At 46.3% G+C, this 142,082-nt stretch overlaps 4 protein-coding genes across 5 annotated transcripts; all 4 read left to right on the top strand.

The window, feature by feature from the left end:
• Positions 1-32,823: 32,823 nt before the first annotated feature.
• LAPTM4A (lysosomal protein transmembrane 4 alpha) lies at positions 32,824-49,433 on the top strand. 2 transcript variants are annotated; one of them, XM_081157066.1, is made up of 7 exons: positions 32,824-33,436; positions 41,984-42,104; positions 44,458-44,534; positions 44,637-44,759; positions 47,092-47,187; positions 47,685-47,783; positions 48,838-49,433. In XM_081157066.1, exons 1-7 carry the CDS (start codon positions 33,326-33,328, stop codon positions 48,910-48,912), a joined length of 702 nt encoding a protein of 233 aa, XP_081013192.1. In that variant the 5' UTR covers positions 32,824-33,325; the 3' UTR covers positions 48,913-49,433. The 2 variants fall into 2 exon arrangements, with proteins under 2 accessions (XP_081013192.1, XP_081013193.1); XM_081157067.1 differs by lacking the exon at positions 32,824-33,436 and adding an exon at positions 33,922-34,465.
• A 2,478-nt stretch (positions 49,434-51,911) lies between these two features.
• MATN3 (matrilin 3) lies at positions 51,912-67,205 on the top strand (the record flags this gene model as incomplete). Its single annotated transcript, XM_081155853.1, has 7 exons — positions 51,912-52,321; positions 56,501-57,067; positions 59,898-60,023; positions 60,682-60,807; positions 62,229-62,354; positions 65,248-65,373; positions 67,060-67,205. Exons 1-7 carry the CDS (start codon positions 51,961-51,963, stop codon positions 67,203-67,205), a joined length of 1,578 nt encoding a protein of 525 aa, XP_081011979.1. The 5' UTR covers positions 51,912-51,960.
• Positions 67,206-73,962: 6,757 nt separating this feature from the next.
• On the top strand, positions 73,963-112,648 carry WDR35 (WD repeat domain 35). Its single transcript, XM_081156106.1, has 27 exons — positions 73,963-74,103; positions 74,763-74,880; positions 77,083-77,154; positions 77,492-77,584; positions 79,431-79,559; positions 82,630-82,763; positions 83,315-83,480; positions 83,596-83,741; positions 84,651-84,776; positions 86,458-86,640; positions 87,682-87,742; positions 91,832-91,976; positions 93,832-93,901; positions 94,926-94,979; positions 96,965-97,074; positions 97,527-97,737; positions 99,955-100,035; positions 102,922-103,058; positions 103,587-103,790; positions 104,644-104,790; positions 105,645-105,777; positions 107,836-107,946; positions 108,840-109,004; positions 109,843-109,983; positions 110,612-110,768; positions 111,860-112,100; positions 112,389-112,648. The coding sequence occupies exons 1-27, from the start codon at positions 74,080-74,082 to the stop codon at positions 112,537-112,539; spliced, it is 3,510 nt and encodes a 1,169-aa protein (XP_081012232.1). The 5' UTR covers positions 73,963-74,079; the 3' UTR covers positions 112,540-112,648.
• A 485-nt stretch (positions 112,649-113,133) lies between these two features.
• TTC32 (tetratricopeptide repeat domain 32) lies at positions 113,134-118,895 on the top strand. The gene is made up of 3 exons (XM_081156107.1): positions 113,134-114,370; positions 117,031-117,197; positions 117,954-118,895. The coding sequence occupies exons 1-3, from the start codon at positions 114,219-114,221 to the stop codon at positions 118,079-118,081; spliced, it is 447 nt and encodes a 148-aa protein (XP_081012233.1). The 5' UTR covers positions 113,134-114,218; the 3' UTR covers positions 118,082-118,895.
• Positions 118,896-142,082: the final 23,187 nt, after the last annotated feature.

Here is a 142,082-nt window from a genome sequence, read left to right as displayed (position 1 = left end):
GACATAGAGGAGCCATTCCCATATGGTGGCCACAGGGACGCAAAGATAACAAAGTGTGGGGCTGGGGCCAGGCTCTGGCTGACAGGCTGCCTGGGACCCCGCCCAGCCACAAAGAGCTTCTCAGAGTTTTATTGGGGTGCGTGTGTGTGTGTCTCTGCTTCATTGTCAGGCACCCACTTGCCTCCAGAGAAAAGGCTCCTTCAGCCCTCACATTAGTCATCCACCCCTGCACAAACAACCGGCCCTCCCCACCGCATTCCCACCCAGCCGGGGCACAGCGGCTGGCACAGAAGGATGCTTCATAAATTCTTATTGAGGAAATGAATGAGTGGGCACATCGAAGCATCCATCAGGCAAGGGAAGGAAACCCTCACCTTCCACCTGGCCAGACGGAGCAGCCCCTCCCTCACCTCTTCCCTGCAGGGCAACTGGGTGACCAGGACCAATGTGGACAGAGCCAGAAGGTCCCCAGGTTCAAAGAAGCTCCTCCTAGGAGGAAAGGGCAGAGGGTTCTCAGGGGCTGAGGAAAGGAAGCCTTTGACTTCCTTGAGTCCAGTACAAAAGGAAAGGGCCTGGATTCAGTTCAGTTCTGGACACCATGGTGGGTACCCGCTGCCTTTTCTCGTGACCTCCTGGTCCTGACCCCTCAGTGGCCTAAGCAGCCTGGGGCGCACAGGCCTTGGCTCTTCCCCAGCAGTGGCGAGGCTCCTGGCTTCTGGCTGAGCACAGTCTGAGCAGAGTGGGCCAGGAGGTCAGTCAGTCGGGGGTCGTGCCAACAAGGCATTGCCTTTTGCAGCGGGGCTCCAGGGTTCGGGCTGGAAGGAGTGCTGAGGAAGACCTGCCCCAGGAGCCCAGGCCTGAGGGAGTCAGGCCTCAGACCTGGCATCTTGCTCCTCACCTGTGCCCATTGCCCCTTTGTCTCTGCAAGCCCCCTGAATGCCCTGCTCAGCTAGGGGAGGCATGGAACCCCAGTTGAGTTTCTAGAAGTCTGAGTGGCAATGCTTGCTGAGCCCTCCTGAAGGGGTTCTCCGTCTTGCTGGTAGCCAGGAGAAAGAATAGGCCAGGTGGGCTGGGGGCCCAGCAGTGGTGCAGAGGATGCCCATGCAGGCTCTGGGCTCCTGCCGAGGGGCTGACGAAGCCCTGGTGAGCAGAAGCGGGCCCAGCTGCCATGCCAGGCTGCTGACCCGAAAGAGAGGCTCTGAGTGCCAGGAACTCATGAGAGGGCCAATGGACTGGCTGGGGCTGGCCAGCAAGGAGCCAGCCTCTAGGAGATGGTGAGGGTGACCCCACCCCAAATGTGGGGCTGGGAGAGAAGCATCCAGCTGGAAGGTTCCCTCAGAGATCCTTTGCTCAGTCCTGTCACTGACAGTGTGGAAATGAGGCCTGGCCACTCATTGCTCCTGCCAGCTCCCTGGGCTCTGCAGGGTTTGTCTTGATGGCAGCCATGGCCCAAGGCGGCCACAGCCAGGAGGGTGGTAGCCATCTGAACGTACTTGCGTCTGTTGAATGTATAAACAAATCCAGGTCCCCAGGTAGTGTAATCCCCCCCACCTCGCCCCACCCCACCAGGGGTCACAGCCAAGGACCTGAGCTTCAGTTCATCCCTGCGAGTTCGTGGCGGCCGCCTCTCATTTCACCTGGATGGGAAGAGACTGCAGGTCTGTCTCGGGTGTTGCTGTGAGTGTGGAGCTTTTCAGGACATAAAGAGGCATTGATTTGTGGGTCATCCCAGCAGGCAACTGAAACTGACTGATTCCCCTCAGACCGAACCCCGAGCTGCTCCGGGCTCCCAGCCGGCAGACAGTGAAAGGCGCTGACTGGGGCCTGGCCCGGCTCCAGCAGGAGCAGCGTGGGAACCTGGCCTTTAGCCCCTGCCGGGCCCTGCGTGGGGGGAGCTGGGTGTGGGGCCAAACACCAGGGCGGCCTCTGATGGACGCACTGGGCAAACCAGGGCTCAGTGCCCCCCTCGCGGCCGCTTCTCCAGTGTCGTTCATCCCTCTCTCTGAGGGCTTCCAAGACTCTGTCTTTTGGGGGGTGGCGGTGAGGGCTCACAGGTATCCCCTCATGCCTGTGCGTGGACACGGGCTGTGCTGCTACAGCCCCTCTCAGGGACAGCACCCGGCCCCGTCTCACGGTTAGAGTGGGTGAATAAGGCCTGCGAAGGATGGTCAGAGATTCCTGAATCCAGCAACCCCCATCTCTTCAGGGGAAGGTAGTCTGCTGTTTTGACACGTCGGTGACTATAAGCATGGGGGGCAGGGGGTCATGGGGTAGGTGCCCAGATCTGGAGGCTATGAGGGGAGCTGCTGCCCTGTGACTGGCAGCTCTGGGGGCAGTGGCAGCCACAGTGGCCTGCTCTGCCGGAAATTCCTGGTCTGGCCTGGCTGCTCCAGAGCCCAGAGCCAGCAGGAAACCTGCCTTTCCTGTCCGGGGCTCCCAGCCCAGCAGGCACCCCGAGTGAGGGCAGGGCGCTCCCACCAGTTCCCACACCAAGCTCTCTTGGGTTGGGCTTCCAGCAAACAAGGTCTTGCCCCATGGGGCCCACTTACTGTTTCCTTCTTCTCTTCTGCCTGGTGCAACGAAAAGTGGTAGACGGTCTTGGGTTCAAATCCCGACTCTGGACCTTCCTAACTGAGGCCGGAGGCAAAGCCATTTATTATTTCCAAGCCAGATTTCCTCATCTCTGAAACCAGGATTGTGGTTGTGAGAATTACCCGAGAAGATATAGGCAAAAACAGTCAACATATTGGAGGCAGTCCTTGGTTGGTAGCTCTCACCCCTACCCCATCCTTAGAGTCCTGAGCCCTGAGGGTATCTGTGCCCCTGGCCTGACCCTGAGGGACAGTCACCTTGTCCAGAGTCTGGCCTGCCCTCTGCTCCCCCAGCCAGCAGCTTGGGGGCTCCCCTTGGAGCCTGCTGGGCTAAGTCCCATCTCCCAGCCTCACCTGAGGTTGGACCCTGCCATTGGGACCACCCTGCCTCCTGCCCTCCCCTGGACCCTGGTTTGACTGGATTCCCAGAGCTCTCAGGTTTGGCACCAGGACCACAGGGAGAGGGGCTGGGGGAAGATAGAGCACATTCCCTGGGGCTCTGGCTGACTCAGGAACTTCAAAGGAGAAATCACCTCCAGCTTTTGTCTGCGTGGAAAAAGCTGGTCCTCCGGGGAAGATTTAAGATTCTCCTGCAGGTGGGCAGGGTCAAGGGCATGCGAGATTTCCAACAAGCGGATCCATTCTAGAGGTGACTGGCATTCCCACTCACACACCCGGCAGCTCGGCTGGTCCCAGCGCAGCTGCAGATCACAGGCTGTCAACCCAGCCCAGAGGATGAAGTCACTGCAGCCCTAATCCTGCTTATTTCAGAAACAGCTTGGGCAGGGCAGTAACTCTTCCAGCCACGTCTCCTACGGCCAGTTCCCCGAAGGGGCTACTGTCAGAAGTGACTATAGGGAGAGGTCCCTGTTAGAGCCTCAATTGACCATTTGCCACTGTTTTCCTACAAATGGAGAGTTCTTCCAGGAAAGGCTGCCAGGTGGTGGGTTGTATTTTCCAAAAACAGCATCTCCTACGTCGCATACTCTTCCTGACACTCTCCCATTGAGGAGTGCTCTGTGCCCCCTCTCCTTGAACCTGGGCAGTTGCGACTGCCTTGATGGGTAGAAGCTACTGCAAAAGTGACACTCTGGGACTTCCAAAGTTAGGTCAGAAAAATGCCATGTGTCCACCCTATTTCGAGGCCTCCTGATCTTGGAATCTAGCCACCATGCTGTGAGGAAGTCCAGGCCACCCGGGGAGGCCACACGTAGGTGTTCTGACCCATAGCTCGCATAGGTCCTAGCCGACCACAGCATGAGCCACCTGCCAGGTGAGTGAGGAGACTCTCCAGATGGCCCTGGCCCCAGCCAGCATCTGACCACAACCACGCAGAGGACCCCGAGTGAGACCCGCCTGGCTGACCCCCGCCAGGCCCCAGAACTGTGTGAGATAATAATAAAATGTTTACAATTGTTTTAAGCCACTAAGATTTTTTTTAAAAATTGATTTTAAAGAGAGAGAGGAAGGGGGGGAGAGAGAGAGAGAGAGAGAGAGAGAGAAAAGCAACCGTCAGCTGCCTCCTGCAAACCCGCTACTGGGGATCAAGCCTGCAACACAGGCATGTGCCCTGACTGGGATCAAACCGGAGACCTTTTGGTGCATGGAAGGGTGCTCAACTGAGCCACACCGGTCAGGGCTAAGCCACTAAGGTTTGAGGTGGTTGGTTGCAGAGCAAGGGATCCTAGAACAGCCCTGAATGATGACATTGGTTAACTTTGCCTCTCAGGCTTCCCTGTTATTGAAAAACCTTTCTTGCTTTGGTTCTGAAACTCTGCAATATCTGAGTGATTCAGTCTCTGAAAGTGGGGTTTGAAGGTGGGAATTCTAGTTTTCAGGAGCTGTAAGACTGCTTTTCTACTCACTTTCCCAAGGAGGTCCTCTTGAACATTCCTCCTGAGAGAGGCAGTGGTGACGTCGTGGAAAGATCGTGACTGAAATGTCAGGGAGACTCAGCGTCTTGGTCTCTTCATGATGATATAACAAAATACCAGACTCTGCAAGGCTCATAAACAACGAACACTTACCTCTCACAGTTCTGGGGGCTGGGGTGTCCATGTTCACAGTGCCAGCAGGTTCCGTGTCTGGTGAGGGCCCGACTCTGGCTCACAGATGGCGCCTTCCCGCTGTAATCTCACAGGTTGGGGGACAAGTGAGCCCTCCAGGGTCTCTTTCATGGGCACTAATCCCAATCATGAGGGCAGGGCCCTCATGAGCAATCATTTCCCCCAGACCCCACTTCCTAATACCCCATCTTGGAGGTCACACACATTCAGACCACAGCACCCAGGTACAAACCCCAGTTCTGCCTCCTCCTGGCACGCTGTCCTCGGGCCAGTCACTTCTCTGTGCTTCAGGAGCCTGAGCTACAAAACGGGAACGCTCACACCTACCTTATTGGGTTGGTCTGACAATTCGAGACTCTTTATAATGAGTCTTATCCTAAGGAAAGGCTATGTGAATGGCCTTGCATTAGGAGTAACTGGTATTTGTCAGATGCTTACTGAATGCCAGGCACATATTAACTTATTTGACAGTCGCAACAACACTGTGGGTTTAACTAGTACTGTTTTGTTACCTGCATCTTATAGATGGGAAAACCAAGGCACAGAGAGATTAAGTAACTTTCTCAAGGCTACACAGCAAGTAGGTAGCATGGCTGGAATTTGCCCCTAGAGCCCACTATGCCACACTGCCTCTCCGTAACTGGCAAACTCTGGGTTAGGGGTGCTGGTGGCATCAGCGCCCAGCCCATGCTCTTCCTGAAAAAACAATCTGGAGAGATCCAGAGCTTGAACCAACATGTTATCATTGGTGGGATGCCTAATGCTGAGGGGTGCTAATGGGGGAGACACAGTAAAGGTAAAATTCACACCCAGTGGCTCTGGGCTGCTATTGCTATGGGGTCAGGGGTGACCAGGAGGAAAAACAACAGCAGAGCAAGAGGTCATTCTGCAGCATCAGGATAGCAATACCCATCTGGAGTCCTCAGGGGGCTGAAAGGTAGCCGTGGGGAAGTGGAGCTGCTGGTAGCATCGAGGCCACTGGGCATTGAGACTGGCCCTTCCCTTAGGCACTGGGACCCTCAGTGAGTTACTTGTCCTCATCTCTAAAGTGGTGATGAATTGTCCAGCCTCCCAGATGAGAGCATGTGCGAGAAGTGCTTGGGAAACCAGAAACAGAGGAAGCCACCACTCAGTTTTCTAGTCGGCAAAGTATGTGTCCTTTAAGTTTCCTTAAGTAAATTCAAACCGCTTTGGAGGGAAACTTACTTAAAATGAATGAGGTGCTTCTTTAACTACTGAAACGAGTCCTGAACATCATTTAACTTTCTTTGTGACTCAGGGTTAATCATGACGAACGTCCATCTCCGTACTGAGCTGCAAAGTGACGTGGGCGTAGAGGGCACGGCCTGTCCAGTGTGACTCGCTGCCCCAAGCCGATGCCTCCAGGCGCTGGGCTCCCTGGTTCTTAGGATCGCCCTGTAGAGATCAGCGGACTCACCCCTCACCGAGGCTGTCAGCTGCCACCTCTCTGAGCTGTCCGTTTACCGGCACTACGACACTTTGATTTGTTTCTCCTAATCTGTTGTGGGGTTGCAGGCCAGATGCCTGCATTTGTTAGAAATGTTCATAAGGGAGGGATTCCTGAGCACACAGAACCGAGTGGTTCAACTCAGGGTAAAGTGTGTGAGCTTTAGTGCATGGAGTTTGTGACATCAGAGGCCCTTTATGCTCCCTTTGTGGATATCGACAGCTCCGGGTAGGGGAGGCGTTACTGTAGCCGGTGATCTGTCAGTGATCGTCTTTTAATTTTTTTTTTACATAGAACTGTTTCTTTTCCTTCCTGCAATTGGTGATTATTGTCATTCACAGTAACTCCAGGGCTGCCAGGACTTCCACACAGGCCCACAGCCTCAGCCCATGCCCTGCCCTCTCCAACCTTGACCCAGCCTCCGTAGGTTATCCCTGGCAAGCATCCCCTAAGTGCCCCTTGGTGCCCAGCACCCAGCCAGGCACTCAGTGGGACTGCCAGCCCGCATTCTGACTGAGGAGGCAAGGTGACCGCATGGGAACAGTCAAGGGACACACAGGGAAGCCCAAAGCAGAGGCTGGCTAGGACCCCGCCTGGCCAGTGTGTTCGTGCGTGGGCGGTCAGGAGGAGGCTGTGGGGGGACCCGCAGTGACACACACTGGAGGGGCAGCTAATACCAAGCAGTGCTCAGGATCCACCAAATGCTGCCAGGCACGAGGTGTGGGCACCGCCAACCCAGGGTGCCCGGAGAGCAATGAGGCGTGGAAAGGTTGGGAAGCACGCTGGGAGCCCCTCAGGATTGCTGGCTGATGGACAGCTTGTGGGCAGTGTGGGCACAGTTCACAGCCTCCCTCCGGGGGGTTTGGGGTGGGGAGTTGGGGTGGGGAGGACACCAGGACCCAGAGAGCAGGAGTGGAGGAGTGTGGGAGCCGGGAGGCAGGGTCCAGGCTGGCGGAGCCCTGGTGTGAGGACTGCGTGGGGGAAGGAGGGAGATGCCCGTCGGGGGCGGGGGGGCAGAGGTGCCCCAGCATCCCGGGGCTCTGGCTGTGGTGCCCATCACTCCAGCTTGTTTTAATAGGCACTTATGAAAGCGAAATGTAAACAGGAAGCCTCTCATTCCACCGCCTTGAAACTGGTTTCAAGCAATACTGCTGTTAGGCACACAGTCCCTGGTACACCTCGCGCACAAACACCGCAGCAAAGGAAAGTTTTCTTCTTTTCGGGTTTGCAGGCGGAGGGGAGCACTCAGGCAAGGAGGGCGGGGAGGCCATCCCTCCCTCCCCCTGCAGCAAAGCAGCTGGCTTGAGGGCAGAGAGGACCCAGGAAACGCGTGCTCAGCGTCCTGAGGAAGGCCTGAGGAGGGTTTCAGGGGCTGCCCTGTGCCTTCCTGACCTTGTTGGGAAGCAGATAATCAGTCAGGGCCTCAGGCCTGGCCTGGCCCATCGCGCCAGGCTCCCACCCACAGTGCTCTGAGGGCCTCCCGGGCGACACTGCCGGTGGTCCTAGTGGGAACTCTGGGAGGGCAGGGTCCAGGGCGAATTCTGGCCTCTGCTCCAGAGACCCCATTGCACCCCACATGCCCTTCGCCTTCTGTTAAATCCCCTGGATGGGCTGCTGCCTCTCTGCTTTGTTCAAACACGGCCACGTAGGCGCAGAGTGGTGCAGCCACCCCATCAGGGCCACACAGCTGCCGGGTGGCAAAGTGCAGGTTCGTGGCAGCTTTCGGGCCGAGATGGTGTGGGGAGGCCCTCGGGTGGGGGTGAAGGGAGTGCGTGGGGGATCGCCAATGGGGAGTCTCACAGTTTGGAAATGTATAGCGAGTCCTGTTTTCCAGGAGGTGTCCAGAAGACGGGAGGGCCTCTGGTCACCGCGCATGTCCCTCACTGGGTCCCACCCCGGGAGGACCGCCTCCCAGGGGGTCTGCTCTCCCTTCTCCCACTTTCCCGCTTTCCCAAAACAGCGTCTTCCCTGGGGAGGAGCCCGGGGCGGGCAGGACACGTGGAGCCTGCAGCCGGTGCGGAGCCCGGTGCCCCACCGTGCGGCCCGAGCAGGAACTGCGGGAGCGCCCGCGCCCTCCCCGCCCCGCAGCGCCCCGCAGCGCCCCCCTCTCCACTCCACAGGCCTCTCTTCACCGAGCGCCACCTGGTCCAGGAGTCTGGCTCCCTTCGCGCTGTGACATGAGTGCAGACCTGGGGTCAAATGACAGAATGGGCCGCAGAGGGACGGATGCCAGATAGAGGGGGGGCAGGAGAGGAGTGTTTGGGGGTACGGACACCAGAAGCCCAGGAGGACCCATCCCCAGCAGACAAGAGCCTTCCTGGGGTTGATTAAGAATGAGGGCCACGGTCCGCGGGCGAGGCCCCGGGGTTCAGGGCAGGGTGGAGTCGGGGAGCCCTTCAGCGCCATGCCAGGAGCTGGGTCTTTTTTCTGGAGATTGCTGTTTCTCAAAAGAGGGGGGGGGTGGCACCCCTGCTCCCAGAGGTGTTTGATGACATGCAAGGAAATCCAAAAGTCCCGCGATAAACATCACTTGCTTTCTTGAGTTTGCCTGAGTACATAATTAAATACATAAATTGAAATTTTAAAAAACGGCTCCCTTATGGAACCTATACTTCAAAATTCCCATGCATTTGCCATTTGAGCTGTGGTGGCTGCTTTAGGACAGAGGACAGCGTTCTCTCTGCCAGGCGGAGACGTGTCTACAGAAAGGCCAGCAAAGCCCTGGGAAGTACCTGGGGGGAGGGGGCAGGTCACCTCTGATAAAGGTCACGCGGATTTCTCCGATGGAGGAGAAGGCGGGGAGTCAAGGAAAGGAGTTAGGGGGATGTCTCCAGGTCAGGGACTAGGCGAACCAACAAGGGGCCTCTGTTCTGTCCTCGAGGCTCCCTGAAAGGGTCTTGGGGTCCCCCAAGAAGCCCCAGACCACCTTGAAAACTGCTGAATTAAGAATATGGTCACATGAGCCATGGGCCTGGTTATAAATCTGGAACCTAATTTAAAAAAAAAAATTTTTTTTACTGGCTATCCTTGGAGCTCAGGGCCCCTTTTCTTTGCTCATTCAAAGACCCTACAATACTGCCTGCAGACGGACAGGGGTCGTGCTCCTGAAATATTCCTCATGCCGAATTGGGAGACGTTACAGGGCTCTTGATTACTGTGTTCTTTAAACACAGGTAGACAAACATTTAGAGATACTATTTTGGTCTCATTTACAAGTCATTTTCTAATACAGGGATATAAACAGAGCTATGAGACATTAGAGTTAGTAGGATCCTGAAAATTCTAGTCCAACCCCTTTGTTTTCAAGATGGAAAAATTGTAGCCTAGATAATCCAAATTCAGCCCAATTCAATAAACGTTGAGCACCTACAACGTGGTCAATAGAATCAAGCAGAGTTAGATGACAGGGACTAGTGACTCCTTCCTGGAAAATTCAGCTGACACTGCCATTGGGCCAGCACCGGGGGGTGAGGGCTGCTATGAATGCACCCCAAATCTCCTGCCCTAAAATGCCCCCTTTGGTGGCTCTTGCATTTTCAAAAATCCCCAACATTAGAGATTTCTCTGAGGGGTAGGCATTACAGGCCACTGTCTACCACATGAAAAGAGTGATTTGCTAAATCATGATGAAGTTTAGGGAGCGAGGAGTTGGGCAGGGACCGCGGAGGTGAGGGGCAGAAAGCAGAGCCCTGAGGCGGAGCCCTCTGAGCAGTGCTTTTGGGTGGCAGGGGTTGGCCCAGGCACAGGTCTGTTTCTTGGGACAATCAAGAAATATTTTTCAGCTTTCTTGTTTTATTTTTTTTATTATTATTTTTTAATATCTTTATTGATTTCAGAGAGAGGAAAGGAGAGGGAGAGAGAGAGAGAGAGAGAGAAACATCAATGATGAGAGAGCCATTGATCGAGCCCGCAACCCAGGCATGTGCCCTGACCGGGAATCGAACCCCGATCGCCTGGATCCTAGGTCGACGCTCAACCGCTGAGCCACGCCCGGCCGGGCCAGCTTTCTTGTTTTAGAGGAAAGAGCAGCTGTCCCCCACTTCTGCTCGGGGGTTCAGAAGTAGCCCGAATTGAAGGCGGGGGCCCTCCGACAATGTTAGGCTCCAGGTGTATATTATCTTGAAATCTCCAGGCTCCAAGAAGTGACCCAGCAGGAAGATGGGTGAGGAATGCTGTGTAAAGTGCTCAGACAGAGATGGCAATGATGCCCCCTCGAAAGCTTACCCTCCTGCCTGGGGTGGGCCTGCTGGTCAGGACCTCACCAGACAGATTGGCCATTTGGGGCCATTTCCCCCCTGCTCCTGCCTGTAGAACATCACAGGAGCATGAAGCCTGCCCATCTCAGAGCAAGGACAGCAAAGAAAAGGGAAACTGAGTGTCGAAGATTTTAGGCTCTAGATCTGCACCCAGGCCTGTGACTCATGTGGCCATATTCTCAACTCAGCAGTTCACAGAGTGGTTTGGGGACCCGGGCAATGTCGAGGTCAAAGTGTTTTCATAGTAATACTAAGATGTTATATGCCTGTTTCACCCATTCTCTCATGAGTGTCCGGTGCTTTCCAGAGGCTACGTGACATGTGACATGGAAAGGGTCTGAATGCAGAAGCTAATATAAGAACCCAGCTCTCTTCTACTGAGCCAGGCATAAAAGAGATTTGCAAAAGTGTAAAACACTGCCACCTTTTTTATTCTTTTATTGTTTGTTTTAAAAGACTAGTTAGCCCTGGCCGGTTTGGCTCAGTGGTTAGAGCCTCACCCTGAGGACTGAAGGGTCCCAGGTTTGATTCCAGCCAAGGGCACGTATCTCGGTTGCAGGCTCGATCCCCCGGCCCAGGTCGGAGTGCATGTGGGAGGCAACCAGTCGATGTCTCTCTCACATCAGTGTCCCCCCCCCCTCTCTCCCTCTCCCTCCCCCTTCCACTCTCTCTGAAAAGCAATGGGAAAAAATATCCTCATCTGAGGATTACAAATTATAAAATAAATAAAAAGTCTAGTTAGCCTGGCCTTAGTGCCTCAGTTGGTTGGCATCCTGTGTACCAAAAGGTTGCTGGTTGGACTCCCAGTCAGGGCACATGCCTGGGTTGTGGGCTCGGTCCCCAGTAGGGGGCGTGCGGGAGGCAGCCGCTCGATGTTTCTCTCTCTCCCTCTTCCTTCCTCTCTCTCAGCATGTCCTCAGGTGAATATAAAAAAAAGCCTAGTCATTTTTCATTAACACGTTGGGTTGATATGGGTCCGTTATTGCTATTGCCAATGGGTTAATACATATTTTAAAAGTTCTCAGCTTTAGTTTCTAATATAGTATAAACCGGTGGCTATCACGCACCTAAACATACTGGGATCCTCGTCATTTTTTAGTATAAACGTGTGGAGTGGAACAGGACAAAACCTTCGGTCTCACTAGAGGAGCTGTCACACCCAGGAGCCTGCTGCATCTCTGACCCAGAGGGCCACCCGGCCTTGTGTTTCTCAGAGCGCACAACGGGTCCCACGGCCAGCGGGAACCAGACAATGACAAATGCAGGGAGGAGACAGACAGACACCAGGGGAGTTGTTACAGCTCCGGAGACCAAGTTGACATTACACGGCGCGGCCACATGAGGGCGCCCTTACCAACCGGCAGATGTTTCCCAAAGGGAGACAGGGATCACTTTCACACCAATTCCAGAACCAATTTCATCCACACATTTAAAGAAAATTGTGGAACAAAGTGTGGAACGAAGACTTTTCCTAACCACTACGCTGTACACCTGAAATGAATATAATATTGAATGTCAACTATAATTGAAAAACGAAGATTTTTCCAGATATTCAAGTGTCAAAAAATTTGCCTGGAAAGTGCCTTTTTCTCAGGATGCCACTAAGGGAGGAGCTCCAACAAAATATGGGGGCAAAACGAGAAAGAGGAAGGCAAGGGAGCCCTGCCCCAGGGAAGAGGGGGAGGGAAGGCCCCAGCCTGGGCTGTGCTCAGGCCTCCAGGGGAGTGTTCAGAAGAGACTCCGGAAAGGTCACACTGGTAGGACACCACAGGCTCCTGGCCACCTTGAAAGGAGATTTGCATATTGACACAAACTTTGAGGTTTAATTAGTGATAAGTACTTCGAAACCTAAGCAAAACCAACCAACCAAACAAAAGGAGATTAAATTCAGGAAAAGCACAGTAATATGAAAGAAAAAGTTGCCATAGCGCACTGTACCGGTCAGCCGTGACTATCGCTGAGACATAATTACAATGTAAATGCAAAATAAGAAATGATAATGTAACGCTATTTGAAGGGGTAGGAAATACATCGACGCGTAGTGGGAAGGAGTGAAAGCCCGTCTTCTCTGGTGGAAATTCAGTGAATGACATTCATAGTTGGAAAATCAAATAGTAGTAATAGAGGTATAACAGTCAGAGCCGTGGAGGTGAAGACTGAAAGAACCAGCAGAAAGCTTGGGCAGCAGGAAAAGGTGGGAGCTGGGCCTGGGACAAAGGTCTTTAAACCATGCACATGTATATCTGATAAAAATTCAATCCGAAGGTAAACACGCTGTGCTCTGTTGGGCATTCGGTGTTCTTTGTGCCTTGGTCACAAGCTGTTTTTCTAAGCTTATTTCCACTGCCCTTCGCCTTCCCCACATACCTGCAATGCTTCAGCCCTCCTTATATCTCCCGTCCAGAAGCCGGCCCCTCTGTACAGAATGCATTTCCCTGTCTGCCTCCTGTCAGCTTCCTAACAAAAGTCAGCTTAAACCCAGCCTCATCCAGGGAGCTTTCTAAGATCCCACAGGCTCCACCCGGCCCCCCAGCAGGAATCAACTTCTCAGACTTCCTTGTCTGTAAGTCAGGCATCCTGCCCCATCACAGCCTCCGAATCAGCGCAAGGGGCTGCCTCCCCGCCAGGCTGTGGGGTCCTGAGAGACTGTGATCCTTGTCAGTCTCTCCTGTAGGGCCCAGCACACAGCGTCTGGCCCCCGCTGCACTTGTTCAATCTCAGCTCCTGGCATTGGGGCCAGACATATGTATACGTGGGTTGATCCAGGAGCTCCAAAGCCCAGGGCTGGGAGGGCCACTGACGGGGACTTCCTCCTGCCCCTCCTTTCCTTGCTGAACTGACCAACAAGGTCCTCGTAAGGTCCCCCCATCTGCTGGCCAATCCCAGCACTCCCGTCAGCTCTGGCCCCATGCCTCTTACTGTCGCCCTCATTCGAAGGCAAGTTGCTACGTCATGAGGCAGATTTCCTAGGAAGAGGCAGAGGGACATTCATTGAGACATCAGTATATATTTTCTCAGCATCTCTCCTCCCCGCGGTATGTCCTTCCCTAAGAGAATTTTGCAAAGCAGGCCTCATGTGCCTCTAGTAACAGCCCAAGCTCCTGAAGACGCCGCGCTGGTGTCCTGCAGGGGGCGCCAAGCAGGCCTCATGTGCCTCTAGTAACAGCCCAAGCTCCTGAAGACGTCATGCTGGTGTCCTGCAGGGGGCGCCGGTGAGACAGCAAGAGGAAAGATTTTTCTCCCACCCAGCCTGAGGCGAATCCCAGGGAGGCCTGGCTGAGCTAAAGGTGCGTCAGCATTGCCAGAGTTCCTGCCCTGGGGATGCCTGCAGAGAGCACAGGGCCACCTCACCTGGAGGATCCAGGGATCCTGCCAGGCGGCCTGAGTCCCAGGGTGTCCCCGTAGTAAATGGCGTGAGCTGGTGGCTGATGACAGCAGGAAGCCCCCGAAGTTCCCACACAGTTCTAGTGGGGGCGTGAGAGTGCTTGGGGCACATGACAGTTGATTTGGAAGAATTGAAGATATGAGTCAGTGGAAAAGAATGCAGTCTTACCGTTTGGGACAACACCGATGGACCTAGAGGGTATTGTGCTAAGTGAAGTAAGTCGGAGAAAAACAAACACCACATCCTTTCACTTATATGTGGAATATAAAGAACAAAATGAACCACCAAGCAAAATCTAAACAGATTCATAGACACAGAGAAAAGACTGATGGGTGCCAGAGGGGAGGGGAACTGGGGTCTGGGTGAAAAGGGTGAGGGGATTAAGAAATAGAGATTGGGCCCGGCCCGGCGTGGCTCAGTGGTTGAGCGTCGACCTAGGGTCCAGGAGATCGGGGTTCGATTCCCGGTCAGGGCACATGCCTGGGTTGCCGGCTGCAGCAGATCAATGACTCATCATTGATGTTTCTATCTCTCTCTCTCCCTCTCCCTTCCTTTCTCTGAAATCAATAAAGATATATTTAAAAAAAGAAAGAAAAAGAAATACAAATTGGGCTTGGCCGGGCGTGGCTCAGCGGTCGAGCATCGACCTAGGGTCCAGGAGACCAAGGTTCTTGAGCACCTTGTCTGCCCCATTCCTACCCCAGGAAACACAATCGCAGTTGTAAAGCGACCCGTTGAGCGCCCCCCCCCCCCCCCCGCCAGCTGCTCCACCCAGCAGCCACCCCTCCTGCTCAGCGCCTGTCCCCACTGTGGCTTCGCCCATCAGAGGGAGGGTATTTTAGGCGCAGAGGGCACATGAGCAGAGCAGATGGACCCTTGGGACGTGCCAGTGTAGCCCTGCGCGGTTTCAACACACATGAGCCTCACGTGCGTGCTAACAGCACACACTGGCCTGCCCACTGCCGAGCACCCCGATGGCTCCGACACTTCCACAGTGGGGGGGGGAGGAGCTCCTGACATCCAAGGTGACAGCTTCAACCGGCCTTTAGGGCAGGTCTTCCTCCCTCCCTCCCTCCCTCCCGCCCTCATCCCAGGAGTGAGTCCCACAAATATACTCTGACCATTGTTCTCGGGGAGAAAGCACAGTTATTAACTTATAAAGGGTTGTGTATGGATGTGTCTGACCTATGTCACCAAAGCAAAAACTCCAGGAAATGCTTTCTTCATGGGAAAAGCGCCATAAATCTTTTTTTATTTTTTTCCCTGTGATACAGGAAAGGCGAGTGGCAGTGGCAGGTATCATGCTGGCCTGAGCCGTCAGAGTCCCTCCAGGTTGCTCTCGCATGTGGTTGGGCACCATAAATTATTTGAATCAACAAGTCTTGAAAGAAAAAAATATGAAAAAAATGTTTGGTAATCTTGATTTTAATTTAAAAGTTACACTTTATATGAAAATGCTCGGGTGTTATCCTGTCCTTGGGGAAGGAGGTGCAGAAATCAGAAGGGGTTAAATACCCATCAGAAAGGTCCTCCCTCGGCCAGGACAGGACACTGTGTCCCCAATTCTGTGTGACACTTGCAGCTGCAGTAGGAATTTCTTTTACCGGAGTGAATTCAACAAAGGTTTATTGGAAAAAAATGTAAACAAAGCCAGGTTATCTGATTCCAAAGCTTGTGTTTTTGTGTGATTTTTTTCTATTATACCACAAGTACCCAATTAGGCAGATCTTTAGTTATTTAATAACTATGATTAAACTGTTGAACTGTAATCAAAGGATGTAATTTAAAAAGAAAATCATTGGGTTTGCATTCCCAGGACTGTGCTGAAGGGAAAGCTTAGAAAAAGAACCTTGTACTCTGGTCAGGGAAAGGGGACACAGAGACAAGGCAGCAGGTTGGGACAAAGTGTTCAAAGGAGGGAACCACAGCTGCATGCCTGAGCCCGGGCTGGGCAGACCGTGGTGGGGCCCTTAAAGGCCAGGGAGGGCTGGCTGGCTGGAGAAGCAGCAGCTGTAAGAGTGTCCTTTCTCCTTGCCAAGCCTGAAGTTTTCTGTCTGGCCCAGAAGGGAATGCGGACAGATTCCCCTGAGGGACTTTTTCTAGCTCTAAATTCCATGCCTGCCCAAGGGCACAGCATAAGCAAAGGCCCTGAGGCTGGACTGAGCCACGGTGAAGTCTTTGTTTTCCCAAGAGTCCTGCCTACTGGGACCGTGGGTGTGTTTCAGAGGGTGAGAGGGGACTCCTTCAATGCTCAGGAGATTAAAGTTGGTGCTAGAGGTAGTCAGATCCAGCCAGAACACTGAGGATACAGTGAGGAGGGGATAGGAATCTGTGTGTGAGCTGTGCTGGATGTTTTCCGTCCCTCTGCCCAGGTCCATTCTCAGCCCTGCTCTGTGCCAAGGACCCCCAGAGGATGGCATGGAGGGACTCAGGTAGGGAGAGAATGAGATGGGGTATTTACTGCTCCGCTCACCACCCCTTCTGCCCATACCTTCCCCGTCTTGCTGAACTCTGGCTCTGGCTGGCTGCATTTCTCTGCCCCTCCAGCTCCACCAGGTCCTGGGGGAGGACAGCCCTCCCCCCCCCCCCATCACCGTCTCTCCTACCACCCTCAACTCCCTGCCTGCTGTCCTTGGATGTCTTCACCTTCCTGTTGCCAGAAAAAAATCACAGGATGCTGGACTAGATTTGCATGTCAGATAAATAATAAATAATTTGTTAGTATATGTCCCAAATACTATAGCTAAAAGTTATTTATCATTTATATGAAATTCAAGTTTATCTGGTCATCCTGTATTTGGGGATGACCCCTTTGGGGGGGTCCTTCATTTCCTGCAGTGTCTGCCCCCCACCCACGCTTTCTACTTTCCACTAAGGTGGCACCTTCCAGGCCCCGAGCCCCAGCACCCAGGTCTGCCAGCATGCACCCCTTCTTCCTGCTGCTTCCCGAGGTGCAGGACGTATGGAGGCCCTGAGGGAGCCCTTCATGTGACTCAGACTCAGGAGGCACTGGTGACCTGCACAGGCGGGGCCAATGTTGGTCTGAGCCTGAGAACGTCTGGGAGGAAAGGAGACCCCCTGATGCCTGAAGCACTATGGCAGGAGGTCGCACAGACCGGGGGCAGCCAGGTGCCATACACTCGACCGACCGGGCTCTGCAACTTATTGGGTGGGTGGCCCTGACCGCTCTGAGCCTGTTTCTGCATCCATAACTTGGAGAAACACTCCTCCTTCAGGGGGGTCAAAAATAGAGACACTGTATGTAAAAATTTTGGCACATAGAAAGCATTCCAAAACTAGTAATTATTGTAATTTTCCTTAGTTGTCTGCCTCCCCATGAGGCTGTGAACCCTCGAGGCCAGGACCAGGGTCTTACCCACTCTGTCTCCTCAGCCTCTGCCCAGGGCCTGCAGAGCTCAGTGCTCAGAAATGTCAACCGCGTGTGAGTTAAGCTGCATTAACGGGCTGACAAAGGTCCCAGAATGGGCAGAGCAGGTGTGGCTGCTGTGGGTCGGGCTTCTGAGAAGCGAGAGGGGACAGATTTGGACCTTTCAAGGCCCTGAAGCCTATTGTAAAGTAAAACAGAGTTGTCATGATCACTTTGATGATTTTTCCAGCTATCGGCGCCTCTCACCATCTTTTGTCTTCTTTGTGCGTGTGACTTAGCTTTGCTGATGCATTAAGTACAAGCTTTATGTACTGATTACGTGATTACTGGGAGGTTAGACTGGGTCGGGGCGTTTCTGGGGCCAGAGGCTTCTTCTGAGCCGTAGGTGATCAGGCCCTCCCACAGGCCTCCGGCACACCCTGTTTTTCAGGAGAGCTGGGATTTCTCCCCAAGGCCTATAGCCTGGCAGAACCAGTCTGACCTTGGCTGGTGTCTCCTGGGCCACAGCCACTGACCAGCTCTGGGATGCCCTGGGACAGAAGGCCAGGGGTTTTGAGGTGGATTGTAGAAGGGACGGGCCCATTTAGAAAACCCAGGAGTACAGCTCATGCTGTGGGGCTTCTGAGGACCCGGGGCCAGCCGACTCCTGGTTTGACATTGGGCTGGGTGTGGGCTCTGTCGCAGACCACCCGGCACAGACCTCGTCTAGGCTTTTCAAAATAAACACATTAACAACACCTGGCCACACAAGCGCAGGCCCCTCCTGGACTCAGACCTCTAGCGCTCCCTGTGTGTCCACCTTGCTAGAATCCTATGCTTGGACCCGGGCCAGACCAGGCCAGAGGTAAACAGTGGACACCAGGGAGGATCAGAGCCAGCTGGCCCATCCCAGGGCCCATCCCTCTGCCAGGGGACACAAACCACAGACCTACCGCGCCATCCATGTCCAGGATGCCATTCTGTAGAGAAGCGGAGGATGGGTGGAAGCTGAGACAGCTCCCGGAGTGACATCGCCTAGAGCTATGATGTAAAGGAATGCATCAGATAAACCCTCTGGAATGGGTGAAAGGCGGTTTGCGTCTCTGGCTGCTTGGTAGGGAGATTATATCTACCTTGTGCAAAATTGACGAAGTTGTTTTCTCTGGTCTGAGATACAGGCCTACTGAGGACCCCGTGGCAAACGGAGAGAGCGCTTTAATAAAGTCAAGAATTAGAGTCAGTAGGTCACCGAGGGAACCAGGAGTGATTTGAGGACAAGTTTGCAGCTGACATGCAGGGTGGTGTACTTTACGTCTGTTATAAAGTAGACATGAGCCAAGACATAGAGATCTTCTGTTTCTCCCTGTTCCGTTGCTCTAGCAACTAGCTGTCTCTATGTGACCACAGTCAGGGCCAGAGGACCTGGGGTCAGGGTGTGATTTCAGGTGGCCACAGCTCTGAGGACAGGGCACCTGTGTGTGGCTATAGACCTACCACAGGCCTGGAGGGGTTCCTGCAGGATCCTTGAGGGACACCATTCATTGTTTTTCAAAGGGTGGAAGGCCCCCGCACAGCCTCTGGGCTGGTTTTAGAAAGGACCTTGGAGATCATGTGGTATCTGTCTCCCCGACCAATTTGTGAGTTCTCTCGCTCAACAGTGGCTTCTCCTCCCACCTTCCCCATTCTCTTGCTTTCAGATCCCATTTGCCACCCCTTCTCTGCCCTGATCTGCCCTGGAAGGCTGACAGATGCGGATCGTGGGACCCAAGGCCAAGCTCTCTGGCTTCCACTTGGGTTTGGTCAATGGGCAGGGCGGGAGGAGAGTAAGAGCTAGTGCTCATTCCCATTTCTGCACACACACACACACACACACACACACGCACACACACACCCCTCCTCCTTGCAGGTAACAGTTCCCTCCCCAGGCCCCTCACACTTCCTCCGATGCTGGTTCTGGGGTGCTTTGACATCCTTTGCCTCCCTTAACTCTGCCCACACCTCGACCCTGGTCCAGCCCTTCAGTTCTTTTCCGTTAAACCTTTCTGAGTCCTTGCTTGGAAGACAGCCTGAGAGAGCTCCTCACCACTCACTCAACACACTGGACACCCCAGGGCCTCGCTAATGGTTCTGGAGAAGCTCGGGGCTGAAGGTTCGGTCTCAGCTGTCGGGCAATGTGGACGCCTGCTGCTGCAGTCCTCCAATCCCTCTGGGGTGGTTTGTAGAAGTCTGATGATCTGAGAAGATCTGGAAGCTGCGGTCTCTGCCCGGGCCTGTCTGCACACAGGGGTCACCTTCACTCTAGTTCTAAGACCTCCTGGTCACTGGGTGCTTTGGCAAAAATCCTCTCAACCTTTCTAGGAGACAGAGCCGCCGGATCTATCCTAGGACCCTGGGGAGGTATGGCACCACCTTTACAACCAACGGCCGCCACCACTGGACCTCCAAAATATGACTGGACCAGCACTGGGGGCAAATTTGGGTCACATGTGGCAGAGGCCAGGGTAAAGCAGGCTCCAGGACAACCAAGGCAACGTTACACCTCGGCACCTGCAAACTGGAAGCTGAGACTTTGCTCACTTTCCTACCTGACAAAATTATCCTCGACCCAGCTCGGTTCTCACGTGTCACCTCCTCTGCGAGGTCTCCTTCCCTCAGCAGAATTAATTACGGATTGTGTTCCCCTGGTGTTTGGGGACCTATCGCATTGTGGCAGTGGGTTACCTGCCCTCTCCCCCCCCCCCGCCATCCCAGACAAGAAGGGGAGCTCCTGGGGGGCACGCCTCGTCTCATTCATGCTCGGTGCCAGTGGCACGAAAGAAGGGGCTAGGTAATGAATACTTTCCACTTACTAGGCAGAAAACCTAACCAGGGACCCGTAGGATCAGGCAAAGCAACATTTCCTAGAGGATCGCTGGGCAGGTTTTACCAGACGCGCCTCAAATATCATTTGTCCCGGGTCAACAACAAGAAATGCGCCGTCAGTTTCGGTTCCCTTTCCTGAGGACCAGTGGGAACCGGAAACATCCGAGGACCCTCCATGGCTGGGAAACTGGCTCAGGTCACAGGCACCTCCTTTGTTGAGATTACTTTAAATAAGTGGAAGAAACACTTCACCTCAAGACCGGGGACCTCAGCTGTACTTTTCTCAAAAATACACAAAAATGTGCCTCAACCCCTTAAAAGAGTTCAGGAAATAAGATTTTAGTTAAAATTTACATTGAAAAAACAATACAAAACTCTTTACATTTTTAAAGTCAGCTTGAGGAGGGGACAAACTCTTTTTTTTTTTTTTAACTTTTCCCTTTGATTTTATTGGGACCTATGGCTGATTCTTCACAGTGTCCTGAGCCAGGAAATGCTGGTTTTCTGGAAAAAAGGAAGAAGAAGAGAAGAGAAAAAAAAAAATCTATTAAAGCCCTGCCGGCGTGGCTCAGCGGTTGAACGTTGACGTAGGATCCAGGAGGTCGGGGTTCGATTCCCGGTCAGGGCACATGCCTGGGTTGCAGGCTGCAGCTGATCAATGACTCTCTCATCATTGATGTTTCTCTCTCGCTCCCTCTCCCTCCCTCTCTCTGAAATCAATAAAGATATGTTTAAAAAAAAAAAAACTATTTATTTATTTATTTTTTAAATATATCTTTATTGATTTCAGAGAGAGGAAAGGAGAGGGAGAGAGAGAGAGATAGGAACATCAATGATGAGAGAGTCACTGATCGAGCCTGCGACCCGGGCATGTGCCCTGATCGGGAATCGAACCCTGATCGCCTGGATCCCAGGTGGATGCTCAACCGCCAAGCCACGCCCGGCCGGGCTAAAAAAAAAATCTATTAAAGCATTTCAGTCCCCCCACCTCCCAAAAGAAACTCCAACAAAACAAAAAAACGAAACTTTGACGCGCTCATGGGTCGACAGAGCGAGTGGCGGGGTGGCTGGGGTTCTGTTTGCTGCTTCGGACACACACGTGACAAAGGAGGGGGCTGGATGGAGAAGTAGGGGTCAGGCAGCCTGGAGTTTGGGGGGAAGCGGGGAGAGGGAGCCAGCAGCACGGGAGAGAGGAGAGAGGGCTGTAGGAATGTGGAATTACACGGCAAGCATGCTATTAACTACTACCATATGTTGATCATGAATTTGCAACACACGCTGGCTTTTTTAATTTTAAGCAAAGCCCTATTTTTGTGGAGTCCGAAGCTCAAAGATTCAGCAAAACACAGGGTTTCACCATCCACTCCATGCAGGGGTTTCCTCTCCCGACCCCCTGTGAGGAGGGGGCCTATACACAGCTCAGTGAACCCCAAATGTCAGGGCCGAGTCTCGTCTGTAACCAGAGATTCCGCAGGGTGGGGCTGCATACCTCTGGGGCCTATGTCATTTTTCCTCTCCTCGGGCCAAGAAGTGAGCAGGCCACACTTCACTGCAAAGCAGAAGGCACTGCGTGGTGGAGCCTGTGGACTTCTTGGTGGCTCAGCCACATCTGGGCGCTCACGGGTGCCCCCAGGCTCCAGCCCCGTCTTCCCCAGGACCTGGCCCAGGCCATCCGCCCCACAGTGGAAGGGTGAATCGCAGTCTGGGATGCTGTCCACTTGGGAACACACTCTGGTCGCATCCCTGACCATCCCGCCTTGCCACTGCTTTGCTGGAAGGTGGCTGCCCTGTGCCTGCAGCCCTCCCCAGGGGAAGGCTGGGACACATCTCTCAACCACAGAGCTGGGACTGAAAGCAAAGACTTTTGCACAGGACATAAAATTTCAAAAATACAAGAGGATGCAGAGTGAAATAAAAAAAATTTAAAAAAAGTTGCCCTGCCGGTGTGGCTCAGTGGTTGAGCACTGACCTAAGTTGAGCTGAGCTCTCCTTGCCTGGCTGCGAGCTGCGGGAGGAGAAAGATGAATCAGGGCCGCAAGGCAGCCTGCCGAGGCCAGCTGAGAGGCAAGGGCAGCCCTGGCACTTGGCAGCCCTGCGGGGCCCAGACAGGCCCTTAGCAGCCGCCCCGGGTATAGGGCTGGATGAGTAATCGGAAGCTCCCGTGATGAGCAGCCAGCCCCCCCCTCCCCGTATATACGTCAGCGCAGGCCAGAAGCAAGACGCAAAAAGCAGAAGGATGCTCCGAGTGAGGGAGGAAGGGCCGAGGGCTCAGGGTGGGCCAGCCCTCCCTGGAGGCTGCAGACCACACCGGGCCAGCAGCCTTTCTAGGTCTCAGGCTCACTGCAGTTCAGCAAGTCCTGAGCCCCGTCGCCTGGGGTTGTCCGAAAGCTCAAGACTCCAGCAAACTTGACTTGTCTTTTATGTCATTTTCACCAACATCCATTGTTAGTGCAAGGGACCCCCTCGCTCCCCATCCCAGCCCCCCAACCCCTCAAAGAAGGATCTTCCGGGCTCAGTTTCTTTTGTTCTTCAGAGGACAATATTCTCCATTTTATGAGCTGTAAAAAAAAAAGTCACACATCTTGCCCATCCCCCGCTTGCCCAGCAGGGACAAACATGAATGGAATTTGCATTGTTTTTAAACGTTTTAAATTATAGTCCAGGTGTTTGGCAAGTTCATATTTGCAGGATGAAGAGAGGGATGATTAAAAGCTCAATTCTTGGAAATATAAAGGCCAAGGACTCTGAGTTCTCTCTGAGTTCTTTGGTTTCGTTTTTCCCAGATCCCTCTCCAGTCCTGGATTCCGTGGCCTCCGCTCATTTGCAGAGTTGCTTTAGCTCACAGACACAGGATCCTGGTAGTCTCTGGAAACTCACGAGCTTAGTTACACTTGGCTATTTATTATTGGTCTTAATTTTAGACGTTCAAGAAGACATTTAATTAAATGTGGAGAGTGGTGGAATATTCCATTTTCAGGAAGAAGTATTTACAAGATTCTGCCATTAAAAGTAACATCGGGTAAACAAAATATATAAAGAACCCCAAGATCAAGTACTTGTGGTTTTGTTGCCTCTGGTCTTCAAAAAAATCACACAGAGAAATAACTTGGGCCTCTGGAAGAAATGTGAGCCTTGGCCCACAAGGCGGCTGCATAAACGGTGGTTCTGACCATGACTAATCCAAACCCCATTCTGGGTTTTTCAGAGTGCGTCAATTCTCCTTGCGGCTCACGAAATCCCTGCTTAAAACTGACCCATTAGGAAGTCGAAAAATGACCCTGGTAGCAGGAACAGAAAGCTGCTGTGGGTCGCATCATACTTCTGCTCAGAGACACCCTGTGTCACAAAAGGTCACGTTTCTAAATGACTAATGTAACCCCTAGACGCCAAAGCTGGGCAGAACCCGGTGTGCAGAGCTCTAAAATAGAGGCTCTTACCAGATAAAATAATCATTTATCTGTGATTCAGGGTCGATGACCCCATTTCTGGATGGCCCATCTATCAGCAAATATTTATCAAGCTGGCCTTAGTGCTAGGTGGTTTGGTATATTAAAAGATTTATAAACATGTCCAGGCCCGCCAGGAGCTGTCTCGCCAAGGTAGTAAGACAAATCCACACACACAGATGCTGAAGAAAACCAGCCAGGGTGTGCCATGTGAATGGTGCCCTCTGTAGCAGTCAAGGACGAGAGCTCAGAGGAGACACGTGCTTGGGTCTGGCTGGACCCTGGCTCCCTCAGTATCCTGTCCACTTCCAGTCTAATCCACTCCAACAGGTGGACTCAACTCCACAAGGACCTGGCAGCCAATGACTTGCGTGTGGATGGACGGTCTTAGCCCAGCTTCTCCAGACGTGTCCCTGGGGTCACCTCCAACCTCACGTGATGACGTTCAATATCACGGCTCAGAGGAGTCCGATTCCACTTGCACGACACAAGTTTTGCAACACTGAGCTTTTAAGACATTACATCTGCTCCTCAGATGGACTTAGAAGCAGCCAGACCACACCCAGTTGTTTGATCTTCTAAAGGAAAGTCTAGAGTCAGATGCTGACAAATACACTGATGAAATAGCTTTCAAACTTTTTGCTTTTACATTTTTGATTCGGTAATGCATTCACATGGTTCAACCTTGGAAACACTATAGAAGTCCTCACTGAAAAGTCTCTCCCACCCTCGTTCTCCCCATACTCCCAGCACCCTATGCTCCACCCCCTCAGATGATTAGTTATCAGTGTTGTATTTTTTTGCAGACTGTATTCATGCAAACATACATGAACACAAATGTATATTTTATTCTCCCTTATGCTTTATTTACAAAATGGTATGATACATTGTTCTGTACATTTTTTCTAATATCTTAGCAATCTTACTGTTTTTGTTTATGCAGAGAACTTCATTCTTTCCATTGAAAGAATGCAGCACTGCTTATTAAACCAGCCTCTGCTGATGACAATCTGAACCAGTTTGGATGGTCTCCAAGCTTTGCTATTACTAACACCGCTCTGATGAATAAGTGACATTACTCATACATAATTTCACACATGTGCAAATGCTCTATACTGTAAATTCCCAGAAGTTGGACTGCTGGGCCAAAAGGTGTGAATATACTTGAAATCTGACTTATTTTGTCAAATTGCCTTCCACAGTGGTTTACGTTCCTCTTAGCAGAATGTGAGAAGGCCTGTTTTCCCGCAGCCTTGTCAAAAGTATGTTATCAAATTTTGGGATTTTTGCCCAGCTGTTGAGTCAGAAAATGGATTTCAGTTTAATTTTTTGTGGGGGCACTTTTAAATTTTGATATCATTTAAAACTGAAGATTTGTAAGATATACAAAAACTTCCTATATATTCTTGGTTGAGCTTAATTTGCATTTTTTAAATTGAGAGTGAAGTTGTGAGTAAAGCCAAGACGTGATTGATGACATCACCAACAAAACTAGATGCAAGGTGTCCTGTGGATGCCAAAGCGCAGGCAGGTGGGACAAATCACTGAGAGCAACAAGACCTGCCTGGTATCGGTCACGGTGCGGTGAGCTCGGGGGAAGAGCGGCTGCTGAGGACCCTGCTGGCTGGAGAGCCCACACTTGCCAACAGATACAGGAAACCCAGCAGGCCACCCTGAGGACAGCACCCAAACTTGGAGGGTGCTCTACAGGCTCCACTTTGTAGGAAAGTGGCTGGTAACGTTGAATGGTGCTGGTACAACCCAGGCCCTATGAACTCTCAAAACTAACCACCCCAAGATCCCTTCCAAGACGAAGCCCCACGTTAAAGAAAACTCTGGGACAGTATCCAAACTGAACAAAGCAGGGGCCCAGGGCCAGAGGACGCAGAAGCTCCAGTGAAGGGCAGACACAGAGCCTGCAGGAGGTAGGGGCCATAGTCACCAACACTTGGTGATAATACTGACAAGGAAACCCAAAGACATACCAGCAAAACTACAAAAAAATATGTCTGCAAGGATAGTCGTGGTGGCTCTATTTGTAACAGCAAAAACTGGAAATTAAAAAATCCATCAATAAGAGGCTGGTTGAATCAACCATGGCACATCCACACAATGGGCTACTCTGCAGCTATAAAAAGAAACAAGCAATGTCTGTTTACTGCGAGGGCAGGGCATGCTCTCCAAATATACTGCAGGCTGAGAAAAGGAAGGTGGGGAAGAGTTGAGTGTGCAACTATGTATCCAAAAAATGGGGGTGAGAGTAATTATAAATACATATGTGCTTAGATTAAAATTTTTTTTAATTAAAAATGTTATCCATGAAGGAGAGAGGAGATGGTGTAGAGGGAACAGGAATAAAGGCTGGATACCTATGAATATATGTCGTTTGTAGATTTGACCTTGGAAAGATGTCGATTTTATTTAATTATTCAAAAAATGAAAATGAAAAAGCAGTTCTTTAAAGTTGGAAACGTCAATAAATGTAGCTGTGCATTCAGTTGACGGCAAACCTCCCAGAGAGGAATTACTTCAACTTACTTTAAAATAGTCATTTGAGCCCTGGCCTTCGGACTGAAGGGCCTCGGGTTTTATTCCGGAGCAAGGGCACGCACCTTGGTTGCAGGCTCGATTCCCGGCCCTGGTTGGGCATGTGTCCCTCTCACATTGATGTTTCTCTCTCTCTCTCCCCTCCCCTTCCACTCTCTCTGAAAAGTAACAGAAAAAATATCCTCAGGTGAGGTTAAAAAACACACACCAAAAAAACCCCCAGTCACTTGCCTATGGGGAGAGGCTCGGGGCACCCTTTCAGGTTTTGCTCCCCCAGGGCTCTCTCCTGCGACTGCAGTCACCCACTGCTTCCTGGATGGAAGGTGTTATGGGTTGAAACCTGTATCCCCCAAACTCAAACGCTGAAATCCAAACCCCCAGTGTCTCAGACTGTGACCTTATTTAGAAACAGGGCCACTGCAGGTGTAACCAGCTAAGTTAAGCAGAGGCCATCAGTAGTGCTGGGAATGCTCGGCGCAGGGAGGACGTGGCTGGGAATCCCCGCTGTTTCCTGGGTTGGTGGCAGCCCAGCCAGCCCGGCCACTGGGGAAGCCACTAGTTCTACAGTTGCCTGGTGGGAGGAAGGAATTGTGCAGAGAGGGGTGGTCCTGGACTGTTTTTTTTTTTCTTTGGTTCTTTTAAAAAAATTTTTAACTCTCACCCGAGGATATTTTTTCCACTGATTTTTACAGAGTGGACGGGAGGGAGGAGGGAGAGAGTGAGAGAAACATCGATGTAAGAGGCACGTCCATTGGCTGCCTCCCACAGGTGCCCGACCAGGCGCGTGAACGGAGGTCTGTACCCTTGGCCTGACCGGGAACCGACCCGGACCACACGCTCCAAGCGCTGAGCTAAACGGGCCAAGGCAGACCGGGACATTTTTAAGGCAGGGGCACAAAGGGAGGGGGCTCACTTTTCACTCTTGAGTAAAATGATTTCAACTCTTCTTTCAGTAGCTGATGCAGGATTTCGTTGGTACCTATCTTACTTCGTGCTTTAGCTGTAGGTGGGAGTAGAGAGAACTGTCCTCTCCCGCAGAACTGGCACTGGGAGCAGAATAGTAGGCCCAATAATTATCAAGTTTATGCCTTGGAAAACATTTTCAACCTGGCTTTTTGTTTGTCCCTTGGGTAAATTTAAGAGTTTAAAATGTAAATGTAAAGCAATGGAAACTTTCTATTTAAACTTTGTTTGCAACTCCTTGAATGAGAAGGTTGAATTTATAGTTAAACGCACTATAGAGATTTTTTTTTAATGAGGCAAATAAATTCTACACAGACATGCATACAGGGAGAATGCTCTGTGAAGATGAAGCCAAGAAATGCCAAAGGTTGCCAGCAAATCACCAGAAACTAGATAAGAGGCAGAAAACATGTTTTCTCCCCCAGCTCTCAGGAGGAACCAGCACTGCCAACACTGCTGTCAAACGAAAGGAGTTCACTCACCTGTGCACATCAAAACCCAATAAAGCAGGTGTTTGCTGCCAAGAAAGTAAAGGTTTATTATTTTTTTTAAGTGGTGTCACACATGAGTCACAGGTGAGCTAATGCTCCAAGACCTAGCTCCCTGACGGCTTCCAGGGGATCGATTATATAGGTGGGAAAATCATAAATCATGGTGGCATTAGGGCTGTGGTCTCTACTGATGGTTGGGACTAGGGTAAAGGGTACTTGATCATTGCCTCTGGTCTTGATGTCAGCCATGGCATTGTTTTGTCTGGTTTTGCAACGGTGTGCTTGATCGGTTAGCTTTCCTGGGCCTGGGGCTGAAACACAACTGAGGTCGAGATGTTATTTTTAGTTTGACCAAAACTCTGTTTCTCTGATCAACAGGCCCAAGGCTTTGTTCTTAAGACAGTTTGACGCTGACCAGTATCTGATGTGCTAAGGCCTTAATGACTAGGGAAGGGAGTGGACGCACAGAAAGAAGAAATGCAGTTTCTGGTGGTTATACCACCTTGACCTCAGATTTCTGGCCACCAGAAGTGTGAGACAAATTTCTGTTGTTTAAGCCACTCAAGTGTGTGGTACTTAGTTGGGAGCCCTGGCACTTGAACACCTATGGCTTCTGTTTAATTATTTGTGTAGACCACTTCCTCAACTACTTTACAACAGATCAGGTTCCAAGAGGACTACTGCCGCCCGGCCAGCATGGCTCAGTGGTTGAGCATCAGTCTGTGAACCAAGAGGTCAAGGTTCGATTCCCAGTCAGGGCACATGCCCGGGTTGTGGGCTCAATCCCCAGTAGGGGGCGTGCAGGAGGCAACTGATCAATGACTCTCATCATTGATGTTTCTATCTCTTCTTCTCCCTTCCTCTCTGGAATAAATAAAAACAATTTACAAAAAATAAATAAATAAATAAAGGAGAAGAAATAGAAAGATGCTAAACCTATGTTACCATGTTTATAGCAGAAAGTCCTGAAGGTTAAAATTTAATTCCACAGCCCAAGGAGTGATTTTAGCCAAGTGCGTGGAAAGTAATTTTCCCATGTTGATAATTACATAGTACTTTCCATCTTCAAGATACTTGGATAACACTTACCAATTACTCCTTCCAATACCTCAGAGCAATTAAAAATAGAAACCACATGTTTAATTTGGCTAAAAGAGATAATTACCAATATTAGCAGATGAGAAATACCTTGAGGGACTGGAGATGAATACGGAAATCACGGTAGAAATATTTCAAGGCATGGTTGCCTTCTGCTTTCATCAGGGTAAAGAAATTAAAGCTTCATTAGGAAGCAAATCTTATTTCCATTTTACAGGTGAAAAAACAGGTTCAGACAAGACGCTTCTTGTCCAGGCAAACACGGATGAGCCAGTAATCTAAACTGTTAATGTGAGAATTGTATAAACCCACAGTATTAAGAATTTTAAAAATCTTAAATTCATTTTCCTCTCCTGTTAAAAAAAAAACAAAAAACCTGCTGAAGGCTGCTCTTAGTACATCCAAGTCTCCACTTCGAATATCAGTAACCATTGTCTACTGTGGTGGTTAGAAGGCTTAGGTTAGTGGTTCTCAAACTTTTTGGTCTCAGAACGCTTCACAGTTCTAAAAATTACGGAGGACACCAAAGAGCTTTTATTTATATGTGTTATAGCTGTTAATAGTTATCATATTAGAAATTAAAATTGAGATAATTTAAAAATATTTATTGATTTTTAAATACCAATAATAAATCCATTATATGTTAACATAACATAATCTTAGGAGAATATGTTTTCTAAAATTTAACAAAAGTAATAAGAAGAGTGGCATTTGTTTATATTTATATGAAAATCTTATGTTTGGCTGGAAAGGAACAGCTGGATTCTCACATCGGCTTTTACGTTCAATCTGTTGTGATATGTTCTTTTGGTTGAAATATACAAAGAAAATTTAGCAGTACACAGATAGTAGTTGGAAAAAGGAGGAGTATTTTAATAGCCCTTTTAGATATTTGTGGCTATTCTTTGATTCTCCACTAAAATTTAGTGAGTGGTAATCCCTTGAAGGCCAGTTACAATGCAGAATATGAAGCCATGTCAATGAACTTTTCATACTGTTACATTCAACACTAGTGGCCCACCTTGTTTTTTTTTTTTTTTTTTTAATATTTATATTGATTTCAGAGAGAGGAAAGGAGAGGGGGAGAGAGAGAGAGGACATCAATGATGAGAGAGTCATTGATTGAGCCCGCAACCCGGGCATGTGCCCTGACCGGGAATCAAACCCTGATCGCCTGGGTCCTAGGTCGATGCTCAACCGCTGAGCCACGCCTGGCCAGGCCCACCTTGTTTTTTGACTGGTTCTTTTACTGTGCATGGTTTTGTAACATTATGCATTGGTTACCTGGGAAACGGTTCACTGAGTTATGCAGATATTCAAATTAAACAGCCTAAAAACAAAATCAGTTTATTTCACCTCCATTTTCATCAGAAAAAAATCTCAATGTAATTTTTCTCTATTTTTTTCCTTTGAAAGCCCAATTTTATCATTGGCAACAAATATTCCAATTAGGACAGGGCTTCATTTCATTTGTTTTCAAGAAACTGAATGCCAAATACGCATGTGTGAATTTTAATATTTGCCAGTCAGTTGTCTGCTTTCAAGTAAAAACGGTGGTGTGAAAAAAGCAGATAGTTCCGTTCTCAAATCCTGAAAGTCCTGACCCAGTTGTAATACATTTCATTTCTGGTCACATTTCATTGGTAATGACTATTCCTATAGCCACTAAGGGACACAGGGAAATGCAGTTCCTGGCAGGGCAGGCACGGGATCTGCCACACAAACACCCCCCCTCTTTCCTCCCTTTCCACACTTTTCCATACTACTTCCTCTGCCTCAGCTCACCCTTTCTCTTCTAGTTTCCTTCTGCTATCAGCTTAGGTGTCACTTCCTCCAGGGAGCCTGCCCTGATCGGTTGAGTCTTCTTCAGTGCTCCTAGCACCTTATTACCCTGTGACAGCAGCTAGCTTTCCCCCTCCTAGGCTATAAAAACTACCAGGAGTGACACAGGCCTGTTGTGTTCCTTCTTGTGTCCCATCACATGGTATATAATAAATCCTCAAAAATTTGCTAAACTAATGTGAATAAAGACTACGCCATTATTTAAGAGAGAAAAGTAGGTTAAACTATGCCACTTAAAGAGCTCACTAATTGTTTTTTTGCTGTGGATGTTTGTTCCCAAGTTATTTTCTTCTAAAAATATTGCCCACTCTCCAATAAAAAAGGACAAGCTGTTTGCTAACAGTATCTTAAAATTATTTTCTTCAAAAATGGTGCATATATTAGATGAAAATTATCCAGACAAAACTCCATAATCATATTTCCCCCCTTAATCCACAGCTATATATGCTCTCTAGTCATTTACATTTAACCACAGTTCCCTGGTCCCTTTCCTGGAGTAGTCTCAGCACAGGCAAAGCCAACCTCAATAGCTGATCTGATGCCCTAAAATACACCTGATTTATTTTTTTTATTTAATCCTTACCCGAGGATATTTTTTCCATTGCTTTTCAGAGAGAGTGGAACAGAGAGAGAGAGAGACACAATGATTGGTTGCTTCCCAACGGGCCAGGCCAGGAATCGAGCCTGCAACTGAGGTACGAGCCCTTGGCCAGAATCAAACCCAGGACCCTTCTGTCCGAGGGCCGATGCTCTAACCACTGAGCCAAGCCGGCCAGGGCAAAGACATCTGATTTAGAATATGGATTGATTTTGGCTTTTAGAGAAACCAGTTAACTTTCCCCCATCCTATCTTTCTATTCTTTTTTATTTGATTGTATTGTATTTATTTTTCTCTGCCACATTTTATATCAAGACAATAACAATGCTGCACATTAGAATAACCTAGAGAGCTTTAAAAAGTTCCCATGCCCAGGTCTTACTCCGTAACAACTAAATCAGAATGTCTGAGGGTAGCAGCCAGGTATCAGTGCTTTCTTAATATCCTCAGGCGAGTCCAATATGCAGCAAAGCTTGGAAACCACTTGCATGGTAGGTTTTAATCTCAGTTCTGACATATACTGGCCTCATAAGCTTGGGCATGTAATATAACTTCTCTGTGGAGTTAAATACTATAAAAGTAGCTGCCTTATACAGTTGTTGTAAGGAAGAAATGATTCAAAAGAAACAAAGTGATCCATGTATGGAAGAAAAGGGGCCACATACTAAATCTGAAACGCTCAGGCAGGCCTGTGTGGCAGCCTTGCAAACTAAGAGACCTAAAATAACCACAAAGGATGGTCTGAAATGAAAACTTTTTAAACATAAGCAGTTTACGGTTGGTAGCCAATGCTAAGGCAGTATTTTTCCCTAACAAAGGTTAATTTTCACCTTAACTAAGCCTGTGGTTGTCTTTTGCAGCGGCGATAACATACCTAACACAAGCCTTTGCAAAACAAAGTAATTTCCCCTTTTTCCGGCCCTCACTGCGCCCGGGCAGAGACCAGGAATCCTCATTGTTATTGATATCTTGTTAACTGTTGACTGTTAACTATCCCGCACCCACCTATACCTAAAAGAAGTGTCTATCATTTTACTTTTTAACCAATCCCAGAGGTTTCCCCGCTTTACTTTCTCCCACCTCCCTAATCTATCATCAAGGGATTTCAAGTAACTCACGTCTCCCCCTTTGACTGAAATCTGTAAAAAGGGGAGCAAAACCGCCTCTCTCTGGAGCATCATCTCAACCCCCCCAGAGGTTTTGGTTTCCCTGCAGTTGTCAACCGTTTGTCTTAAATAAACTCACAAAAATTCTTCACAGGTTTGAATGATTTCTTATGTTAAACACAGTAAGGCCACGTGATTTTTCTTAGGGGGGATTATTACAGCTACTCCCTGGTAAGCGGAGAACTGTCCAAAGCCATTAAGAGTGACGTGCTCCTGCTTGGCCTAGTGGTGGCCTCCCAGGTCGGCTCAAGTCTCAGCCAAACGAGAACTGTCCCGGGACGACTTTTTCACTCCTGCGGAAGGAAACAAAGTTTCTGCTTTCCCAAAATTTACATTTTAGTAGGCAAGAAAAACAATCACGCTGGTGGTCTGTAACACCCAGCACCTTACTGCTCCCTCTTCATCTTCCTTGTATTCTCCTCCGCCCACTTGCCCTTAGCTGCCTTTGGCAGGGGTCGGGCGAGGGACACGAGGAACCAAATACCGCCCCCCGCCCCAGGAAATCAATTCCCGCCGCAGCAAAGGGGGAGCCCAAGGACCGGGGCTGGCCCCGCCCACCACAGGCCCCGCCCACCACAGGCCCCGCCCCGGCCAGCCCAATAATGAGCTGCGGGCAGAGGTCACGTGAGCCGCTGCCCTCCCCTTACGCCTCGGAGTCAGTACGTGGCAATGACGTCACTCAGAAATGTCCTTGGGCCCTTTCCGCCAGCTACCCATCCCCTCTGTCCCCTTTCCTAGTAAAAGCCTCTTTTCCTGACGCTCTCGTCTCGGAGATGGTGACCTACCGGGCTACACCCAACCCCACTAGCCGCAGGCCTCTGAGCCAGCCCCTCCCCTCCCCTAAGAGCCGAGGCGAGCTGCGGCGTGACGACTGATTGGGCGAGACGTCTTGTCAATCTCCAAGTTGTCCCAATCAGGGGCCGAGCCCGCCCAGCTTTCCGCTCCTCCATTGGTCTGTGTGAGGGGGAAGGTGGGGGAGAGGGGTAGCCCGAGGTCGCGGGGGAGCCGCGCTCGGCGCTCAGTGCGCAGGTGCGGAGAGGCTGGCTGGGGCCCGGACGGGGGCGGGCGGGGAGACGCGTCGTTCGGGTTTGGACGCAGTGACAGAGCCAGCTGCGTTCTTCCGTTGGGCGGAAAGCTTTTGTCAGGGCCCGACCGAGAACGAGGCCCGCGGGGTTCCCAATGGTGTCCATGACTTTCAAGCGGAGCCGCAGCGACCTCTTCTACAGCACCCGGTGCTGCGGCTGTTGCCATGTCCGCACCGGGACGATCATCCTGGGGACCTGGTACATGGTGAGGAGCGGCGGGCGGGAGGCTGGGGCCCGGGGGGAGTGCGCATGAGCGGGGGGCCCGGCTGAGGGGAGGCGAGCGCTCGCCGGGAGGGGAGGGACCTGAAACGGGGTGTTGGGTGGGGTGGCGGGGCCGAGGGGAGCTGCTTTTTAGGGCGCCCCGACTTCGGGGAGGAGACTGCCCGAGTCGGAGCGGGGTGGGTGGGGCTGGGGGGTGGTTCCCGGTGGAGCGCGGCGGGGGAGGGGAGGGGAGGAGGCGCTGCGTGTCGGTGGGAAGCTCGGGAAATCCCGGGTCTCGGCCCCTCCCCCTCCTGGCGTTTTCTCCCGGACGGGACGCTCGGGAGCCGCCCGCGTCCGCGCAGCCTGGGCGCCGGGCAGGTCCCGCCGGGGAGGGGGGGGGACGGGAGGGGGGACGGGACCCCCGCTGGCGACGCCGCCCCGGCCCCGGCCGCCGCGGCCCGGAGGTGCCCTCGCGGGAGGGCCTCGCTCGGAGGCGGGGCCGGGCCGGGCCCCGCGCTCCACCCGCCCCGCAGCTGCGCCACCCTGCGCGCGGCGGGTGCCGTGCGGGCCAGACCGCGTTCCGCGCTTGGAAGAGACATTTTTTAAATTTAAATCCGAGAGCCTGTCCCTGGACTAAGGCCCGGCGAGGCCGGTGGCCGCGTGGCTCCCGACGGCGCTCGCTAGCGACCCCCCGTGATTTACGCGCCTCCGGCCCGTGCGCGCTTGGGAGCCGACTTGCCTGCGATTCCACATAATGGGGTTTTGTTGAGGTGGTTTTAGGTTGTGGTTACTTGACAGAGGCCTCGAGAAACTTTCGTTGTAGACTTGGCCGCTTTCCCTGAAGACTTGGTGATTTCCTGTGTTCATAGTGCGGGGAGCTGTGGCCTCGTTCCTGACGACTTAGGTTTAAAACGGGGAGCGCTTTGTCGCAGACGGCGCTTCGGCCTCTCGCCGTCTCGTTACTTCCCCGCCCAGTGCCCGGAGCCGGGCTGTTGGGGGACACGCCCGACGAGAGGCACCTTCACTTAGGCAGGTAGCGTTTGGCGCGCCCCCCGCCCCCGGTCTGATCCCCAGCGCCCTGTTTTTTTACAGCCTTGCTTCATTGGGGATCATTAGGAACAACAACAAAGCTTGAGTGTGCTGGGTTATTTGTTTGTTTCTAAGTATCATTTCCTGTACTTTTATGTTAAGAAACCTCTGAATATACTACTGGGATAGTGACATCACACTGTTTGCCCCGAGCTCTGCCTTTGTTCCCCTAAAGGAGTCGTTCAGACCCCTCGCGTCCCCAGGCCCCTTCCTGCGCCCCCCTCCCCCCCCCGTCCCCCCAGGACGGCTTTTCCCTCGGCTCCGGCGGGGGAGTGTCCAGCAGCCTGGGGCCCTGGCCTGCAAACTCCCTCTTTTTCTTCTCGCTGACTTGCCTCCGTTACGAGAACAAAGGATTTCCAACTTCTCCAGAAGAAATAACCACCATCCCAATTTCAGCCATCTGAATGTAATTGGCTGTTTTTCTTTCCAGAGCAGATTTTAAAAAATTCATTAATTATTAATTTTTTAAAAAAATATATCTTTATTGATTTCAGAGAGAGGAAAGGAGAGGGAGAGAGACAGAAACATCAATGATGAGAGAGTCATTGATTGAGCCCACGACCTGGGCATGTGCCCTGACCGGGAATCGAACCCCTATCACCTGGATCCTAGGTCGATGCTCAACCGCTGAGCAACACCCGGCCGGGCTGATTTTTTTTTTTTTTAAGAGCGTAAGCAAGAGGGGTGGGGGGAGAAAGAGAATGAGAAGAGAGAAAGAAGCATCTGTTTGTTGCACTTATTTATGCCTTCATTGGTTGATTCTTATATGTGCCCTGACTGGGGATCGAACCCGCAACCAGGGAAAAGTGGGAATTATAAACAGCAAAACTCAGAATGCATTCTTCCAAAATAGGGAGCCAGGAGTTTAAATCTCTTCCCCCCTGGAAGCACTTGATGTGGAAACATTTCACGTATCTCCCTTTTCCCATGCTTCAGCCATAGCTGTTCTTACTTTGCTTGGACTTTTCTGGTTAATAGAACGTTATAAACGGCTTAAATCAGTTAATCTTAAGAGATTTGACTACAGTAGAAAAGTCTGCGATGGGCATACAAAAAGAATAAATCACTGGGACCATTGCCATTGATCTTTTGTATTCTTATTACAGGCCACATAGAGGCTCTCAAATGTTTCTTGGCTTGAACATGGCATCTGCCCTCAAGATTTTCATGGTATTACAAAGAACTTTGGAGCACATATACAAACGTGGAAGTTAGGATATATTAACAAGGGAGGAGGGAAACGTGATCAGATTCTAACCAGATTAAGGACTGGACAAGGCCATTGGTTTTGTTGGTTACAGGCATATAACATTTAGAAAACAAGAGCGATTAGAGAAAAGTGTAATACAGTATCTCTAAACAAAGGATTTGTCCTAACTGCATTTTGTTGCCAGGCGCTCCTTTACTAAGGACGGAGAAAAAATATGGGAGCGAGTGAGGTGGAAAGTCACTTCCCTCTCTAGCTATCTTGTCATGATACGCGCCTCTGTTCCAGCTGGGAGAGTACTTGTGATTCTCGTTAGGTTGCCTCTGTACTGTTTGGAACCTAGAGATGCAGCCCTCCCTCCTGGGCCCAGAGCCCTATCAGTGACTTTGTATCTGATACAGTGTCATTGCTTTCTAGCAAGTGTACCTGCTGGTCTAGAGTTAAGGTGACTGTAACACTATATACTAAAGTATTAATTGTATGGTACTAAATAGTGCAGTAGGATATAGAGAAGCAGAGCCAGTTATAGGCATCAGGCCTTGAAGTGTTAGCCTTTGGCATTTTAGATTTGAATGAAGCATGTCTGACATAACAGTTGGTTAAGTAATATATGAAATTTCAGAATGAGCTCATTTAAATTGTGGCATTTCTGCCCAGCCGGGCATGGCTCAGCGGTTAAGCGTCGACCTAGGATCCAGGCAATCAGGGTTCGATTCCCGGTCAGGGCACATGCCCGGGTTGCGGGCTGCAGCCGATCAATGACTCTCTCATCATTGATGTTTCTAGCTCTCTCTCTCCCTCTCCTTTCCTCTCTCTGAAATCAATAAAGATATATTTTAAAAAAATAAATAAACTGTGGCATTTCTACAGTTGTTTTCTATATCATTTATTAAAGAATTTGAAGACAGATTATTTTAAATAATAGTTTCCTATGTGGTGTATTTACCATGTAATGTTTATTGATTGATTGAAAATGGGCTTAAAATTCTGCAGGAGGTGTCCTCCTTCATTGTTAATGGTGTACTATAAGAGTGCATTTTGAGTATTTGGAATAGTTTTAGGTCTTAGAAAGATTTAATGTATGGCTAGTATTTTTTCATTTGACAACAGAATTTACTTTGAAATTATCCACCTTTCTCTGGGAAAGGGTGAACCCTGTTGTCTTTTTAATGTATAGCTAATTTTCATGAGTGTCTCAAACATAACTGATCTAAAGTCACGTAGCTGGGAGAGAAGTGAAGAGAGGTTTCTTCAAGCTGTATTCCTTTCCGGCCCTCACTCCTGACTCCTTTACGTGAGTATAGCACATTTGTATTTCAAAGTTAGCACCTTTCCTCAAACACATTGTTCTGTGCTATTTCTTTTCCCTGAAATGTTGTTCTTCCCCCAACTCTTAAAAAACACTTTGTGAAGGAAAATTTCAAATATCCAAAAATAGTGAAATAGTATAAAAATCCCCCGTTTACTCATCACCCAGCTTCAACCATTAACATTTTGCCAATTTTGGTTAATTTTTTAAGGGTTTCCTCAAATGTTCTTGGTGGAAACTCCCCTTGCTTTCCAGCCAGAGGGATCTGCTTTTCTCACTGTGTACCTTTTCTGCATATCTCTTAAGTGTACTTTTAAATACTACTTATTACTCATTAGTATAATCATTTTTTAAAAATATATCTCTATTGATTTCAGAGAGAGGAAAGGAGAGGGAGAGGGAGAAACATCAATGATGAGAGAGTCATTGACCGGCCGCCTCCTGCGCACCTCCCCAACTGGGGATCGAGCCCGTAACCCGGGCATGTGCCCTGACCGGGAATCAAACCCCCGAACGGGAATCAAACCCCCGATTGCCTGGATCCTAGGTCGACGCTCAACCCGCTGAGCCATGCCCGGCCGGGCTGTAATCATCTTTTTAAAAACCTTTCTCACCACAAAAGATGTCCTTCCTGAAGGAGGAAGGTGGTATGTTTTACTCTATAAAATGTGTATGATCACTGACTTACTAATTTGGAGTACTCAGTAGACGTTTGTTAAATGAATTGTTTCCTACAAAAAACAGGACTCATTTGTAACTGCACATAAGGTAAGAAACAACAAAAACATATACATATACTATACATTTATTATGACTTAAGTTTTATATATATAACATTTTTCGTATTTTTTCCTGTTATTTTTTATTGAATTTATTGGGGTGACATTGGTTAATAAATTATACAGGTTTCTGGTGTACAGTTCTATAACACATCACCTGTATATTGTATTGTGTTCACCGCCCCAAGTCAAGTCTTCCATCACCATTCCCACTTTACCTTCTCTTACCTCCCTCGACTCCCCTTTCCCTCTGGTAATCACCATCCTGTTGTCAGTCTGTGAGGTTTGTTGGTTGGTTCGTTAGTTTTTGCTTAATCCCTCCACTAGTTAAAAATTTAAAAATAGTTAATTTTAATCTTTATCTGATGACCATTCTTTGCTGACTTGGGGAGTTGTAGACCTATATTTGGCGCTCTGTGGATCCCCCCTTCTTTGCCTATGAGTTGCTTATTGGGATGCCCTGAAGAAAATACATTGTTTTAATTATAGTCTCTACAGATACTGGATTGTGGCAAAATATGCTGTGGGAAAAGTAAAGAGTAATAATAAAAACAGTCCACAGAAGGATCTTCTGGGCTGGGTGTGGCAATGAAATGAAAAAGCAAAGAGGAATTACTCTCCCAAGGCCTGCTGCTTCTGTGGACCTAATACTGTTTCTTTGTCACAAATGAAATCTAATAATCTGGCTTTTGTTATTGTTTGTTTGCATATATAAGGTGTGCAGAAGGCTTTCAAAAATAATGCAAACCATATTGCTTCACCCACTAAATTTATAGTACCACTTGCACATTGAGCCTTGCTTCCATTTCCCACGACATTAACATATTTGCATAGCTGCTGCATTCTAGACCTCTCCATAATACCAGGTTTAGAAAGGAATTACTTTAATTACATTTTTGTTGATTTTCTTTGTTAAGTACAATAAAGGGAAAAATGAATTGGGAACAGAATTCTGGAATTGTACATATTTGCTATTTTCAGAGAAATTTTATATCGCAAGACTAAAATTAATTTTATGTATTTTTTGAAAAATGCTACATGGAACTTAGAACTATCAACTGAAATTGGAAGTGAATAGTACAGGGTCTATAGATATAGATACAGATTTTAATATATCTTTATTGATTTCAGAGAGAGGAAGGGAGAGAGAGAGAAACATCAATGATGAGTCATTGATTCACTGCCTCCTGTACGCCCCCGACCAGGGATCAAGCCCTGTACCCTGACCAGGAATTGAACCTCGATCTCCCAGATCCTAGGTCCTGCTGAGCCACGCCAGCTGGGCAGGGTCTGTATTTGAACATAGGATGGGTTTGCAGTGGTGAATCTTTAAGGTCACAGGATGGGTTTTCCAGATCAGTATTTTAAAATGTAAGTTGGGGTTCTAATGAAATATGGTGATTTAATGGAGTCTAATGAGCTCGGTGAAGATTTGAAAATTGTGAGCTTTTAATGAAGTAGCACTGACACTTGTTTTACCATTTCTCGCTCCGTTGGATTAGACTTATGATTCTTTTTGTTATTCAGCGGCGGGGGTGACTCACGGAAATGAAATTTGAGGCATCATTAATACTAGAAGTTAATAGTGGACGATTCCGACTTTATAAGTGGAAGAGAAGGAAGACATTTTTATAAATCCTGTATGTGATAAAAATATTAAAAAAGGCAAAATTAAACTTCTAAGTACTTTGGGTGTGTCATGTCCTTAATTAGTAATTGAGTTTGCATGTTTTTCTTGACATGAGAGTGGTTTTCTGTGCAGAGCTGTTTAACTATGACTATATTGTTTTTAGCAAAGAGTTTTGCTAAATTGATTCCAAGTTTATTTCCTTGAACAGAATCTATAACTTCAGTAGACATTTCTGATTGCTCAATAATTAGCCCACATGATCATATTAACTCATACTTTTGCACCATATTCACTGGGCACACCCATTGCAATGAAAATGAACTGTCAAAAAATCAGCCTTCAATTGGGAGCCATCTTGCAAATATGATTTTCCCTGGTAAGGCCTTTCAGGAGTTGAAAAAGTACCTTGCCTTCGAGCAGTGCAAGGAAAAGGCATGTTATTGAACATTTATTTGGAGAGTGAAGTATAAATGTTTTCTAGCCTTAGATAATAGTTTCTTTTGGAAAGACCTCAAAACAGGAGTTGCTTAGGAAAGGTTGTAAGTAATCATGTGGTGCTGAGACGCAGACTGTCTTAAAGAGATCGTGTCCTAGCTGCATCTGTTACCAGCTCAGTGAACTTACAGAAAATTTTGCTTTTTTGAAACTTAGTTTTCCCGTCTGCAAATGGACTTTAGTAATATTTAATCCACTTAAGTGAAGTAATATTTCAGTATATTTTATACATAGTATATTTTCAGAAATATTAGTCGCTTGTGTATTTGATTTTGAAACATTGTTTAGATCACCTAGCCTACCTTATTTGAAGATAAAAACTTGGGCTTCTTTTCTTAGAGATTGTGTAATGCCGTGGACTGATAAACACCTCCAGGAAAATGTAGGCCACGGTAAAACTTATTTATCATTCAGGTGGACAGGAAAGAGCAACGTAGTAGTTGGTTTAAGGCTCAAACATTCCAACTATCAAATGTTCGGATTTTCAAAATGAGGACAGGTTCTGTGAGCTTGAGATATGGAAGCCTAACTCCAATTCTAGGTGAGGTTTCTCTATGAAATCGTTAACAGTAGTACCCTTTTGAGCACTTGAAGGAAGTGGTGCCTCCTGGGATACTGCAGGGACCCAAAACTAGAGGCACAAATATTTCCTTTTTAAATGGAGTTTTACCCCCCCCCCCAACCCCCTAGGAAAACTTATCAGATAATTGTGTCTAGAGTTTTCTCTGGATCAGGTAAAGGATTTTATTCATAGGTTTTTTATTATCGGGAAGAGGGTAGCCTCTGGCAGCTTTTCCTCGCCCTCTCCTCTTGCTAGTAACTTAGATGGAAATACTGATTACATGCTTATTATAGATAGGAAATCTGTAGGGTGTCAAAAATCTAGATTGAAAAAAATCTTGACAGGCCAGAGTGGATAAGATGAAATTCTGTTGCAGATATATGAGGGCTTATGCTTGGGCCTCTGAATGCAGCTAAACAGGTCCAGGTGGTAGTTAAGTGGGGTCAAGTGTGAAAAAGAAAAATTTAGGAGACCAGTGAGATTTCAGGCTGCATTAAGTGAAATTTGTTAGCTAGGATGTGGGAACTGAGACCCCACGTGTTCTCTCCAGCCCATCTTAGCTCATTTTAAATATTTTTTTTTTTAGAGGAAGGGAGAGAGAAACAGCAGTGTCAGAGCAAAACATTGATCGACTGCTGCCCCCTGCACACCCCCTACCAGGGATCGAGCCTGCAACCCAGGCATGTGCCCTGACCAGGAATGGAACTGGCAACCTGTTGGTGCTAGGATGACGCCCAACCAACCGAGCCACACCGCCCAGGGCCTTAGCTCATTTTAATAGTACGCCCAACAAACGGGCATGTGTATAGAGGAGAGCAAAGCGGAATTAGTGAGGTAGCCGGGCAATATGCTAGTGAGAGAAGCGGTTTAAGTACCTGTTTATTCTGGAAAGGACATATTTGGAGGCACCTGTCAGCTGACCTTAGGTGTTAGAGGAGCACTTATTCTGCAGGGGGTCAGATTGTCTCAAAGGGTAGAATAGACTAGTAGGTGAAAGTTAAATGGCATAGTCAAAATCTTAGAAAGTCTTTAAAGCTAGAGCAAAAGTTCTCCGTCACTGGATAGGAGATACTGAGGAGGGGTTTCAGGTTTACCTGATGGACCATTGTATGTTTACCCAATGGCTTTTATACTTACCTGTGGTGTAAGATATTGCATGAACTAGCTTCTTCAAAACCCAGTACATAAAGGCATCACTCGGAAATGAGCAATTTGTAGTGATCCCGCACATGTCATTTATTCTGTTGTATTGGATCAAACCAGTCAGTCGTCTTTTCTCAGAAACAAGTAAGTTTATACTTTCTGAAATACTTATTTTAAAACTATTCTTAGAATAGTGTTGCATATTATTTTATCTCACAGGTAGTCTCCGATTTTTTATCTTCAACTAAAAACAATTTTGAATTTGGGAAGACATCTAAAGATTGTGCTGAAGACTGCTTCCTGATTAATAATATAATTGATAAAATGTCTTTCATAGGTGGTAAACCTGTTGATGGCAATTTTGCTGACTGTGGAGGTAACTCATCCAAACTCAATGCCGTCTGTCAACATTCAGTATGAAGTCATTGGCAATTACTATTCATCTGAGAGAATGGCAGGTATGTTTTTAGTTGAAAATATCTCCTGCTAATTACATACACACAGATACTTGTTATTTAGAAGATGATTAGTTAAATTATGTTCAAGTTATTCTACTTGCTGAGGCACAAAAGTGTTTTGTAAGAGTTTTTCAAAGATACTCACTGAGGATCATAATTGAGCATTTCTAGGCAGAAAATGTGTAGTGGACTACTAGAAGATTTTTGAGAAACTGATGTTGTATACTTTGACTCCTGTTTGGTGCTGTGGTGATCAGAGAGAAAGAATTACAAGAAGACTGAGCCTTTGAAGGTCAGCTGACAAGTGTAGTAGAGAATGGAAGGTTTGCTTTTTCATCATTTATCTTCCTTTACAGTTCAGGTGCAGAAAAATGGTAGTCAGAATTTTATATTATTATTATAAGTTATGTTAGAAATTTAATATTTGAGCAGAAAATTATGCCTCAGGCTTTTCAGTGAGAATAATTTCTGTATGTTGAATTTTTTTTTTTTTTAATTTATTTCAGAAGAATGTTCCCAGCTTACTTGTATATGTTGTTATATTTATATTATTACAGGATCTTGATTGTTTTTAGAATTACTAGCTTTTATTATAAAGTTCTGTGCTTCGTTACATTTATGACCTGCTCTGATCCATTTATGAATTGTTTTAAAAAAAATATTATTGTTAATTCAAATGATTCATTGTCCACAGGGCTAATTTCTGTTTCTAGGAGCCAGGTAGTGTTTTGTGGGCATCTGTCATATGTTGTATGAAAACACTAACAATTGTTCACACTTTGTTTTCTGAAGTGTTTTTTTTTGTTTTTTTTTTTTAATGAGCCTCCTTGTTGTCTTTTCAAAGATATAGGATAATCCTTTAATTTTGTTGTCAAATGTGATAGAAGAACTACCAAGAACATATTAGAAACATCCCTTCTGGCATTTTTTTTGGTTTTGTTGTTTTTTTGAGTTGTCTATTTTTATTTAAAAACCATGATAGAACAATAAATAAAACTTGAGCTAGGCTGTAAAAAATATTACTGAACCTCATGTCAGCCTGTTTCCTGGTCATGTGTGTTTCTCTTAAAATCAAGGTGTAGAAAAAGATGTACAGTTATTGGGACTCCTGTATGTCTGTATAACAGGCTTCCAGCCTTGGACAGAGCTACAGGGGTGGTCACAAATTTATTGCATAAAGCATGAGTATTGTAACCGCTGTCGAGAGAAGCAGATGTGTTTATTGTCAAATTTTTATTTTTTTTTAATTCTACAAGAGCCCTTGTTGTTGAGAGAATATAAAAATACATAGTTCTTGGTCACGTGGCAGTCTGTGTTTCGTTGAAAGCTGAAATTAGACTTTTCCAGAGCCAATATTATAATGGCAATTTGGTTTCTGATTGTCAGCCCTAATGATCAGTTTTAAATAATGAGGTTTGTGATTAGTTTTTAATCAGTTAAATATCTGAAATACTTTTGCAACATATGCAAGCTGTTTTTCAAGTATGAATTTACCCTTATTTATCCTGACCTTGGGAATGGGTCCCCTAAAAGAGGTTCCTGATGTTGGTGAGTAAACCTGAGGTCCCTATATTGTAAGATTTGTGGTAAGAAACTTAACAAGTCAAGTGTGGTTTTAGTATTTTTTGAAATTACTTGGGTGTTTTGTGAGAAAATTAGTGAACATGGATTAATGTAGAGAAAAGGAACAATCTCTGAGAAAGATTTGAGAAACAAAGAAGAAAACAGACCTGTATATAGTGGAGAAGCCAAGGTGAAGGAATGTGGACCAGTGAGTTTGGGTGTTGGGATGGGGAAGAAGGGATTAATGGACAACCTTGAATTTCAGATTATGTATTTTGTCTAAGGCAAGAGGGGGCATCTATAGCACTCTGTGTTTAATACACGTCTTTTAAGCAAATGTCAGCCTTTCCCTTCAGATGAACTCTGCTCATCTCACAAGACCCAACTTGTGTTATTTCTTTTATATTTTTTTCCTGATTGTCCAGGCAACGCTAATTGTTTCTGCTTTTGTTGTAGCGCTTGCCACACCGGATTATAATTATCTGCTTGCATATTTTAGACTCTGGGCAGAGATTTGTCTCCCTGGCAGGGTACCTGGCCCATGTGCTGTCCTTAGTGTCAGTGAGTTGTAGCAGTTTAACAAACAAGAAACAAAGGTACGAATTGCTTAAGCTTCATTACTTAATGCTGAGGCAGATTTTTTTTTACCCTCTTGGACGTAGATTTTTTTCATAGCCAATCTTGAAAATACTTTGACGTTTGGAAGCTGCTCTAAAGGGTTACTTTGTCATGAAGAATTCTGTCCTTTTTGTGTAGTAGCTTAATTCGATTTTGGTTTTTGTTTTCTTAGATAATGCCTGTGTTCTTTTTGCCGTCTCTGTTCTTATGTTTATAATCAGTTCCATGCTGGTGTATGGAGCAATTTCTGTAAGTATCCTATTTTTCAACTTTTGGAGTTTGACCTTACTGAACGTACTGTGTGATTTCATTTATGCAATGTGCTTTTGCGGTTGTTCCTTTTTTCTTCAGTATCAAGTGGGCTGGCTTATTCCATTCTTCTGTTACCGGCTCTTTGACTTCGTCCTCAGTTGCCTGGTTGCTATCAGTTCTCTCACTTACTTGCCGAGAATCAAAGAATATCTGGATCAATTAGTAAGTGTCTATGCTAATCAAACTTTTTTCCATTTTAAGTAAAATATTTAAATTGAAATTCTGAGTCAGCTTTTTAGATACTATTTTTATTTTAACCGACCCTATTTTTTTTTAAAGTGTTTAAAAATAGTAATACTACTCTTAACTACCATGTTGAAACCTGTAAGATGAAAATAGAGTATGTTCTTACCATACCATTTGGATAATCCAGTATTAGAAGTCTCTAAAAGTGGTTCTTATAGAATTTAAATAGTAGTTCAAATTTTGTTTTGAGTAAACTAAAAGTATAATAATTTGACTGTTAATTTTCTCCCCACTTTCAGATTTTCTGCCTAATCCATTTTGTATACCACCAAATTTATTGTTCATTCATAAAAAACATTTGCTGGTTGCTTCTTATGTGCAAGGCGTGCTGCTAGATCCTAGGGATATATCAGGAGAACTAACTTTCTAGTGAAGGAATCAGAAAATTGGCAGTTACTGAATTAAAATTGTGATAAGAGCTGTGACGGGAAATTGTAGGCTGCTCTGTGAGTATCACACAGGTATCAGCTGCTGCTGGGAAGCGAGATTTAACTCAAGTAGCAATGAAGATAAGTACAAGAAAATGTTCCAGGGCAGAGACCCCTTGAAGCAGGAAGGGACCTGGTCTGTGCCAGGGACTAGAAGGTGACGCTGGTGGCTGGTGCACAGAGGAGTGGGAGGGTAGCAGCATGTGGGGGGCTGGAGAGGAGGGGCCGGGCGCAGGGCCTGTGGCCTGGTCAGCAGCTCTCTAAACCCAGTTCTCCCTGATAGTGTTCTTGCAGGCTGAAAAATTGCAAGGCTCCTGACTGAATCGTAGCCTCCCCCACGTGCTGGTCCCACAGTGTGCTTGTCCTTTTTATGTAGATGAGGCTTAAAGAATAGTTTTGTCCCAAGAGGACACTTAGTATGTGGTTGGTGTGTGGATCTTTCTTCTTTAAGGACCTTTGAGATTTCTCTGTGCTGCTTTGTTATGAAAATGTGAGATTATTTGTGTTGGCATTTCCATTAAAAGCATACAAGTTTAAAGCAATTAAGTGAGCTACATAGGAAGCCGTGAAAATGAAACTTTTACTACCCCTTTTACAGACCTCATTGGTATCTCTGTTGTATTCAGATGGTCTCTCTCTGTCGGCCAGTTTGTAAATCCTTAACTGTTCTGTAATACCCCTCTTCTTGAGCCTAGTTCATTGCCTTGCACACAGCAAATGCTAAATATTTGAATAAATATAGCTGATTCTTCTCAGTAGGACATAGTGTGTCTGCAGTAAATCATATAATCTTGCCTGGCTTTATAATCAGGGGCATGCCTTTTTTATTATTGGTTTTTAGAGAGAGAGGAGGGAGGGAGGGAGAGACATTGACATTGATGTGAGAGTGAAATAGTGAAATATCATTCAGCTGCCTCCTGCACACACCCCCACTGGGAATCAAGCCAGAAACCTGGGCATGTGCCCTGACCTGGGATCCAACTGGCAACCCTTCAGTGCATGGGATGACGCCCAGTCAACCGAGCCACACTGGCTAGGGCCAGGGGCATGCCTTCTCTTTGCCCCCTCCTAATGAGCATTGAGGCTGATGATTGGCTTTAGATAAACTCTTTTCCCTAGGTAGAACTAAATGGCCCGTAGAATTTAGATAAATATCAGCACTTCTTGACTTAGCAACTCAGTCGCCCAGGGACAAATTGGGAGTTCTCTGTAGGAGAGTGTTTTTCCAAATGCCAGAAAGATGTTAAAAATAGTGAAAAGAAAGAAAGTGAGCTCAGTTTAGACTCTTAGGGATATTCTGAGTATGCAAACACATGTCTTTCAACTGATCAGTAACATGCATTAATGATGAGACTTTAAAGTACTTTGAATTAAATTGTTTATAAGTTTTTATTAGAATATCAGTTCTGACTTTGGTGCGTTTTGTATGTATTTGTACCATGCTCTTTAGGTTATCACAGAGTGCAAGTGTTATGGCTGAATTACAAGTGTGTGTGTGCGTTTAATAAACTTTATTTTTTGGAGCAGTTTTAGGTTCACAGCAAAATTGAACAGAAAGTAGAGTTCTCACATATCCCCTACCCCGCCCCCAAAACCTCTCTCACTGTCCACATCCCAAACCACAGTGGTTCATCTGTTACGGCTGTGAGCCTAAGATGTCAGTATCACCTAAAAGCCATAGTTTACGTTTAGGGTTCATTTTTGGTTTACATTCTGTAGATTGGGACACATGCGTAATGATGTATTCATCATTGTATCATACAGAATAGTTTCACTGCCCTGGACACCTCTCTGCTCTGCCTTTCCCCCCCTTTTTCTAGCCGGATTTTCCCTATAAAGACGACCTCCTCGCGTTGGACTCCAGCTGCCTGCTGTTCATCGTCCTTATGTTCTTTGTCTCGTTCATCATTTTCAAGGTGAGTTGCTGGCTCCGTGTTTGGGTGTCAGTCAGACTGCGACACTGTCCATCTGCACCTCCTTGTGCCTTAGCTCCCTGCAGTTCCCAGTAAGTGACAGTGTTGATTTATACACAGGAGTAGAGCTTTTAGGGACTTGTCCTCCCTCTTGTTTGCAGAGTGGTTGGAAATGCCAGGATACTTAGTAAGTAAGGAGCATTATGTTTTTAGACGTGGTTCATGATTTGGATGGAGAACCTGTTAAAATTATGAAGGTTCAGAAACAGAATTTCTTCTGCAGGACAGTGATTATCAGACCTGCTACCCCAACTCAGGTTCTTCTGTAAAATGATAATAAAACTTGCGACATTTAAGTGAGAGCAAGTAGAGATAGGACCTGGCTGGTGCATGTCAGTTTCTCCGTAGAGAATTGTGGGGAAAGCATTGTCAAGTCCCCTTCTTTTAGAACAGGTTGTCTGTTGAGCTCTTGCATCCCTAAGTTTTGTTTGTATTCTTAGGCTTATCTGATCAACTGCGTTTGGAACTGCTATAAATACATCAACAACAGAAACACCCCAGAGATTGCTGTGTACCCTGCCTTCGAAGCACCTCCACAGGTGAGTGACCTTCCAATTTATTAGAATTTCGCTAACCATTATTGATCTCAAGAACCTGGTCTTGACTTCCTCTTCAGTGCCATGACTGTGGTTTAGGGTGTGAAGAGCCTAAATCCACAACGTGGAGCATTTCCCAGTTGGGATCCTGGGTACATGGGCGGGAGACAGCCTGTGCGGCTAGTCTCATTCAGTTTGGCTGCTTGGTTTCATTCATAAGTGGTTTCCAAGAGTTTTGCATTGTGAGGGGAGATTAGGCAGGAAACATCAATGTGACTCCTGCCAGGCTTGTGGCTTCTGGAACTTTTGAGGATGAAGGTACCATCAGTTGTGTTGCTTTCAAAACACATGCATATGGTCCAAAGGAGAAGCTGATTTTCTGTGGGGAGATGAATCGATGGGCTCCATGAGTCTTTTAGGGGATGCTTACCTCTCGGGGCCCTCTAGATGCTACCCTGCTCTTTCCAGGTTTTCAACATGTAGAATATATTTGACCTGTGTAGGGTCAGCCTGTCACACGTGGAGTCAGATAGGTTAGAATGCTGCTGTCCTACATAGATGTGCCCTTTACCCTAGAAGCAATAAGGACCCGATCCTTTGTGGATGATGATGAATAATTCAGGATCCAGCATCTTATTGGAGGCTTCCTTTAGCATGATCCACTGGGGCCCTTCATCTGGACCTGCAGCTACCTGAGGTGTAGTTGGTACTTTATCAGTCACGTGGTTGGGGCAGGAAGAGCAGGGCACATGCTTCCTGTCGAGGTGTTTTGATAGCCCCTCAGGGTCAGTTGAGAAGCAGAATTCTGCCCTTCCGTCCATCCCTCCTTCCCTCCATTTCTCCATCCCTCCAGTAGTCTTGGATCAGATGTCTCACCTGCATGTAAAGTCCCAGGTGACTAGTCATCTCCTCTCAGGAACTACTTAGCTAACAATTTCTTCAGCTCTTCTCTCTGGGTTTGTATGTCCCTTTTTAGGATATAACATCTGAAAGCGGAATTATTCCAAGTAGGATTTAATGGAGAATTAAGTCTGATGCAATTTTTCTCTCTCTTCAGTATGTTTTGCCAACCTATGAAATGGCAGTGAAGATGCCTGAAAAAGAGCCACCACCTCCTTACATACCGGCCTGAAGACATTCTGCCTTTGTCAATAAACCCTATACCAGCTTCTTGTCTTGTTTATTTACAGAATGCTGCAACACAGGGCTCTTCAGACTCATTTGATATAAACTCCATTTTCTTTTGTGTAAGCATTTATTTTCAGACACTAACAAGCTTTTTGGACATCTATTAAAAGATTTTTTGGTTAAGTCTTATATTTTAGTAGTTTTTGAAGACAATCTAGGTTAAGCAGCAAGAGCAAAGTGCCATTGTTTGCCTTATTTAGGGGGTGGGAAGGGTGTGCTCTACACATTGTCTTTTTTTAACTTTGCACTTCCTTTGCATTTTGGTTATTTGCTGCCCTGGATACTTTCAGGAGGAATGAATACAGTATTCAGGGTGAGTGAATTAGGTATAAGATCTGAAGTTTTGAGCTATGTAAACAGGAACAATATATCACATGTTAACGACTGGGAGATGACGGTTGCATGTGTCTAATTTGTATGTTTCCATTTTGTGATAAGATGCTTTAATAAATTTCTTAAAATTTACTGTTGTCATTTTTAAGAAGTCTATTACCCTTTTTTGTAGATAAAGTCTAACATCTTTCATTATAATAAGCTCTAGACTGCCATGGTTTTTTATACTTTGAGACTGTAATGCTCGACTTTTGATCAGAAAGCATTTCTTTAATCTCGTGACTCTGAAGTATTAATTTAAAGTTACAGGGAAGGTATTACTTGAATCATAGGCCATAAATGGTTTGATAGAAAAATTATGTGCGTAGTGGGGCAAGCTATGCTTTTCTATTGAGATCATTTAGTTAGGTAATGTGTTCATCAAGAACAGTTTATGTTAAAATGTATCATCTGCCCTCCAGAGGGGAACCAAAGAGAAAGCAGAGAAAGCAGAAGTGAACTGCAGCTTATGGACCCCACAACAATGATTTTCTCCTGAAAAGATTCCACTTTGTGTCTTGCTGAGAAGGCCACAGTGGTGACCTTATGCTCATCTGGCATATAGACAAGTGTATTTGACATTTTTAATTGAATTTGTTGGAGTGACATTGGTTTGCAAAACCATACAGATTTCAAGTGTACAACTCAATAAAACCTCCTCTGCACAAGTCCAGCGTCCCCAGCAAAGCCTCTTTCAGTCCCATCCCCCCTTTTGCCCACTCCCGCCTACCCCAGCCCCTTTCCCTCTGGCTGTCTCCACACTTGTCTGGTCCCTTGTGTTATGTATATATGTTATGGCTAATTCTTTCACCTTCCCTCCAGTCCCCCCTTCCCCCTCCGGACAGCTGTCTGTCCTAGGTATCCACGCCTCTGGTTCTGGTTCAATTTATTTTGCTCCTTAGATTCCACATGTAAGTGAGATACTATGGTATTTACCTTTCTCTGACTGGCTGATTTCGCTTAGCATAATAGTCAAGTCCATCCCTGCTGTCGCGAAAGGTAAGGACACCACCCCGCCCGGCTTTTTTTTTTTTTTCCTTACAGCGACGTAGGGACATAGATTGGTTGCCTCCCACATGTGCCCTGACCAGGGCCAGGGATTGAGCCTGCAGCTGAGGTACATGCCCTTGGCTGGAATCAAACCCAGGACCCTTCAGTCGGCAGACCGATGCTCTAACCACTGAGCCAAACTGGCTAGGGCCCATTTTTAATTTTTTGAGGAAACTTCCTACTGTTTTCCACAGTGGCTGTGCCAGTCGGCATTCTCGCCAACAGCGCCCCAGGAGGGTTTCCCCCAGCACTCGATTTCCTGTGAGAGCCATTCCAGCCTGTGAGAGGCGATACTGCAGTTTCATTTGCATCTCTGATGATGACCTTGAGCGTTTTTTTCATGTCTCCTGGCCACCTGTGGGCCCTTCTGGAGCCTGCAATATGGTGGGGTCAGGTAGTTTGGATTGTCTTGGGAATGAAGGTGCAGGGTTTGAGAAGCAGCAATTTTAGGTTACTGTGTGGAGTGTGGATTTTAAAGGGCAAAAGTCTGGAAGTAGGGAGACCACAAAGGATTTTGGAATTCATATCATTGTCACGTTTTAGGATCCAGCTCAAAAGTTGCCCGGGTGTAGAAGCCTGGCTGGTGTCCTCAGGCAGAGCGGGCAGGTCTCCTGAAGTCCGCGTGTACCCGAAACAGGTCCACCCTTTACTCCTCCTCCCTCCCAGCAGGGCTCCCTGGAAAATTCCTTTTCTCCTAATGGACTTAAGTTCCTGAGTCTGGGCAGACTGGGCGGGCTCACTCCTGTTGCTGTGATTTGGCCTCGTCTTTTTTAAATTTTATATCTTTATTGATTTCAGAGAGAGGAAAGAGGGAGAGAGAGAGAAACATCAATGATGAGAGTCATTGATCGAACCCGCAACCCCAGCATGTGCCCTGACGGGGAATCGAACCCCGATCGCCTGGATCCCAGGTCGACGCTCACCCGCTGAGCCACGCCGGCCGGGCTGGCCTAGTCTATCTTAAGCCCGCCATTTGTTTCACTGTCTCCAGCTTTAATAAACCTCTGAGAAGACCGGGTCCTGAACACCCGCACGAAGCCAAGGACCCCGCCCGCCAGGCCAGAGGCGCCCGGGGCCTGGGCGCGGGCCGCGCCGCCTGCGGGCGCGGGGCTCGGGAGCGGGACTTTCTATTCCGGTAACATACTCCCCCTGCAAGCCCAGGAGTGTTTGCAGATGTTTGCCCCGGGATGAAAGCGCTGCTGTTCATGCTGCTAGGATAGGAGGCATTTTTTTAAAGAGCCCACCGCAAAACGTGGGTCCCGTGGCTGGGGAAAGGAATGCAGTGCGCAGTGTGAGGAAGCGGCAGGGCTGCGCCTCGCGCGGGGACCTCGGGGACCCTCGGGCGGGCCGGGGCGCCCGGGGTCAGGCCGCTGCACCAGCCCCAGGGGAGGGTTGGGTGGGCGGAGGCCCCAGACTGGCCCCGCCGGGGTTTGGGGGGGCGGAGGGGGCCGGGCCACCGAGGTGCGGTCCGCACCCCTCCCAGCCGGGCTGCCCAGCCTCTTGGGTCGCTGGAATGGGCGGGATTCCACGCCCGCAGCCCCTGGGCGGGGCGAGGTGGCTGGACTTTTAAATGGGCCGCGGGCTCTCCGGGGCCCTGCTGGAGACCCACCCAGCCAGCGAGGCGACCCTCCGAGAGGCCCCTGCGCGCCCCAGCGAGGCGACCCTCCGAGAGGACCCTGCGCGCCCCAGCGAGGCGACCCTCCGAGAGGCCCCTGCGCGCACCATGCGGCGCCTCCCGGGACCGCTCCTGCTGCTCTGGCCGCTGCTGCTGCTGCCGAGCCCCGCCGCCCCCGCCGCCCCCGGCCCCCTGGCCCGCCCCGGCTTCCAGAGGCTGGGGACCCATGGCCCGGGGGGCAGCCCCGGGCGCCGCTCCGCTCTGGGGGTCCCCACCCGCACACCCTATTCGGGGTCCGGAGGGACCCGCAACGCAGGTACTGCCCCTGCGGGAGGGCCACCTGGGGGGGGCGGGGGGAGGGAGCCTGTCCCGGGCGGGCGGGGAAACCGGGCATCGACGTGTCGCTTCCAAAGGAATTAGGGCTGCGCTGTGCGTCTCCGTCTCCCGAAGCCCAACCTGCCGACTGCCCCTGAGATCGGGTGGAGAGGGGAGGGCAGCTGTGGGAACCGGCCCCCCGGCGCCCCGCCTCTACCTCTGCTTCATCTCAACAAAGGCTTATTGGGGTTCTGCTGCTGCTTTTGAATCTTAAAAAGTTTGCGTTTTAGCCCTGGCTGCGGTGACTCCATGGGCTGAGTTTGAGCGTGGTCCCGTGCGGTCCCCTCGGGCGCATGCCCAGGTTGCTGGGTTCATCCCCAGTAGGGGATGTTTCTCTCCCTCTCTCCCTCCCCCTCTCCCTCCCTCTCTCTAAAAGAAATAAGAACTTTTTAAAAAATAGTATTTAAAAAATTCTATTTAAATTTTTTAAATTTATTGTTGATCCTGTTACAGATGTCCCCCATTGCCCCCCTTTGCCAACCCCGCCCAGGCACCCTCTGCCTCCCTCTGGCCATCACCACACTGTCCTCTGTGTCCATGGATATACTGTGTGTTCTTTGGCTAATCCCTTCTTCTTTCATCCAGTCCCCCCAGTGACCCCCCCACCCCCACCCCACCTCTGTCAGCCTGTTCCAGGCATCCATGCCTCTGTTTCTGTTTTGTTCGTCAGTTTATTTTGTTCATTAGATTCCACCTATACGTGAGATCACGTGGTACTTGTCTTTCTCTGTCCGGCTTATTTCACTTAGCATAATACTCTCCAGGTCCATCCGGGCTGTTCGCAAAAGGTAAGGGACCCTACTTGTTTATACTATGTAGTATTATATTGTGTAAATGTCCCACGGCTTTTTTATATGCTCACCTACTGATGGGCACTTGGGCTGTTTCCAAATCTTAGCTAATAATGCTGCTATGAACACAGGGGTGCAGGTATTCTTTCAAGTTGGTGTTTTGGGATTCTTAGGATATATTCCCAGAAGTGGGATCACTGGGTCAAAAGGCAGCTCCATTTTTATTTTTTGAGGAAACGCCACAGTTTTCCACAGTGGCCGCACAGTCTGCATTCCCACCAGCAGTGCATGAGGGTCCCCTTTCTCCACACCCTCGCCAGCACTTGTTGATTTGTTGATGGAGCCATTCTGGCAGGTGTGAGGTGATAGCTCAATGTGGTTTTAATTTGCATCTCTGATGATTAGTGATGAACATTTTTTCCATGTGTCTATTGGCCACCTGTATGTCCTCTTTGGAGAAGTGTCTGTTGAGGCCCTTTGCCTATTTTAAAAATTGGATTCTGCTTTGAGTTCTCTGGAAATTGCTCCATCTCTGTTGCCTCAGCTCAGTGCGAGATATGTTGTCCCCTCCTGCCAGCCCCTAGGTGCCTCAGTTCCATCTGGGATCTGGGCTAGAATTCCGCCTTCCCAGTCTGGGGTTGGGTGTGAGGCCAGGAAGGAAACCTGAGTTGCCCCTGGATGCCCCCCACCTCTCTTGTAACCATCCTGGTCTCAACCTCTCTTCTGCCCTTTATCATATGTTCTGTTTCAACTGAACCCCCCTCCCACCTTGGTCCTCAGACACCCAAGACACTGGGTCTTTGGGGACCACTTCCATTTCCCGTGTGAGTCAGTAGTTGGTTCCTGTGGCAGAGAAAGCTCCCGGAGCAGCAGAGCCAGAAGGCCCTCTCACACAGCCCCTAAGAGCACGTATGGGAAACAGGATGGTCAAACTGAAGAGCCCCAGCCACTCAGTGTCAGAGGCCAGAGTAAAACTCAGGGCTTTGAAGTCCCAGGCAGGGGTCTTTCCGCTGCTCTTAATACGGGTTACGTAAGATTTCACTTCGTCACCAGAACTCCCAGCTTCAGCCTTGCTAGAGAGAGGCGGCACCAAGTGGTTTCCTGGGTGTCCAGCCTCATCTGGCCAGTGGTGCTGCATGCCTCAGGTTGACTTGTGTCGTCTGTCCCCTCCTGCACCTTTCTGGGTAGGGTGGAGAAAGGGCACAGGAGTTCTTTCCTGCGGCAGCCCCAGGGGGCTGGCTTTGCCGGCATCAGCATTGTCAGCAACCCGGGAAGTGTTCCTAGGGGGTGAATTCAGCTGGTCGTCAGCTGGGTGCTCCGGGCCAGGGAAGGGGAGGAAGCCTTTCTTCTAGGAGTTGTTCTTACCTCTGGTCCTGACTCACCTCCCTTGGGGATGGGACTGGGTTGGGGAAAATAGATTTGGCACGGGGTGGCCATGGTCCCATTAAGCAGCATTTGTCCTTTGTTACCTAGAATCCAAACTGGACGATGATCCTTCAATTAATATCACATTCCACTCTTTCCAAAATTTCTTCCTTTTCCAAATTTCTTAGAAATTCCTAAGCTTTGCAATTGGGGGTTGGGGGTTGGGCTGCGATGGTGGGGTGGGGGTGCATGGTGACACTTCCTTGGTTTCTGAGAATCAAAGTGCTTCTATCTAGAAAAGGGCAGCGAGATTCAAAAACAGTGATGGGGCAACTAATAATTTCAGGGAGATGCGAATTGGGGGGTAACCAGGTGCTCACAGAAGTCAAGCCTCGTTTTCTTTTTCATTGACTTTAGAGAGCCTGAGAGAGGACGGGAGGGGGAGAGAGAGAGAGAAACATCGATGAGAGAGAAAAACATGAGCCATTGCCTCCCGTACGCACCCCAACCGGGGATCAAACCTGCAACCTGGACTAAAATTAAGGTGTGGGCAGGCGGTGTTCCTTATGGATGGATCTCGGGGTGAATCTGTTTCCTTGCCTTTTTCAGATTGTAGGGGCTGCCCCCAGTGCTCGGTTCCCTCCATTTTCAAGGTCGCCAATAGCAGGTTGAGTCCTCACTGTTTATCGCTCCGATCTCTTCTGCCTGCCTCTTCTGCTTTTCAGGACCCTTGTAATTACATTGGACCCCCCAAATAATCCAGAACAACCTCCGCACGTACGGCCTTTGACTTAACCACACCTGAGAAGGCTCTCAGGTTCTGGGGGTTAGGCCACAGATACCTTTGGGGGTGGCAGTGACATTATTCTGCCCTGTAACTTTACATAGAGGATTGTGTGGGGAAAACCGAGCAGAGGAGGAAGGAATCGGGCACATGCCCTTGTCAGAACAGAACCTCGACGTTAGCAAGGACACCGTTTGGGTGTTGGTGAGAGCCCTGTCAAATATGGGCTTTACATCCTGCAACTTTCCTTTTACTCCAATTATGCAGAAAACCCACCTAGATCCATCTCTGGGAAGGATTTTTAGTGCGGCTCCTTCCTTGCTCTGGATCCATGGTGACCAAGGGGAGAAGTGAAATTCTGGAGTTGTTTTCTTAAAAAAAAGACTTAATTCCTTTTGACTTAACTAAATACATGACATGCAGCATATTTCAGGGTGGTGGCCGAATGCCAACAAGCAGGATGTTTAAGTACATGAGATAATGTTGATTTTTGTGGTGGAAAATGTCGCCTCAGAGAGAGGCACCCATGCAGGGAAGAGCCCCCTAGGCCGGGAGTCAGGAGATCTGTAGTCCAATTCATGTTCTAGCACTTTCTAGCTCCGATTAAGTTGTCATCCCTCTTTCTACTTTCAACATAGCTCAGGCTAGTTGGGCCCTAGAATTCGCTAAACGTGACTTAATGACCAGATAGAGGGAGACTTAGGGCTGCTCTGGAGCACTGTTCACCCCCGTGGAGGTGGGGCTGCCCTGATAGTTTACCTGCCACACTGATCAGGGACACTTTGTCCCGTTGCTTCGGATGGCCAAGGTGCCCAAGAAGGGTCTGGAAGCCATGCATTCCTGGGAGTCAAGGGGAACCCTGAGAACAAAACTTGAAGCAGAGGGTTGAGGCTCTAAATGAAATTTCAGGACTCAGCCAGCCTGCAGGTGAGATATTTGGGGACACCGCACACCCCTGTGTGAATTCTCACCAGGGGATGGTGAAGGCCTAGGTGCTTTCAGCACCCAAAGGGAGATGGCCTTGGGGAAGATAAAAGACAGTGGGGCATGTGGAGGGAGGGGGTGCTGCCTGGTCTGACCTCCAGTCTCAGGGGCATTCCGGGTGTGAGGAATCGCCCCATTTCCGATTGTGGTCGGATCACCGCGTAGTCACGTCTGTTCCCCACACCCTTCCTTGCAGGGTTTTGCAAGAGCAGGCCGCTGGACTTGGTGTTCATCATCGACAGTTCTCGTAGCGTGCGGCCCTTGGAGTTCACCAAAGTGAAAACCTTCGTCTCGCGGATCATCGACACCCTGGACATCGGGGCGGCCGACACGCGGGTGGCGGTGGTGAACTACGCGAGCACCGTGAGGATCGAGTTCCACCTGCAGACCCACTCGGACAAGAAGTCCCTGAAAGAGGCCGTGGCGCGCATCGCGCCCCTGTCCACAGGCACCATGTCGGGCCTGGCCATCCAGACGGCCCTGGAGGAGGCCTTCGCGGTGGAGGCCGGCGCCCGGGGGCCCGGCGCCAACATCCCCAAGGTGGCCATCATCGTGACGGACGGGCGGCCGCAGGACCGGGTGGACCAGGTGGCCGCCCGCGCGCGGGCCTCGGGCCTCGAGCTCTACGCGGTGGGCGTGGGCCGCGCGGACCTGCAGTCGCTCAGGACCATGGCCAGCGAGCCGCTGGACGAGCACGTGTTCTACGTGGAGAGCTACGGGGTCATCGAGAAGCTTTCCGCGCGGTTCCAGGAGACCTTTTGCGGTAAGTCGCTGCCTCCAGCTGGAAAGGACGCTCGGGTCAGACACTGAGTCCAGAGGAAAAGGGAACTCTCCCCTCCCCTCCCCTCTCCCCTCCCCTCTCCCTCCTCTCCCTCCTCTCCCTCCCCCTCTCCTCTCCCCTCCCCTCTCCCCTCCCCTCCCCTCCCCCTCTCCCCTCCCCTCCCCCTCCCCTCCCCCTCCCCCTCCCCTCCCCCTCCCCGCCCTTCCCCACCCCTCCCCTCCCCCTCCCCCCTCCCTCTCCCTTCCCCCTCTCCCCTCCCCTCCCCCTCTCCCCCCCTCTCTCTCCCCCTCCCCTCCCCCTCTCTCTTTTCTATTTTATGGAAAACTTAGACAGAAGCAGCGCTTTCTGCGCGTCCTCTCGCTGGGCAAACCCCAGCGCGCCTCGCCCCCGGGTGGGCAGCTGCCCGCCGCCGCTCGGGGGCGCTCTCGGCATCTCCTGCTCGTGTCCCGCTCCCTTAGCAAAGGGCCGCGTGGCCCCTGGTGGGGGCGGAGGAAAGTAAAAGTAAGACATTCCCGGCCGCCCTTCGCCCCCCCCCGCCCCCCCGCGCGGCGGGCCCCCCACGGCGGGCCTGGGTTCCGCGGCGCCTGGGTCTGACCAGCCCTGCGGTCTCCCTGCCCGGGCGGCCGGCCCCAGGGTTAGGCGGGGGCTGGGCTCCCAGCTCCCTCGCGGCTGGAAGGAGCAGGGCTTGTTTTCTTTTTAATCAAGGGTTCTGTTACCTCCCCCTCATTTCTTCCTTCAGGGTAGAGTATGAAACCGGAATTTTCAGCGTGAATGAGCCAAATCCGTGAATCTGAATCCACGCGAAGCTGCAGTTTGTTATTAGTCATTGATCAGGATGATGAATGTGGGACTTGTATTTTTTATTCCTGTTTTTAAACTTGTTAATTTTCTACCTGTCTATCGTCGCGCTTTGTTGTGTTTTTGTTGGTTGGTTTGTCTGTTATCCTTTGGAGATAGTCTTCTGAAGCCCTCTATGGGATCCCCCAAGCAGTTGTGGACAGATTTTCTAATTTAGGTGAATTTTTAAATGTAGGTGCCTTTTGTTATATAACCTGTCCCACATTTATTTATTTAACACAGGCTTGCTGATTGCTGATGACACAAAGGTAAAGTCAGTGCCTCCCTACCATCCAGCGACAGCCGGGGGGGGGGGGCTGGGGATGAGTCAAATAAGTGAAGTAATAGTTACCACTGTATATTTCAAGGAGGCTTTGTACCTAAATTAATGGGAGACTCAGCAATCGCCAGTTTGTCAGGAAATGGGAGACGAAGTCTTGGTCTGGAGCAGAGTCTGGCCTCATCTCAGCCAGACCTGGCTGGGATCCCCTTGTCTTTCCAGTCCCAGGACACGGGGTTTGCACAAGCCGTCGTTGGCTTTGGTGGCATCTACTTGGCATTCATTGGTTTCCCTGAGGAACATGGCCTTCTTTCTCCCAGGAAGACCCTCTGTGCTTGCGGGTGAGAGCTTTCCCATAGAGACGCCGCTCTGTGGCAAAGCTGGGTCTCAAGGCCAACACCTGGGGTTGGGCTTGAAGGCCATAAAGTAACAAGTGGTGAGTGGCAATCTTTTCCTTCTGGTACAAAAGACCTGCTTGTTCTGGGGGGCAAAATGCCCTCTCTATGGAAAAAAAGACCGAGGAGCAAAAGCAGCTTGTTGTAGTCCACGGGCAAGAAAGATCACCCCATGAAAAGGCTCTTCTTGGGAAAATATTGGCCTTGTCCTGTTGCCAAAGCAGGGGAGGCTGGCTTACGTGCCACAGGGGCTCCAGCCTCCTCCACCAGGCCACCTTGGTTTCCCAGAGATGACTGAATTCATTGATTCTTCTTTCAAAATATCTCACCAGGAAAAAATCCAGTGAGATGTAAATGGCTCTGGAAGGGAGATGGACGTGCAGTTTAGTTGGGACAATCTCATTTATTTCCTTCCTTTCTTTGTACCTGTTCATGGAAAGCGATTGAGCTTATTCTGCGTACTGATGTCTGAGGCCCGGAAGTTGTGTGCATGTCCTTTGCTGGGTGCTTTGAAGGCAGCTACCTGCACTGCGCTTCCCTGCGTGCAGGGTCAAACATGCACTGGCGCCCACGTGTGAGTGAGTCCCCGGCCTAGGGGAGCGCGCCGGGTGAATTGTTTCGACACACACTGGAGAACCCTCAGAAGCCGGGGCCCAGCTGCAATGGGACGGTTAGCTCATAGAGCGTCAGGAAATACATGAGCGTCCCCCCCATTTCTGGCTTTGGGGAAACAAAAGTTTTTTCATGGGTAGGTGGGTAACTTCAGTGAATATCCAGTTGCCTGACTGAACTGAACCATGCCAGTGTTTGGCTTCAGCTCCAAATTAAAAATTCTCTGCTTTTTGGGAGAAAGTTAACACTAAGATTTGTGATTTAAAATTAGTAACATGGCCTGGCCGATGTGGCTCAGTGGTTGAGCATCGACCTAGGATCCGGGAGATTGCGGTTTGATTCCCGATCAGGGTACATACCCAGGTTGTGGGTTTGATCTCCAGTAGGAGGCGTGCAGGAGGCAGTCGATCAATGACTCATCATTGGTGTTTTTCTCTCTCTCTCCCCCTCTCTTGTCCTCTCTCTGAAATCAATAAAAATGTATTTAAAAATAAAAAAAAATAATTTCAGTAACATGACTAGGTTAAGAGTGGTATTTCTGGCAAGGGCAGAAACAAATAGTCATAATTTATGGTGAACTAAGGATAGAATTGGAAAGAAACCAGAGAGTGGTGTCTTTTTGATGTGGGAGAAAGTTCCCAAAGTGTTTATGTGTTAGCACTGACTGTCATCAACTTCCTTTGCTTAGCGGAGGACCCGTGCATGCTTGGCACACACCAGTGCCAGCACGTATGTGTCAGCGACGGGAACGGCAAGCACCATTGTGAGTGCAGCCAAGGCTACTCCTTGAACGCCGATAAGAAGACGTGCTCAGGTGAGGCCTGCTTATGGCTGAATAGAACTTATACTCGGGGCCCTACTCTCCAGGTTTTGGGTTGGCCTTATGCTTTTCTCCTGACTTTTGGCTGGTTTACTGTTGTTTATCTACAATTTTCCTCAAAAAGTAAAATGAGAAGAAAAGTGAGGTAGTACCTAAATCAGCCTAGTAGTACAGAATTGTCAGTCCTTTGGAGGATTTGGAATTTTCCCGGGATTTTATTTAATTAAATCTAAAGCTACTCTTTCCTCTCTGTGACCATAGATGCTTGTGGAATCTAGAAGAAGGACATTTAGAAAGGTCCTCACCCACCTGGCATAGGAATGCTCACGTATAGGCAATGAGGAATGGGAATTAGGCCCATTTAAAACAAAATCCTGGAAAACAGTTTTTGAGAGGAAGGAAACTTAGAGGTCATTTAATTCAACCTACTTATTTTAAAGATAATGAGTTGAGACCCAAAGAAGGGAGACTTACCTTCTTCGTGGGGTCTGTTACTAAAGAGCCAAGACCAGAAAGTCAGTTCCCAGCTTCCAGCCCCTCGTGTGCCAAGCTGCCCTTAGGGGTGTGTGTGTGTGTGTGTGTGTGTGGTGTGGTCTGTAATTATTGATTCAAGTTGCCATGTGTTCACATTGGTCCTGATCATTTTCCATAGCTATCGATAAGTGTGCTCTTAACACTCATGGATGCCAACACATCTGTGTGAACGACAGAGCTGGCTCTTACCACTGTGAGTGCAACGAAGGTTATACTTTGAACGAAGACAGGAGAACGTGTTCAGGTGAGCGGGGGGCTCTACTGCTGCCTCCTCTGTCTGCCTAGCGCCCCACGCAGTGTTGGGGGGTAGGTCACACTGACGGGAAACTTGATCTCTTTTCCTCTCTTGCCACCCTTGGCTTTTCCCATTTCTAAGTCTCGTTAGAAGTTAGAAATGGCCGCACGTATGTGTCATGGCCCACACGTGTGAGAGGGTTGTTCATTTCCTTCTCTGCGCCAGTCCTAACAGTCCTTTCCAAATGCTAAAGACAGTTTAATCACTTAAAATCAAATAACACCCTGCAGGGTATTGGTTACTTATACAGGAAAACAGTAACGTCATGGTGGGGAGACGTGGCGGACACCACCTTCACCAAGCGATCACAGTTAGCATCAACGGTGACGCATAGTGACATCGTGCACCTCCCGACACGAGGCACTGAGGGCACAGCAGCGCTTCCGTGGTCCTCTCACCAAAATATCAGAATCACAAGGAAACATCAGACAACGCCAGACCGAGAAACATCCTGCAAAGTAGTTTTCCAGTGCTTTTCAAAGTGTCAAAGTGAAGAAAGATGAAGAAAGACAGGAAATATTACAGATTGGAGGAGACTAAAGAGACGTGGCAACTTAATGCAGTGCAGGATCCTGGGTTTGGGATCCTGGACCAGAGAAGGGACGTTGGTGGAATAATTGGCAGAATTTGAATGCTTAGATAGATTAGTAGATTAGTAATGAACCAACCTGTAGATTAGTTAATAGTATTGTATCAGTGTTAATTTCCTGGTTTTGATAATTATACTGTGGTTATATAATATGTTAACATTTGGGGAAACTGGGTGAAGAACAGGACCTCTTTGTACTATTTCTGCAACTTTTTTATATGCCTGGAATTATTTCAAAGTGAAAAGTTTAAAAAAGAAAGAATAATTAAAAAAATCTCCTGTCTGCTCAGAGAATAAATGCATTGGGCAACAGACAGTTTGGGCCTTGAGTTCTGAGGCTGTTCTGAGTCAGTTGGCCTCCTTTGGACTCGGTTTCCTCACTTATAACAGGAGAGGGTTGAACTACACTTTCTCCAGACTCTCTGTCTTTCTGAATCTAGTATAAGTAGCCACACAACTGTTGGTATCCCTCTGCTTCAGCAAAAACACAAGTAAACCTAAACGGATTGCTTTAGAAAGTATTTTATGAGATACTTAGGTTATGAAAGCTCCATCTGGATGATTCTGAACAGGAGCTGGGGGAAGGAGAATCAGTATTGTGCGTGTAGGGTTTGTCAAGCTCAGCCAGCTTCCGGTAAGAGCCAGTAGAACAGATGCCTTTGAAAGGTTTCTAAGGGCTTTGCATCTTACATACTTCTAGCTGCAAATGAGATTTATACATGTAGGTAATAAGAGACTTCTTCATGCTGAATTTCTTTTCTCCTGGGCTTTTGTCTGGCAGCTCAAGATCAATGTGCTTTGGGTACACATGGCTGTCAGCACATTTGTGTGAACGACAGAGCTGGGTCCCATCACTGTGAATGCTATGAGGGCTACACTCTGAATCGAGATAAAAAAACCTGCTCAGGTAAGGCACACTCAACACATTCTTTCCTATGTGGCTCTTTCTATTGCAGTGAAACCAACTTGCCATTCACCAGGAGAGAGACTCAAGGTAACTTAAAGCATCAGGCTTCAGACATTCTACGGGCCCTATAGACAGGCACGTATTCCTTAGAGGGCAATGAGCTCACTAGAATCTGCAAACATAGGTGACTTCACAAAATTACTGGCAAAATGGGTAGGGAGTTGGGGATATGAGAAAAACCAGTGAATGTAGGGTCCTTGTCCAGGAAAATTTTATAGCTCTGTACACTGGGGGCTTGTAAGGCACATAGGAAACTTTAGAGGAAGTCAGTCGGACAGTAACTGTTGGGCGTGATAGGCTGAACTGATCTTTCTCCAATGAAAACTTGGCGTTGAACTGTTCTCTGTGGCGTTAATCTTAAAGTTGGGTCGTGTTAGTAAAGGAGACTTTGTAAATGACTGAGTTAGACCCACACCGATCTTCCAGTATGTTTGCAGCGAGTCATTCCTGACAGTTTCAGATGATCAATCTTCGAAGGATCTGAGCCTTGGCTCGCAATCCCATGCCAGGACAGGAATCCTCATTAATTTGATTTAAACTCACTGGTAGAACAGGGTGGCATTTGTAATGTAAAAACACTCCTGAGAGAAATTCCTAGCTCTTCAGGTGGCATTTAGTTCTGGCATAGTCAATGTATACTTTTTAGATTTTATGTATATTTCCCTTTCCCTTGAGGAGAGAGATATATTAGGTGACCTTTTGAAGAGAGAGGAAGGGAAATGGCTCTCACCAGTTTCCTTTGTAAAAAAATGAGAGCAGTGACAGAGAACTGAGCCCCTATTTTGTTCCCAGGACTGCTAAGCACTGTGGAGATGTTAAGAAGCGTAAGTTTCTGCCTCTGAGCCACTTACGGGCTGGGTGCAAAGAGAACCAATGCCCTAAGTAGCCAGGGAGAGGGACCGACGGTAACTAAGGGCCAGGGGTGGAGGCAAGTCCAGTTGTCACCTGCAGTGAGTGTCAACATTAGAAACATACAAACCTGTAAGAATTTTTATGAGTTTGAGCCAAACTGACACTTGCCTGGAAGCAAAATCTCAAGGGATTGAGAAATGAGAAAGTGCTCTGGAAAATGGCAGTTTTACCACTTTTTTTTTTTTAAAATTGATTTTAGAGAGGGAGGAAGGGAGAGGGAGAGAGAAATATTGATGTGAAGAGAAACATTGATCGTTGCCTCCCGATTGACCCCCAACCTGGGTATGTGCCCTGACTGGAATCAAACCTGCGACCCTTACTGAGCCACACCAGCCACGGTTTACTGCTTATTTTACACTTTAGAATCAAAGGGGAAGATGTGGGAGTTACAGGAAATCCAGTGGTGATAGATTAGGGAGGCTGGAGAAAGCAGAGTGGGGGAATCTCTGGGATTGGATTAAAAGGAACAGACACATCTTTCCCATTGGTAGGGGGGGATAGTTAACAGCACATGATAATAACAATGAGCGGGTTTATGGTCTCTACTCTGGTGCTTTGAGGGGCCTGGAAAAAAGAATTACTCTGATATTCCAAAGGTAGGCTATCAGGTATGTTATCTTAGATGCAAAAAGACAATAGTCAGGCTGAGTTAGGGTGAGGACTGGCCTTTGTTAGGGAAAAATACCACCCTAGGGCATGACTACCCACCTTGAACTGCTTTTAGTTGGAAAGTTTTAATTTCAGACCATCTGTGTGGTTACTTTAGGTCTCTGAGTATTCAAGGCCATCATGTAGGCCTCCCCTGAGCTTGTCAGGTTTAGTATGTGGCCCCTTTCTGTCCACGTGAGCGACGCAGAGGTGATAGGCCAGGAGGTAGGCCTTTGAGGATGGTGACAGTTTGGAGGAGTGGAGAGAGGGAGCAGGCAAGGGGACTGGCTTGTGCTGGCTTGGTAGGGGAGGTAGGGCTAAGTCAGGTGGGGGTAGAGGGGACTCATGGCTATACTTCTCAAATCATTACAAGTATCCCACTTGGTACTTTATGCTGCCAGGAACACTGGAGTCCTGGGAAAGGAAACAAAAACAAACTTACATTTCAACTAACAGATATGGAATAAAGGAACATTTTATTTAAGAAAACCCACAAAACATCAAAGAAAATTTTCAATCAAGGTGGACTCCTCCAGGAATACTCCTGATAAACAGGCACAGACAACTTAAATAACCTGCCCACAGTCACTCAGCTAATGAGTAGCAGAGCCAGGATTTGAACCCAGGTACTTGCTCTGTTGGTCACATGTGCTCTTAAACACTAAGCTATACTGTCTCATGGTGCATAGCACAGTATAGCAAAGGGAGATGAACAACAAGATGGTGGAATCATACACATCATCATTTTTCTGTGTGTGTGTGCAGCTCAGTGCTTTCTGTTCCACTTTGTAAGCTATCAAGGGCAGGCCCTTAGTCATTGGAGTCATTTTTGTGCAGCATCAAATTTAGCTCCATATGTAGGTAGGTCCTTAATAATAATTTTGGCAGTGGTGAAGAGATCCATGCATAGTTGGAGATGTTCAAGGCACTGGTGGTCATCAGGAAAGACTGAAGGTGAGTTCTGGAATATAGTCAAGATTCAGTGCAGCCCCAGTGCTGTGGGTAAGAAAACAGAGGAGGCACCCCCAGATATGGGCAAGAAATAGAAAGGAAAAGGGCAGATGCAATAAAAGGCAGGCTAAGGGGATGTGAGATACGGGATGGGGAAATAGGCTTTCTTCTTCTGGAACATGGGAGACTTGTTGCTGATGACTGGAGGATTCCTTCTCAACACCTGTTGGGACGAAACCAAAGCTTTTTTCTCCCAGAAGCCTGTGGTTATTTTCCTGTTGTGATTTGTGACTGTTTCCTTCCCTGCACCACGGCTGGTCAGTTCGTGACAAGTGTGCTCTGGGCTCTCACGGTTGCCAGCACATTTGTGTGAGTGATGGAGCCGCATCCTACCACTGCGATTGTCACACTGGCTTCACCTTGAATGAAGACAAGAAGACATGTTCAGGTAAAGACTGACCCTTTAACCCTATTTCATTTGGTAGGACAACCTAGGAGTTTTTCTCTCTTCAAGTCCGAAGAACCTTCTGGTTGGAATCCTCTAGGGGTTCCCACTTGGCATCAGAATGAAACAATTCTCCTCTTCCTGGCATTCTGCCTCCACGATCTGGTTCCATCCCATATTTCTCTAATTAGAAAGAGAAAAATCACTCTTGGGCATTTTTTCCTACTCCTGGAAGATGGGGATTCCGGCATGATTTAGAATGGTTTAGGGTTTAGGCTCTGACCTCAGTTGTTTAGCCATCACTGATTTATTTGTGCAGCAACTATTCATGGAGCTACTGTTACATATCAAGTACTCTATTATTAGGTCCTGAGAAAGGAACTGGAGACAAATAAGTGTTTTGTAGTTAGCAGTGTACAAGTCTTGCACTTCTTTTGCTAAATTTATTCCTAAATCTTTTATTCTTTTTGATGCTATTGTGAATGGGTCCATCTCTCAACTTTCAATTGTGCTACATTGCAGCTGTCCAAGTTTCTATGGGGTCTTTTAATTAGAACATCCCACTGAGCCCCTGATCTCATGGAGCTTATAGTCCATCAGGCAAGATACACTGAAAACAAATCCTAAGTACCAATTTTATACTCTGTACCGGGATGGTTGGGCTTGTACTTGGCATTCAAGTAGCTACATTCTGGTTTACTGACTAGTTGACTGACTGAGATGGGATTTGAGCTGGCCATCCCTAAAAGGTTCAGTAGGATCTGGACAGGTAGGTAGATTATATTTAATTAAGTGTTTGGTCCCCAGCTCTATATCATATCTTTGTAGAATGTGGGGAAAATGTACAGCAAAGGACCACTCCCTGTCCTCAGGCAGTAGTCCTACTCAATTGGAAGGTTTCACAGCAGTCTTCAGACCTGGGAGATTACTCTTATTTCTATTAGGCAACTAACTGTAGGGGCTATGAGACTGAGTAGGAGTAGCTGCCTCACTGAATTACAGAAAGAAACAGGAGTTGGCATTATCACTCTCCTGGGTCCCTTGCTTGAATGTCAATGCAACTCTTAGTTCCAAAGTATTTATGGGTAAGAACTAGACCTCTACATTTAAACAAGTAAGTAGAATAATAGTCCATACAGGAAGTCAGGAATTACCTAGTTTTAATCCTTGAAGTATTTTGGCCACACAAATAGAGGTTTTCCTCATTTTCATTTTTTAATGAGGATGCAGTATCACAAGATTAAGTAATTGTCTTACCTCTGTGTTCTTAGCTTCCTGTTATACTATCATTTTATTTTTTAAAATTAAATTTATTGGGGTGATATTGGTTAATAGGATCATATAGGTTTCAGGTGTGGATTTCTAGACTATCTTTTTAAAAATTTACTTTATATCGTGGGAAGTTTCAGATGATCACAAAAGTATAGAGAAAATATAAGGAGCTCACATATAACCATCACCCAGCTTCGACAACTGTAAATATGTCCCCAGCATTTCCTAATTCAGTTTCTTTGGTGACATTAACATTCCAAAGTATTTTCTCCTCTTTGTGTGGGCTTTTATATCCTTTTACCTTCCAGAAAATGCATTTAGGTAAGTCTTAAAAATGGAACTATGGAATCGAAGGTTTCTGGATTTGCTGTGACTTCCCATTAACTCTAACATTTCGTGTACTGTCACTGTCATCAGCCATTCAAGAAGCACGAAGACTCATCTCCATAAAAGATGCATGTGGGTGTGAAGCCACACTGACATTCCAGAATAAGGTCATCTCGCACCTGCAGGGGCTGAACACCAAGAATATCCTTTCCAGAAGGTTTTCTGCTTCTGCTTAAAGCCAACCTAGGTGCTACAATGAGCCCAACATTTTAGGATATTCCATAGGATAAGGGCCTGCCCTATGCATTAAATTTTAAGATGACCAATTGTAATACTGTACAGCTTTTGTTTTTTAAATTTAGAGTTCTTTTTAAATGTTGTAAGAGACTGTTTTACCCATTTAGTATTTATATGTGAAAGCCAACTCTCTCCTTCCCTAATGTTCTCCCATAGTTGTGTATGCTCCGAATTGTGCTCTTCTGAGCAGATGAGCTGTTATGCCAAGATGCCTTGATACGGCTTCTTAGTTCAGAATCTGTACATGCACAGAGGGAGTCGGCTGATTAATGGGGTGCGGTAGCTCAGATGACACATAGCTGTAACACTTGGGCTGGCCAAGTGGTCCATAAGCAGACTTGAAATGTAACATGGTACCATGTCAGAAACTTTCAAAGTCAGTTCTTTAGTCAAAGTTGTGTTTCAGAGGAAGTACTTCTTAGCACAGCTCAGGTTAACACCACTGTTCCTAGGGATCTTAGAGGAGTGGTATTTGAACTGTGATAGGCATACCCTAGGAGTATGCAGAGACTTTCCAGGGGTATGGTACATGTGTGTGGGGGTGAAGAGGTGGCTGGTGGACAGAAAGTTTTAAGGGGACCAGTTTCCAAATCCTTCACTTCCTTAAACTGATCTGCCTAAAATGGTACTTGGGGTCAGTTGGCACTCTTTTCCCATCTCACGTCAGTATCACCCTTCTTCTGACTTTACACAAGAAAGGCATACCTCTCACTAGCCTGAATCTTCCTAAGGTGATTTTCTTGGAAAAGTAAAATCTTCAGAAAGCCAAAACAAAAGGACAATTCAACAGTTTTTTAAACCAAGTCTTCATAAACACTGCTCCGCAATCCATTCCGTTAAGAGATACCTTTCGAATTAAATTTTACTTTTTATTTGAACGATTCTGTGTCAAAATTTGTAACTCATTTGTTGTTTGGATCCATTATGTGCTCATAATAGTTGTATTGATAACTCAATCCAGATGATTTAAAAAAAATTGGGGTCTTATGGTCAAAGAAAGTTATTTGAAAGCTAATTTCAATATAAATGTGCGTGCTTGTTTGTGTAAGTTTACTTGAGAGAAGTATAAGAGAGTGATCAAGAAAAGATTTCCGAGATTCACAGAAGAGTCAAATTCTGTGGAGAAAGTAGAAAGGAAATACACAAATTCTTTTATTTTAAATATTCTATTTTAGAAGAATGATACTAGGTATCAATTCAGAATGGTGTTACTATTACATGGGATACAATTGAAAGATGGACTTAAATTTTATTTTAGAGTCAATATTTATAACAGAAATTGCATACTTTGTAACTAAAACTTATGATGAAAATTTTCATATAATTTAAATTTGCACAAGATATCACTCATTTGTCAAATTGTTTAGGGGATGTATGGGCACAATGTTTGAAGACTGCTGCTTTATATCATGCTTTCTGAAGAAAAGAATTTCTGAGTTTTACATTAGACTTTTGATGAGAAAACAGTTTACTCTTTTTCTTTATTTACAATAGAACATAATTATTTTCTTTTATTTGTATTGAAATGTTTGAAAGTGTGTTGATGGTTTCTAATGTCTAAAAATAAATGGTGTTGGCCTTAACAGCTAGCCACTCAATGACATTTTGGACAAATTGCAAGCAAAGGAGCATGGACAAATACATCATTAAACTGATCAAAATTTTCACCCTGGCCCACATGGCTCAGTTGGTTGAGCTGCGTCCCAAGCGCCAGAAGGTCGCCGGCTCGATTCCAGGCAAGGCACATGCCTGGGTTGTGGAGTCGATCTCCATTAGGGAGCACGCAGGAGGCAGCCGCTGGATGTTTCTCCCTATCTTTCTATTTCCCTTCCTCTCTCTCTCAAATGAATAAATACATATTTTTTAAAAATTGCTCAGAATTTTCACCTGGAAATATGGAGAATGTGGTGCATTTAATACTTTTGCACATTCCCATGGTGCTAATAATCTGCCCTTACAAATGCTTGAATATTACTGGATAAGTAGTTAAGAGGATCTTCTGGAGAATCAGTACCATTTTTCTAAAGAAATAAATGTCCAGATCCTTATTTAAATGAAAACTATAGTGCCTTTCAGCTATGACTGTGAAATGGTTGCTAGGAAGTAGAATGAAAAATTTAGTATTTCTTTACTAATTGAGTCATTTCATTTTTTTTCCAGTTCCTAAGTTCTCATTTTATTCTCAAACATGTCTGTTATTTCTATAATTATGTTCATATTATATATTCATTATAGAGATTTTTAAATGAATAAGGTATAAAGTAAATAAAAATCACTTGTATAAAACTACATTTTGCTGTTTTTTCCAGTGTTGTTCTTTTATAAATGTACATTTTTTTGTTCTTTTTAAAAAAAAATTTTTATTGAATTCATTTGGGGTGACATTGGTTAAGGCATTCATATAGGTTTCAGGTGTACAATTCTATATCATCTGTACATTGTATTGTGTGTTCACCACCCCAAGTAAAGTCTCCTTTTGTCACCACTTATCTCCCTTTACTCTCTGCTGACTGCCCCCCCCTTCCCTCTGGTAATCACCATATTGTTGTCTGTGTCTGTGTTTATGAGTTTGTTTTTTAATCCCTTCACCTATTTCACCCAGTCCTCTAACTCCCCTCCCCTCTGACAGCTTGTCAGTCTGTCCTCTGTATTTAGAGTTTGTTTCTATTTTGTTTTGTCCATTAGATTTTACATATATGTGAAATCATATGGTACTTGTCTTTCTCTGACTGGCTTATTTCACTTAGCACAATACTCTCCAGGTCCATTCATGCTGTCACAAAAGGTAAGATTTTCTTTTTTATGGCTGAGTAGTATTTTACCATGTTCACCCACTCATCTACTGATAGACACTTGGGCTGCTTCCAAATCTTGGCTACTGTAAATAGCACTGCAATTAACCTAGGGGTTCATATATTCTTTCGAAGTAGTGTGTTAGATGTCTTCAAATATATTCCCAGAAGTGGAATTGCTGGGTCATAAGGCAGTTCCATTTTTAATTTTTTAAAAAACCTATCTTTAATGATTTCAGAGAGAGGAAGGGAGAGTAGAGAGAGAGTTGGGACATCAATGATGAGAGAGTCGTCATTGATCGGCTGCCTCCTGCACACCCCTGACTGGGGATCGAGCCCACAACCCGGGCATGTGCCCTGACTGGGAATCGAACCACGATCTCCTGGATCCTAGGTTGATGCTCAACTGCTGAGCCACGCCTGGCTTGGCCATTTTTAATTTTGGGGGGTCACCTCATATTGCTTTCCAATCTGCATTCCCACCAACAGTGCACGAGGGTTCCCTTTTTGCCACAGCCTGGCCAACACTTGTTTTTTGGTTTATTGATGATAGCCATTTTGACAGGTGTGAGGTGATATCTCACTGTGGTTTTAATTTGCATCTCTCTGATGACTCGTAAAGATGAGCATCCTTTCATATGTCTATTGGCATCTGTATGTCCTCTTTGGAAAAGTGTTTATTGAGGTCCTTTGCCCATTTTTTAATTGGATTGTTTTTTGTGTTTTTTTGGTGTTGAGTTTTATAAGTTCTTTATAAATTTTGGAAATTAAGCCCTTATCAGATGTATCATTGGCGAATATGTTCTCCCATCCAGTGGGCTGTCTTTTCATTTTGTTGATGGTTTCCTTTGCTGTGCAAAACTGTTTAGTTTGATGTAGTCCCATTGGTTTATTTTTTCTTGTTTTTCTTGCCCAAGATAATATATCAGAAAAAATATGCTGTGAGAAATGCCTGAGATTTTACTGCCTATATTTTCTTCTAGGATTTTTGTGGTTTCGAGTCTTACATTTAAGTCTTTTATCCATTTTGAGTTTATTCTTTTGTATGGTGTAAGAAGGTGGTCTAATTTCAGTTTTTTGCACTTATCTGTCCAATTTTCCCAACACCATTTATTAAATAGACTATCTCTACCCCACTGCATGTTTTTGCCTCCCCTGTCAAGTATTAATTGACCATAAAGGCGGGGGTTTACTTCCGGGCTCTGTTCTGTTCCATACAATGGGAACTTTTGGCCTATTTTTCTCTGCACAGTAGTTACAGTCTAAACCGTTCTTACTACTGAGAGGGTAAATTTTACATCATACTTAAACACAAAACAGTTCCTTTAGTTAAACTGAGATAAATATAATTTAGAACTGTTTCTTTAAAACTTTTTTTTTTTTGCTCATTTTTGCTAGAGTATTACTGAAGCTGTGATCAGGGGATTGTAGTACACATATCTAAAATAGCTAACACAGTGCTGGCCGGGTTTCTCAGCTGCGTAGAACGTCGCCCTATATGCCAAGGTTGGGAGTTCAATCCCTGGTCAGGGCACATACAATAATCAACCAATGAGAGCATAAATAAGTGGAACAACAAATAAGAGAGAGATGCTTCTCTCAAATCAATAAATAAAAAATTTAAAAAAAGTATTCTAACTTTTCACCAAGGACAAAACCCCTAAAATTACTTTATTATTTTACCTTATGATCCAATCAATAAAATTGTTCATAAATATTGCTGTAACAAGTAACAAAACCTAATGTTGTCATTTTAAATGTTAGTGATAAGCCTAACTTTTTTTCACTTACATATTTGACACATAAAACTTTTTTCAGCTTTAACACCTACCACTTTTAGAAGAAAAGAGTCCTTTAAGTTGTGTACTTCTTAATTCTTTTTTTGGTTTGTATTGTCTTTAGTATAATAAAAAAGTATCTATATTACTATCGTGCCTTTTTTTGGGGGGGGTGATTCATCAATTTTGTCTGTTAACATATTTCCTTAAAGTGAATTAATTATTTTGCATAAAGAATAGTTTCTTGTCAAAAAACAATGTGACTCTTTCTATAACTGAAATCTCATGCTCTGAAGATTAAAAACATAAGTTCAGGTTAAATAGAAAGGCTTTAATCAAGAATGTTGTGGGAGAGGGAGTAAAGTAAAATTACCTAAGTTTATATAAGATAATGATGAGGGTATATTAATATATGTGCCTGAAAAGCAAACGGAAAATCCAGAAACAGTCAAAATCCAGAAACAGTCAAAAATCTAAAATACAAACTTTGAAGGGAATAAATGAAAAATAGATACATCAAGGCAGTATATATCTTATGAAATATATATTGTTATTTCTCAACATTTTTGAAAGGACATGAAATAGAGCAGTATTATTTTCCCAACTTATTTGAGCACAGAATCAGTAACATTAATATTTCACAGAGCAATGGTGCTGCAGAGAGAATAAATGAGAGCGCATGTTCAAGTGCTGAGGTATTTAGAGATGGTTTTTCAAGAGCGTGACCATTGGTAACTAGCTTCAATTAATCGTGTCTTAAGTGTGACCAGTTGGTTGGGATCCCCTGGCTTGGATAATACTCACTTGCTTCTTGAGTCCAGCATAGGGAGACGGGGAGGAGGTGCCGAGGTATCTTAGGAATTTCCAGTTTGGTGCTCTAAAAACAGATACACCTGCATTTGAAAACAAACACATATTATCCGAATGCACTGGGGTTAAGTTGGGAAATAATTCCTCAGGAAGATCTGCTTGATGTGTTTGGCTAGGCACAACTGGCCAAGAGGGCGGGGACATCACAGGATGCACAAAATGGCCTTGGAAGCAGCGAGGAACGGTGGGGTGCAGGAAGCACGCTGGCTGGCTTAGAGCGAAGACATTTTAGGACAGAAGGGAGACCTGACTTTAGCCAGGGCTTAGGCTGGTAGAAAGGCAGCAGGAGCCGGGTCCTGAGCGCCTCGGGGAAGGCACAGGCCCGGGAAAGGAGCTGTACGTGATTTGCCCGAGGCGGGGAAAGACCCTGGGCGGGGAGACTGGCTACTGCTGCCTGAAGTCCGTCCCAGGTTATACGGATCAGAGCCGGCGCTGCAGAACACGGTGGCAGGCAAAACCAGAGAGACAACATGGGGGAGACAGTAATTTCATGAGAGTTTCTGCCCTGCGCCTAAAACCGTGGTGCTTTGCACGCTTCCAGCCTTTCGCAAAGCACACAGGAGAAATGAAGAGGGAAGGAAGGTGGAGAGAGGAGAGAAGAGACAACAGCGGACTCCAGGCGAGAAGACACCGGATGCCTCGGCCGTTTACAAATGGAAGGCCGTGCCCCGAGGGCAGCTGCATGCTGGGATGGCCCAAAGCTCACACACATTTTCATAAGGACCCCTGGGCCGCAGTAACAACTGTTAAAAAGGCCTAAAACACACCGAAGGAACTCAGACTCCAACCCTCACCTCGCTCCGGGAGCTCCCTGCGCCCCCAAAGCCCAAGGGGAGGTTTAAATGCTCTGAGAACGAGTTCGTGGTTTCATTTGCCCGAAGGCGCCAACCCACCAGCTGCAGTTAATGACTTTTCCCTTCAACCAAGCTGGGGCGCCGGGGCTCCGGGGCGCACAAAATACCCGACCGCTGCACGGGCGCCCTTCCCCCTCAATGGCCGCCGACACCTCCCGCGAGCTTCACAGCGACCGTCGGCGTGCGGCGCGTGCACCGAGCCCGCCGGGACGCAGGGCGCCCGAGGCTTCGGGGCCGCGCGCTGAGGGTCGGCGACCCGGCCCCAAGGGTGAGCGAAAAAGACCCGACGCCGCAGTGGCAGCTTTGGCTCCCGCACCGTCGACGGCGCCGACCCCCCGCCCAACGTCCGCGCAGGCGCACGACGCCCCCCGGCCCACACCGGAAGTGTCCCCAGGCGCCCCGGATGCGACCGGTTGCCAGGGCGACGGGAGCTTCCAACGGCCGCTGGTACCCGCCGTAGGCGACTGGGTTTCCAGTTGCGCGCCCGGGCGGCCGCGGCCGTCCCCTCGGGACCCCGGGATGTTCTTTTACCTGAGCAAGAGAGTGAGTTCCCTGGGGGGGCGCCCTCGCTCCCCCGCCCCCGCACCTGCCCGCCTCTGCCCAGACCCCGGCTTCTCCATCGCTCCTCCCGCGGGGCCCAGCACCGGACCCCCGGCCGCCGTCCCGGAGCCCCAGACAGCCGGCGGCGGCGCCGGCAGCCTCCGCCCGCGCCTCTGCCACGCTGGCCGCGGGCTGCGCTCTTTCGCGGGGCCGCCGCACGGATCAGGGCGCGTTTCCCCGTCTCTCCCTCACCTGTTGCTGAGCCAGGCGGCTTCAGTTCTTTGGCCCGTCGCGGGCTGCCGGGGCCGAAAAAAATAGTTCCAAAAAGCGCAGCCTAAGTGTGTGTGTGTGGAGAGGGAATGTGGCCCGATGGTGCGGGTCGGATTTATGCCCGCGTGCCCTGCGCACCCCTTCAAACTCCGGCGGGCGGCTCCGCCCGGGCTGCCCCCGGCGCCCTTCCCTGCCTCCGTGCGCGCTGCTGTTTCCCACAGGGCAGGGCCCGCGACGACGCCCCTTTTCCAAACGCCTCTCGCCGCCAGGCTGACCGTTTGTTTTTCGTCTTGGGGGGTCTCCTGCAGCCCCCCCGGCCCCCCCCCGTCCCCTGCAGCCTCGCTTCCCGCCTCCCCGGTGAGAAGCGCTGAGCGGCCCTGGTTGCCTTTCAGATCGCCATTCCCAACAACGTGAGGCTGAGATGCATCTCGTGGAACAAGGACCAGGGCTTCATCGCGTGCGGCGGCGAGGACGGGCTGCTGAAAGTCCTGAAGCTAGAGACCCAGACAGGTGGGCGAACGCGGGCGAGCCCAGGCGCCCGAGCCGGGTGGAAAACGGGCTCGAGGCCTGCTCGTGGTGTTGGCAGGATGCGAGTTTAATTTTTTTTTGAAAGGTGGTTGGTGGTGGTGGGGGAGCGCACACAAAACCCCAAACATTTTGTGGTGTTTTTTCCTAGAGTATTTTTTTTTTTTTTTTTAAATATATCTTTATTGATCTCAGAGAGAGGAGAGGGAGAGAGAGAGAGAAAAACATCAATGATGAGAGAGTCATTGATCGGCTGCCTCCTGCACGCCCCCGACGGGGGATCGAGCCCGCAACCCTGGCCTGTGCCCTGACCGGGAATCGAACCCCGGTCGCCTGGATCCTAGGTCGATGCTCAACCGCCGAGCCACACCCGGCCGGGCTCCTAGAATATTTTTGTAGTAAAGTCCAGAGAATATTGAAAGTAAACGTCAGATGGCCGCTGAAGGTATTGATGGAAGGTGAAAAAGAATTTGGCTTCTGATGTTTAGTAATGTATTAATCTCTTAATATTTTAGTTTTCTTAACTGTCTTAAAAGGATAGAAAATTCCTCTCTGTTATGTTTCTCAGCTATATATATACATATATATATGTATACATGTATGTATAGTATATATACTTTTAAAATCTTGCTTTACGTATGCAGCAAGTTTTAGTTCCATTAAGAAGTGCACTCGTGGCCCTGGCTGGGTGGCTCAGTTGGTTAGAGTGTTGTCCAGGTTCACCAAGGCTGAGGGTTCGACCCCCGGTCAGGGCACATACAGGGAACAACCAATGATAAGTGGAGCAACAAATCAGTGTTTCTCTCTCCCCTTTTCTCTCTTTCTCTCTCTCTAAAATATAAACATATCCTCAGGTGAGGATTAAAAAAAATGTGTACTCTTGTCCAAGAGAGCAACTGGATGATCGGATAATCAGAACTAGTCATTTTGAAGGAACTCAGGTTTTTCCCCCCTGACATTGCTTTCAGAGTAAAGAATATTTTTTATAATATTTTAAGACACATGTTATCTGAAAGTAGAATTTTTAGCATCAACTTTTATAATTTCCATTTTTAAGATTTTCATAAATTTGTATTTTTAAATGAAAGTTTTAAAAGGCTATATTCTACATGTAACAATCGGATTTTCTAAGTGAAGATTAATGTACTGAAATGATGTATTTTAATATTGTATGTACTATCTTAGTATGATTAGTAATCAAGGAGAACAGATAACTTAAATAAAAAAGCAGTCAAAGGCTTTCATTGCACTTCGGATAAAATCTAAAATTTTTATCATTTCCTACGAAGACTTCATAATGTTTCCTGTGCGTATCACTCCTGCCTCATTTGCGTCATTCTACCCTAGTTCACCTAGGCCGCCTTTCAGTTTCCCAAAGGTTCTACCCCTGGCTCCCCCCGGGGGCCTTTGCACTGGGGTTTCCCAGCCTGGAATACTCCCTTTTTCCTATCTTGCTTGGCTGGCTCGAGTTTATCCCTCAGTCTCAGCTTAAATATCCTTTGTTCAGAAAGTTGACCCTGACCTCCCTCTCTCTAATCTAAACCCCCCTCTGTTGCTATCTCTCATTATGCCTTTATTTCTCCAGTTTTTACATATATATACATTTATATTGATATATTTATGTGGGTGTGTATTTAATATTATATCCCCTCAGTAGACTACAGGTTCTCTGAGGGGAGAGGCCTTAGCTACTTTGTTCATCATTTTATATCCAGAACCTCCCACAGTGCATAGCACAGTGTAAATATTCAATAGATATTTGCTGAATGAATGAATTCAAGATTCTGCAAAATCTAGTAAAAACCAGTTTCCAAAGTCTTTGCTTTTTGATCTCTCTTAAGCTTTAGATTTTTCAATCTATATGTCATAAATACTTCTATTTGTGATCTTTTGGGAAGGAATAAGTAGTAATAATACTTACTAATTATTTAATATACCGAGTAAACAACATTCTTGTATACATTTTGCTTTAGTTTGCCAGAATAATACCTTTCAGGGGTGTATGTATTATTGTCCATGTTTCCACCATGAGAAAAATAGAATGAGGCATACTTAAAAAAATATTCCTAATATCATCCAGGAATAGGATCTCCTTTCAAAAAAAGCAAGAAATGTTGAAATCTTATAATCTGTCACTTTTATATATTTGCCATAGTAGTTTTTGATACTGTTTTTTTGTTTTTCTAGATGATGCGAAATTGAGGGGTCTTGCAGCTCCTAATAACCTCTCTATGAATCAGAATCTTGAAGGTCATAGTGGTAAGTCATGTAATTTTTAAACCATATTTCATTTTTAGGACGAAATGATCATTTAGAAACCATGTACTTAATGCAGAGTTGTCATCATTTCAATTAATTGTAATATTTAAAGTAATCATTTCTATTGAGTCATAATACAACCTAGAGTCATTCAACAGCTTTTATATTACATGATTCAACAACATCCTCAATAAATCTGAAAAAAGGTAGCTTTTACTTTATATATGGACAGGAACCGTATTGATTGTAACATGCTCTTTAATGGTTGTTATAAAAATATGTATGAAATTAATTATAGGTTTTTTGTAGCTTCTAAATTGTTTTATGTTTTTTTTAGGTTGTGTTCAAGTTGTCACGTGGAATGAGCAATATCAGAAGTTGACTACCAGTGATCAAAACGGGCTTATCATTGTTTGGATGTTTTATAAAGGTATGTTAGGAGAGTTTATTTAATCTTTCACAAATTGGAGTCTGGATTACAGTATTTGAATGGGGGAAATAACGTCTTTGAAATAGACCCCTTTTAACCAGTAGCAGGAGTTCATCCTGACTGCACAGGGGTGAGATTTCTGGATTTATTGCTCCTTTTGTTTCCCTTTAATTCATTTCCTTTGAACTATGACCTTGTATTAGGAAAGTGAATTAGGTAACTGTTGGTTATCTCCAAAATTAACTTAGACTCTTAGTAGAATAGTTTCTGTTGGAGGTAGCTCCTGTTTTTCCAGGTTTCCAATAAAAATTAGTGTCTGTGTGGTCAGTGACTAGAGTTAGGTCAGTAGATAAAAGGACATTTCTTAAGAAGTCAAAGGCAGTAATTCATTTCCTTTATTCAGTCAGTTAGTTAGCATCCTTTTCTTTCATGGATACGGATTGTATCTCAGCTCTGACTCCTGGCTCCCAATTTGTGCCTTTTGCCCATGAGAGAGTAAGAGAAGGATTAATTTAGGAGCATCACTATTCCCAAAAAGAACACAACTCATAATACATGTTCTCTTGAGGCCTGTGGTCATCATTTGTAAATGAAAAGGGTACCTTTGTTCACTTGTGTTGTTTTGAAAATGTTCAGGGTATGCCATTTAAAAATTCTTAGTTAAAAAATATGCCATAGTACATGAACTTACTATTATTTTTAACATTTTTGTGTTTATGTATGTATGTGTAGGGAGTAGGATGTGAAAGTATGGGAAATTAGAGATTAGGATAAACCTTGTCTTTTCCTAAGGTAGGATCTCTGGGCCTTGGTCCTGACTCTGATAATACCTGGTTCTCACTTATTTCCAAATTATGTGATTATCTGGTTGTAGGCCAGAGTTCCCTACACCAAAATGTGGTAAAGCCTTTTAAAAAACAAAAACAAAGCAGACTTGTGATTTGCCTCACATTTGGTTTTACCTTGAGACAAGTCACATCTCATCCCAAACCTGTGAACAAGAATGTTTTTGCCATTGAGCATTAGTGATGTGATATCGCTGATGTGATACAAACTGTTTCAAATGTTTTTTGAGTAGGCTTAGAGTTTTTCCCTGCGATGCTTATATTTCACATGCTTATAATTAATAACTGGAGACTGTAGGCACGCATATAAAGTTACTGTGATTATTCTTTTTTTTCTTGGTTATCTGAAGTGTGTTGAAGTGGGAAAAGTGAGGCTTTGAGAAAAATCACTTGTTTTGGCCCTTCAAAAGCAAATGAAGTTTGATTTTTTTTTTTTTTTAATTGACTGAAAGAAAGGAAGAAAGAGAGAGAGGAAAAAAAAGATGGGAATTGTCCTGGCCATTTTGGCTCAGTGGTTAGAGTGCCAGATGTCGGACTAAAGGGTCCCAGGTTTGATTCGGGTCAAGGGCACGTACCTTGGCTGCAGGCTCGATCCCCAGCCCTGGTCATCGTGTGTGTTAGAGGCGACCAATCGATGTGTCTCTCTCACATCAATGTTTCTCTCTCTCTCTCTCTCTTTCTCTCTCTCTCTCTCTCTCCTTTCCACTCTCTCTGAAAAGCGATGGGGAAAAAAATCCTCGGGTGAGTATTAAAAAAAGAAGAAGATGGGAACTTACCGTGTTTTCCGTGATAATCTTTGAAGCAATTATTAGTCAAGGCCTACGTTAATTTTTCATTTTGTTTATGTTGGATATGAAGGTTTTATTGCTTAATGTCTCAGGTTGTAGAAAACTTTGCAGTTATTTATTTAGCCTTGTAGTCCATGGACTGTTTTCAAATCTTCAGTACCGTTTAATAGATAGGAGGTTTTGACTTGTAATTTTTTTCACTTGTGAAAATAGGCTCTTGGTATGAGGAAATGATCAACAATAGAAACAAATCCGTGGTTCGGAGCATGAGCTGGACTGCGGACGGACAGAAGATCTGCATTGTGTACGAAGACGGGGCTGTGATAGTCGGCTCCGTGGATGGTAATGCCTCTTGTCCCCAGAACTGAGATTGAGATTCAGTTGACATTTTTATCTTTAGAGGTTTAGACTCTATGTTAGTCTTCTCACAGAAAAATAAACATAAATGATGACATTCAAGAATCATTTATTTCTAAGTATATTCTAGTAAAAAAGTCTATTTAAAAAAAATTTCCTAGCCTGGCTGGCGTGGCTCAGTGGTTGAGCATCGACCTATGATCCAGGAGATTGCAGTTCGATTCCTGGTCCTGGCACATGCCTGGGTTGTGGGCTCGATCCCCAGCAGGGGACATGCAGGAGGCAGCCGATCAATATTTCTCTCTCATTGATGTTTCTATCTCTCTCTCTCTCTCCTCTCCCTTCCTCTCTCTGAAATCAATAAAGATATATTAAAAAAAAATTTCCTATAGTTGCACTGAAAAAAAGTGAATTAAATTTTCAGGATTATTTTAAATATGTCTGCCTAATTATATATTTATCTTTACACTTGTTACATTATATTATAAATATATAGGTTTTAATTTCAAAAAGTATAGAGATATATAATAATATCGTTATTTTTTTAGGTTGAGATATAATTGACATATAACATTAGTTTCAGATTTACAACATAATGACTTGATATTTTATATATTGTGAAATGATCATTCAGTCATTTTTTAATAGACTTGAGCATGTCATTGTTACTGTGTTTTGTAGCCTTAAAAACTGTGCCTTTAATATTCTAATTTATAGATAACACTTGGCTTCTGAAAGTCTGTACCTCTGTTTTAATAAGTCATTTTCTGATTTTTAAATTTATTTTTGTGTGTAGCTTTGTGTATTCCACAAATGTTCCTAAGAGCCTACAAAAATCACAGCTGTAGTTCTAGGCACTAGGTACAACAAAAAATTAGTCCAGATTTAGATCAGGAGAGATGGATAAGCAACCAAGCATTACAGTGCCTTGTGATAAGTGCTAAGACAGGGAAAATACAACAACATGCAGACATATGAGGGATCAGGGAAGGCATTCTGGAGGAGGTCATATCTATGATGAGGCACCAGCCACAAGGAAGGTTGATATGTAGAATGTCGTGGGCCTAAGAAATAGCATTTGAGGAGGTCCAGAGGGTTTGAACTTAGCCATACTTGGAGTATTGAAAACATTTTGACAATCAGTATGATATAATAGTAGGAGGAAGAGTTGTATCTGATGAAATTAGCAAGAGTAGCAGAGGCCAGACCAAGAAGATTGTAAGTTAGAAAAGGAGTTTGGACTTATATCTAAGAGTATTGGGAACCCAATGAAAGGTTTTAAGAATGGGGACAATGTGATCAGATTTGTTCTCTAGAAACATCTCTGTACCTGTAATATGAGGAATGGAGAAAGGAAAGAAAGGGGCAGGTGTACCAATCAGGAAATGACTATGGTAATTTGGGTGAGAGATGATGGTGGATGATAGCCTGAGCTGGGAAGTAAGTAGACACATTCTAGAGATACTTAGGAGGTAGGACAGATAAGACCTTATTACTGATTGGATTGGAGATGCGGGGATGGAAGGGTCTGGGGTGATATCCAGGTTTTTAGCTTTGGCAACTGGATGGATGGTGGTATCTTTCTTGAAATAAGGGATGTGGGAGAAAGACTGGTTTTGAACATGTTGACTTTGTCATGCCATAGGATATCCAAGTAAACATGTCAGGACTATAGTTAGACATACATGTCTGCATTTCAGAAATATCTGGCTGAAGGCATAATTTTGGGCATCGCCAGCATATGGATGGTAATTTAAACCATTGGAATAGATGACAAACCTAAGGGCCATCTGTGGACTAAGGACCAACATCATTTTGTGGATGGCAGAAATTTCCACAAGAGATTCTAAAAACTAGAAGTCTTGTAGATAAAGGAGTATACAGACTCATAGGAACAAGGAAGGAAGGAAGGGAGGGAGGGAGGGGTGGTCAAAGGAAAAGAAAAGAAAGAAAAGAAAAACGTTGGACTTAGCAACAGGCATTAGTGACCTTCATGAAGGCAGTTCCGTGAGGTTGCGGGCACAAGCCAGATTGCGCTGGGCTGAGGGCTGAGTGGGTGGTGAGCAAGTGGAGGCCACAGGCGTGGATAACTGTCAAGACGTCTGGCTGGGAAAGGAGTGGCAGAAAGGGGGTGGGAGCAAGAGGGGAATTGGGGTTTGAGGAAGTGGCTTTTGTTTTGCTCGTTTTTATTTGAGGTGGTGGTTATGAAGAGGAATAGATCTGAATATGTATAAATACTTATGAGAAAGAGCCTGGAAAGAGTTTAAAGAGAAAGAGAAAATGTGAATTGTCAGCAGAGGGAGATCTTTGCAAAGCTAGGCAGGGATTAGGTCAGAGAATAGGTGGAGGGATTAGCCTTAGATGGGTGTCTGCTTGGGGACATACCTCTTCTTTTTTTTTTTTTAAATCCTCACCCGAGGATATTTTTTCCTTGCTTTTCAGAGAGAGTGGAAGGGAGGAAGGGAGACAGAAACATGGATGTGAGAGAGACATATTGATTGGTTGCCTCCCACACATGCCCCGACTGGGGCTGGGGATCTAGTCTGCAATTGAGGTACATGCCCTTGGCCAGAATCGAACCTGGGACCCTTCAGTCCACGGGCCGATGCTCTAACCATTGAGCCAAACCAGCCAGGGCGGGACATACCTTTTCTTTTGTATTAGGGGGCAGGGCAGAAGGGGTAAGTGTGGATTCAGGTACGTTCTAGATGTTTGAAAGTGGGAATAAAGGGTTTCTTTTTTGAAAGCTCTTCTTTCCAAAGTAGAAGATGAATTCATCTACTCATTGGGGGTCAGGTCCTGGGTCAGGGTTTAGAAGAGAAGAGAAAGTTGGAAACAGCTGCTTTCACGTTTCAGATGTTTACGAGGGTGTTTACTAAGTAGTACAGGTAGTAGTTACGTGACAAATGTTTCTTGACGGAATAAACTGAACAGACGTAGGAATGCTGTGACAGTGTGAGAGCTCTTTAGCGAAACAAAGATTTTTAGAGCAGTTGGTGGAGAATCATAACCTTGAACTTTTAATGGAATAATTATGTTGTATGTTTTGTTTCAGGGAATCGCATTTGGGGAAAAGACCTGAAGGGTGTACAGTTGTGGCATGTAGCATGGTCCGCTGATGGTAAAGTCTTACTTTTTGGAATGGCAAATGGAGAAATACACATTTATGATAGTCAAGGGAACTTTATAGTAAGTATATACCCATATATTCATTAGTTGTATTTATATAATTTTATATGATTATTTTATATATCATTCATATATGTATACACATTTATTTATGATGGTTTGTGTAATCAAGAAAGTCTGGAAAGAAGGCAAAATGAATGGGCAGCATCTCAGGAAAGACTCTGGTTCTGTGAGATTTAGCTGTGCCGGGTCTGTTCATGTGGGCAGGTCTTGGTCAGGGCCAGGACCTTACACACATCCACTCGTCGGTGGAAGTGGTCCTAGCCAGCTTTTCTATGACACTTGGCTATTTTCACAGCACTGTTATGTACCTCTTGTCATTTGAGTCTCATAAAAACTCTGAGTGTTTTCCATCCTCATGTGGCAAATGGGAAAACTGAAACTCGGGTGAAGGGATTTGTCCAGCCAGGGTTGGTAAACCTGTAAGTGATGGAGATTGCATTTGAAACCAGACTTTTAAATCCTGTTTTCTGTGTTTTTTCTACAATACTCTATTCTTACTGATCTCTTTTAAAACATAGACTATTAACTAACCTGACTGATTTTATTAGATGAAAATGAAGCTGAACTGTTTGGTGAATGTCACTGGAGCAATCAGCATTGCAGGAATTCACTGGTACCACGGTACAGAGGGCTACGTGGAGCCCGACTGCCCCTGCCTGGCTGTTTGTTTCGACAATGGCAGGTGCCAAATAATGAGACACGAGAATGACCAAAGTATGTAATGTTTAATGTGGAGAGTTAAAAAAATATTTAAAAATTGTCCTTAAGCTGATAAAGTCCTCTAGGTGAAGTGTTTGGCCACAGTTGCCTCCTTTCCCTCTTTGACTAGATCCTGTTTTAATCGACACTAGCATGTACGTCGTAAGTATCCAGTGGAACCACACGGGCAGCGTGCTGGCCGTGGCAGGCTCCCAGAAGGCCGGCACTCCCGATAAAGAGGCCAACATCGTGCAGTTTTACACTCCATTTGGTGAGGTAAATGCATGGGAGGTTTTGTCTTCTTTTCTTTCCATTTAAATGTGCAACGAGTAAGGTAGGGGGAAAAGAACAGAGGAAAAGGTATAAACTTTTCACATTTTTTATACGGGACATTTTCAGTATAAATACCAGGTGTATCTTTGAATGATCCTCATTATAAATCTTCATAGTTGTGTTTTATCCTGGAATTTATTTTACTATCTGTACATTTAGAAAACAGATGTTTCACGTAAGAATATCACCATGGAATATTTATTTAGAATATTTTCTCTGTGATCTGAATATGCATCTGTTTTCACAGCTGATTTTTGAGTCATTTTTGGTGTAATTTAGTTGTTTCAGATTCATTTTTTGGATTTTTAGTGTGATAGATTAAATGTGCATAGATACTAAATATATGTATCTGCCTGTCCTTCCCCTAAACTTCTCATAGTTTTAATTTGTTGTGGAATAATCAATTATTGTAAGAAAACCTATCTTAATAATTAACCTTAGGTGATTCTACATGAAAAGATAAGCATTGTTTTCATAAATGCATATGCTCTCCTTCTCAACAGTATTATTACTAAATTTAATTTTCAAATAGGAGAGTGAATATATTGTGAATTTTAAAGCATTCAGAAAATGAGAACTTATCAGTAACTAAACTTAATACATTTTTTCTCTTTCCTTAGTTGTCCATAAAATAAAGACGCATGTTTGATACTGAATTCTTTGGCTGTAGTTTGTAAATTTCTCCTATCATGTGTATGGTTTTCATTATAAAAATTCAAGGCAAATGACTTTGAAGGGAGTAGCAACCTTCCACAAAATAATTTTCATACCAGTTTTGATTCCTGTGAGGTGATTGGTGGTAATTTGTAGTTTATTTGAGATACTTTTGGTTAAATATAATTATTTTTTCAGTCTCTAGGAACTTTGAAGGTTGCTGGGAAGCAGATATCTGCACTGTCTTGGGAAGGAGGTGGACTGAAGATCGCGCTAGCTGTTGATTATTTTATATATTTTGCAAATATTCGACCTGATTATAAGGTGAGTATTATGAGCAGTTTAAAAAAAAAAAGCTCTTTTTTACTAAATAATTTTGTTATAGCTCAAAGTATAATATGTGTTTCTTGCATCTATTCACATGTTCATAGCCTGTTTGTTTTAGAAACCAGCTGAAAGGAGGCTTTTTAGTGTAAAGACCGTAGAACTAGTAAGCTTTTCCAGGAGACTATACATAATTAGTAACATTACTCCAACAGTCAGGGTCTCACAGGAAGCAGATGGCTCAAAGGAGTCATTGAGAGAGAGGGATGAAGGGCTTATTCAGGGGATGGACAGGGTTAAGGGGACCAGTAAGGATATCACAGCCAGCACCTAGAGACTGGCAGCAATGGGCAGGGTAAGGAAGTATTGTTCTGGAACCCACGAGAGCTATGGCTGTGCAAGAGGGCCCCCTGCAGGAGCACAGCCATTGCCAGCTGGCCGGGCTGAGAGAGTTTGGGGAGTAAATACTTCAACCCTCTCTCCACCTGCTGTATCTTTTCTTGGACAAACCAGAAAGCAAGGTAACCCAGGGAATGGCGTTCATAGGAGTCAGCCCCAGGGCACAGAGCAGGGTAGAGAAGGGCAGAGAATGGGTCAGGGGGGGAAATAAGAATGAGCAGCATAAGAACTAATGAGTATTTTATTTTATCTGAAATTTAACATCTGATCCAAGACAAGTTCTGAAGTATGACTGAGCTGTCGAACTACTAAGAGCATTTATTATTAAAAAGACATATATCTAATTTTTAAAGGGCAAAGAACCTTGGAGAAATGGCTGATTCTAGGACTAGTGTGGGGGAAGTAGAAGATAGCTGGAGTGTCTCACAGGGGCAGCAAGCCAGGAGGTGCTCCGAAAATGGGAGGGCAGGGCGGTCCGAAGAGACGCAGGAGCCAACCTGAAAGAGCTCCCAAGGGAAGGATCATGGCATAAAAAGTAAACGTGGCTTAGCTTTGAATGGTAAACACAGCCATATAGAATTATTCAGAGTTACATGTAAATGTACTGGGAAAGCTCTGCATGTCTAAGTTTTGTAATCAATGCTTACAGGGACTTGGAGATAATACCCAAACCATTACAGCTTAATGAGTTGTAAATGGCTACCCCCCGGGAAATTGGTGGGGGGGAGGTGTCTGCATTTTGTTTTTGTTTTAAATAAACCATGTGGAGTTATTTGACTATAAGCTCTGTGCATATGTTACTCTGAGAAAAACAAATATAAAAAATGGGATCGGTGGAAAAAAGGCAAAGCATCTTTTTTTGAATTTGGTTTGGGGACCAGACTTTAAACATTTGACAGGATCATACAGCTATTATTGACTATTGAAAAATGTGAAATTTTTACCACTGAGGCTTAAATCTTACAAATTAAAATAAGGAAAGCCAAACAAACGAATTTATTTTTGCACTTTATTATTTGTTTGATAACTATATTACTCTTAGATTTTTTGTTATTTTAATGAGAAAGAAAAGGTATTAAGCTGAATGTTCAGTCTTGTCATCCATATCTGAAAAATAGATTTTGTCAGAACTGATAAACCACGCATCTGCAATATTTCTACAATAAAAATATAACGATACGGTTTTTCTTTCCCACTGTTAAATGCCCTTTCTCCCTTTCCTGTCTTTCCTTCCCCTCTCCCCCTCTCCCTTTCCCCACTTTCTTCCTTCGTGTTTTCCTAGTGGGGTTATTGCTCAAATACCGTAGTTTATGCTTATACCAGACCTGATCGTCCTGAGTACTGTGTTATATTTTGGGACACGAAAAACAATGAGAAATACATTAAATATGTGAAGAGTCTCATTTCTATTACTACCTGTGGAGATTTCTGCATTTTGGCTACGAAAGCTGAGGAACACCCTCAGGTAGGTGTTCCTTGACATTGTAAAACGTAGGTGAGTTGCCTACTTGGCAGAATTGGGCTGTAGTCATCTATTTGTCAAGCATGGCCCACTTGGTTTCCAGAACACTGGCAGCTAAACGTACAGCTACTAGGCAGGTGATTGATAAGTGCTCTCTGGAGAATCTGACCAGTTGCAGAGAAAGGCCTCTGAAAGCACTCACATTGGGTGTCCCCAAGGAAGCATCCCTGCCCGGCGTCAAGGAGGCTCGCCCATATACAAACATTTAGAATATATTTATGAAATTATACAAATTTTACTTGAGATGCTGGAAAGAGGAAAAGTGTAAGTGTAATCATGCGTAGAGAGTTTGTTAATTTGAAATCATTACCCTAATCAGGAGAACATCCAAGTAAAATAGTATTCTTAGTACAAGATACAAAAAAGACGGTTAACAGTAAAAAAAAAAGAAATGATCACTTTAGAATAATATGATATAAAGTGTGCATTATGCTTGATTATTTCCCTAATATGAATTGTTGATAATTATCCACATATGTGTTAATAATGGGCACTTTAAGTCATTTTCACTAGGTTGGATTATGTTTTTTCCAAATTAACTGAATTTTTCTGAATTTCTCATGTCATTTATATATTGCTTCAAAGGAGGAGAACGAGCTGGAAACATTTGGTGGAACGGTAACAAGTTAAATTAGCTCTTAAAGCTCATCATAGAATAAAAATTAATATTGATGTTATAGCTGATCAGGAATTTGAGAAGTATAAATAATGAAAAGTAGCCAGTGTATTTGTGTTTCTTAAGTGGCCTCATAAAAATCAGTATTCCATTATTGAGAAATGAGCCTTGTTTGAATTTTAATTCATATTTCTTTATTTTTAAGGCTGTAGATTATATTTATCTGTTAGACTTTGACTTAACAATTTTATCTATTATTTCCCAGTTAGTGATACTGGAAAAAGAGATAAGCATGATCTGGTTAAGTATTATTTCCTTTCTTGTCCTCAAGCAGGAGTTCTGATACCTTTTGTTTTATTTGTTCACAGTTTATACTAGTTCTTTGCAATTCTATTGGTACACCGTTGGATCCCAAATACATTGATATTGGTAAGGAAATGTTACTATTTATACTCTCTTTAATCAAGATTTATTTGTAAAACTGATGTGAAAACCTAACGGTGGCATTATTAAATCAGAATGGTGTTCTCCAAAACGAGGAGGCCCGTGCTTGCTGGTTTGCCAGGCCCAGTTTATGCCTGTTACCATGGTACCATTGTTAATGCTCCCTTTCACTGAATTAACCAGAAGTATCCCGGGTGATACAGTCAATTATAAGGTTATTTTATCTAAAATCCATAATCTCACAACTGCTATACTGACATCATTTGCTTTAAATGGGAGCTATAATTGTATAGGACTTGGTATGCAAGGTAATGATTAGTATGTAATAAACTGAGGATTATAGAAAGAATTTTTCCCTTAAACTGCTTTTATTATTAATAAACTGCCTGTAAATACCTCTCTTCTAAAAAAACCACTTAGCTGCTTATAAAAGTGAGTTTACTTTTCCAGAATTTTCCAATGAAATATGTCTATTAATAGGGACAACTTTAAAAAGGCCTTACTTTTTGTTTTCAGATATTTGTTACTTTAGATGTGCCATTCCTATATCCAAATTCTATGAAAGTACCCTTAAAAAATTACAAATCTTATTCTAAGTATTTTGTTAAAAACCATTACCAAATATATTGTTGCTGTTTCACTATAACTTCCAGAAGTAATGGTTTTCTTTGAAAGCATATGGTAGTTTATTGGATATGGTATTAGAAAAATTATTAGATTTCAAAAACTGAAAACCCATTGAATTATGTTCTGAATCTGAAACTAGTTGTTTCTTTTTTTTCTTCAGATTTCACATTTAGCCTTAACAGTCAAATGTTAGTGTCTGTCTTCTAAGTGTTTTATTTTGCTGAACCCTGTGGGTAATAAAAATGTGAGAAATATTTACGGGCTTCAAAGATTTTATACTTACGTTTGTCTTGGTAACTTCTATATCTTGAACCTTTTCAACTTCATGTCTTATATTTGTTGTTGCATAGTATGTATTTGTGTATATACATATATATGTTAGTGTTCCTTATTAAAAAGGCTTAGATTAAAATAACTACTGGTGTGTCACATGAGTATCTTCTATTTATTAGAAATAGAAGTCTAAGGGGGTGAGTTCTGTCATCTTTCAGATTATGCTTTTTCTTTTAATATCAGTTTTAATACAGAATCGTAATGCTGGTAGGATTAGCCTCAAAGTAATTTTGATAGAGGGTACTCTACTTTTTAATAAAGCCAGATGTAAATTCTTTGCCTCCATCAAATGGCAAACGCTTGAGGGCATGATTATTTGTAGTTTTGAGTCTAGAAACTTTTTTTTGGTGCAGTCTTTGTGGCTGAAATTTTAACAAACAGTTCTTTCATTGGTTCACTGCCAAAGTAAACTCAGCCAAGACTCAGTATTTTTTTATACTTTAAAATTTCTTTTTTAAGTTTCTATGCCAGATTTTCATGCGGACTGGAGGCTAAAGCAAAAAAAGTATGTACCTGATATTGTTCTAGAAAGTGTAATTTTTGTTTTGACACTTACTCTTCCTCCTATCAGTTTCTATAGAAACTTTAAAAAAGAACTTCATGCGTTCGTGGGACTGTGTTGTACAGTACACGTAGGAGTTAGGCACCCTGTTTTGGCGTTCTTCCTTTGAGCCCTCAGAGCACCCTTGGTGTATTTCTGTTCAAAACTTACTCTGCTCTGATTGCTGATTTTCTTGTCTGTCTTCCCCATGAGATTCTGAGCTTCTTTAACATCTATATCTATTCATTTCTGTATCCCAACTGCGTAAGACTATACTTGCCCCATAACAAATGTTTATTGAATGTACGAAAATATTTAAAATGCAGCCCATTTATTTAGTAAACCATCAATGAGTATGTATTGTTTTAGGTACTTACACTGGGTACAGGGAGGGATAAGAACTTAATTATGACATTTCCTGTAAGGTTACTATTATTATTGTTATCTTCCGTTTACGGTAAGTAAACTAAGGTTCAGAGAGAAGAGTAGTTTATCTAAGGCCACAGAGTTAGCAAATGCCTGTGGTTTGCATCCAGGAAGTCTGACTTTTACTGAGAACCACTAATATTTTAATTTTGAATGAATCAGGCTAATGATAAACTAGTGATTATTTAGGATGTATCAAAATCAAAAAGGGACAGGAGTGTAATTTATAATTGTAGGTAAACATTGGTTAGAAAAAGAATATGCTCAGGAAATATGATATTTTATGAGAAAGCAGTTATGGTTTGTGATCTTTGCATCACATTAAGGACATAACAATTACCAACATCAGAGTCTCGGTGGGAGACTTGACCAAGAATTTCATGAGAACCTTGTGATTTCGTGGACGGACAATGCTGCCGAGCAGGGCCCCAGGCTTGCTGATCCACTCTGTTCTCTGCTCCCACGGGCCTCGCTCCTCTCCAGGGCTGCCTTTCAACCAGTCACTCCCACAGGAAAGGCTTCTGCCTCCCTCTAGAGTTTGGAAATAGCGCACATTTTTAATAGAAAAATCTTGACAATTGTAAGGGAAAACATTTTAAAAATATGATTCACTATACTGAGTTATTTAGCGTTTAAATGTTCTTGAATTTGAATCCCCAAGTTGTTAATCTATTCCATTAGCATCATACCACCAGTCTAGTTTCTAATTCTTTGTTCAGTTTCTAAGCCTCTTACTGCTTTAATGTCTTGTTTGGCCTGTGGCAAGGACTCCATAAATGATAGCTGCAGTTAACACCATTTGTTTATCCTGGCCATATAAATAATGACTTTTCATGATATTTATGAGTAGAAGAATAATTTTTGTGCCATTTTAATCATGAATTTAGAAATTAGGTACTAAAATGATCTTTTATGGAGTTTTAAAAAAAAAATATTTTGTGTGAATTCATTTAATTTTATGTTGTTTATTTTATTTGTGACCTTGGACAAGTTATTTTACTTCTTTAATTGTCCATTTATCTGTAGGATGGGTTTGATGAGACTTTCATTAAAGGGTACACAGTAGGAGCTTAATCGAACATTCTCTAAGAAGTAGAACTATGAAAAAAGCTATATGTTTAGGAGAATATACTCCCAAATTAGGAAGGAAGTTTGGAGAATTTTCTTCTGTAACTTAACGAGGAAGTGTAAGACATGCGAGATCGGAGGGAAGGGTAAATGCCCACACTGAGTGGTGGTGGTGGGGGTGGGCGGAAGGAATGGGATTTTATGTATGCATTCATTCATCAGTTAATGCACATTTGGGCTGATTTTACTTTTTGGCTATTATGAACAATGCTGTTATGAGCATTTGTGTATGAGTTTTTGTGTGGACATATGTTTTCATTTCTCTTGGGCATACCTAAGAGTGGGCCTGCTGGCACAGAGGGTAATTCTGTGTTTAGCGTTTTGAGGAACTGCTAAGCTGTGCGCCACTGTACATTCCCACCACTTCTCCACATCCTTGCCAATGCTCTCATCTGACTGCTTAGCTGTAGCAAGTGTGGCGGGTGTGAAGTGGCATTTATCCGGTGGCTGCTGCTGCTGAGCACCTTTGCATTGGCTTAGTGGTCATTTGTGTGTCTTCATCGGAGACATTTCTATTCAGATCCTTTGCCCATTTTTCAATTGGACTATTTGTCTCTGAGTTATAAGAGTCTTTATATATAATTTAGATATAATTCCTTATCATGTATATGATTTGCAAATATATTCTCCCTTTTGTGGGTTGTCTTTTCAGCTTTCAGATGGTGTCTTTTGAAGCACAAATGTTTTTAATTTGGATGAAGTCCAGTTTATCTACTTTTTCTTTGGTTGCTTAAATGTTTGGTGTCTCATGTAAGAAACCATTGCCTAACCCAAAGTCACAAAGATTTACTCCTACTTTTTTTTCTAAGAGTTCTATAGTTAGGTCTTTGACCCATTTGGAATTAATATTTTTGTATGGGTTTATAAGCTTTCGACTCTCATCTGATTTCCCAGACTCTGTGTGGGGTATGCTGTCTGTAAAATGAGGGGTTAAACTCAGTGGTCACTGAGATCCTTTGCGGTACATTCTGTGATTCTGTGTAACTCTCACCTGATTGTCCCGATGCTCTTTTTAATAGTACCATCATTTGTTGCAATGACGAAAACCCATGTGATAGCGGCTTCAAAAGAAGCATTTTATATCTGGCAATACCGTGTGTCAAAGAAGCTCACAGCGTTGGAAATTAATCAGTTGATACGGCCTCGGAAAGAAGGGAGAGAAAGGTAGATCTTTTGATGCATGTATTTTAGAAGCTCAGCCATATCCCATTTATATTATTTATTTTTTATTTTTCCAAAACCTGTAGAGAATTCTTGTAAGAGTTTCTTTGAGTTGAACTGACAGCATATACTGGGAAGCAAGATCTCAAATGCTGCCCTCAACCATACCATGTTTAAATCAGGCTTAATTCATCATAAACAGTCATTCTTGAGAATGGTCAATTGTTTTGAGTAATAGAAATAATATTTTCTCATTAATTTGAATATCTTTCAAGTATGTCTGTTTAAATTTATCCAAATAAAAGAGAGGTAAGCATGGTGTAATAATGGAAATCCTTTAGAGATACAGACTGGAAATCCATGCTTTTATAAGGAAATGGCTGTTCTCACTCACCCACTCTCACCACGTTAGGGTTCCACTGCTTCACTGAAATATGGTGATTCAGCTGGGGTCTGTGTATTAGTGGCGCGGGTCTTTCCAGGACCAGGAGGGTGGGGTGATTCTAGTGTTGTCACCATGGGAGAGGCAGATTCTCGGACATGGGTATGGAGGGTGTCCTAGGTGGGGTGCACTGGTCACTTGGCTTCTTTCTCTTACCCTGGGTCCCAGGGTGTCTGAGTTGGAACTACCTCTGGTAACTGGGGTTAAGGGGACGCCACTGCATGGAGAAGCTGGGAGCCAGGATGGGGTTCTCTGCGGTCAGTCGTTTCTCATAGAGCTGCTCCGTGTTGCCCTTTTGTTATTCTGAGCCACTAAGTAAAGCATTTTATTTTGATGACTAAGGAGAAATAGTAACTGTGTATACTTAACAGAAACTTGTTAAGATGTGGAAACATGCTGCCTTTGAATTGGTCCACCTGTCTGTATTTAATATATTTACATTAAATTCAACATTTGATCTCCTTGATACATTGATGAAAGTACAATTATAATTTCAATTAAGCAATGATAAAATTTTATGGTATTTTAAAGCTGGAAAATGGCTTGATTTTCCTGTGATTATGTTACAGTTTCTTGAGCCCCTTTTACATATCGGGCTGTTTATGCATATGCTTATAAACACCACCTCATTTGTGCCCCTCAGAAGCCCTCTAAAGGGGGAGTTGTCACCCTTATTTTACAGATGAAGAAACTGAGGCTCAGAGAAATTAAGCAACTTGCCTAAGGCCTCAGAGCTACTCTCTGATGTATCTACTCTGTTTATCTCCATTTATTTTAATATTTTTTCAGCAGACGTTATAGAGTACCTGACAGTATGTGCACTGGAGAAATGGTGTTTGTCTCCAGGCAGCTCACCAGCTGGTGGGAGAGACTAGTAAACTGGCAGTGAGACTGCAGTGCGAATAAGTGTGACAGTCCAGGTGTCAGAGAGATGATGGAAGCCCCACAGTGTGGGTCTTCATGACCCAGTAAGTGCAGGGAAGAATTTGGAACAAAAACTCCACTCGTTAGAGCTTCCCAAGTATATTAAGGTTTCACTTTTATTAAGCACATTGGTAGAAGGGAAGCTATGGAGAAATAAGAGAAACTTAGTGTAAGTGACTCCTGACTGATGTTCATTTGGAGAGTAAGGTAAAATATCTCTTGGGGCTTAATGAAATTCATTGGAAATAGGTGAGTCAATGTTCAAATATACTTTTGGCACAGCTTTCAGGAACATGAGACTTGTATAACTAATAAACACCTGGTAGATAGTTTCTACCTTTATAAGATTGAGCTTTGTCAAGAACTCTTTAAAATAATGACATTTATATTAAATAACAGTATTCATTGGTGTTCTCCAGTCCTTTAACTGTTCTAGAGATTATGAACTAGTATAACCTTTATACAATCACTGAAATTCTGATTTTCCCCCAGAATTTATCATGTTGATGATACGCCTTCTGGATCAGTGGATGGGGTGCTTGATTATAGCAAAGCCATTCAAGTAGGTGATTTTATTGCTGCCATCAGATGTTAATATCTATAGATTTGGAAATACTGTAATTTTATTTTGAGACCTGAAAAAGAGTGTGTTTCCAGTGATAGGATATTACTATAGTAATTCTTTTAAAAATTTTCTATTCTGAAAACTATTTTCTAGATCTAATTTTTTCTTCTTTTGATTTTTAAAAACATTTTATTTTGAAATAATTGTAGTCTTACAGGGAGTTGCAAAATAGCACATAGAACCCCTTTCCCCAGCTTCCTCAGTGGTGACATTTTGTGTAAGTGGAGTATGATACCGAAATCAGGAGATTGACCTTGGCACTATTGTTGTTAAACTGTGGCCTGAGTCCTTATTGATTGCACTGGTTCATACATGTATACTTGTGCACATAGTCTTATGTGATTTTATCATCAGGAAGGTACTTGCCTTGTGCTACTTCTTTATTTTCACACCCCCTCTCCACTGCATCCCTGTTCCCTGGCAACCACTAATTTGTTTCCATCTCTAGAGTTTTGACACCCTGAGAATGTTTTACGAATGAAATCATACAGCATGTGCCCTTTGGAGATGGGCTTTCTTTCATTAAGCATAATCTCTTGAGGGCCATCCAGGTGTGGCGTTACCAGGCCATTTCTCCCTTCATTTTGGCATAGTTGGTCCTTCTACCATCTGTTCACCTTTTAGGAGTAAGCTCAGGTTTTTGCCTCCCTGCCCATTTTGTGTAAGTTAGATAATCCTTCCGCTGTGCTCTCATAACTCCTGTGTGGACCTCTTTTTTTAATGATACTGTAATGTAGTTAGGTGTTTGTTTCACTGTCTTTCCCAGTAGACTTCTGACTAATCCCTGAGGGTAAAGATTTCATTCTAGTATCTCCAGTGCTTAGTTCAGTGTCTGGCACATAGTAGGTGCTCAGTTAGTAAGTGTTTGTTAAGTTAATAAATGTGTTGTTCAACTGCATACTACCTTATACCAGATTAGTCAATCAGTATTTGTTAAAGAATAACTATTGATTTATTTTAGGGCACAAGGGATCCAATTTGTGCCATAACTGCATCTGATAAGATGTTGATTGTGGTAAGTTGTGAATAAATTATTTTATGAATAATAATTGTTTAAATTGTAAAACAGAGTAAAGCAATACGTTTTGGATTTGAATATCATCTTATAGGGCACTTTGCATTTTACTGAATTCAACGTAAGTAATAAATTGTTCATCTTTTGCAAAAATAGCTGTTTGTAAAAGCAGTGGATTAGGGGCCAGTGGGGAGAGTTTGACACTGGGTTGAATGAGCCCTCTACAGGGCTGGCAGAAGTGGGGCAGATTGGATGGTAGTAGTAGGTTTAGAAAGTTTCCCCCTCCCTGTGGCCTGCTAGTTTAAATTGGAGAAAGTGCTTTGGCTCAGCTGCTTTTGTAGGATGAAGAGGCAGTGTGTTTGCTAACCAGTAAAATAAAGAAGTATATAGTAAGTTTTTGCTGAATTTTTCAAATAACGTCAGTGTATAGCGTCTTTTCTTGAGTTCTGACATTTGAAAATATTAATTTTAGAGATAAATGTTTACTTTAACATAGTAATGCTGGTAGAGTCACTGAATTTGAATTATGTAAACCAAGCCTTAATGGTGTCTGTTTGCAGTTCTAGTTATGTGCCTTAGCCACTAGTTCATTTCAGGGAGGAAAAGCCTTAAGAACACAGTGTTCCTTTTTCCTCGCCAGGTGAACATGGCGTATGTTTAAGCAGTTTGCCTTAGGTCTGTGGAATCTCTTGTTTTCTTTTTTCTTTTTAAAAATATGTTTTTATTGATTTTCTTAGAGAGAGGGGAAGGGAGAGGGAGAGATAGAAACATGGATTTCACGCCCCCTACTGGGGATCGAGCCTGGGTTCTGCAAGCTGGGCATGTGCCCTGACCTCGAATGGAACCAGCAACCTCTTGGTGACGGGAGGCCACTCAAGCCACTGAGCCACACCAGCCGGGTGTGCTTGTTTTCTTTTGAGATTCTTTGTTATACAGTAGGCTGTTTTTTTTGTGTGTGTGTTTCTGACATTTGCAGAAGAAAAAAAACCACATGCAACTCAGAGCAATCACAAAAATTGACCTAATTCCTAAATGACAGAATCTACCTCTAAGAAACACACTCAGATAGTTTTAATACCAGCCAAAAGTTCCAATGGAAAAGATATCCTCTGCATTGAAAACTGCTTTCCACTCTTGCAATGTAAGCAGTTTTTCGAACTTTGCTTTTTCAGACTTTTTATGCCACAGGATCCCCTTTTTCAAAAATAAAACTATTTTGTCAACATATTAAATCTTGTAAAACCCATATGTCCCTTTTATACATTAAAACAATTGTTCCCCCTCCCCACCCTCTGGCCCTCCCCAGCCTTTCTGATGGAGCGCCCTTGAGAGTCACGCTGCAAAAGCAGTGCTGCTCTGTCAAAGGGGAGAGGGGAAGATTGGCTGCCCAGTGAGCCTCCACTGTGTCCCATTGAGAACCACAGTGCTCTCCTCAAGGCATGCACAGAGTTGCACAGGAACTTATACTCTATTTTTATTTTTAAACACATTTAAACTAATACTGATTATATCACTGCTTTCTGATCATCTCCCTAACTCGGATCAGATAGACTTTCAGTAGCAACTGTTTCATATGGTGATCTTACATTGATTTTTCATATGTATGAAATTTAATTCTGTAAATGCTTTATATTTTAGCTTTTAATATACCCTGAATATTACCTAGACAACAACTATAAATAACCCTAGGTGTTTCCTCCTTGTAATGTAAGAATGTATGTATTATTGAAGGACTAGATTTTTGACTTCAGTTTCAAATGCTACATGAAAAAGAAATTGGGTCACCTTTGGCCACTTTTTTAGGCTTTAATTAACTTAGGAGATATATATGTGCTCAGTAGCATGATTCAGTATCACCAGGGAATTCTCTGTGACACCATCACTTTGATTTTGAAACAAATGTATGAACATAGAGAGAGGTCTGTAGTTGTAACTTAATATTATTGTGGGAAATTTGCTTTAGTAATCAAAAATAATTTCCGTAGGGTCGTGAATCTGGCACCATTCAGAGATACAGTCTTCCTAATGTCGGTTTGGTTCAAAAATATTCCCTTAACTGTCGAGCCAGCCAGTTGTCGCTGAATTGCAACTCCAGGTCAGTCTGAGAACTCTCCTCAAGCAGGTGTCTGATTTAGAGGTTATCGCTTTGGATTGCTGTATTTATGTAGTAAGTGCAAAGATGTGTGTTCATTTAAACTTGCCTTATAGTTGAGCGTGGTTTTACTAATATTTATATTTTTGTACTGTATTTGGTTTAGATGTCTTTCTCCAATTGGGTAAACTATAGAAGTTCTAGTGTTATGTTTTAAGTTATTTATATGCCAGTTGCTTTAATCCTCTCAGATACCTTCTTCCCTCAAGGAGGCAAAGTGGAGAGTAGTCCATGTCTTCTATCAAATTTGTAAACATTTGTTTCGAGTCAGCTCTTTATTTAAAGGCATTTCCTCCTTATTCCCGGGTTCCCATGAGCTGACTGGTTATAGGTAATTATATTCATGATTGCTGGTAGTGATTTTAGTTTCCCTTCCCCCATTTCATTATTTGTAGTCGTCTTGCCATCATAGACCACTCAGGAGTTCTAACTTTCTTTGACTTGGACACTCGGGTGACAGACAGCACGGGACAGCAAGCCATCGGCGAGCTGTTGAAATTGGAGAGAAGGGATGTCTGGGACATGAAGTGGGCCAAAGATAATCCTGACTTGTTTGCAATGATGGAGAAGACAAGGATGTATGTTTTCAGAAACTTGGATCCTGAGGTAAGAACAAGAAGTGAGCATTAATGGTACATGATGAGCCACATAGCAAGGCCCTGGTATTTCCCCTTTGTTTCTCCAGCAGGTTTATTGGTGTTGGCTGCGTGAGTTTCTGAAAGGAAATGGAAACATTTCTGTAGAGTTTGAAAATATTTGGTCTTAAGGGGGACTAACACTTGGCCTTTAAATATTCTCCACTTCCTCTGAAAGGCACTTCCTAAGCGTTTTATCTGTTTTCTTAAAAGGCGAAACTGTGATAATTAACTATTGTCTTTATTTTTTCCTGTGGAAGTATAAAAAAATAAAAAAATCAGTACTTATTTACCATAAATGCTTAAAACAACCTAACCCAAAAAGCGTGTTTTGAAATGGCCTCGCCCTTCCATTTTTTTCTGCCTGCGCTGCTGCCTTGTTGTGTGCTCCCCTCCTCATTACGCAGGCGCTGTCACCCACTAATCCACCTGCTTAGTCTGATAACCTTATGAATGTGCAAATGTAGACTGTGACTGATCTACTCTTGCGGGGGTGCCAGGAAGCCCCTTTCCACTAATTTTAAAGTTATATTTTGCTTTCCTACTTGTGGCTCACATCAGCTAATATTTAGGCGCTGAATTCTCCTTTCAGTCTGCTCTGGATCAACTGTTAACTGTTGTGTTTAGGAAATTCAAAATAATTTAAGTGGTAGCCATCATTAAGATCAATCTTTGAAATGATTAATGGAGTTTCAATTTGGAATTTTCTGTACCCCACTAATGTAAATAATAATAGATGGGTTAATAAATGCTTTATGTCATTAATTGATGTTGGTTTGGACCTATAGTTTTCTGCTTGGGGAAGAAATTGCATGCTTGGGCTCCTGAGCTGCTGACGGTCTTCTGTAGTAATTTATTTAGTGGTGAACTATTTGTCTCTTTAATACCCTAAATTATTTTTACACTTCCTCCTTTGATCCCTACAGGGTCTTTGGGTTGGTAAATGACCTGAAATAAATTGCTTAAAGGTTTTGTTAGCACTGTTTGGAGCCTTCAGGATCTGTGTAATTTTTGGACCCTAAAATAATGGGTCGAAGGAAAGGCACTCACTTGATCTATAAGTGTGGCTGGCTTCTTCCAAGGGTCCAAGGGAAATTCGGCCCTTGCCACAAAACAAGTGTGGGGATTAGACAGGTAACCACAGGGTCCCCTTGAAGACGGAGGCAGAATACTTTTTGAATGTTAGGGTCCTTGTGTCCATCCTTGGAAATTACTGCTAACTACTGCTCATCCTAATTCAGAAGCCACGTGCCTGGAGAAGCGAGGGTGCGGTGCCTGCCTGTTCAGAGTGTGTCTAGCGCACGTGGGGCGTGTAGCGCCCAGTGAAGTCTGTGCCTGCGGAAGGCATTTCTAAAGTAGTTTGAACAGAACAGCCTTTTAAAATTTGAGCCTGCTGCCTGGCTCGGCAGGTGCTTCAGTTTCTGTGAGATTTACAGCCAGATGGGCTTTTATAGCCTTATCCCGACTGGGTGTCTTCATGGACGGCGTGTAGCGTTCCCATGGGTGAGGGCGCCGGCGGGCGGTGCCCTGGGGCCCTTTCTCGCTGTTGGTTCCCCTGCTGCCTGTGGACTGACGGTGTCGGGACACGCTCGTCAGCACGGAACTCGCTGGAGCTTTCGGGATGGAGCCCCCACATTGTTGTTCAGGACAGAAGCACACTGCTGTGTGATGGTTAATGCCGAATACTGTTTCATCCAAGTGTTAGCAGGAATTCTAAATTATACAAATATAGTGTTTGTCAATTTTATTAAGAATTAAATTTAATGTCAAATTGCATGCATAAGAATGATCAAGCCTTATAAGGCATTTTTGGGTTGAGAAAATTTGGACTGATGTTGGATGCTGTTAGGGAATTAATATTGGTTATGTAAGGTGTGGAAGTACTAATGCGGCCACACAAGAGAACATCTTTATCTTTTACAGACATGTACTGAAATACTTAGGGGTGAATGTCATGATGTGTATAAATTTACTTTATTTACTTTAAAATACTTCAGGCAAAAAATTGACTGAAGCTTATTTAGTAAAATGTTAATAATTATTTAGCCAATGGGTATATGGGTGTTAATGATATCCTCTCTACTTTTCTATTGGTTTGAAAAATTTGATAATAAAATTTAAAATCATGATATGTTGAGGAAGGAAAATTTTATATAATTAAGCATAACATTTGATTTTGTCTTTAAAGGAACCCATTCAAACTTCTGGATATATTTGTAACTTTGAGGATTTAGAAATTAAATCTGTTTTATTGGACGAGATATTAAAGGTAATTATTTTTATTTTTTTAGTTTTAATCCTCACTGGAGGGCATGTTTTATTGATTACTTAGAGAGAGGGGGAGAGAGAAACATCGATGTGCAAGAGACACATCGATTGGTTGCCTCATGTAGGAATGCGCCCCAACTGGGGATCGAACCTGCAACCCAGGCATGTGCTCTGACCAGGAATTGGACCTGCAACCTTTTGATCTAGGGAAAGACACTCCAACCAACTGAGCCACACCTGCCAGGGCAAGGTAATTCTTTTTTTTAAAATTTTTTTTAAAGTATATCTTTATTGATTTCAGAGAGAGGAAAGAAGGGGGAGAGAGAGAGAGAGAGAAACATCAATGATGAGAGAGTCATTGATTGGCTGCCTAGCCCGCATCCCGGGCATGTGCCCTGACCAGGAATCGAACCCCGATCTCCTGGATCCTAGGTCAATGCTCAATTGCTGAGCCACGCCCGGCTGGGCAAGGTAATTCTTAAAAAAACAATTCTAGCCCAGCCTGCATGCCTCAGTAGTTGAGCATTGACCTAGGATCCAGGAGCTCGCAATTCGATTCCTGGTCAGGGCATGTGCCTGGGTTGTGGGCTCTGTCCCCAGTCGGGGGCATGTAGGAGGCAGCCGATCAATGACTCTCTCATCATTGATGTTTCTCTCTCTCTCCGTCTCCCTTCCTCTCTCTGAAATCAGTAAAGATATATTAAAAAAAATAAAAATAAGTAAAATTAAAAAAAAATTCTGTTTCTGTCACTGGCTTGACTGGGGTTCAGTTTTGCACCAAGCAGTGTGGAGTCCCGGTTAAAAGTGTAGATTGAGGAGTCAGAATATCTGGGTCCCAGCCCTGCTCTGTCACCTGTACACCTTTAGACAGCTTCCTTCTCCTCTTTGTGCACACTGTCCTGTGCACAAGCCTGTTTCTTACCTCTATGAAATGTGGACAATGATAACCCCTGTCTGATAGGGTTATTATAGTGTGTGGAAAGCACTTAGCACAGTGCGCGGACCAGGAGCTCAGAAATGTTAGCTAGTTGTCATTGCTTTTATCTTACTAACCAAGAGGTGCTGAGGAAACATTTGACAATTTACTTCAGTCTAGCTCTAGGATACTTGAGTGACTTTTTCTTTGAAAGTTTACTCTCTTTTCATTTTTCCCCAGGTTTTTAAAAATCTTTTTCTGCTTCCAGATATCTTTTTGAAACCCTACTTTGGCCTTCATTAACCATACGTTGAGAATTCTTTTTCCTCTAAGACTATGCTGAGTATAGTTTTAGCCTCGTTTCATCCAAAGCACTTACTTTTTATATATACTTCATATATTTTTGGAATTAGGATAGTAGATTTTAAATTTCTAGAAGTTAGTTGGAGTTTTCAGATTTTGGTTTGATATGTAAGTTATAGCCGTTTTATTATGAACTAGTTTTTTAGTTTTTTCCCCTGTGTCATGACCACCCTGCAGCAGCAGGATGGGTCCCCATCCAAAGTTCAGTTTGGATGTCAAGGGTGATGACCCCACAGACACCAAGAAGGTGTAGAAAGGTTATTACTGACATAATGAGGCTTTTGGGGGAAAAAGGGCAGGCTCCCCAAGCTGGTCTGAACGTGGTTTGAGAGAGCGGGAGAGGAGATGGCTTGACATTTTTTGGTAGTTAGAGGGTAGTTGTCTAGTCTTACACTTAAATCTTTCGGGAAAGAGGACAAGCAAAAGGCCTCATCTCTTCATCCTTCAGAGAAGAAAAGGGAAATTATATATTCTCTGATGTTATGCATTCCATTTCAGTAGGACAGTAACTGCAGGTGGAAGAAGTTCAGTGCCTTTACAAGCCTAACACCTTCAACAGGGACAGGGCTTTCTCTCCGCTTTCTGCGGAAGTGCTGGCCACATGGAGAAGAGCCAGGCGCATGTTTGGAGATAATATAACCCAGGTTGCAGTAACGCCTCTGACTTCAGTTTTGATGGTTGACTGCTGGCAGCTTATAAGCCTCACCTCTCGTCCTTCCCCTTCCGCTTCTGCCTCACGTCTGTAGGAGGGTAGGCAGGTTGGAGAAAGTTGTTGCATAAGCAGGAAGCAGTGGAACTAGGATTTGATCCTAGGTCTGTTTGAATCCGACCTCGTGCTCTTTCCACACGTCGTCCTTTGTTCCTGGAAGTCCCCTAAGAACTCCTCAGTTTCTGGATGCGGTGGTTTAGTGGCAGGGTGAGCAGGGGGTCCATGTGGCTTAGTTCACCTTTTCAGAGCACTCGGGTCTCCAGGAGCCATTGCTGTTTACAGCTGCGGGTTCTAGTTTTCTCCTGCGCTTCACTTTTCATTACTTGGAATATGTAGAGTATTGCTGAGTTCATTATAATGGCTTGTTTCCTTTCTTTGGCCATTAGCTCTTTCCTGAAAGACAGCCCTTCAGTTTTTTGTTTTTTTTTTGTCAGCCACCTAATTACAAAACAGAAGTGGTTATGAACACTAGCTCTTTTTCTTTTGTTTGTCTGCTGCTCAGCAGCACGTGGAGCAACCATTCCATCTTTGAGGCCAGGAGGGAGGGTAAGGAGGGAGGGGCAGAGGCCCTGCACCCACGTTTGCTGTTTTCGGGAGGCCCAGCACTTTGGGTAAGAAGAGAGCAGCACCTGGGGAATAAACTGTTTGGCTGAGGGAAACCAGGCTGCCTGAGTTTCCCTTCTACAAAGGGACCCCTTTACCACAGTCCCCGCTTCCCCACAGGCAGCGTGAGAGCCTCAGAGGGCTGTTTTCTAGATAACTAAAGAGACCCACCCAGGGGACTTTCTTTGCTGCCAAGTTTTGCTTAAAATATGATGCAGTTTTTTTGTTAAACTGTAAAAAAGAAACATATTCCAAAGGCAACTATTTGAGTTCCTTTCTTTCCATCTTTACTTTAGAATCCAGAACACCCCAACAAGGATTACATAATTAACTTTGAGATTCGGTCCCTGCGAGACAGTCGAGCATTGATTGAGAAGGTTGGAATTGAAGACGCATCTCAGTTCATAGAGAACAATCCTCACCCCCGACTCTGGTATGTGAAGGTAAAAACCCCTCCCCGAGGGGCTGGTGGATGCTGCAAAGCCTCAGCCCCATGGTCCCCCTCTCTTGCCACCTCCACAGGGATGGACCCCTGCTCTCGCTCTTCCTTCTAAGATCGAGAAATTCATTGTAGATTCGGAACTCAAAATAAGCATAATACTAACCGAAACATGTAGAAAATGTGAGAATAATCACTTCCTACCATGTTTCACTGGAAACCATAGTTATAATAATTGAATTCTGCTTCAAGGCTTGTTTATTGGTAATTTGCAATATTTTCTGGTTTTTGTTTTTTTTAATGTATCTTTATTAATTTCAGAGAGAGGAAGGGAGGGGGAGAGAGAGAACCATCAATGATGAGAGTCATTGATCAGCTGCCTCCTGTCCTCCCCCCACTGGGGATCAAGCCTGCAACCCGGGCATGTGCCCTGACCGGGAATTGAACCTCAGTCTCCTGGATCCCAGGTCGATGCTCGACCACTGAGCCACACGGCACGGCTTCTGATTCTTTTGTATGCAGGCGCCTGCTGGCTGAAGCCGCGCTACAGAAACTGGACCTGCAGACCGCAGAGCAGGCGTTCGTGCGCTGCAAGGACTACCAGGGCATCAAGTTTGTGAAGCGTCTGGGCAACCTGCAGAGCGAGACCATGAAGCAGGCGGAGGTGGCGGCCTACTTCGGCAGGTTCGAGGAGGCCGAGCGGATGTACCTCGATAAGGACAGAAGGTCAGTGCTGAAGGCGGCGCCCCGGGGCTGCCGGAGTTCCTACCCTATGAACGAGGAACGTCGGAGAGGCCAACTGCCTTAGACCATTTCGTCTAGAAAAGAGTTTCAGTGCGGATTACAACCTAGATATTCCACATGTGCCTCGTTAACTTATGGTTTGTGATTTGGGGGCAGTTTTCTTCCCAATTTTTACACATATGACTAGCTGGCCGTGGGAGACTTTTTTCACTTGGTAGGAAAGATAATCATGTGCGTACAGACTGGGGGCTTTTATCACTTATTACAGTTCATTTTTTGGGTTTAGGCCATTATTTGACTTACTGTTGTCAAGGACCATGAAATAAAAATCAAACTTATTTAGGGGTTGACTTTTGTTCTTTATATTTCATTTTAGATTTCTATAAAATAATGTATGAACTTCATTTCAGTTGTAACCATGATGTCTAATTTTTACTAATATTATTTGTACTTCCAGGAGGTCCTTGATACAACTTAAACTCTGAAAATAAAGATACAGCCACACATGTTTTTATATGTTTGGTTTTTAAATAAGCCTGATCATGTCTAAGAAATTGATGAAAAGAAATGATTATTAAGTCATTGTTTTGCTGAGGAAATTGGAACGCCAGGAAAATAAGAGGCAGGAAATTGTTTCCTTTTCCCTGTTCCAGGTTCTCCCTACTGCTTCTTACCTGGTCAGGTTAAGTTTCTAAAATGTTCGGAGAGTTACCTTGTCTGTCCCTTCATTACTGTGTATTCTCAGTACCCTAGAATTGGAGCTGGCACATAGTAGGCATTTGATAAGTATTGTCAAATGTATGAATGAATGAATGAATGAACGATTTGTTTGCAGGGATCTTGCTATTGGCCTTCGGCTGAAATTGGGAGATTGGTTTAGAGTACTCCAACTCCTGAAAACTGGGTCTGGTGATGCAGACGACAGTCTCCTTGAACAAGCCCACAATGCCATCGGAGACTACTTTGCTGACCGACAGAAGTGGTAAGGAACCTGTCCGGACGCCCTCATCCAGTCACCGCATGTGAGATGCAGCTGCCTGCATTCCTACCTATGAAACAGTGCTCAGGAAATGAAGACCATCCTCCTGGATCCTAAACTTTTAGTAGCTCTAGGTTCACGTTGGAAAGCACGAGATGCTCAAAGTGGTTAGATAAGCCCTGTACAACTCTGGAGTTTCCACAAAACTTGTGCTTAGCTCCAGCAGCTTTTTCCTATTTGAGCCCACAGTATGCAATTCTAAGCCATTCTATGATTTATTTCCAAAAGAGTAAAAGCAGGATTTTATGTTGGCTTATTTTGTTATTGTAGATTATTTTCAGAAATCATTGGCTTTTATGCTTAAGTTTTCATTTTGATCAATATGCCTTTAAAAAAAAAAAAAATCTTTATTGATTTCAGAGAGAGGAAGGGAGAAGGGGAGAGAGAGAAAGAAGCATCAATGATGAGAGAGTCATTGATCGGCTGTAGCCTGCAACCCAGGCATGTGCCCTGACCAGGAATTGAACCCTAATCTTCTGGATCCCAGGTTGATGCTCAACCGCTGAGCCACGCCTGGCTGGGCAATATGCCTTTTTATTTATGTTCATGTTTGGAAGTACCACCGGGTATCAGATTAAAACAATATGAAGACTATTCAAAGAATGCTGTAACTAAAATATACTTAACCGTTTTAGATTCCCCACCCCGCAGTTTATATGCTTCAAAGACATTTTGTAACTGAAGATGGTGACTAGAGTAATACTAGTAATTCTAATGAAGGAACATTTTCGGCGAAAGTGCTGTTTATCAGGAGACTCACATTAACTTTAAAAATTTTAAACTTTTTTCTCCTATAGGTTGAGTGCTGTACAGTATTATATACAAGGCCAAAACCAGGAACGCTTAGCCGAATGTTATTACATGTTAGAAGATTATGAGGGATTGGAGAGTCTCGCCAGTTCACTTCCAGAAAACCACAAGTTACTTCCAGTAGGTATTGGAAATTTTAGTTTTTGACGTTTTATAAGGTTTTTATGTTATAGTCAGAAAATATCCTCTGTAACAAGTAAATTTTTAAATTAATCTATATAATCTTACAGTTTCTTAGATGTGGAATAATGCTTTTAATTGTTAAACCACTGTATCAATAATATTACAGAATACTTGAAAATGGAGGGAAAATTAACCATATTCCTGCTACTTTATCATGATCACAGTTTTGCGTAGTCTTGTCAGTTTTATAAAATCGCTTTTAAAGGTTAGCTGAACACAGGACATATTTACAGATGAAATGATTGTCAGAGATTTGCTTCCAAATAATCTAGCTGGGTCTGGCGATTAGTGTGTGTGTGTATGTGTGTGTGTGTGAAATTTGCTATAAGAAAAGTTTTAAAAGATAACTTGACTTTTATATAGTTCATATTAACAATAAAGTATTAAAGAGAAACTAAAAGCAGAGTTCTATGGAACTTTGTTCTTTTTAAGTATCTTTACTTGGTGATGATGTTAATGAGTTTGTATTTTTTGCTTTATCTAAAATGTAAATCACTGAGCTGTGTAACACCTATAGAGTTAGCAGCTCTCCACTGCAGGGCCTGGAATGTATCAGTTATGAGTTCTCCCACAAAAACTTTGTTAACGAATAGGTGAGTATAGAATTCTGATAATTCAGTTTTCTCTATTGTGAATTAGAGCAGTTATCCCTGTAATACTGGCATTTCACACACCCTTGTTCTCAACCCTGTGTGTTTTCTGGGGTGGGAAAGAAATTGAAATGACTTCTAGTCCTGGGTGTAGGGCCAGTGCAGCCCACATGAATGTTGTCTGTTAGCCTGTGTGATGATGCAGGAAGGAAGTGCTGCTATAGAGTCTCCAGAATGGTAAATTACTGAGTAAATACTAAGTAGGTATAGCTATAACAATAAATAATTAAACTAATTAAAAATTGTAAATAGTATTGCACATTTTAAATCAAGTTTTGAAGCAGTTTTTAATAATATGGTAAAATGTACATAATATTTAGTGGGAAATGCATGATACAAAGCCATATACAGGCTTAGGCAAAAGTAGGTTTACAGTTGTTCATATGGAAAATAGTACAATTACTAAATAATAAGACAAGAAGAAACTCTGTGCTTCACATACTCACAACTGTAAACCTACCTTTGCCCCATCCTGTATAGTATAACAATACGTGGACCACTTCACACATACATATGTATTCAGAGGACAGAGATGTTAAGAAATGACATCAGACCATTGAGAGAGGTCTCCTATGGGTAATAAGATTATGAGTAACTACATTTTTGTGTTTTTAAATTTTTAAAAATCATAAATGTATTAGTTTATTATCAGAAAACTATGAGCATTACTTTGAAAAAGATAGTTGGACATAAAATGTACTTTTACGATATTTCCCAAAATATTTTAAAAGTAGGGATGGGGAGAGCAAAATTCTGGCCAATTAGATACTCAGAAAGAAAAGGAAATGATATTCTGGAAATGGGAAGTCAGCCCAGTGGGTATGATGGGTTTTTGTGGTGGTTCCCTCTCCTGCACTGCCCTCTGAGGGAGCTCTGTTCTGGGTCCAGCATCCTGCCCTGATGAATGGCTAGCTTGTCCGGGGCATTCTTTATAGGGGTATTGGGGAGCTCTGTGAATGAGATTTCCCATAGCCCTCAAATTAACAATGACCTTTGATTATACCATCTAAGCCTTAGAGGTTTTCTTACCCACTAGTGTGGGGTTTGTTTTAGAGCTTGATGTTTCTGTAAACTAGCTTCTAAACTGAGAAATAAGAGGCAGTATCTCCAGATCCTGGTTAAAAATCAGATCCCCTGCAGGAACCAGTGAAGCACCAGGTTTATAGAAGGTGATGCCTGAGCATCCGCTCTGGTTTGTGGCCTCTGTCCCTATGTCTTTTTAAATGCAAAATTACTGTAACCACCAGTACATTTAATACTCACGTGTCCCCATGGAGTTTTGTAAATCAAAATTAAGTGATTCCCTTGGTCTGTGAAGTCTAATAATATTGTTTTGTCCTTACAGGAAATAGCACAGATGTTTGTGCGAGTTGGAATGTGTGAACAAGCAGTGACCGCATTTTTGAAATGTAATCAACCAAAGGAAGCGGTAGACACCTGTGTACATCTCAACCAAGTAAGGAGCTGAAAATTCAAGTCACCATGGTCCTCTTTTAAAAACTGTTCCCAGCATAGCGGTTGGAGAGCTTGAGATGAATTTTGTGAAAGGAGACAGGGTAGGGTAGTCTCTTGCTTAGTTGAGGACCGAGAAAATGTTGGCATTCCCTCACCTCTTGAGGTGTGACTGTTGGGGGTGACCCAGTCCTGACTGACTCAGTATGGGATCAGGAACTAACCCTGTGCTTCTAGTCTGGCAAGGTTTTGTCTGGAAGTAGCTTCAAAATTTTCTGCATTTTATTGGGATTGGGTTTTATTTCTAAAGTAGGACCAGGTAATGATCATTGCAAGAGGGAAGAATTGAGTTACTGTATTAATATTTATTTTGACAAATCTATATTCTTTTCCCTTTAAAGAATGTGTACTTGATATTTTTAAGAACTGGAACTAAAAACTGAAGTACAGAATTGTTGAAATTGATGACTCTCACTGCATTCTTTTAAGTATTTTCTTAAAGTATTTTATAAAGCTTTATTTGCTTTATAAAAATAACTTTTAAATGTTAAGTCTCATAGAACATTTTCTTAACTGAAATTGCATATTTTGTTTTACTATAAACATATCTTTTTCTCAAAGTTTGTGAGAATTAGAATTAATAAGATTGATTACAAACTTTGCTGCTTTTCTTTTCAGATGTACTTCTCAAGCACAGTCTTAGATCGTTTAATCATTTCGTGATGCATGTTTAACTTGTAAACTTATAATTACTTTGAATTTAAATGATTTTTAAAAACATATACCAGTTTCAATTTTAATATAGTGTAATTATAAACTTAAAGCTTTATTGTGGGAATTCTGTGACAACGTGACTGTAAATGGGTGGGTAACTGAATGGTATATTTCCCCCCCCAGTGGAACAAAGCTGTCGAATTGGCTAAAAATCATAGTATGAAAGAAATTGGATCCCTGCTAGCGAGGTATGCAGCTCACTTGCTGGAAAAGAATAAAACTCTTGATGCCATAGAACTCTACCGGAAAGCCAATTACTTCTATGATGCTGCTAAACTGATGTTTAAGGTATGTAATATTGTTGGTGACTATCCAGTCTGTTCTAGTTGCCAGTGTTTTCTTAAAGAGCACATTTTGCATTTTGCTTGGAAACAAATATTTGTTATAGCAAAATACCTTTGGTTTTATTACTACTGTAATTACCTATGTGTTATCTTAGTATTATTTCCTTTACTAACAAGGCTATTTATTAACATTAGCACCTTATTGATATCTAAACAATTATGTGTTTACTTAATACTGATGTTAAAGAATTATATAACTTCTAGGGACCATAAAGTGTAAATTCTCTTAACTGGGAATTGAATCCTGTTGATAATAGAATCTCGAGTCCCTTTAAATGTACAAATTTTAACGACACTACACTTTTCATAATGCACATTTGGCCGGAAGCCGACTAGGACAGTACTAATAGATGCAAAGTTTACATTCTATTCTGTTCCCATTCGCTTTAAGAAAAATGAAAAATTTCCCTCAGAATGTTTTAAATAAATAATTCTGAAGGATGTGCCATGTTAAAGCCATTTTCTCTCCGTGTACTTGGAACATTATTTTAAAATCCATTTCATGAAAGCTTTCTTCATTCTGACTTATTTAACAGCATCTGTTATTTTCTAAGAATATTGTAAGTTCTAACTCCAGGGCCTAAATACTAAGAATGAACTAAGTACTTCTTGGCACTAAGGAAAAGAAAGTGGGTTTTTAAATATTTATTATAAATGAGAGATATTTATATTCCATCCTACTGACTTTCCTCCTTTTTTTAGAGAATTAAATTTAGAGATGATTATATCTGTACAAATACAGATTAAGCAATACCTTCCCTCAATTCTTTAAATGTCTAAAGGTTGCAGATGAAGAGGCAAAGAAAAGAGCTAAACCTTTACGTGTCAAGAAGCTCTATGTCCTGTCAGCCTTGCTTATAGAGCAGCACCACGAACAAATGAAAAACGCGCAGCGAGGAAAGGTCAAAGGCACGAGCTCGGAGGTAGGGTGGAACGATGCGAGGACTAAGTCATTGGAAGTGCTTAAGGAAAACCCCCCAGCTTCTTTTCTTGGACAGGCCATTTAATTTGCTTATTTGCATTTATCTCCTTAAATGATGTGAGGAAAAGATATGACTGATTGGGAATTAGTACTCAAATTTTAGAAATTTCTACTTGGAAATACTGAAAACAGTTTTTTCTGCAAGACTAATCTATAGTCTTTGCTTTAACTCCCTACTTAGTAAATCTTTTCTAATCTGTGAGTTCTAAAAATTGTACTAGATTATATATATTATTCTAATATGCAAATCTCTTACTAAAGTTTAATCAATTCTGTTTTAAAATTTGATCAACCCTTTCACAATGTATACACATAACAGATCACCATAATGTACACTTTAAATATCTTACATTTATTTTCAATTATACCTTAAAAAAGGCAGAGGAAAATGTGATCATACCAGTTTGACCAAACATGAATTATGGTGAAGAAATTAAGTCCGCAGAGACAGCTTGTAATGGTAAAACCTGCTAATTTAGATGTTGTAATGTAGCGGTTTCAGACGCTGCCTTCATGGAAGGAGCGTCATCACGGTTGTGCCCATAGGAAGCGTGTCTGCTTTCTCGCAGGCCACTTCGGCTCTGGCCAGCCTGCTGGAGGAAGAGGTTCTGTCGGCGTCCAGCCGGTTCACAGACAACGCTTGGCGAGGGGCCGAGGCCTACCACTTCTTCCTCCTGGCGCAGAGGCAGCTCTACGCGGGCTACGTGGACAGTGCTCTGAAGACAGGTGGGCCTCTTACCTGACCAACGTATGGGGGCTGTCTGCCTTCGTATTAGTTTCAGCAACACCTTTCCCCTGTGGACTTATTTTCACATGTTTGAGATTTGCTGTCTATAATGTATTTTGTGCATTCCCCTTTTTGAAGTTTTTTATTTTTTAATATGCAGAAAGCAACATGTACAGTTCACAGAAAAGCAAGAAGTTTGAGATAAGCAGAAAGAACGTTTATAGCATTCACTGTTCATTCAGAGTTAAACACTTAATAGCCAGTCTGTGTCCTTTTGTGTGTGTGTATAGTATAAATATTTACATATTTATAATATATATGTAATAATATATATTACATAAAATAAATATAAGTAAATAAATTTGTTTTTTACAATATTGGGAGTATAGTAGATCATTCTTTTATGTACTTTTTAAAAAACAATAATATGTTGTAAAATATTTTTAGCCCTGGCTAGTTTGTCTCAGGAGTTAGAGCGTCGACCCAAAGACTGAAGGGTCCTGGGTTCAGTTCTGGCCAAGGGCACGCACCTTGGTTGCAGGCTCGATCCCTGGCCCTGGTCAGGACACTTTTGGAAAGCAACCAGTCGATGTGTCTCTTTCACATTGATGTCTCTCTCTTCCCCTCTCTCCCCCTCCCTCTGTCCTTCCCTCTCTGAAAAGCAATGGAAAAAATATCCTCAGGTGAGGATAAAAAAAAATTTAAAAAGACAAATAGCAAAGCAAAAATTTGTTCAAAGAAACACAAAGAAAAAATGTTTTCCTTTTTCTGGAATGCCGCAAAAATTTTTAACGTACTTATATGGAACAAAAGATGTTTTGACACCACATATTTTTGTTCGTGTGTGTATTTCTAAATGGCCATGTGCATCATTTGGTGATGGTTATAGTTCCAGGACCTGAGCTGTTAGCTGGCGTTACAGAACCTGGAGATCATGTAGGCTACTTCCTCCTGCTAGTGCTCTGATCTCCCACCATTGTTTTAACTTTGCTAAAGTTTACGTAGGTTAAACTAAGAAAGCTTAACACAGATTCTTTCCCATGCACGATCATGATTACTTTGCAAAATCCAATTGTTCTTTCTTTGCTAGCTCTTCACCTGAGAGACTATGAAGACATTATCCCTGCTGTTGAAATCTACTCTCTGTTAGCACTCTGTGCTTGTGCCAGTAGAGCTTTTGGTACTTGTTCAAAAGCTTTTATTAAACTTGAATCTTTGGAGAGCCTCAGTTCTGAACAGAAACAGCAATATGAAGATCTTGCTCTAGAAATCTTCACCAAACATACTCCGAAAGATAACAGAAAATCGGAATTGGACAGCCTTCTTGAAGGGTAAGGCTAACTGTAATTAGTAAATATCATTCTACCTTCTTAGAAGGTTGGATTTTTATATGCATAATAGTTTGATATAATAATTAGAGCACTAAATTTTGAAGTAGTTAACCTTATACCCTATTTTATTTAGTCTTATAAGTGTATTAATGCTTTATTTTCTCATTGTAAGGTTTTATTTCAAGTTTACCTTGAAATGTTTTTTATTCTTCAGTTTTTTAAAGGTAATGTTTCAAGTAACTAGAAATTTTAAAGTGTAATTATTTGTTTTTCCTCTTATTTTTACAGAGGGGAAGGGAAACTGCCCACATGTGTTGCCACAGGAAGCCCGATCACTGAGTATCAGTTCTGGATGTGCAATGTGTGCAAGCACTGTGTTTTGGCTCAGGAAATAAGTAACTACAACTTCTGTCCCTTATGCCACAGCTCAGTGGGATAAAGAAATGACAAGCCGCGTGTAACTGTAAAATATATGCAGCATATATGCATAGATATAACTGTATATATGATACTATGGAAATATTCTGAATAAAATTTTTTTCTCGCAGTGTTAAGGTTATTAATTCACTAAAAAAATCTTGGCTGGGGCATAGAAGCAGCATGGGAGTGGGGCAAAGTTATATCAGAGGAGGTTAAACAATTTGCTTCAAGTCCAAAATCACCTTCTCAAGTGCGATGGAAAACCACGCCAGAATCCCTCGTATGTTCTATAAGCAGATGGACACACCAGCCCACCCTGCCCCACAGAACCTCCATCTCTGCATTTCCCACTCTTATCAGTTACATGATTTGAAGATATTTTATCCCATTCTTTGGGTTGTCTTTTTACTGTTGATAGTCTTTTTGTTGCCACAAAAGTTTTTAATTTCCATGAAGTCCAATTTGTCTATTTTTTCTTCTGTTGCCTGTGCCTTTGATGTCATATCCAAGAAATCATTGCCAAATGCGATATCATGAGGCTTTTGCCTTGTTTTCTTCTAAGAATTTTGTATTTTTAGGTTTATATTTAGGTTTTTATATTCATTTTGAGTTAATTTTTAAATATGGTGTTAGGTTAGGGTCCAACTTCATTCTTTTGCAGGTAGATATCGTTTTCACAGCACCATTTATTAAGACTGCCTTTATGCCACTGTTTTGATTACTGTAGCTTTGTAAGTTTTGAAACCAGGAAGCATGAGTTCTTCAACTCTGTTCTTCTTACGATTGTTTTGGCTGCTTGGGATCGCTTTAGATTCCATATGAATTTTAGAATGGGTTTTTCTATTTCTGTAAAAACATCATTGGGGCTTTGAGGGGTTCCATCGAATCTGTGGATTGGTTTAAGTAGTATTGACATCTTTAAAATATTAAGTTTTACAATCCATGAACATGGGATGTCTTTCCATTTATGTTTTTACTTTCAGCAATGTTTCATTGTATAAGTTTTTCATCTCCATGGCTAACTAATCCCTATGTATTCTTTTTGATGTTATTGTAAATGGAATTGAGTTATTTTACTTCTTCTCTGGACTGTTCATTTTACATAATTTTTACCTGACAAACACTGTATTTAAATTACTATCTGGGTTCCCTTTTGGCATAAACAGTCAAGCAACGTAAAGTAACATCACAGACCACAGACTGGACACAAACTACGATTTACTCTTCACGCTATTCCTGAGGTTCAAAAGGCTGAGGAGCTTGCAACGCACGGTCCTGAGCTGGGACTCGGGGCCACGGGGCAGCTAAGCGAATGGGGCGGCCCGGTGTCTCGGGCCAGAGGGTGGCGCCGAGGGATCGGTGCTCCAGGTACCGGTCCCCCAGCAAACGGCGCTTCCTTCCGCTTCCGGCACGCCCCCACCTTTAAGGCGACGAGCCAGCGCCTCACAGCAGCAGAGCGCCGCCGGGAGCGAGGCTGGCGGGACGAGCAGAGAGCATCGGAACTGCTCCGCCAGGGCTCTGCCCGAGCTCCGCGGGCGGCCTGGGCCTCCCCCTGCGCCACCGCTGACTCCGCCAGACGACGGGTCCTCGGAAGGCACAGCTGGCCCTGCCAGCGCGGAGAGTCAAGTCCGGCGCGGCCGTGGCTTTGCGGCGCCGCCGCTGTAATCAGCCCCGTTCCACCCGAAAGCTCCGACCGCTATGAAAGGGCTGCGGGGGCAAGAGGGCCGCGCTACCCTAGCCCGCGCCCAGGCTCACTTCCGGAAGGGCGAGTACGCGGAGGCCGAGGCGCTGTACTCCGCGTACATTCGCCAGTGCGCCTGCACGGCTTCCGTCGGAGCGCCCGCCGGCAGGTAACTATCGCGAGAAGTGGGTGGGCGGTGTCCTCGCGAGGTGCGGGGGTCCGGGTCGTGCTGCCGCTTTGCTCACCCGCCGCAGCCCAAAGGCCCGGGAGGTAACTATCGCGAGAAGTGCGTCGGCGGCGTCCTGCGGCCGCTGCGCTCGGCCCGCGGAGCTCAGGGGCCGCGGGGCTGTGGGGCCGCGGGGACCGGGGGCAGGTGCTTGTTTGCTCTGCGCGGCGGCGAGCGGGGCGGCCTGGAGCGCAGCGCCCGCGCGTGGCTCGGGGCACCGGGGGGAGGGTCTGGGACACCGGAGCGTCGGCTGTCACCCCCGTGCCCCCTTTCACGTTGCTGCGGAGCGAGGCCTCAGCGGAGAGGCTTCTCCCGGTCACTGTAACGGGCCGTCCGAGGCCGGGAGGGCGCGGGGCAGCCGGGTCGGGCCATGCCGGCGCCGGGGTGTTTCAGCTGCATTTCTAAGTATTAAGGCTTCTTAAAAAGACGTAGCCGCAATGTCATCATCACGTAATTCCTTGCTATGAAATGTCCAGTAAGAGTTGGAACTTTACGGATTGATCAATAAAGTTTTTAGTTGTTATTTGGTTGGTTTGCTTTTAGCACATGGTTCAAGTCAGATGCACCTCAGGCCTCCTAAGCTACAGCCCCCCCCCACCCCCGCCCGGGGGCCCCGAGAAGGAGGCGCACCGCCCAAGAGGGGCCCCGTTTCCGTGAAGCAGCCGGGTTGGCCCGGGGGCCCCGAGAAGGAGGTGCACCGCCCAAGAGGGGCCCCGTTTCCGTGAAGCAGCCGGGTTGGCCCGGGGCCGGAGCAGCAGCCCCCGCGGCCAAGGGCTGTGGGTTTGATTCCGGGCCGAGGGCGCGCCCCTGGGCTGCCGGCTGCACCCCGGGCTGGGCTAAGGAGGGTACTTTCAGTGACACTGACCGCAGTCACAGATGTTCTGAGGACCATACTTTGCACTATTTTTATTGCAAAGGCATCGCAGGCGAGTTCAGCTGCGCTGTCTCAGCGCGTTTCAAACAGGAGAATCCCTTTAAAAAAACAAACCATGATCTCCGACCCAGAGCAGAGCCCACGAAGGTTCTCTGTGCAGACGGGTGGTCGGCAGGGGCCAGGGTGGAGGGGAGGGTGGGGGGGCTGTGTGCCCTGTGGCTCTCGGAGCCCGGCCTCCACACCGCCCAGGAATAATGCCTGGTCTCTCCCTGCTCCTCGGCAGCCTCTGGGGCCTCCACACCGCCCAGGAATAATGCCTGGTCACTCCGTGCTCCTCAGCAGCCTCTGGGGCATCCACACCGCCCAGGAATAATGCCTGGTCACTCCGTGCTCCTCAGCAGCCTCTGGGGCCTCCACACCGCCCAGGAATAATGCCTGGTCACTCCCTGCTCCTCTGCAGCCTCTGGGGCCTCCACACCGCCCAGGAATAATGCCTGGTCACTCCCTGCTCCTCTGCAGCCTCTGGGGCCTCCACACCGCCCAGGAATAATGCCTGGTCACTCCCTGCTCCTCTGCAGCCTCTGGGGCCTCCACACCGCCCAGGAATAATGCCTGGTCACTCCGTGCTCCTTGGCAGCCTCTGGGGCCTCCACACCGCCCAGGAATAATGCCTGGTCTCTCCCTGCTCCTCGGCAGCCTCTGGGGCCTCCACACCGCCCAGGAATAATGCCTGGACACTCCGTGCTCCTCGGCAGCCTCTGGGGCCTCCACACCGCCCAGGAATGCCTGGTCTCTCCCTGCTCCTCCGCAGCCTCTGGGGCCTCCACACCGCCCAGGAATGCCTGGTCTCTCCCTGCTCCTCCGCAGCCTCTGGGGCCTCCACACCGCCCAGGAATGCCTGGTCTCTCCCTGCTCCTCGGCAGCCTCTGGGGCCCCACACCGCCCAGGAATAATGCCTGGTCTCTCCCTGCTCCTCCGCAGCCTCTGGGGCCTCCACACCGCCCAGGAATAATGCCTGGTCTCTCCCTGCTCCTCGGCAGCCTCTGGGGCCTCGGATGCACAGCTGGGTCTGCAGGCAGGAGACCCCAGGGTGCACCGGAGCCTGACACCCTTCTAGCAGGAGGCCGGCCTAGGCCTGGGGACGATCGCAGCCAAAACTGAAGGGAGGGCGGCTCTCTCCCTAGAAAGCACTCCCTGGGTGGGGGTCAGCGTGTTGAATTTCCACTTGGGGTTAACTTTTATTTCTTTATTGGTGGGAAATGATTTCAGATCTCATTGTTTTGGGATCACTTACAAAATTGAGAAGGAAATTGATGATTCACTTTGTGACAGGTTATAGCAAACGGGAGCTTCGGGCCGCCTTCCCTCCTCTCCCAGCTTGAATCGGACCTGCTCTCCGCCCGGTTGGCGTGTGCTTAGGGAATGAACAGTGATTTTGATGTGACATGTTCAATTCAGCCAAACAGGTTGGCAGTCAACGGGGCTTTGAGCCCACTGTAAAATCGGTGTGCTTTTCTGGTCGACGTTGTAGTGCTAACAACCCTGCAAAAGTAGACAGCGGGATTAAACAAAAACGGATGCGCCGCTTTGATTCCTTTGCGCTTGCTTTCGCAGTGTGGATAGTGCGGGCCACGGGCCGTGGAGTCTGACAGTACCCAGAAGAGAATGACAGTGGAAGTGGGAGGCACTTGGTAACATGGTGTTTTTAATGTGAACTTTTTGTTTAAAGCGAATGCAGCCCTGAGGATTTGGCTACTGCGTATAACAACAGGGGGCAAATCAAGTACTTCAGGGTGGATTTTTACGAAGCCATGGATGACTACACGTCTGCCATAGAAGTCCAGCCCAGTTTCGAAGTTCCGTATTACAACCGAGGGCTGATACTGTATAGGCTGGGTAAGAATTTGTCGTCCTTTTGTCCTTGGCTATATAGATAGTCGCTGAGTTTAGAGCTCTTGAATATTGTAAAAGGAATGTAGTAATCATCGAGTCTTAAAAGTTATGTGAAATTTAGGTTTTTGAGCCTGGAACAAAGGGGTCGTTCCTGAGCTTATTTTAGGCGTTCAGTAGGTGTTACCACAGCGGAGCGCTGGGGTGGGAATTGGACGTGGGCGCCGGAGGGAGGGTGACCCCGTTACTTTGTGCCTGTACGTCCCCAACTGCGAAATGAGGGTAATGCTGATGATCACCTGTGAAACTTTTCTGAGTTAAAATCTTTGAAGCCACATGAGACCATGTAAAGTGAAGGAATTTTAGATCCTTGGAGCGTAGGTACTGGTTTTCATTTAAAGTGTTAAAAGGAATATTTCCTGTTTCCTAATTTTATGGTACTTATCTAAAATAGGTGACATGATTTTGTTGGCATTTCATGATGATTTATGCTATTTACTTGTTAAATCTCAATAAGTAACTCCCTAGCTAATTTTAAGTATATTGTTCTGTACGGACAGACAAAATTATTTTGATATAGACATTCCTATATCATTACTGTAGACATTCCTATATCATTATTAAGAGAAAAAAACTTCAGTAGGAGGGTTGAAAGCTCATAAATATAAAAGCAAAATCATGTGTATCCAAACTTTGCTGTGAATTGTATAAGGAAATACTCAGCCTCTTTTCTCCTTTCCATTTCTTTGGATTCTGGTACAGGATACTTCGATGATGCTTTGGAAGATTTCAAGAAAGTATTAGACTTGAATCCTGGATTTCAAGATGCAACTTTGAGCTTAAAACAGACTATGCTAGACAAAGAAGAAAAACAGAGAAGAAACTATTGAAAAATTTAACTTTGAAATATTAATTCATGATCCTTACATCTGGCGTCTCATTGTCTCTAATTTAAAGTAGGTGTTGAGCTGTTTTGATTTATATTTAAGATAAAGAGCTTCATACATTAGCACTGAAAGTTAAATAATTGATTTAAGGTAGTTAATTTCAGATTAAGTATTTATGTTGCATAAGTATGCTTTTCATAAATTATAAATAAGTAATAAAATGTGTAATTATATATTATTACAGTAAAATATTTAAAGAAATGTGTGGTGTTTTCAGTAAAACAATTTTTATGCTATATTTTTATTCTCAATTTTTTATTTAAAAAAATTTACATCTATAGAAAAGTTGAAGTATAATATAGTAAACACCAGTTGTTAACATTACTTCCCATTTGCTTTTTCTCTATATTTAAATATATAACATTTTGCTGAACCATTTGAAAATAAGTTGCAAATACCATAATACTTTACCACTAAATATTTTAGCCAGCATCTTCTAAAAATAGAGATATCCCCCTTTATAGCCACAATACCATTAATAAAATTAACAGTTCTATAATATAATCCATATCCAGCCCCTATTCTAACTTTCCCAATTGTGTCCAAAATATTGTGTGTAGATTTATATTTCTGGATCTGGAGTCAGTCAAGTTATATTGCATTTTGTTATGTCTCTTTGACTTCCTTTAATCTAGAATAGGCCCCTGCCCATGTTCTCCCTGTAACTTTGAGAGCAAAGCTATTTTATGTATCTGTGCCAGAGAGAGGTTACATTTGGTGTTAAAAATAAACAAATGTCCTACAGGAGAGCGATTTGAAAGAATTCAGCCTACACTGATTTTTCTCTAGAAATCATTGATCAGGTGGGTTAGGATTGAAATATTGAACATAATTTTCTGTCTGCAGATAATGCAGTAATTATTGTCATCATCAACATTTACTGAACACTTAGAGTTTAAGTCAAGCGCTGCTCAAACTCTTCACATAATAAATTGGGAATGGGGTGGGGGTGGGTAGAGAGGCGAGGAACTGATGAAAAGCACTTAGTAAATATAAAGCTGAAAAAAATAGCTTATGCTTCTTTAATCACAAGAAGATAAAGAACACATCCATGTAGCAGAAGACAAATGATTAAAAAAAGAAACCTGCAAGGACGTCCAAAAAGCAGAAATTATGACCTGTGAATGTGCATGTGACAGAGTGAAATATGAGCGCAGGAGTATCATCCTGGCTTTGGAGCTGTCAGCATCCGCCGCGCACAGCACGGTGAAGTCTTATGTTTTTCACAGGAGAAAGCTGAGGCTGAGACATCCAGTAACTTGCCCAAAGCTATGTCCCAGATCCACAGAAACATCAGGAGCTGCAGTTAGTGTCAGTGGATTTTTTTGTTGCTGGCATCAACCCGAAGCAGATACTTGATGCTTTTTTTTGGTCCTGATGCAAAGTTTAAATTGCCTGTAAAATATTTTAATGCCCATCAAGGTGAGTATCAAAGTCATATTAAAATATATTTAGTTTTATTATGGCACATTTTCACAATTCCAGACTTGCTTATTGCTAATTTTCCTTCCTGATTGAAAACAGACACGAAAGATGGTGAAAAGTAGATTAATATTAAGAGCAAACTGCATTTGGAAAATTGAAAGCCGCAGCTGCCAATATGTAAATTTGTATCTGATGTTAGGAAAAGTGTCCAGCATTTGTAAATAAGGCAGAGGGAGGGCTGCGCATCCTTTCAGTATTATGCTGAGCACACCCTCCAGAGCCCCCGGGGACGGTTTCATCCTGAGCTGCGTCTTTGGTTCTCCTTACTCTTGATTAGGGCCCAGGCTCTGTGAGATGATGTTTAACTGGTAGGTTTTTGTCCAGATGAGATGCAAATGATTTTTGTCCGGTAGAAACAGTAACCCTGGGGATTATGGCTTTATTGCCCTGGAGGACATGGACCAGTTTTCATTCTAACCTGGTAACTTCACTCCCCATGTTTTTACTCATTGACCGTAGACACTCAGTTCTCAGACGCTCTTTCCCCATCCTGGTGGTTCTCTGATAAATCAACACTTGTCATGTGTGTGTTCTGTATTCTTGTAAGAGTCACGCTTAACTTAAAAAATGTACATTTTGACACTTCTATGCAGAAAACAACTTTAATAGCGCTTGTCCTTAATATAGTCACTTAAGTTATTTCTTGCAGGAGTAAGAGAAAAGGGGGACTGAAAAGGTTCTGCCTATTGATTTAAAATATTCAATAGTTCCCGTTGGGTTATGTGGAGGTCCGAGTGCTGACCGAAGGAAAGTGTAGGGAAGGCTGTAACCTGACGTTGAAACTCTTGTAAGTACTTTTTAAAGTTGGCAAGAACTGCTGAGGGATATACTTTGTTGTAAAAAGTGAACGTTCCCTCGTGAAGGCCCTTCCCCATCCTCACTCTCGGGGGGCAACTACTGTGAGGTTATACCTGCCCCTCTAGACCTTTCCTATGTACAGATACACACACATGTGGATGCAGGTACATGCAGAGAATTACCGTCTACATATCGTTAGTAACTTGAATCATTTAGTATCTTGGGCATGTTCTACGTAAGGACATAGAAATCCACTTCATTGTGCTTAGTCTCATGATTTTTAAAACCACATTAGAAATGCACGCCAATTTTTTGTTATAAAATTAATAATAGTTATGGTAATAAAATTTAAAGCGGGGCGGGAGGTATAAATGAAGAGCGAGACCCCCTTCGCTTCCACAGTCCCCTCCAGAGCAACTAGACACAGAGGGTTAAAGGCTCGGGTTCCTGTTCCCGCTGGTCACATCTTTAAAAAATTACCTATCGTTTCACTGCCTTTGTGGCTCTCTGCCCTCGAGGCAGCTTTGACCAGTTTGTACCAAGAATGCCTCCGAACGGATCCACATTTATTTGAGCCTATTTCCACCTCATTAGAGGCCTCTTTTTAAGATTACGGAGTGGCTGCAACAAGCTTAAAATGCCCGAGACTGAGCTCTGGGCCTCCCGGCTCCGCTCTCGGTGTCTCCAGTCCGCTCCTTGGGCCCGACCCCTTCCCTCTGGGCCCGCAGCCGCCAGCGCGCCAGCTCTGACCTCAGCACCGATCCCATGTCCAGCGTTCCCGCCACCGCCTCTGCCCAGGCTAAGGTGTCACCCCCTCTTTCGTGCAGGTCCCTCAACTAGTCTCCTGCCCTGGTCGTCACCCCCAGGTCTTTCAAAACAACCGTCAGAGCGAAGGTTTGCAAAACGCAACGGCTCTCTCATCACCTAGAGCAAGAAGCAAGGTTTCAGAGGCCTATGTCGAGGAACATCGTGCTGGCTGTGTCCCCCCTGCACCCCTCACCCCATGGCCCACCCCCTTCTGGCCTTTGCCTTTCACCTTAAGGTGGCGCTCCTTCGACCACCCCGTTTAAAACTGCGAATCCCGAGCATATGCCTCATCTCTCTCCTTTTTCTCTCTCTGCCCAGATCCTGTACTTACTCATCTGTCCACTGTCCTTTCCTCCCTGGAAGGTAAGTTATGTCAGGGCAGGACTTCTGTCTGCTTTGTTCTCTGCTGTGCCATTAGCACCTTGAACAGTGAATGACATTCAGAAGGGCCTCAGGTATGTTGAATGAATAAAGGAATTTGTTGTCCGACCTGCTGTTGGACTTGTGATTCAGATCTTGCCGATTTATCCCTGGCTATTAAGTGTGGCGTGGACAAGTGCTCGATCCCTTGCTTTACAGTTGATTTTGAGAATATGGCCTGACCTATAGTTCAGTTTTCATTTTATTTAGAATAGCTTACTGTTCTAGTTTCATTTAGAGGAAGAAAGCTCTCCAAAAGACAAGGTCAGATTCAGTGGGGACTATATGTTTTAGTATGGCTTTATAACACGTACCTGTTATGGGTCGAATTGTTTCTCCCAAAAGATCTGTTGAAATCTTCACCACTGGTACCCCAGGATGTGACCCTATTTAGGAATGGATTGTTGCAGATGTCATTACTTAAGATGAGGTCAGCCTGGCTGGCGTGGCTCAATGGTTGAGCATCAGCCTAGGATCCCGGAAATTGTGGCTCAATTCCGGGGCAGGGCACATGCCGGGGTTGCTGGCTCGGTCCCCAGTGGGGGTGTGCAGGAGGCAGCCGATCAGTGACTCTCATCATTGACGTTTCTCTCTCTCCCCCTCTCCCTTCCTCTCTCTGAAATCAATAAAGATATATTTTAAAAAAAAAAGATGAGGTCATATGGGATTAGGGTGGGCCCTTAATCCAATATGATTGGTGTCCTTTTATAATACCCTGCATGACTTGGGTCCTTATAAGGAGGAAATTTGGACACAGACATGGGGGAAGGCACCGTGTAAAGACGGAGGCAGAGCTTGGAATGATGCTGCCACAAGCCGAGGACTACCTGGGCCACCAGAAGCCGGAAAAGCAAGGATCTGGCCCTGGAGGCTTTGGAGGGAGCCTGGCCCTACTGACACTTTGGGTTCAGATGTCTGGTCTCGGGAACTGTGAGAGAATATATTTCTTTTCTCATAAACCACCCACTTTGTGGTACTTTGTTATGGCAGCCCAGGAAAACTAAATATCCAATAAGTATTAGTTCAGTTTTCAAGTGAGAGACCTTTTGCACATATGCTTTTGTGTTCTCGCACCCACAGTGCAGCTCTGTGGAAGAAGGGATGCACATTTAGTTAGAACAAGCCCATAAACGAAAGATTTCCAAGGGAGGGAGGGAGGCCTCCAGTTTCCTTCCGCGGCCGTGACCCTGAGTCAGGAGGGGCCCCATGACTAAGCACCTACAGAGCACACTGCTTTGCCCTGGCTGCCTGCTGAGAAGTTCACAACCACCCCAGGTGCCTTCAAGACACTCAACTCTTGGAAGACTGGCGCTCCTCTGGCTTGAGCCTGGAAAAGGGGGAGTCACCTCAGGCTGCCAGATAACAAGGTGTTACAACAAGCCAGGTGAAGCGCCATCCAAATTGGCCGAGCAGGCGGCATTGGGAGCTGTCAGTGGGGCTCGCAAAACAATAATCGTTTCCATTTTGAAGACCAGCTGCCAGTAGACTTACTGGAATTGGAGCAGCTTCTGGGATGGGGAGGGCGGGGTGGAGGCCTGATGGAGTGAGGTGCCTGCATGCGGAGCCCCGGGCCTCCATCTGTCACTGATGTGAGCCCGTGACAGTGGTGACAATGGCAGGTGTCTACTGTTCTGTTATCCTCACTCCCGCCTCTCTGCCTCTGCCCCAGGTGTCCCCTCCCAGAATGTTCTCTTTCCCCCATTTATGAAAGTTGTGTCCATTCTCCAAGTCCAACAACCACTGTTAGCTCTTCGCTGCCAGTATCAGGCCAAACTCGATTTCCTTACTGGCCAATTTTCCATTAGGGTCCTGACGGAGCACCTTCGCCACTGAATGTGGTCCACAGGCCGGCGGCGTTGGCATCACCTGGGAGCTCGTTAGGAACGTGGACTCTCGGCCCAGCGCCAGGCCCACTGAAGGAGAATTTGCGGGTCCCCCAGCTCCCCCAGTGGTTCATCTGCACACCAAGGTGTGGGAAGCACTGGTCTGTGTTGATGGTTTTTAGAGTGTGGTCTCTGGACCAGCAGCACCAGCAGCACCTGGGAACTCCTCAGAATGCAGCATTTGGGCCTGACCAGACCCACTGAACTTGACTCCCTGGGGTGGGGCCCAGCGTTCTGTGTTTGAGGAGCCCCCCAGGAGACCCTGATGCACACTTGAGTTTGAGAACCACTTGTCTGATCATTCGGTCAAGTATGTAGTTATGCTCTTTCATTTCCTGTGTGTTTGTCTCCCCCTTCAAGCTGGGGACCGTGAGGTCAGGAACCGTGTTTGTGTGTGTCCCTGGCACTTAGCCCAGGTCTAGCATGGGGTGACTGATGTCCGGGGGTAACCGGTCAGTGTCTCCTCCCTGTCTGTCGCATTCTATTCAAGTATGTGGGGCTGGGAGAAGGGGGGGGACAGGGCAGGTGCAGGGACATGTCCCTTGGTTCTCCTTAGTCTTCCAAGGGTTTGAGTTTCTTGGGGGCAGCATTGTTTTCTCTCTCAAATTGGAGACCAAATCAGCTTCATGTGATTTTGCACAATAGGTAACGAGTTAGCACGTTGGGGCCAGACTTGGTCCGGACTTCCGTTTCTAATAGTTTTATGTGGGTGTTCCTTCCTGGGGAAAAAGAAAATCATTGCTACTGAGCAAACAGAGCAGTGCTGGCCGACCGTCCCTCTTCTGGATCAATACGTCCTGGGCAAGTGGCCGGGGTAGCGCTCCTGGCTGACAGTGTCCGCGAGGATGTGAGGCGTGACTGACGGATGGCCGCCTTGGGCTTTGTCCACACACTCTCCTAACACGGCTGGTTCCATCGTCATCAGTGAACACCCGGCAGCAGCCCCCGGCCAGGAGCACAGTGTCCTTGCCTCAGGTGCTCCCCCCGCCCCCCGGCTGGCTGCTAGCGTCCAGATTTCTAGACATGACTCCTCTTGAGTTGCTTAATAGGCATCTAAGTTTAATCAGAGTCACAGGACACCTGAGCTGGAGGGCACTTGAGGACTCATCTATTTTTTTAATTTATTCATTAATATTTATTTATTTTTAAAAAAATATATCTTTATTGATTTCAGAGAGAGGAAAGGAGAGGGGGAGAGAGAGATGGAAACATCAGTGATGAGAGTCATTGATTGGCTGCCTCCTGCACGCCCCCGACTGGGGACCAAGCCCGCAACCCGGGCATGTGCCCTGACCGGGAATCGAACCCTGATTGCCTGGATCCTAGGTCGACGCTCAACCGCTGAGCCACGCCCGGCCAGGCAGTCATTAGTATTTATTTAAAAAAACTTTCTTTTCAGAGAAGTGTTAGATTTACAACAAAATGGAGGGGAAAGTACCGAGATGATGCATATACCCCCCAGCCTCACACACGCATAGCCTCCCTCAGTGTCCATGTCACTCACCAGAATGAAACACTTTTTATTTGATTATTTAATTTATTTATTACCGAGGGTGAACCTACATTGACACACTGTAATCACCCAAAGTCCATGGCTTACCTTAGGGTTCATGGGGTTGTACATTCTATGGGTCGGGACAAACGTGTGATGACACAGATCCGTCATCATCATATCACACAGTAATTTCACCGCCCCGACCGTCCCCCGTGCTGTGGCTACTCACCCCCGCCCGCTACTCCTTTACCGTAGGCAGACAGGAGAGGGCTCTGGTTTAAGGCTGTGCCTTTGGTGAACAACCCAACCGGACAGCCCTTCTGAGTCTCAGAGTCACAGTGACTTCCAGTTGCTGAAGCACCGCAGTTCATACTTATTTCCGCGAGTCCTGATGGCAAACCTGGGCCGGCTTCAAGAGCCAGGTCTTTACCCAGCATCGTCCTGCAGAATGAGCCCACAGGCCCAGCCTGTGAGAATCATGCCAAGTGTTATGTATATAGACGCCCAAATTACACCCCTAAGGTAGGGAGGGTGCGCCAAGGCCCAGGTCAGCCGTGGGGCCCTGGTGGGGGGCTGCAGGAAAGGAAGCCGGTGTAAAGAACTTGGGGAGAGGAGAGGAGACGGGGCATATAGGCCCAACGGTGCTTGCACCCGCTGAAATCTGGTTACGATTTGACTCGTGAGCATGGGAGGAAGAATGGTAAATTCGTATAAAGCCCAAGATGTAGAGGAAGGAAAGAGTGGGGAGCAGGGTCGGGGGTGAATTCAAGAACCTTCCAGTAAGGCAGACGTCTGCCGTCTTCCATGTGTACTCATTCAAGCCTCCTGATACCCCTTCTAAATTGATGTTTCTATTTTATCAAAAGGGATGGGTTCTGATTTAAATTAGCCTTAAGTTAGACTGGAATCTAAGTCCCTAGAGAGTCCCAGAGGCTTTTTTCCCCCTGGTACCTAAGCTGCTTCTAGGGTGGCCAACTTGTCTCGGTTTGCCCAGCACTTCCCTGGTTTTGAGACTGGCATTCCAGCATCAATTGGGGTAAACTTAGCTCCTCCCCCTTTTTGCCCCCTGGGGGACTGTGTCGTTGACCACAGCCACACTGGCGACTCCCAGGGGAGGAAGGGAAGCGAGGCAGTGGCCCAGGTCTGCAGCTTAGTTCTTAATCTACTGATCAGGGAAGGCCCTCTCCCAGGGCGGGGCGTGGAGACAGGTAAGGGGTAGAGAGACATTAGGTGTCTTTGCTTGTAGAGCTCCACGCACTTGGAAGGGGGTATCAGAGTGGGCACTAAGCCGCCTTCTCCCTCCCAGTGGCCCAGCTGCAGCAGCCGTGGTTCGTGGCCACCATCCACACCACAGGCATGTTACACCCTCCGTTCTCCAAACTCATAGGCCTGTTCCCTTGCCAAGGTTCTTCTCACGCTCCTCGAGCTAGTCTCCCTTTTCTGAGTGTTTATGCCAACCAGTCTATGCCCACTACTCGGGGCCTTTTGCTTTTCAGAGCAGTTCAAGTTTTAGTCGGTGAATACATGCAAACCCTGTCCCCTTAGGGGCCCTTTCAGGGTGTCCTTTAGGGAAGCCGACGCTTACACTTCGATCGCGTCCCTCCTTTTCTGACGGCTCTCACCTGGAGCATCCTCAGTCTGCCTTGGGCCTCACCTGGGCGCAGGGCTCCTGTGGGCCGCCTCATTCCCACCAGCGAGGAGCACAGACCCGGTCCCGTTCCCCAGCTCCGAAGTCACAGCCGCTGTAAGTGGGTTTTTCCTTGCCCACCCTGCAGACCTGCTCTGCTCATGAAGCTTGGCAGGTCGGCCCGGGCAGGGTGGGTCAAGAAGCGCCGGGAGGGATGCTGGATCCTCTGACGGCCTTGGTTCCGCGGGCGGGCAGGGCCCGGGTGCGCAACCGCATCGTTACTGGGATTTGCCCGGGCGTTGTTGGAGTTCGGGACACGGACTCCTGTTTCCTGGGGCGTGGGATGAGGGCCCCTCAGAAGCCTTCTCATCTGGTTGACCATATACGCATGGGCATGGGCTCATTGGCGATTTCCCGTCTCCTGCCCACCCTCGGGCCTGAGTGCCATTTTCTAGATGACCACTGGGTGTCACCCTCGCTCCACGGGAGGGCCTAGTGTGTGACCACCAAGCCTGTGATCCTGGCTGGGGGGTGCCCCTTGTCTGGCTCTTTCTGAAGGCGATGGGCCCCGCGGAGGCAGAGAGAGTGCTGTCGCCCGGCAAGGGCCCCTGTAGGCAGCATCAGGAGTCTGCTGGACCGTTCAGTGGAATGCTTGTCTGTGGCGGTCTCCACTGTGGTCTCCGAGGCTTACCCGTTTATGTCTCCTGGGCTCTCGGTGTCCGGCTGGTTCTTCTGTACCCTGCAGTGTCCCAGTTCTCTATTCCCGGGGCTTGGGGTGTTAGTAGCTGGGCCTGGGACCTTATTTGAGGGAATGAGGAGAGGGCCTGGTCAGGGCAGGCATTGCTGGGAAACTGCCAGTGCCCTGTGCCTGTCCTCATGGTCCCTTTCGATAGGCTGGGGACAGGCAGGAGGGGACCCACCATTCCCATGCCGCAGAATGAGGGTCTGGTGAGGAGTGCCTTGCCCCAGGTCACTTGGCTTTGCTCTCTTCTGGGCACTTCCATCCAGAAAAGGTGCCTGTTATGGGTGGAATCACCCCCCCCCAAGTCATGTGCTCAAGTCCTAACCCCCAGCACCTCAGAACGTGACCTTATTTTGAAATATGGTTGCAGATGTAATTTAGTTAGATGAAGTCATGCTGGACTAGGGTGGGCCCTAATTCAATATGATGATGTCCTTATAAAAGGGGAAAATTTGGACACAGACACGCACGCAGGGAGAATGCCCCGTGACAATGAAGGCAGAGATAGGGTGGTGTTTCTATGTGCCATGACCCCAGAGATGACCGGCACACGCGGATTCACCCCACAGCCTCAGAGGGAGGCAACCTGGCTCACAGCTCGATCTCGGGCTTCTGGCCTCCAGAACGGGGGACAGTAAACTTCTCTTGTTAAGCCATGCGTTCCTAGCACATTAACACAGTGCCCGTGTCTGAGACGCTGTTTTGGATCCTCAGTTCTTCCCTCTGGGCCTCTGACTGTGATCGGCTGGCTCTCCTCTTCTGTCCCTTGTTCAGACCTCTTCTCTCCCCCATTCACAGCTCCGTAATGTGCCCCTTACTCAAAAATGACCCACCTCGGATCAGTCCCCTACAGAATCCATTCTTTCAGGAAGCTGAATTCAACCAGAAGGCATCAGGAAAGCAATCTGATTAAGCTGATTCATACTAAGGGGTGAGTGACTAACACCTAAACTGTGTGATTCCAGGGAAAGGCCTCACTCAGCTCTCCCAGGTTCACTTACATGCTCGAGAGAGGTTTGTTAATCCCTGAAGAGGACCCTTTGTTGAAGGAAGGATATTTTCATCATGGGAGTGCTTGCCCCTAAGTAATTCATTAAACACGGTGTGTGTTCTTCTTGTGACGAGGGACAGAGTCCTAGAAATGGTGTCTGCGGCCAACCTGGAGGCCCAGGACTGGTTCTGGCTGCTTCACAGGTGGGGGCCTCCTGTGCAGGCCCACCTTTCACCCTGGCCAGTAGGGGCAAGAGCTAGTTGTCCTAGTTCCCTCCGACCCAGAAGGACCAAGACCAGAGCTCTGCCCAGCCCTCCTGCCTTTTCTCCCTTCTCCGCACCTCTCTTCCCCCCTCCCCACAGCTCCCCTCTGGCTCATAAAAGTGGTTTTGCTCGCTGGGGTAGGGCTGTTTTCAGCTGCTCTGACCAGGCAAGTTGCCCCTGGGAATGGATGGGGCTGGCAGCTGGGCCTAGTTGGCCTCCTGGGAGTAGTGCTGGCTGGATGTGATGGTGCCCGAAAGTGTTGGCTCTGGGCAGGCCACACTGCCTGGCCTTAACGAGTGGCGACCTATGGCCTTCAGGTGTGGAGGACTGGCGAGGTGGGGGACCTGCGGGGTTCTGGGGGGAGGCGCAGAGGCGGAGCTGCCTTTTGGACCTGGTGGAGGAGCTTCTGTCTTCAGGAGCCTTGGAAAAGGGGGCAGAAGCTCTGGTACCTGGGCCGAGGCTGGGAAGGTGAGCGGAGTCCCTGGTGGGCAGCAGCAGGGATGCCGTTTCCCAGGAGCGATGAGTGGGTTCCTCTTGTTTCCTGCAGTGTCAGGTCACTGGGGTTTAGCAGGGACCCTGTGGGGAGAGCCTGGCTTCCCTGCAGGAAGTGGGAAACAGGAGGGTCAGGGCCGCCGGTCTCAGGGCGGCGCCCTCGGAAACAGGGTTGAGAGTAGCGAAGGGTCATGGGGGGTGGCTGCACTGGGACAGGACCGTGAGTGTGATCGGCTCTCACAGCCTTTAGGTCCCAAAGCTGCCCCCCCCCCCCCGCAGGAAACACTGAGGGCATTGTGGTTGCTCTGGGAGCCGAGGCTGCTGGGAACCAGCGCCAGGGTGTGCCAGGGACGGTCACTGGCAGAGGCGTGTGTGTCTGTGCAACTACGACCCCCACTCGGAAAACCGCCTCATCCTGCGGCCGGGGCCTACTGTGCTGACCGCTGCGGAGGACGCCAACCGGCACGCTCCCCGCGGGAGGGCTGGAATATTCGGTTCAGTGAAGCGGCACAAGAAACTCGGGTGTTACTTCTGAGGACGGCAGTCCGTGTTTGGGCCGTTTTGATTTACTGCTCATTTGGGGAGTCTGGCTAGTCCTTGAAAAGCATGGAATGTGTGCATTTAAAACATTAAAAAAAATATGTTTTTATTGATTTAAAGAGAAAGGAAGGGAGAGGAAAAGAGAGATAGAAACATCGATGAGAGAGAGTCATTGATCGGCTGCCTCCTGCACCCCCTTCTGGGGATCGAGCCCGCAGCCTGGGATGTACCCTGACCGGGAATTGAACTGTGATCTCCTGGTTCATGGGCCGATGCTCAACCACTGAGCCACACTGGCCGGATGAATGTGTATATTTTTATACTTGCAATCAAATCTTGCCCTGATAGGGGCTTTCTCATTTCCCGGACATTGGGTGGCAGTAGTTTGGGGTCTGGAGACATTTGCTCTGCAAAACATTTTCCTAAATATTCTTTCAGCGATTTATCCAGAGGCTTGTCAGGAGCCAGGGCGCACTGCTCCCTCGCCCTGGATTCCGTCTTCATGGTCTTTAAAGACTTCCTGGGGTCCTCAGGAGGGGCCTGGGGCCTGGGGGCCCGGTGGGGTCAGGGGGCCTGGTATGCCCACATGGCAGTGTCGCCAAGCCTGCCTGGCTGGTGCAGGTCTTCCCTGATTCTCTCTAGTTGGAGTGAACAGGAGACGGGCCACAGGATGGCGGGGGCACATCTGTCTCCTACGAAAACCGCCCCGAGCTGCTCGCGCAGCGGGCTCTGCCTTGACTTCCCTCTTGCGGTTGAAATGGATGGAACGGGTCACTGAGTCACCCTCCCGACGGGCCCCCGGTGTCGGAATCTGTCCAGGGGCCAAGAGCTGGACCGAGGCAGGATGCGCGCTCTGCCCCTTCGATTATGGAAACGGGGCGCTGTGCAGATCGCGGGGGTGCTGCCGTCGGGGCTGCTGGTTTCCAGGCTGACTTGCTTGGGGAGGAAAGTGAGACGGAAGAGCCGGTATTTTTAAAGTTAACGCTACAAGAGGAGACAGACGAAGAAAGGGATTCTTTTTCATTTTGCCTTACAAGGTAATTGGGAAAAAAAAATTTCTCCTTTGAAATGTTGCCAGCGGTGAATGAGCGAAAACCAGGGAGAGTTCAGAAGTCAGAGCCCCGCTCTGGTTTCAAACGGGGCACTTAACGGCCCTCTGCTGTCACTCAGCACCGACGCGAGCCCCGAGTCGCTCCAAGGTTTGACTTTCTTCTCCGTTTCAAGGGAAAAAAAAGTACTGTGAACGGCGTGAGCCTGGGCCCCCCACCCGTGACAGGTTCTCCTGAGAGCAGGCCACAGGAAGGGGGTTTCCAAAGCCACTGGCAGAGGGGCTGTGTGTCCCCGTGGCGACGGGGACAGCCCCGGACCCCGGCTTCTGGGAGGGGGCGTGGGGGGAGCTGCGTACAAATTGGATGCGAATATAACTGATATTTAAGTCTCTCTCTGGAAACTTAAACTTTGATAGTTTACATCTCCGCTTAATAGCATATTAAATCATTTTATAACCCTTAACAACTGTTTAATCTTTTCGTTGTTGAAAAATGAGGTAACTGATCCTCATTGAAGCCATGTCAGAATATGCCAGGAAAAAGCTGTCGAAAATGTACCACCCTTCGCCATGGCACGGAGGGGATTCGAGGGACCCATACGTGCTTTAGGGGGTCTCACCCCGAACGGGAGTCCTCGCAGCGGGGGCTGGGGGAGGCCGCGGGGGGAAGGCTGGGCCCGGCACTTGGCCCGAGGCTGTGGTATCCCCGCCATGGAGGATTTTGGCTCCTAATTGGGCATTGTTGAAAACATGCTTTTCTGGCCGACACAATGTCCTATGTTCTCTCACTGGGTTCAGTCCGGCAAGGTTGTTTGTGTACCATCGCAATTAGTGCTCATGGCTGGGAGAGAGCGAGCGAGCGAGCGAGGGGGCTCTGTTATTCCAAACACAAGTATGCCTTCTCCTTGGGAATGACACCAAAGAATACCTTCTAAATGAAGTATGTTTCCCTTCAGAGATTACAGCATCAGTTGATCAAAGTCCCCTGGAAATAGCTTTTGGCAACTCCGAGGTTCTCTGTAACTCTTCTTTGACGTGAGCGGGGCGGCCCTGCTCTGGGAACAGCAGCCATCCTGGGGTCGAAGAGCCAGGGGTGGGGACAGATGGGTGTCCCGTGTGCCTGCCGACCGACCCCTTCGCCAGCCCTGCAGCCTCACGTTGGTTTGGGGCTCGCTTGGTTGGCAATGGTTTTGTGTCTCCGGAAAATTGATTGTGGCACCCGGGCTGGCTCCCCCTGTCCGAGTAATGCAATACAGGCATCTCCCGAGCTTCAACAAGGCTTTGGCAACCCCGGTGAAATGTATTGTCGTCAGCTCCGTGTCCTGACGTCCTCCATAGACCCGAGGAATGTTTGGACCTCGGCCCCCGAGGTTTAAGTTTAATGAATGTCCGGACGATCCAAGCGTGTACCTGGCAGCAGGGAAGAGACCCTTCATGTTAATTATTGCTAAGCTCGCCTGTCTCCTTCCCGGCCCCATACACAGCCCTCCACATTTGTATACATTTTATATGGTCTATTTCCATTATAAATTGCCCATAAATTAAATACAGATTTTCTTGGGAACATCTTTTTAAAAAAAGGGAAAGATCCGAGTGATACATGTTTCTGGTATTGGAGGAGACGTGGACGTGAAGGGGGAGGGTGGCCCGGTGCGCCGACGGCCCGGCGCGGGGGTCACGCGTCTGGGTTACGGCAACCTGAGTGGTGTGTGAACGGAGGCGCCCCGTGCCTTTCCTCCATCTTTCGGGTTGTGAGCTGCACATCGTGATTTTACAAAAGGTGGAGGGTGATTGATTGGCCTCGACAGGCTGGAGGGGGTCCAGAGGAGGACAGGGGGACAGCGAGGGAGGTGAGCACTCTCTCCTCTCCTCCAAAGGGAAGCTGGGTTGGTTGCGTCCCGGAGGAGAGAGCTCTCAGCACGCTGTGTGCCTTGGGGAGTCGTCTTCACTGTGAGGTATGTTGTCAACATGATCTGTAGCTAATAATAAAGTACTTGTGTCCTTTAAAAAGGAAATTAGAGCAGATTTAAGGTTCATCTCTAAAATACCCTTCTCATTCCTTTGCGTGTCCAGTTCTTTATTGAGTGGAGAGCTAAGGGTAGAGTTTACTTAAACTCCATGGAACAGGCCCATCCTGAAGCCCATGCCACCATGCCCAGGCCTTGCTGCCTCAGGGCCTTTGCACCTACTGCTCGCTGTGCATGGCTTGCTTGCTTCTTGACCCCTCTTTGAGGTCTCTACCCACTGAAGCTTGCCTCGACCACTCTGTTTGAAAATGTACCCTCTCTTCCCTGCTTTATTTGTTTTTCTACTTAATTCCATTTGATGTATTGTGCATTTTACTTACTATTATTATAAGCAATAATAATTATAGGGTGTATGAGGCAGGGGTTTTTGTCTCTTTAATGCTCTGTTCTGCTCTATTGCCTGGCACCTGGTAGGTGCTCAATAAAATGTATTGAATGACTGCATGAATGAATGCCAGTGGGTGCGCATTTGGAAGTCATCAGTTACATGTTATGGAGGAAAAACATGTTGGAAAAACTGCTTTAAGAGACTAGGCTTGAGTCCGTTACAATTATAAAAAGGTAGATGACAAAGAAATACAAATTTCAACCAAAGAATCAGCAGACTTCTAAGGGCGTGAATGCCCGTGGAGAAATTATTTAAGACGAGTGAGGATGGCTGCTCGTCAGGGAGGCTGCTGAGAGGACTCCTGTCCTGGAATGGGGACAATTTTGTGATCATAGATACCCTTTCCCCTCTTCTCTGCGATTCTGGTTAAGGCCACACACTGTTCTATCCTGGGCTCACCTGAAGTTCAGCATCCCTAGAATTCTGGGTGTTTTGGGGGTTTCAGATGACTCCGGGACTCGTCTCAGATCGCACAGCTGTGGCTGGGCCAGGTGCAGGTGGCACAGGTCTTACCCTGCCTGACTGGGGTGGCCTCTGCACCTCCAGCAGGTGGTCTGGTCCTGGTGGTTGCCGAGTTGCCTTTCTCAGGGCCTGCTGGACCTTTCCACAGGACTGTACCCAAACAAGGTACTCATTTCTTTATACTCCATTCAAGCAAGCGCTGTGTGCTGTGCTCCCCCCTTGAGTCTGTTCTGGTTGTTAGGGCCCCGCCCCCCCCGGTGCCAGACTCAAAACTTTCTCCCTCTTTCTCCCCATGTCCCACTGGCCCTAGCTCAGACCCCCTCAGTGTCGGGGCCAGAGGAAGCTCATGAGAAACCAGGAGCAGGGGGCCCTGTTAGTGGGCGAGGCACTGGATGCCAGGCCCCACACCTGTGCGGGAAGGACCAGAAACCATCTCTACTGACATCTTTCCTTAGGGTGGTCAGGGCACCAGGGCTGGCATGGGGCTCAGGAGTAGACAGGAGGCCCTTGGACGTCCCAGCGCGAGGATGCAGACTGTATCAAATGCCATCCCAAGAAACCAGTCGCCTTGGGTGGTCAGAGGCCCTGGGCTCTATTACAGACCAGCTGAGTGACCTTGGACAAGCCACTTGACCTGTCTTCCTGCAATTTCCACATCTATAGAGTGGGGACTAAGGCTCTGCATGAGCTGATTCTTCGATGTTGGATGCAGCCGCTTCATTGTATAACCTTGTGTGCTATCTGATTTTATAACTCTATATAGGCATCGCTGTTTTAATAATAAAATAGCTCTCTGGAAACAATTTATGAAATGCTACATGAGCACGTCAGTCTTGCTCTACCTGTGGGCAGTAACAGTGACAAATGGATCCCAGAGCCCCAAGCTTCTGTCCATGTCTTTATCTGAGGCTGTGACAGTCACATCTTCACACTGAGGCCTTCGTGGAAGTGAGACAGCCCTCTGTGCTGGGGTCTGAAAGCACGTGTGTGTGTGTGTGTGTCCTCTGCTCCAGCCTGGGGCTGTGGGGTGGTGGGACAACCAGGAGACCCTTGGCCTTGCGGCCCTGGTGGTAGATGAAGTCTTCCTCACTTGGGCTTCATAAACTATTCTGTGGGGTCCATTAAAGCTGGGTGGGGAGCAGAGAGTGATTTTTATGGGTGATTTTCACATGGCCTTTGTCCGAGAATCCGCACGTTGCCAGCTGGACAGCGGCTTCTGGCTGCGTTCACGGCAAAGCCCTCGCTGGGGTGGCCCCCACGGCATGAAATTGCCCCATAGCAACCTGGCAGGGCAGCCCCAGGGCCCCACAGGGAGGCCAGCTCCAGAAAAGTCGGGAAGGAGGTGAAGTCGTGCAGCCCCATCTCCTCATCTGCTCTCAGGAGGACGTGAGGTTCAGTCCCATGGCTGACGTGACCTGTCCCACGCGGGTAGGAGTCCTCTCAGGAAGAATGGTTTGGAGCCTGCAGTGCCTTTGAGATCATATAGCCCAGCTTTGGATCTTACTGTGAAGGAAACAGGCTCTGTCAGAGAGGGGTGTCGTTCTGAGGGTCAAAGTGGGTCAATGGAGGGGCTGAGACGCGACTTCTTTTTCCATGTGTTGTCTCTGGACCGAGGATGGGAAGAGCGAGGGATGGGAGAGATGGGTGTGTCTTCGTGCCCAGCAGGGCAGTCTAGAGGAGACCCTGAGCTTGTGGGACATGGTTCTCTTGCTTGTGGAGGGTGCCTGAGCCACTGGCCATCTTCCCAGCCTGTGACTTTTCTTCCCCCTCTCCCAGCACTGAGCCTGGTGCTCCTGACATGTCCTGGTACCTCCCCTGAGGCTGCCTGGTGCCGTGGGGTTGCCAAAGAGCTCTGCACTCGCGGCCTCCCTCTTGGGCATTGTGTGTAACTCACTCCTCATGCATTCTGCTGATGGCGGCTATAGCCGGGAGGCGGGTGCTGGGTCTCAGCCCCATGCCTGGACCTCCTGCACCACCTGAGAGCTGAGCTCATGGCTTCAGCTCCACCAATGTCCCATCTGGCACTGGGTGGGGGGAGGCCTGGCCTCAAGGGCGCGCCTGTGCTGCTCACTGGCGGTGTGGGCCATTGAATCTTTCCAGGAGCTGCTGCTTCTCCTGGGGAACAGAGAGCTCCGACTCAGCCTTGGTGGCAGGGAGACCCTGTGTGAGGCTCTCGTTCCTGCCTGTGCCTCCCCACTTCGTGGTGGTCCGTGCTTAGAGGGGCCTCACACTGTCACCATCTTGAGACTCTTCATAGGTTCTGAGCAAGTGGACCCATGTTTTCAGTCTGCCCTGGGACCCCTGAATTCTGTAGCTGGTCTGTCCCCATCTCGTGGCACTCGGCAAGCAGAGCCTGCAGCCTACAGCTAGGGCGGATCCCGTCCTGCTTCCCTGAGCCTCCCATCAGGCCTCGGGTCTGAGCCCCCTGACCTGTGGAACACGCTGGCTCCCGCCTCATGGCCACTCGATCGGGCTGTTTGCCTGCCCATCTCTGCCGAGCAGCCGACACTCAGGGGCATTAGCCATCAGCCATGATATAGCCAGAAGATTTAATTGCAAGTTACCTCATTTTGTTCACATTTTCATGGCCAAAGCCCGTTGCAGACAAAACACCAATAAAAGCCCAGGCCCGGAGAAAAGCAGGGCCACGGAGCAGAGGAAACAGGGTTGTTCTCATGGCCCAAAACTTGTGTCATTTTTTTCCCTTTTCTGGCAAAGGAGAAAATGGAATAAGTTTAAAAACAATGTACAGTCCACAGTTGATGGCTGTAGAATGCGTATGGCCTTCAGTGGCTTCCAGCACATTATTCATGATCTGTTTGAGCATTAGCTAGACGCTGACACCATGTCTCCTCCTCGGACTGACTCAGCCCCCGCCAGCTCCGTCCAGCGCCTCCTGGCCTGGGGCCTTGACGGATTCCATACCTGAGCCAGGTAACTCCCCATAGGATCCACTCGATGCTCAAGGTCCATGGACGGGCTCCGGAAAGTGAAGCATTTGCAGGGCCTTAGAGCGGGCCCTGAGCCGGGCTTGATGATGTGGGGCCTGGGAACAATCCAGCTCAGGTACCTGCCCAGGTCCCAGGCACCCCAGCCAGGCCTGGATTGTGTGCTGTTTCCATTCATGGAAAAAGCTTATCTGCTTGCATTTCTTGGGGTTCACAATTAGGGAGTAATTACCCCTTACCTCTCACTTTCAATATCCCTGTGTAGTGCCTTTTGCCCTAAAGTCGTCCTAAAGTTTGGGTAAATTGGACGAAATGAACTCTGGCTGGACAGTCAGATCCCATTCTGTGGCCGTTGCCAACTCCCTTCCCTCCTTGGGCCCTGGTTTTATTTACTCTATTAAAAAGTGAGGGGTATCCAAAAAAATTTTTTAAAAAGACCTCTGGGAGCCTTTGTTCAGTCAGGACGCCCCATACATGGACTAGATTAGAATGGCTCTTTTGGGAGAGTGGGGAGAATGGCCCTGGCCCTACCTTGCCCCTACAGTCCACTCCCCCAGCACCCCTTACAGGACTCTATGCAACTCGAGGGCCCCAGCTAGCATGGTTTGAGAACCACTAGGGCAGGTTATCTGTAAGGACATGGTGATACCTGACATTCTGATTCCTACCCCACCCGAGCTCCATGAAACAAAATAAAACCGGCGTGGCTCCAGAGCTTCCATAGACCGAAGAACTGAGGCAGGGAAGGTGGGCCAGGGTCCTCACCAGAGTGCCCTGCTTTTCCTGCTGTGAAGCACTGTTTGCTGACCGCTGGGCTGCCGGCACTCCCTGGGCCTCCCTGTCAGCCAGGTGAGAATTGTTCAGACCAGAGAGGCCTCCCCTTTCCTGGTCAGTCCTCCCTCCAGTGACCTGGGGAGGGGTGTGGCAGAACTTCTTGTGCCCTGGGAGACCCCGGCCTTTGAAACCCTCTGGATGGGACACTTTGGGGTGTATTACCAAGGTTCTTAGCCCCTCCACAGAGACCTCTAAACCACTCCCCCACAGGGTAGCTGAGGGTGCGGGGAGGTGGGGGGACGGCGGCTGGGGATTCAGGAGGGCCGAGGTCTCTTCCAAGTCCACTTGGGCAGGGACCATCTGCTCGCTTCATGGTAGATGATTAACAAGTATTTGTGGAGCAAATGAGGGTGTGGTGGGGAAAACAGGAAGGCAGATTTCAGCACATGGAAGAACTCTCTAGATTGTAATCCCTCCCGAGTCTCGGGCACTGGTGGCCTTGATTCAGCAGTCGCCAGTCCTGTGGCAGAGGCTCAAGGTCAGAACCCTGGATGGCACTTGGACTAGAGTAGCCCCGTGTCCCTTCTTGCCTCACCATCCCCAGCACGGAGGTCTGAGGACTCAGAGAAGAGACATGGCCCACTTTGGCTCGTTTCTGGACAAAGTGACTTTCTCTGTCTGGGGAAAGCTGCCATCCTCCTGTCCAATGAGCCCGGTGAGGACGGGCCTGGGAAATCGCTGCTTGTTAATGGGGTGGAGACCGAGCGGGCAGAGATGTGTGTGTCCTGGGAGGCCTAGCCTGGAATGCTTCGCTGCAGGCGCCAATCACCGGGAGCCCCCCGTTGGGTGGCCTACTTCCCTCACTGGGTCAGTGCCATAGGCTCACATTGCAAGAGCTTCCAACTTCTGCGTTGTGGGGGAGGCCTGGCATTGTAGCTGGGACTTTCCTGCTTGGGGAGTTGCAGCTAAATTGTTGGACACACCTGGCATAGGAGTCATCCTTTCTGAACTTCATAAAGGCAATCAGCTCCTTACTGTGTGATGTTTGGGGTTGGCCATCAATGCCCTGAACCTTGGATGGAGCTGGACTCTAATCTTCTGGTGGCCTCGCAGACCCCTGGGTCTGGGAAGGACCTCAAAAGCCACCTCCTTCCTTCCTTGCCCACTAGAGAAATTCCTAGTGTGACCTTTGGCTGGTGGTCATCCTCAGCTAGGGTCTGTCTTGGAGTCACTGCCTTTTGAGGTGACTCATTATGCTTTGAGTCGGGAACATTCTGGAACCCGAGAAGTGTACAGACCTGGCAGGTATGCTACCCCTCCCAATAACCTGTAGCTGCCTCTGGGTCCTGGCTCTGCCTTCTGGGGCCATAAAGCCTGCATAGTGCACCCTCTGGCTCAGGAAATCCCTTCAGGATCTGTGGACATCAGGGTCCCACCCAGCCACTCAGCCGCACCTGGGGCCACACGATGCCGCGAATCGGGATTCCTTCCTCCCTTTCTCAGGGAGGCCACCGCGTGAGGAGGGGCCTGCTTTCCTGGAGCTGCTGCTGTGACAGGGTTGGAGCACAGGGGCAAGGCGAAGCAGCTTTGGGCTCTAACCGGAGGGAGTGGTTCTTCCTATAGGCCCTGGAATCTTGGGTTTCACTCGGCCTTGGCCCTGGGTGGGGCTGAGCCCAGGTGCTCCCACCCCCTGGGGCAACCTTTTCAGTTTGGGCCAGATCTCCAAAGCATCATCTAGTAAAATGGTCGGGAAGCTGTGCTCAGAGCGACAGGGGGCATAACTTGGCATTTATTAAGGTCCTACTGTGTGCTGGACTCTAATGTAGTGTCCCCTTTAAAGCTCACCTGCCCTGTGGGCTGGTGGAGGTCTTCGTTTACTAGTCAGGATGCTATCCCAGAGAAGCTGGTGTGGACTTGTGGCCACAGTGGCGTTTGGATGGAGCTCAGGACCACCTGTCTCCCAAGCCTGCGTCCGGTGCTGGAACAGCCTGGCTTCACGGTCCAGCTCCGCGTGTTTTGGACGGGCTGCTGCTATCTCTCTGGGCCTAAATTTTTCATTTGGAAAATGAGGTATTGGATTAAACCGTCTTCCAGAGTCATAATCTGCGAATCTCACCCTGGAGTTTTCCTGAAAGTGAGTGTAGCTGGGAGGAGTTTTGGGAAGCAGTGGGCCCTTTCTGACTAGACAGCAGCCTGTTCTAGAACTTTCTGGTCTGGAGAACTGCCAGTTGCTGGGCTTGACTCTTTGCTTTGCTGGCATTGGTACGTTTCCCACTCATCAAATGAACCCCGGCATCCCTGTTGGCACTGAGCCCCTCTCTCCAAGGCAGGGGTGGGGCCTTGTCCCTGGGGGATGCCCGGGTGGGCTGACCCTTTGTGCCCACGGTGGTCTCCTGGCCGCAGTGTTGGTTAGAGACTGAGAGCTCCGGGAGTCCTCGCCAGCCAGGCTGAGCCCGGGACAGAGCCGATGAGCTGATTTCAGTCCGTGAGTGGAGGTGTGCAAATTCGGAGCACCTGGGGGCAGGCACCCCTGTCTGGCAAAGAAGACACGCAGGCGGGGCTTGGCTCAGAAACCAGGACTGGAGCCCCTGATCGACTTTCTGGAGAGGACCTTCCTGCGGATCATTTGGTGGGAAAATGCATCTTAGTGCTAGACTCTGGCTGGGGTTATGCCTTTGCTGGCTTTAGGGTAATATTTAGGAAAAAAGCCAGTGGAGAGAGGAGCCCGCAGAAGCCACTGGGCTCCAGCCCCTCCTTTTACTCCCCAGAGCTGTTTCCTGACCTCTAATAGCCAACTCCAGATGGGACTCACCGCAGCTCTCAACTGACATTTCTTTCTCTGTGTGTCTGAGGGCTTTGGTGCTGAGTGGGCACAGGTTTGTTGTTTCGGACACATACTTGCGGCGTCGGTGCCAGCTGCAAGGCTCCGTGAGCACAGGGTGTCGGTGAGCACAGACCCGCCCCCGCAGGCAGCTGTGCGTGGGGAACAGATGTGCTTGCTTCAGCCTTGCACCTGGATCGGGGACGGGGGGAGGACATTAACTCTTGGCGTAACTAAAGCGACTTCACGATGATGGGCCTCTCGGGAGTGTGTGTGTGTGTGTGTGTCTCCATGCACAGTTTCAACACCCCGTTCACAGGTAGTTGGAAAGTCAGCAGCGTCCCAGCTGTAGGCGGAGACCGAGCTCGCAGGGACTCATGCTCCCCATGTGTGTGTGCGCGAGCGGGTGCGTGAGGAGGTGACACCCACGGGGGGCGGGTGTGTGTGGGTCCGTGTTGTCACCCATATCCATGGACACACACGTCCACACTCCTGGGCCCAGTCCCAAGGCTTGGACTCCACATGACATTTGTCACCACATCCTGCCATGTGTGATCCTGTGCAGAGCTTTCTGGCTCAGGGGGATGTTGCTCAGCAGGAGCCGCTTCCTGGGGGCCGCATGGGCTCCTGCCTCGGGGCCTCTCTCCTGGCCACTGGCCAGCCCCAGACGGAGGGGAAGGGCCCTGAAAAGGCTCTGTGCTGCCGGCCGCCCGGTCCACCCGAAAGGATCCCAGCCTGATGAGAGAAGCTGTGCTAAATCAAGACCATGTGGTCGGCTCCCCCTTGAGATGCTCCCAGTTAAAGAAATTGGGGAGTGGGAACATTTTTGGCAATCAGCCCTGAAATGTTTCTTATATCCCCTTTCTCTTTGCTCTTCAGCCCCCAAATCGGAAAGAGTCATACAGTTTATTTTAAAAAAAGAAACAGCCTTGGACTCCCGTGTGTGTGGGGCCAAGACCATCTCTTCCCAGCACTCAGGTCTAGCCTGGGAACAGATTGCAGCTGAGGTTTGGGGTCAGGGAAGGGGGAAGAGAGGGCAGCTTTCACGCTTACAGTGGGCCAGATGATGTAGGAAGTCCTGGCGTGTGTGGGCCATGGTGTTGGGAAGGGCAAACCGAAGCCCAAGAGGAGGAGATGCCTCACTCAGTGGCACCAGGGGAAGCTGTCCGAGGCTTGGCCCCTTCCCTCTGGTCTCCTGCTTCCAATTCAGGCTTCTTATGGTTGAGGGGTCTGAGATTTGAAGGTTGGACTGGAGTTTGGCTTGAAGAAGAAAACTCTCAGAGATAGAAGTGGGAAGAAAGCCGTTAGCTCATAGAAATGGGTAAAGGAATCCTGGGATGATGGGAGAGAGAGAAAGTCTAAATGACTAAGGGAATTTGCGTATCAACATGCAAGAGAATTGCAGGATGTCAGAGTCACAGGGGATGGCTGACGTGGGGGGGTGTCAGGAAGTATTTGGGCCAAGCCTGGGGCAAAAGGATCCCATTTTAACCCCATAAAATGGCTGTTTCCAAGGGGAGGAGGCTGCAGTGGGTCGAGACTCTGTCCTATGGCAGTTCACAGCCTGGGGAGCCGGGGAGCCTGGTGCTCATGTTGGGGGATGTTGGGTTGCTAAGGAGAGCGTGTCTTTGCCCCACTGTTCCGGGATGCACTTAAACTTGACAAAGGACTAGAAAGAACTGGCGTGTGAGCTTGTGAATATCTCTGGCTCTTTCTAAAGTGTGTCCAGGTCTCCAGCAAAGGGAGTGGCTGGGTAGGAGGAGCACCCTGGACCCTGGGGCTTGATTTTGAGCTTTGCAGCTTCCTCCCCCAGTGAATGTGGGCACATGTCTCCCCTTCCGTAGGCCTCCGTCTTCTCTTGGTTGGTGGTGATGGCTCTCCTTGCCCATGGTGGACCCCGCTGTTTTGTCTGCCCAGCTCTCCTTCCACAGTC

This window comes from Miniopterus schreibersii, assembly GCF_964146895.1.
Source record: "Miniopterus schreibersii genome assembly, chromosome: 13".
NCBI lineage: Eukaryota > Metazoa > Chordata > Mammalia > Chiroptera > Miniopteridae > Miniopterus > Miniopterus schreibersii.
Note: the sequence above shows the minus strand (reverse complement) of the source record. Positions and strands in the feature narration are given on the sequence as shown.

Coding starts and splice junctions, on each gene's coding strand:
- LAPTM4A (XM_081157066.1), top strand. CDS start 33,326: ATGGTGTCCATGACTTTCAAGCGGAGCCGCAGCGACCTCTTCTACAGC. Junction 33,437..41,983: donor TCCTGGGGACCTGGTACATG/GTGAGGAGCGGC, acceptor TGTCTTTCATAG/GTGGTAAACCTGTTGATGGC. Junction 44,535..44,636: donor TGGTGTATGGAGCAATTTCT/GTAAGTATCCTA, acceptor TTTTTTCTTCAG/TATCAAGTGGGCTGGCTTAT.
- WDR35 (XM_081156106.1), top strand. CDS start 74,080: ATGTTCTTTTACCTGAGCAAGAGA. Junction 105,778..107,835: donor AAAACCACAAGTTACTTCCA/GTAGGTATTGGA, acceptor TTGTCCTTACAG/GAAATAGCACAGATGTTTGT. Junction 109,984..110,611: donor TCAAAGGCACGAGCTCGGAG/GTAGGGTGGAAC, acceptor GCTTTCTCGCAG/GCCACTTCGGCTCTGGCCAG.
- TTC32 (XM_081156107.1), top strand. CDS start 114,219: ATGAAAGGGCTGCGGGGGCAAGAGGGCCGCGCTACCCTAGCCCGCGCC. Junction 114,371..117,030: donor GTCGGAGCGCCCGCCGGCAG/GTAACTATCGCG, acceptor TTTTGTTTAAAG/CGAATGCAGCCCTGAGGATT. Junction 117,198..117,953: donor GCTGATACTGTATAGGCTGG/GTAAGAATTTGT, acceptor ATTCTGGTACAG/GATACTTCGATGATGCTTTG.